This window comes from Schistocerca nitens, chromosome 2, assembly GCF_023898315.1.
Source record: "Schistocerca nitens isolate TAMUIC-IGC-003100 chromosome 2, iqSchNite1.1, whole genome shotgun sequence".
Taxonomy (NCBI): domain Eukaryota; kingdom Metazoa; phylum Arthropoda; class Insecta; order Orthoptera; family Acrididae; genus Schistocerca; species Schistocerca nitens.
This window is the reverse complement of record NC_064615.1, coordinates 964,517,537-964,638,192: the sequence shown is the minus strand read 5'-3', so window position 1 is coordinate 964,638,192 and position 120,656 is coordinate 964,517,537. Positions and strand designations below refer to the sequence as shown.

The window sequence follows — 120,656 nt, the reverse complement described above, 5'->3', positions numbered from 1 at the left end:
CTACCTAAAAGTACATGATTTCCAATGGTGGGGTCCTCGCAGCCGTTACGATGAAAACCTTTATTAGACTTCCATCCTTCTTTCCACGCTTCCTCAGGAATACTGACACTGCAACAAAACATCATCTTCCCATACAGGTCTGCGGGTTTGGTCGGGAGCCTGGAGCGTTGTCCACTGCGGTATGGGCTGGAAGACAGGAAGTACTCTTGAGAGTATAGGCAAAGGAAGTGTACCAAATTATGGAGTACTGCATTAGTAAGTATACTTTATAGTAGTGTACTCGTAAGGAATGAAGATAGTATGTACAAGTAATGAAAGTATTGCCGCTGTGTATCTTGCAACCATACGAACAAAATTTTTGGTAACACTTTTGGGAAATGGCTATATTGTAAGCTATATAAAATCACTGAAAAAACAGTCTAGATTGTGATGGTTATTGTATTAGAATGACTGCTTTCGGCCTAGTCTTAGACTATTTTCAGACAGCACCATCAGCTGCATTTGACGATCTGTAGAAGTCAGTTGACCTCAGTCGCTGAAACTGCTCAACGACTGAACGACTGAGGTAAACTGACATCGTCAACTTCAGCTGATGGTGCTGTCTGGAGATGGCCTATGACTAGGCCGAAACTAGTCATATTAATAAAATAACCATCGCGATCTAGATTGTTTTTTCACTGATTTTATATTTCATACGAATAAACTTGAAAAATATGAGGAACAGGGGCACACTTGACAAAAATTGAGATTTTTTATTGATTCCTTTACTCTTCTCCGGTTTCTAGTAGTACGACCATGTTCTGCAATCCTGAAACACTCTAAAAGCTTCGAAATGTGTTATGATTTTCTTTTTGTTACAGTGAAAAACATTTTTCTCCTCAATTTTCGCTGCTAATCTCATCAGCCCCGAGTGGTCTAACGGGATATGCAATGTCTTGCGATTTCTTCCCACGTTTGGAGATTTCCTACATTCCCAGTATCCAGTTAATGAGGCTTTCAATACGTCAATATATACTAGGTTTCCGTATGTTACTGTTTGAAAGGACGACTGATTGAAACAGCGTTAAGCCAGTTGTTGGACGTGTGAATTAAAAAGTGCTATTCACGCATAGCCAGCTTCTCAGAATATCCTATAACTGAACCACACAACACGTGTGTAACTTCCCATTTCATTTTTTTACAAATTATCTAACTATCTAGACTCAAGGATTGATGATTCCTGTCTGCTACATGGAAAGTAGTAGAGTTTACTTAAGAGCTTCAAATTTAGGTAAGTATTTTCTCTAAAAACACCAACGTAATGAAACAAATGTTAAGGTGATTTGGAACTTCCTGTCAGATTAAAACTGTGCGCTAGACCAGGGATCTTTGCCTATTGTTGGCAAGTGCTCTGTGCTCTGTCGACTGAACTATCCAAGGGCGGCCGGCTGCAGTGACCGAGCAGTTCTATGCGCTTCAGTCTGGCACCGCGCGACCGCTACGATCGCAGGTTCGAATCCTGCCTCGGGAGTGGATGTGTGTGATGTCCTTAGGTTAGTTAGGTTTAAGTAGTTCTAAGTTCTAGGGGACTGATGACTTCAGATGTTAAGTCCCATGTTGCTCAGAGCCATTTGAACCATTTTTATCCAAGGACGACACGCAATCCACCCCTCCCCCTTCACAGCTTTTCTTCCACCAGTACATCTGCTACCTTTTAAACTTCACAGAAATTCTCCTGCGCATCTTGTGGTACGAGTACTCCAGGAGGAATGAATGCTGAGGATACCAGACTTAGCTGCAGCCTGGAAATTGTTTCCAGAATGAATTTTCACTCTGCTTGATTTGAAACTTCCTGGCAAATTAAAACTTTTTGTCGAGCCAGGACTCTAACCTAAGATCTTTACCTAAGGTCCAGAACACAGTTTTAATCTGCCAGGAAGTTTCACATCAGCGCTACACAGTGAAATTTCATTCTGGAAATATTAAGGTACCAATAGAAGATACAAACGAGCTATTTAATACAACTTGGAAAGATCTAGCTTTATTTGTATTTGGTTAATGCATATCTTGACTTTTTTTCACACCCGTGAATATTCTCATTCTTGGGGGGATCTGTGGAACACAATGAATGAATTAATTAATTAATCTGACTTGAGTGAACCTTGGTGATCAGTACCACTGCCACATTATTTTCATCGTTCCACGTCATTTTTGAAATCAGCGTCATCTGTCAGTATATTTCTTCAGTACTCACTTGGTAGTTGCACAAGCCATCCTTTACGTTGTTTAATCTCACGAAATTGTGAACACAAATACTGGTTAGAAAAAGGCGTGTCGCTTCAGTTTCAACTGTAGGCTTAACACGTAGACTTACATGCAGTCGCTGAATGAAGGAATATTAAAATATATTATGTCGTTAACCTACTGTACGAAATCAGTATGAAAGAGACTGAAGGTTACAAGAACTATTTACATATAAGCCGAAGTAATTTCAACAAGTAACTTGTAATAGTTGAGCGCGCATGGGTGGAAGTGACAGGAGCGTCAGAAGTTGCTCAGCAATTATAGGAAGGATGGCATCTACAATGAGAAACCTCACTACGCGAAGGTATTATAAATTTTGGCGCTCCTATATGTACAACTGTCGTTGAAATGTGTTAATCCATTGAATGTTAAGAAAACTGCAACACCATTTTCGATACATGGTACTTTATACGAACTTTGATTCCACACGTTAGGTACATGGCAATATACGGGGTGTTTCAGAGTCTTTGTGACTAGTGTCTAGGGTTGACAGATCGTGTTACGGGAATAAATAACTTTCGTTAGAGATAAACTGTTCACTGCTGCTTCCTAGCTTAGTACTTGAAAGCTGTGGAACCACGAGATTTCACCAGACCAGCTTATCAGGTGCGTAGCACACTAATTACCTTAGTACACTGATAGTGATTTCAGCAATAAAACCATAAGAATGGGTGTCTCCAACCGGAGAAAATCATTTTAGAGGGGAATCAGGGACTTCAGTTTCGTCTGGGCTACCATCCTTCATGTGGAGCATATGACTAGATGACAGGCAACACGCTGCATACAAACACTGCAGAGTGCCTATGCTTTGTCACCTCTCATGGACATAATAAGTCTTAAACAACGCTTGGTATAGTCAGGAAGTGTCAGTGAACAGTTTGTCCATAATAAAAGTTATTCCTCATGACGTGATCTATCACCCCAAGACGTTTGCAGCAAAGGCTTTAAAACACCCTGCATGTATGAATAGGATTACAGAACTGTACTAGATATCTGGCTTTGAGAACGCATAGTCTCTCGTTTACCAGCCTTCATCACTATCGGCAGTGTGTACACGTTACAGAAGCATGTGTTCCACACATGTGAGCAAATCCGGGGCAGTCAGGTGTGCTCACTCCAGTGTGTGTGTGTGTTGGGGCTTATGGGCGCTCAACGTCGAGGTCATCAGCGCCCTGACACACATTAAAAGGAACGAATGTGGACAGACCTAATAAAACCGAGGCGCACACGCAAAGAAAGAAGGAAAAGAAGGAAAATGCTACAGAAGAAAGTAAAACATAAGGAAAGGGAAAACATACCAGCAAGAATGCCACAGGAAATTGCCATTGGCTGACCATTTACATAAAATATGGGCGAGCTTGTCAGACAGTGAGCAAATTAAGATCCTCTCCCTAAAATCTTTGTAAAAACATTTGACATAGCACAGACCTTTAAAACTTTAACCACATTCGTCCGAGTGTTGCCTACAAGAGATGGCAGGTCCGCTGGCAAGTCAGCTGCGGCCCGCTGGTCAGAAAATAAAACGCAATCCAATAAAACGTGGCGCACAGTGACCTGGACGCCACAAGCACCACACATTGGAGGGTCCTCTCGCCGGAAGGCTGAAAAAAATGTGTAAGAATGTATGGCAGCCTTATTGAGCACGTTCTTTGTAGAGTAATTTTGAAGTCCATGAAACATTTCAAACAAGCAATGCAGATAAATGGCCGAGAACAATGTAATAAATTACGAAGTTCGTGAAAAATCAACTCTCGAATTTTTTTTTATATAACTGTTCTACATGTCCATCTTTCATCATACAACACACATCTAATCGATTTTGCAATTCTGCCCATAGCCGACCCATCACATTAAGAGTGACACTAAGAACAGCAGCTACGATGTGGTTTCGTAAATCTTCAGGGTTCTGTGGCAAAGGAGTCTTTGATGTAACCCCCAAGAAAAAATCCCAAAGCGTGAAGACGTCCCAAAGCATGAAGACCAGCGACCGTGGTTGGCACTCGAGTAGTGCCTATCGAGCAACGTGGCAACGTCTCATTCAGATAATCTCGTACACAACAGTGGAAATGTGGAGGGGCGCCATCGCGAAAAATGAAACAACTGCCATCAGTTTCAAGTTGGAGCATGAGTCACAATTACAGCTGCAGCATATTGTGATAGATGATGCCATAGACAGAAGTAGTAAGCATAGATTGTGTTGGAAACAGAAAACTCTTTGCACAAACTCTAGTAGGCAAAATGTTTTTTTTTTTTTGTGTGTGGTTCACAGCCATTTTCAGCAACTGCACACATGTGTCATTTGTTGCGTTATGTTTAGTCATTAATCTATACCAGGGACAACCAAAGAATTCGGCACACGAGAAGGGCTCTAGCTCGCATGCCACAGCTCTCTTGCCTGGCTGCGCACTTCCCCCACTTCCACGAAGAGCGGAAGACACGCACACTGCAAACGCGTCGCATTCAACTGGCAACAAAATCGCATTGCATACGACTTGGTTTTGTATATCATATTTCTCAGCAACATAGATTGTAAACGAAACAAACGTTCACTACTAAATACTTTTCGAGCGCTGACGACATAATTTTATCTGGCACAAACTGTCAGCATACTGACAGACACAGACAGTTTCAACATTCTCGCACTCAAGATTGTCATGTAATTATGACTCACTTAGTCACACGCACGTGTTAATGGAAATACTTTACGCGTTTGCAATCTAATTATGAATACGTGGAAACTCTCCCAAATGGAAACAACATAGACCTCCTGGACAATTTAAACACAAAAGAATTTATCTTTTAGACAGGAATTACACTGCAGACCAGTCAGTTGCATCTGCACATCCACAGGAGCGCTTTCAACTGAAACAGCAATGGTCTCGAACACCGATGCAGAATTGGCGTCGTACTTAAAACGTTTAGAAAACTACCCTTGTAATTGTTTCAAGACCACAATGACTTCTTCAAATCTTTCATTTTGTTTAACATCAGTGAGCTTAGGGAAATTGACTGTATTTTTTTCGGATTTTGTCCCATCCACAATGTGATTTTCTTTTCAAATGCATCACCATAAGATCATAAAGAAGTTGTTTCTCTCCATGCAATGTCTTACTGCGGGTAAACTGTTGCAACTGACAGTGGAATAATGCATACGCCTCACAAAATTTACTTTTGGTACCATCAGTTTTATTGTGTATTACATGCTTGCAAATTTTGAACATTGTGCTTCTTGATCTACACGACAATGAATCTCGTCTGTCGCTCGTTGTAATTTTTGCGCTTTCATCGTCAACTAAATCTTTAATTTCTTTCTTCATTGTACTGTAATGTTATCCCCAGCAAATCTGCGATACCTGTCGAATATGAGACTGTATATCTAAGAAGGAGTGCTGAAAGGTAATGGTTCCATTTTTAACATCGGTTGAGATATTACACGTTATGCACATTACTTGCTCGACTTCCCGCTTCGCTGACGCAACCTCCAACCCTTTGCCGCTAGAGGGCTCTCAATTATAGTGTGTAACATGGCGGTGTGTAACGTAACTATGTTAGTGTATGAGTGAGAAACAGCTCTTTCTTTTTGTTGATCTCATTTTGTTCTATATTGTTAGTTGAATTTGTTCATGGCGGACGTCCGATGACACTCGTTCAAGTTGTTCGTTGACCCATTCACTCAGTTTTTTTTTATTAAAGAGGGTACCTCAACCCTCTGATCGAACACGCTGAGCTACCGTGCCGGCACTCAGAAAACTGAAAGCACCATTTCGAATAGTTCGTCTTGCAGCATGCCAATGCCACACCACACACGAGCGCGGCAACAACCCAGCGCCTCGGGCTTACTATCACTGATCATCCTCCACAAGTCTCCTCTTGGCCTCATCAGATTTTTATCTGTTTCCAAACTTAAGGGACACCCTCAAGGACTGCACTTTGATAGTGATGAAGCGGTGCTAGCAGAGGTAAGGCTGTGGCTCCATCAACGTCAAACCATCGAGACTGACATTATCAATAAAGTGGTCTCTCGTTGGGGGAAGTTTTTCGTTGCCGGAGTGAGTGTTGAGAAATAAATATGTAGACATGAAAAATTAAGATGTAGAATGTTAATAAAGTTTGTTTTATTTAAACAGCTTCGAGTGCTTTCACATAAAAAATTCTTAGACATTACTTTTCAGCAAGTCCTCATATAATGCGATGCTGAGAATTCTTAAACTTATGTCATTCTCATCAATTTTTAAAGGCTTTGTAATGGTTATCTTACATCTGCCGCAGTGTTCCCAACTCTGTCACACGTAATTTGGCTAAGTAAGTTTCAAAAACTGTTAGAAATGGGCTATAAAAAAAGCACACTGTTCTTTTATTTGTATGACATTTCTTTCTTCGAACTACTAAACAATACCATTGCCATATCATGACGATATTTTTCCTAATGCCCGTATAACAAGGGAATTTTGAGTCCAGTGTTAATGTTGAGGGTATTGTGTTGTCTCTGCTAATGCGACTAATTTTGCCATAGGGTGAATGGTACCTTTGAAACAAAGAATGTTTACATTGTAAAGCATGGTAGTGTAGAAAACCTCGAAACATTTAAAAATTTATGCCATTATTCTTTTTTTTCAAAACTGTATCTTGTTGTTGTTGTGGTCTTCAGTCCTGAGACTGGTTTGATGCAGCTCTCCATGCTACTCTATCCTGTGCAAGCTTCTTCATCTCCCAGTACCTACTGCAACCTACATCCTTCTGAATCTGCTTAGTGTATTGATCTCTTGGTCTCCCTCTAGGATTTTTACCCTCCACGCTGCCATCCAATGCTAAATTTGTGATCCCTTGATGCCTCAAAACATGTCCTACCAACCGATCCCTTCTTCTAGTCAAGTTGTGCCACAAACTTCTCTTCTCCCCAATCCTATTCAATACCTCCTCATTAGTTACGTGATCTACCCACCTTATCTTCAGCATTCTTCTGTAGCACCACATTTCGAAAGCTTCTATTCTCTTCTTGTCCAAACTGGTTATCGTCCATTTTTCACTTCCATACATGGCTACACTCCATACAAATACTTTCAGAAACGACTTCCTGACACTTAAATCTATACTCGATGTTAACAAATTTCCCTTCTTCAGAAACGATTTCCTTGCCATTGCCAGTCTACATTTTATATCCTCTCTACTTCGACCATCATCAGTTATTTTGCTCCCTAAATAGCAAAACTGCTTTACTACTTTAAGTGTCTCATTTCCTAATCTAATCCCCTCAGCATCACTCGATTTAATTTGACTACATTCCACTATCCTCGTTTTGCTTTTGTTGATGTTCATCTTATATCCTCCTTTCAAGACACTGTCCATTCCGTTCAACTGCTCTTCCAAGTCCTTTGCTGTCTCTGACAGAATTACAATGTCATCGGCGAACCTCAAAGTTTTTATTTCTTCTCCATGGATTTTAATACCTACTCCGAATTTTTCTTTTGTTTCCTTTACTGCTTGCTCAATATACAGATTGAATAACATCGGGGAGAGGCTACAACCCTGTCTCACTCCTTTCCCAAACACTGCTTCCCTTTCATGCCCCTCGACTCTTATAACTGCCATCTGGTTTCTGTACAAATTGTAAATAGCCTTTCGCTCCCTGTATTTTACCCCTGCCACCTTCAGAATGTGAAAGAGAGTATTACAGTTAACGTTGTCAAAAGCTTTCTCTAAGTCTACAAATGTTAGAAACGTAGGTTTGCCTCTTCTTAATCTGTGTTCTAAGATAAGTCGTAAGGTTAGTATTGCCTCACGTGTTCCAACATTTCTACGGAATCCAAACTGATCTTCCCCGAGCTCCAGTTTTTCCATTCGTCTGTAAAGAATTCGCGTTAGTATTTTGCAGCTGTGACTTATTAAACTGATAGTTCGGTAATTTTCACATCTGTCAACACCTGCTTCTTTGGGATTGGAATTATTATATTCTTCTTGAAGTCTGTGGGTATTTCGGCTGTCTCATACATCTTGCTCACCAGATGGTAGAGTTTTGTCATGACTGGCTCTCCCAAGGCCATCAGTAGTTCTAATGGAATGTTGTCTACTCCCGGGGCCTTGTTTCGACTCAGGTCTTTCAGTGCTCTGTCAAACTCTTCACGCAGTATCTTATCTCCCATTTCATCTTCATCTACATCCTCTTCCATTTCCATAATATTGTCCTCAAGTACATCGCCCTTGTATAAACCCTCTATATACTCCTTCCACCTTTCTGCCTTCCCTTCTTTGCTTAGAACTGGGTTTCCATCTGAGCTCTTGATTTTCATACAAGTGGTTCTCTTCTCTCCAAAGGTCTCTTTAATTTTCCTGTAGGCAGTATCTATCTTAACCCTAGTAAGACAAGCCTCTACATCCTTACATTTGTCCTCTAGCCATCCCTGCTTAGCCATTTTGCACTTCCTGTCGATCTCATTTTTGAGACGTTTGTATTCCTTTTTGCCTGCTTCATTTACTGCATTTTTATATTTTCTCCTTTCATCAATTAAATTCAATATTTCTTCTGTTACCCAAGGATTTCTATTAGCCCTCGTCTTTTTACCTACTTGATCCTCTGCTGCCTTCACTACTTCATCCCTGAGAGCTACCCATTCTTCTTCTACTGTATTTCTTTCCCCATTCCTGTCTATTGTTCCCTTATGCTCTCCCTGAAACTCTCTACAACCTCTGATTCTTTCAGTTTATCCAGGTCCCATCTCCTTAAATTCCCACCTTTTTGCAGTTTCTTCAGTTTCAATCTGCAGTTCATAACCAATAGATTGTGGTCAGAATCCACATCTGCCCCTGGAAATGTCTTACAATTTAAAACCTGGTTCCTAAATCTCTGTCTTACCATTATATAATCTATCTGATACCTTTTAGTATCTCCAGGATTCTTCCAGGTATACAACCTTCTTTTATTATTCTTGAACCAAGTGTTAGCTATTATTAAGTTATGCTCTGTGCAAAATTCTACAAGGCGGCTTCCTCTTTCATTTCTTCCCCCCAATCCATATTCACCTACTATGTTTCCTTCTCTCCCTTTTCCTACTGACGAATTCCAGTCACCCATTACTATTCAATTTTCGTCTCCCTTCACTACCTGAATAATTTCTTTTATCTCGTCATACATTTCATCAATTTCTTCATCATCTGCAGAGCTAGTTGGCATATAAACTTGAACTACCGTAGTAGGCATGGGCTTTGTGTCTATCTTGGCCACAATAATGCGTTCACTATGCTGTTTGTAGTAGCTAACCCGCACTCCTATTTTTTTATTCATTATTAAACCTACTCCTGCATTACCCCTATTTGATTTTGTATTTATAACCCTGTAATCACCTGACCAAAAGTCTTGTTCCTCCTGCCACCGAACTTCACTAATTCCCACTATATCTAACTTTAACCTATCCATTTCCCTTTTTAAATTTTCTAACCTACCTGCCCGATTAAGGGATCTGACATTCCATGCTCCGATCCGTAGAATGCCAGTTTTCTTTCTCCTTATAACGACGTCCTCTTGAGTAGACCCCGCCCGGAGATCCGAATGGGGGACTATTTTACCTCCGGAATATTTTACCCAAGAGGACGCCATCATCATTTAATCATACAGTAAAGCTGCATGTCCTCGGGAAAAATTACTGCTGTAGTTTCCCCTTGCTTTCAGCCGTTCGCAGTACCAGCACAGCAAGGCCGCTTTGGTTAATGTTACAAGGCCAGATCAGTCAATCATCCAGACTGTTGCCCCTGCAACTACTGAAAAGGCTGCTGCCCCTCCTCAGGAACCACATGTTTGTCTGGCCTCTCAACAGATACCCCTCCGTTGTGGTTGCACCTACGGTACGGCCATCTGTATCGCTGAGGCACGCAAGCCTCCCCATCAACGGCAAGGTCCATGGTTCATGGGGGGGAAACTGTATCTACAAATTGAAAATTGTGACAGCACACTCCGAAATTGAAAATTGTGACAGCACACTCCGAGGCGCCGAAAGCCCGAACGAATTGTCGGAATAAATGCCCCCTCCCTTTCGTATACGAATTTTTGGCAATATTCAGTTCACTGAAGTACCTCCTCAATTCTGCATTTGACTTAAGGCAGCACTAGAAGTATCCTGACCCAGTTGCAGAGTTCACTGAGTGGGTTGTGTTTATTTCCATCCTTACATTTTGGTATTTTAAAAATCCAACTGTGTCTGTCACGTTCTCCCATTCCACAAAATTTATTTTCTGCCTCCGGAGTTCTATATCAATCAGGATGGCCGGTCTGATACCTATTTGCAAGTATAATGGTGTTGTATTGTCTTTTACTCTTCTTAAACACTTTTCTGGTGCTACAGATGATACCTTGGGGAGCACTTTAATATTCTTCAGGAGACGGATTGGAGCATACTGACAAGACGTACAATAAAGTTAACGCAAATTTTTCGTATTCTCATTTCATTATCCACAATGACACTACCGGTGGTACGCTAAACTCCTACTTGGGATGAAGAAAATTCTTGACTCGTACAATAGCAGATCCTGTTGATTACCTCTTACGATTACCATTTGTAAAACTATTTTGATTAAAATAGATCTTGCAGCAGCTTGGTGAAGTCGGCAGACCTAGACTGTAGCGCTTTATCAACTACTTTGCACTCTCGCAAAACTGATCGTAGAAATATGTCTTTATACATTTTTTATAGTGTCAGAGCGGTATAAGCACTTTTCATTCACAAAGGCTTCCCTGAGACATCTCTGTTAGAACATCCTATTGATTAAGTACGCGTTCACAGACGGTCGCAATTGAGATCAAAGGATCCTCATCGGACGATGTATTATACAGATCATTGTAGGTCTCCTGACATCGACGAGCAGTGACACCAGTCGTGTGTCTCCGAAAAAACGAATTCTAAATGAGCTGGCAATTCGTCTGTACAAGAATGAGAAATAGCCAACTCGATGGAGTGAGAACAACATAGTATGAGAATTAGGTGCAGAATGTCTTGCATAAGGACAGGACAAACTCCGATGTCTTTGCCGGCCGTAACAGATGCGTTATCTGTACCTATACCACGCACTTTCTGCAAATACAGTTCAAAGTCAGATTGTACAGCTTTCATACCTTCAATAACTGATTTGGAACACCTGAGGCGCTCTCTTAACAGTTTTGTTTCCTGAGAAGTGCACAATACAAATACCCAGCTGCTTCGTAAAAATTCCTGTACTCCATCACTATGCTATATGAACTATCACCAACATCATTGTTCAACAAAACTTTTAAACTGTGGATATATTAAATTTTTATTACTTCACTACATCTTCTGCGATGTATTTTCGGATCATGTATTTGTTCAGCTCGCTGTGATGACCAACATCCTGTATAGAAAAATGCATACTCACAAATAATGCTCTATGCTGTAGCTGCAACTTTAGGTTGAAAATTCAGTTTAAACTGTCTAGTACAAGAAAATGGTTTAGCCGCTTTCACATGCTTGTCGAATTTTGAATGAGCTCTCAGTGCCAAATACTTGCTGTTGAGAAGGCGTTAACAAAATCGACATAGCACCTTCGTTTTATCCGTCGGCACCTTTCGAATCCAGTCTTTCAGTTCTTCATCTTTTAACGATTCTCTAAATTGTTGTATACGGAGGTTTCTTCGGCATTTTTTTAACAAAACGTACACACGTCTAAGAAAACTGACCTCTTATTCTAAGTGAAAAGAGTTAAGTAGATACACAGAGAACGATTAGATACTGCCGCCAGTGAATTGCTGTAATAGCCTTACAGACTATATTGTAGTAAGCGCGATTGTTCATTCAGGCAATCCACTGTTGTCCTGCCGCGGTCTGTTACTGCGTCAGACGACGAGTAGTAGGCAATAACAGTCATAATTCTGATTGTTAAACAATGTCTATTGGAAACGCCCTTCCCAAATGTTAATTCCATTACTGACTCAATGGAATTTCTTGTTTGACTGTTAATATTTTAATAACAACGCGTATTAAGTTAATCATTTAATTGTGTTTATTGTTATTATTATTACACATTTTGACTCCAGGAAAGTAGTTAACTTGAATGTTACATGAGTATTCATTTTTATACCTCTACCCTCCTTCTCCTCTTCCCAAAAAATTTTCATTGTTTGGTTGCGTTCCCGTTTCCTTATGTCCATGTTCCGCCTGTTTTCTTCCTTTCTTTTGCTTTAAATTTCGTATTCATAATCTTGTTTCTGAATTTCTCTCTTTCAGTATCATTTCAATACTGATATCCTATGTGTCAATAGAATGTTAGTTGGCTTTTTCTGATCATGTCTGTGAGCTTGTCAGTGCGTTCATATAATTCTTTGGTTAGTCTCTTTATTCATATGCCATCTCTGTGTACTGTTCCAAATATTTTCTAGGGATTTTAAGTGCCATTTTTTTCTCTCCCTGTTATGCCTGATGCTTAAATTGTGGTCGTTTCTGATGCGTAGAGTGCTTCTGGTACTACAGCGGTACTGTAATGTCTGTACGCTTTCTGAAGTTCTGTTCTTTCTATGTTGGATGCCTTCTTTGATCCTCCTATTTGCATATATTCCCCACAATATTCAAATTTTTCCACTCTGTTAACCTTTCCATATTTTGTGTACATGGCTTGATTGTTGTTGTTGTTCTTTCTTTCCATGTACAGCGCTTTCTTATACAGTATATCAGTAGACCTGTTTTATAGAGACTTCAAGTAAGTATTCCAGTGGGTTTTGTCTGTTGTTGCTGAATATAGCCAGGTCACCTGTAAGTGCCAGACAATATGATCGCCTTGTTTGCACACTTCTTGCTAACTGAATTCGTTTTACTTTTTCTTCCCATTGTTTGATAATTTTGCCCAAGAGCACGTTGAAAAGGGGTGTCTGACCCCTGCAGGTATCTCGAATGGGTCTGATATTTCTCCCATAAATTTTATTTTGGATGTGGTGTCTGTGTCTTGTATGAGTGTCCTAGTTTTTCTGTCTATTTCATATTCTTCCAATGTGTCAAAGAGAATCTGCCTGTCTATGGAGCCGTAACCCTTCTTAAAGTCCATGAAGATGACTGCAGTGTTGTTCGTTTGTCTGACCTTCAGGAGCGTTCGCAGGTTCCATATCTGTTCAGTACAGGACCTTCCTTTTCTGAAGCCTGCTTGGTATCTCTGCATCAGGTTGTGGTTCTAGTCTGCGGGTAATGCCTTGGAGAGAATCGTGTAGGTAAGCGGTAATTATGAGATACCACTGTAGTTGTTAGGGTCTCTCTTGTCGCCCTTTTTGTGAAGTGGGTGAATCTACACACGCTACCATACCTGTGGAATTTTCTCTGTGTTCCACATTTCTGTTAGAATTTTATGGATTTTCTTTGTGATACTTTGGTCTCCAGATCTCAGAAATAATGCCATCTTCTCCTGGAGCTCTGTTGTTTTTTAGTTGTTTCATAATCTCCTCTACCTCTGTTAATGTGGATGGTTTCGAATCTAGGTTTAATACTGTTTACGTGAAGTATAATTTTTCTTTTGGCTTTTCACAATTGAGGAGTTTATAAAAATAGTTTTGAAGAATTTTGCAGGTTTCTTTGTCTGTTTCCAGATATCCGTCTGATCTTTTGACGCAAATATTTGGAGGATGATAACCCTTTATGTTGTCCCTGAATATTCTGTAGAAATTTCTCGTATTATTTCTCTCTAAGTCTTCCTAGGTTTCATTTAGTCCAGTTTCGTCTTATGTTCTTTTCACTCTTCTAATATCTTCTGACGATTGTGTTTAATTTATTAAATTACAACAATACGAGAAGTCTGCCAGATTTTCGGCAGTTGGCTGAGAAGAATATTTTCCAGCTTTAAGGAATACAAATCTGCCAGAATCAGCCGTAAATCGGCTGTGTTGGCAACACTGATCGGGCGTTTTAAATTATTAAATGTAGAAAACGAGAGGAGTTAGCATGTCAGAATGGGAAATTACATACACAGCTGAGAGGAGCAATCACTGTCTGGACAAGAGGAAATTTCCATGTTGTTAATATGAATCGAAAATTGTTGCAGAAAGTCTAGAGTGAGTTATGAGGAGCCAGAAGCGTGCAGCCGACAGCCGTGCGAGAATAAGGTTGCCGCTAAAGAATCTGCCGGTGCAAGAAAAAAGATATGAAAAAATAATGTTGAAGAAACGTTCTGTTCGATTCGCATCTGTTTTGTGAATTTCTGATTATCTTTACCGCGCCCAGCCTGACAGTGATTTATAAATGTCATGACTGATTGTACAGGGTTAGTTAATGATTTGAAGTGGCGTCTGGTCAAACATATTGTGGAAAAACACTGCGGCATGAAAATTAATACATGTGCTGGTAGTGATTCTTGTAGCTTTGTTCAGGAAGTTTTACTCAGCTGAACAACAGTGTTACTGTATTACTAATTTAGATGGTTGGATTGATTAGAGTTTGTTTTGAGTAGACGATTGGCGGTTGTTGGAAAATGACAGTTTATTTATTCGGTGCAGGTGAGTTGCTCTTAGGAAGTTGTGATTTTACTCAAGATTCATAACATTCAAGTTGATCCTCAGCAATTTCTGAATAGTCAGGCAAATTATTAATACAGTGCTGGATTTCTATCGTGAGATGATACAGTATACAGATATAATTATACAGGCCACATATTCATGTGGAGACCAATAACTCGTATTTGGTGCATCTAGGTTCCTACTAGCCAGTTGGTTGAAAAATAGATTACCCTAAGCATAGTAAGAGCCAGAAGGATAAAAGAGTGCCGCCGCACTGTCGACCCTGGCAGTTGTGACGATAGACTGTCTCTTTTCGTCTTTTATACTGTGGGCAAATAACAAAACGTAAACAGTGCTGACACTAAGATTCTGTTGGAGTGTTCTGTTCTGTGCCGACTGAAAAATGGCATACCACAAAGCTAAATGCTGTATTGATTACTACCTAGATGCACCGGGCAAAGCCGAGACAGGCCCAGCCGCGGTCCACACACGGCCAATATATTGTGCAGTTTTTCACACCAAAGCCGATGCTGATCTATAGCAATTTTTTAAAATGTTACATAGACTTAACGATTACCCTGTAATGTCAACAGACACGACTGTCATAGGTCCAAACGGCCCATATCTCAGTAAGTATTTTCTCCATATGTACAGTACAGGCCATTAAAATTACAACACCATTAAGGCGGTATGCACCAAATGTCAAACGCGAAGGAAGTGTGCTACATGCTTAGACATAAGAATTACCATCATTTCAGCGTGGAGGGGCTACGGGTCTTTTGATTTGCCATAACACAGCTGGACGTGTGGTATTCTGGCAATGTTACGGGTGTAGCTACGTTTTTTCAACTGTCAATGACGTGAGCGATGGAGTTGACAAAGGAACAGCATGGTGCACATTTGGCTGCACATGGCTCTTGGTAGCCTTCTTGGCTGGAATGTTGTACAATGACCGCTTCTTGGGACAGGTAGTGAGAGCGAGACCGTTAAGTTCAAACTTGGAAGAGAAGACAGAGATACTGTCAGTCACCGGCGTCGTGCCAAATCCCCCCTACCAGGAAACTTAACAGATACAAATTCTTCTGTCCTTCCAGTGAGAGGACACTGCCTATGGCAACAGTTGGGTTGGCAAATTTCAAAGATTTTCGGAATGGAACAAAAGCTCACTTCTAGATGAACAGTAGGTTGTGGTAGGACCCCTTTACCAGTCTCCGCCAGTGACGTCTGCAAATTTTTCTCCGTACATCTGATTTAGAAATTTTGAGAAGATTGTTACCTGCTCTTTATTTGCCCCTATTGGTTTCTACAGTGCACATTCAGTACCAGGTCAATGCTACAAACATATACAACCTAACAGTACAATTGTACCATAACCTGTTTATACAATCCCAAGTTCTATGTTTTCCACCATTCACATTATTTTCTGTCGGTGCTATCATAAACCCTATTCACTGAACTGCGTTCCTGCCATCAACATTTTCAGGTGGATAACATTTCCCACATTTTGCACTTTTGACCACTATCACATGCTTCAACATCGATTTTATAAGTGATTAACATGGAAGTTACACTATGTTCCCACTTATGCACAATCTTATGATAATGCATAAATTTAGAGTTTAGATCATTTTGGGCTCTGTAAGAAAAGTTCTTCTACAAAAAAATGGTTCAAATGGCTCTGAGCACTATGGGACTCAACTGCTGTGGTCATTAGTCCCCTAGAACTTAGAACTACTTAAACCTAACTAACCTAAGGACATCACACACATCCATGCCCGAGGCAGGATTCGAACCTACGACCGTAGCAGTCGCACGGTTCCGGACTGCGCGCCTAGAACCGCGAGACCACCGCGGCCGGCAAAAGTTCTTCTACACTCTTAGTTTTGTTTGTCATAACATTAACAAAATTCATGGAAACCGAAATGCATCTTTATGCCAGTCGGAATACATATGCAGTTTGGCAGAATTTGAATTTGGTGAATGGACGCCAGACTGCCTACATGTGAGGACAACTGCGTGACATAATCAATTACCTTGAATGCATTTTATCACTGAGATGGTGGTGTGCAGAAAATTTAAAAACCCAAGTTGGTGCTGGCCAGAAATCTAAAAATTGCAAGTTGGAGGTGGTGGGTAATTTAAAAATATGGAAGGCGGCACCGAGTAGGAAAATTTAAAAGAATGTGACATTGTTCAGTGTGACCTAAGAAAGGTGGGACACTAGGACATCCGATATTATGAAAGCCCACTCATACTGACCTGTATTTATAGACTAGTTGCCACCATCCAGCACAAAAGGCATTCCAAAGACAATGATTCATTGAGCCCATACTATTTCAGATGATGATGACCTGCAAGCAGACTTGGCACATCTCCAAACTAGAGATATTCATTTCAGCAGATATAGAGAGCGATACAGACATACGATTGGCACAACAAAGAAGAGGATGATGCCCTCAGGCAACAGCTTACCTGCCATTTACTGAAAACGTTTCAGTGAAAACTAGTCAAGTAGCAAGAAAACATATGGTTAAAGTGATCTTTCATCATTAATTAAAATCTTGGTGCTTCTGGGATCAGTCAAAAATAACTTACATCTGTGCAAGGCAAACGCTTGTAAGATTATGTATTAGTGAGGCACTGCTATCACAGTAAAACATTTCTACTGGCCATTCAGTGAAATACAATGAAAAAAAATTTTGGCCCATACTTTGGGCTTTTAGAACTCTGTTCTCAATAAATCAGTGGAGACATGGCTACCTGAGACCCTTATCAGTCAGATCGCATTTACCAGTTAAGTGATGCATGGAATCCTGCTTTGTGTAGCTGGCGCTGCTCTGTAGTTTTAGTGTGTGATCTCTCTGATAGCAATGAAGCAGTTTTTGACTGTGGAGGGTGCTCACAGCAATGCACAGACTTGCAGCAGGTGCACAAGTGCTCTAGCAGTAAAAATGTATCGACAGTTAAGTGCCGGCCGCAGTGGTCGAGCGGTTCTAGGCGCTTCAGTCCGGAACCGCGCGACTGCTGCGGTTGCAGGTACGAATCCTGCCTCGGGCTTGGATGTGTGTGATGTCCTTAGGTTAGTTAGGTTTAAGTAATCCTAGGTTCTAGGGGACTGATGACCTCAGATGTTAAGTCCCATAGTGCTCAGAGCCATTTTTTGACAGCTAAGCACACCATGGATGTGCCAGTAGTGTCTTAAATAAGGGAGCTCACTGTACTTTCGCCAGTACACACCTGAACATGGAAAAAGACTCTGCATTGAAATATGTGGCAGCAAATTTTGGACATCCAGCATTTCACCTGGAATTTAATGGTACAATCAGTATGCCGGAAATTTTAAATTTCAAAATAAGAAAATTATGTACAGTAGATAGCCCTACATCTTGTAGAAGCCTTTTTAAGGATGTTGGAATTCTTACATGCATTTCCCTAATGCATTTATCCCTTAATTGTTTTTTATGCAGATAATGGAACTCAGTTTCAACTGAATTGTGATATATAATCACAATACAAATACCAAAATTGCTTTCATACAGACATTGTCTCCCTGTCCAGGTTTCAGAATGGAATCAAGTACTCTGTGGTAAGATATTCAACAAGCCCCTGTCTAATATTAAGCAACTGAGAACCCTTACCAATTAAAAAGAAAATGAAAAACGTACCTCATAAGCCATTCGTTTATCTACATCTACAGCTACAGGGATACTCTGCAAATCACACCTGACAGAGGGTTCATCAAACTACTTATCTGAATATCTAGATTCAGGAAAAGTTTTTGTTAACCACATAGCAAGCAGCAATATTTGATATAAAGCTGTATGAAAGGTAATGAAGTACTATAAATAGTGTTCAGCATTTAAGGATGAAAAAATATCTTCTTTCAAAAATACAATTGTGATCAGGTAAATATCGAGTTACAATACTCCGTTCATCATAAGAATAAACCTGATGTAAACATTAGACCATGTAGTCTTCCACGTTTCCTTGAATCGCATTGTGTTTCATTTCACATGTTGCGGAAGCCACGCTGTGTCTAGTACAGTCAAGTATGATCGTAAGGATACGTTTTATGGCGTGTTCACGCATACGGACTGAGCAATAATACGGGTTCAAAATGGTTCAAATGGCTCTAAGCACTATGGCACTGAACATCTGATATCATCAGTCCCATAGACTTGGAACTACTTAAACCTAACTAACCTAAGGACAGCACACACATCCATGCTCGAGGCAGGATTCTAACCCACGACCGTAGCAGCAGCGTGGTTCCGGACTGAAGCGCCTAGAACCACTCGGCCACAGTGGCCGACAATAATGTGAGACAACAGATTTACCGGCGCATTTAACTTGGAACAGCACTTGGCAGTCAGCTGGTCCAACTAACTTGCAATGATGTGAGCAGTTGCAGTTCGGACGCAAAAAGAGACGAGCAGAGAAACAATATAGCTTCGAATGCTATTTAATTTTTAAAGGGAATGAAATAATACTCGGCAAAACTCCAGCACTAGAGTATGCTTCTTACAAGGGAACCTCCCCATCGCACCCCCCTCAGATGTAGTTATAAGTTGGCACAGCTGATAGGCCTTGAAAAACTGAACACAGATCCATCGAGAAAACAGGAAGAAGTTGTGTGGAACTATGAAAAAAATAAGCAAAATATACGAACTGAGTAGTTCATGCACAACATAGGCAATTTTAAGGAGCAAGTGATCTTACGAGGGCCGTGGTCCCGTGGTTAGCGTGAGCAGCTGCGGAATGAGAGGTCTTTGGTTCAAGTCTCCCTCGCGTGAAAATTTTGATTTTTTACTTTCAGACAATTATTATCTGTCCGTCCGATGCGAGGTAACTGCGCCGTAGTATGGGGACGCTACACCTAAACAAACTTCGAAACACACGACGTCAGTCGACTACAACGCACGGAAAAGATAGTATTCCTCCTAACGAGGCTCCCTGGCTGGCAGTTGACTGTTCGCTACTTTGGACGAGAGCGCATTAAATATGTGAGATGTATTCCGTGGGCAATATGAATCCAGCAAATATAGCGGACGGACGGAGAGACAATAATTGTCAGAAAATAAAAAAAATAAAATTTTCATCCGAGGGAAGACTTGAACCACGGACCTCTTTCTCCGCAGCTGCTCACGCTAACCACGGGACCACGGCGCTCCTGAGCTTGTGTTATCATTGATGTTGCATATGTGCGCATGGACTACTCAGTTTGTATATTTTGCTTATTTTTTTCATAGTTCCACATAACTTCTTCCTGTTTTCTCGATTGATCTGTGTTCAGTTTTTCAAGGCCTATCCACTTTGCCAACTTATAACTAAATCTGAGGGGGGTGCGATGGGGAGGTTCCCTTGTTAGCAGACCAGTCGGAAAGCATAAAACGCTCTCGCTCTCACCTGACATAGGATTCTGATTACTAACAAGAGTGATGAAAATTCTTAACTTAAACACAGGATAATTTTTCTGAGTGAGCTATGTGAGACGCAAAAGCATACTGTAGGGATTTCACTGTATTGTTGAATATTGAAGCCTCTGAAGATATTAATTCCAGTCAGTCGTCTGGTAATCTCTTACCTCCTTCCTTATCTGAATCTCATAAATACATTTCAGTTCTGGAACTGTCACCACTACGTTGATAATGCGTCGATTAACAACAGAAACCGCAAAGCCACCCAGGCACCGCAGTTTTTCCTCATTTCTTATGACGTGCCGTACTATATCCCGCCAGCGTTCGGCTGTGACTTGTGAGAAAGTTGCGTACGTGAGTTACAGCACATCTGGTAGCTTCGCAGTCTTGTTATTTCTCGCGACAAGTAACTTTGCTCCGGGTCAGTTGTGTGGAGTTCTTATTGTAATTGTACAATGCCAAATGTAAAAATGCAGCATTTGTGTGGTGTGCTCGATCATGTGAAAATGATTGTGATGATGGTTTATATTTGAAATGAAGACAGGAATTTCGCGTGCAATGAGTAATTATAAACAAGAAAATATGCATTATTCGTAAAAAAAAAGATGATTAATTTTACAATTACGAGGGGTAGATATTTCAAATCGAACGAAAAAAACTTGAATAATTTATCCATGAACTGCACTAGGGTGTCAGTCTACCACACTACCGATTCCGCTATACATCCAACGTATATCTATATCTCAACTCCGTTAAATAAAGCTCCTCGGAAATTTTCAAACACGATTTTTTTTTAATTTATGAAGAACATTAAGAACGACCTGTTTCTCGGCACTTTTTAACCGTGTTCCAAACGCATTTTTCACTATGGAGCAGGTAGCAGCCTCAGCGATTTTCATACTGTGTATTAACAGCGCGACAATCAGAGAACAATAATACAGAGACTGTGACTGTACACGATTTTTTAAATAAAAACCACACAACTAAAGCGTGATAAACAAAATGTTGATGGATGTTAACACATTAGAATATCTTAAGTTTAATTTAATGCAACTTAGTAATAATATATCTAATACATAAGTAGGACCTACACTGATGCGCCAAAGAAACTGATCTAGGCATGCGTATTCAAATACGGAGCTATGTAAACAAATAGAATACGGCACTGCGGTCGACAACACCTATATAAGACAAGTGTCTGGCGCAGTTTTAAGATCATTCCGCTGCTCGACTCGCTGCGACTCACTTCGTCACTGTCACCGCGCACGCAACGCCATGGCTGTACGGAAAGGGAAGCAGATTGCCGCCGCACTGGAAGCTCTCATCCATGCGATGGGGTTCAACGGCGGCCGCCAACGGCAGCCAAAGCGCAAGCGCACGCAGCAGAACAGTAAGAGCCTGCAGTGCTACAATTGCCAGCAGCTGGGGCATACTGCGCGCGAGTGCAAGAACGCCGTCGCGTGCTTGAAGTGCGCGGCGGCTCACGACACCCGCAGTTGCACGAAGCCTCGTGGGGTGGCCAGCAGCTGCGCGAACTGCGGCGGGCCACACGCCGCCAACTCGCGTAGCTGCAGCTACCTCAGGGAGTCACACCGTCTGCCCGCCGCACCACGCCCTGCGGTGGCGTCAAGCGCCACGACGGCCGCCCCCCCCCCCCTGCCACCCCGTTCCGGCGAGGGGTGCGAGCCGCCACCGACCATTCTATGGCCGGCTTTCAAGTCGCCTTTGCGGCCGAAAGGGCCGCACTGAAGTAGGAGCTCGCAGCTGTGCATCGCCAGCTCCAGCAGCTGCGCGATGAGCTGCGAGCTATCAAGAAGCAACCGCCGGTTCCCGCCGCCACCCCCCCCACCCTGTGAGTCGACCGGTGGGGGTCGCTGCGGCCACGCAGACGACCGACGCCCCGTCCCCCGCAGCAGTGCGGGAGGCGGCGCCAATGGATACCGACGACGTGTCGCCTGGGCAGCCCCCCAAGGAGGCAGCTGCACGCAAGGGTGCTACCGCGCCTCCTGACTGCTCGCAAGTTGAGCAACCAACGAAGAAGAGGAAGCTGTGGCTACCATTCCCAAGAGTGGACAACGTGCAGGAACTCCTCAAGTGCATTGCCTCGACACTGCAAAACGGGTCATACCCCTACTCATATCTCCCATACCCCTTCACCCCACCCGGCCAGCCTAAGCCTCCCCTCCCCCATCAACCGCTCGACCTACGCACATACAGATGGCGTACCATACTAGATGAAGCAGTCACGAAGAAAGAGTTAGCCACGATTAACTCATACCCTTTTCACGCCCTCCCAATGGGACGACCTAGTTGACGTCATAGAATCGTGGGTGTGGGAAGAGCTCCGGTCGGGTAGGAGAAAGAAGAGGCTTCCCAACGACATATATGTCAGGGAAGAACTCAGACAAAAATTAGGGAAATAACAGGGTCAAGTTCAGTGATGATCACCATGCGAGGCCATCACCAGACGTAGCGGAGACTTGCTGAAATCACCGGCCAGCCATTTAGGCCGTTCGCTTTCTACTTCTCTCACTGTCCCTCTCACTATCCTTTAATCTTTCTTTTATTTTTAATATAAAAATAATAAAAAATCACAAAAAAAGGAAAAAAAGCACACAGTCAAGCAACACCATAAAGGTAAGAATTTCTCTCCCCAAACCACCATGTCAGAAGGAGAAGCGCCTCGCGCGCTAGAACTTCGTTCGCAGTCGAGGATATCTTCCTCCTTAAATGTGTGAATGCGCAGTTTTAAGATCGGTTACTGCTGCTACACTGGCAGGTTATCAAGGTGTGAGTGAGTTTGAACGTGGTGTCGTGGTGTTATAGTCGGCGCACGAGCGATGGGCCCCAGCATCTCCGAGGTAGCGATGAAGGGGAGTCGGGGGGGGGGGGGGGGGGGGGAAGGGGGGGTGTTTCCGTACGACCATTTCACGAGTGTACCGTAAACATCAGGAATCCGGTAAAACATCAAATCTCCTACTGGAAACATGTTGCCTGGTCGGACGAGTCACGTTTCAAATTGTAACAAGCCGATGGACGTGTACGGGTACGGCGGCAAACTCATGAATCCATGGACCCTGCATGTCAGCAGCGGACTGTCCCAGCTGGTGGAAGCTCAGTAATGGTGGGGGGCGTGTACAGTTGTAGTGATACAGGCCTCCTGATACGTCTACATGTGACTCTGACAGGTGAAACATACGTAAGCAATCTGTCTGATCACCATTGTCCATTCTGACGGACTCGGACAATTCCAGCAGGACAATGCGACACCACATACATCCATAATTGCCCCCCCCCCCCCGGAACACTCTACTGAGTTCAAACACTTCCACTGGCCGCCAAACACCCCAGACATGAACATTGCTGAGCATATCTGGGATGTCTTCCAATGTGCTGTTCAGAAGGGATTTCCACCCCTCGTAATCTCACCGATATATGGACAGCCCTGCAGGGTTTATGGTGTTAGTTTCCTCCAGCACTGCTTCAGACGTTAGTCATGTCCACGCCATGTCGTGTTGCAGCACTTCTGCATGCTAGCAGGGGCCCAACACAATATTAGGGAGGTGTACTAGCAAAAGCCAAAGGCTCTTCAGTGCACTTCCAAGAGCTAACACCACAAATGCATGTGTGCTATATGGCTTCTGACCAGTCATCGCATTGTGTATGTACATCAGGTTTATTCTTATGATGAACTGAGTATAACAGCAGATAAATAGCAACTACATAGTGTATCAAAACTGAGGCAGCAGCAGCTTTTTCCAGAGTAGCATCTACCTTACTAATTTACTCAAATTTACATGACCTAACTGTGAATAGCACTTAGCAGAATAGAGATCATTTATTGTTAGATTAGATTTTTACGATGTCTTTGTTTTGTGTTAATATTGACTTGTTCCACAATTCTCAAGGCTCTCCTTCTTGATCGAAGCTATGGAAAAAGACAAATGAATGAATCTTCAACTATCCATTTAAAGGAATTATTCATTTGCATAATTTTCTCTCTGTTTTTAGTTATTCTGCCATATTAACTAATGAAATGTGAAGTATACCCATGATAATCTCATGTGGTGAATTCTTCATACTCTTTTTGTTTTCAATCCTTCCTCCAATCAAACTCTCATTGTATCTTCTCTCAAAGATAATTTTGTTTTCATTCAGCATATTCTATATTATGCTTACTGCAGATCACTTGAAGTACCCACTTTCTCTTCAAAAGTTGCCTTCTTCCACTTGAGTTTTTCTTTTATCTTACTTGTGCCTGCAACATCCAAAGCTCTTTGGCTTACCTTTGCTACCTATCTGCCTCTTTCATCATAGTGATGAACTCATTGCTTAGTTTAATCTGGCATAAATTCCTACCCCTAAATGAATTATCGCAGTCTATGTTTCTGCTTGATTGGTTTGTTTCTTTCAGTTTTGTGTGCATTGCTTGCTCAACATCTTGCTGTTCTGTGAGCACTTGAAGTTCTCAAGTGATTTAGGACTGTCACATTTTGCACAGTTTCTTTACTTGTTGATAGTCAATTCCATTTTTAATCTATTTGGTCATTTCCAAGCTCATTTCAACTTTTTTTCTGAAAGAATTTGTTAAGGACAAACTAATTTATATACTGACTTTGTACACAAATGTGTATCCTTTACGTGAACACACAATACATACATTATATCAATGAAAATAATCATTTTTTTTAATATAAGAAGGGGGACCCAAACATAAATGGAATCGAACTGTTGTGCATGCATGCGTTATAGTTAAATGTTGTGTCACTAGGTAGTATTAATTTGATGTCTCCTACATCACTCAGTAAGCTGTGTCTCCTACATCACTCAGTAAGCTGTTGTCAGTTGGAGCTAAGTCGTTTGTTTGTGGTGCTGTGTTGTTTGCATTCCTATTTCAATCATTCAGTTATTAATGACATGGCCAAGAAGAAGGAGCAAAGAGTCTGTGAGAAATCTTGTTTTCTCTTAGGAAAACGTGCACCACAGACTATTGGCATGCTTCAGCAAGCTTTAATGATGACACTTTGGAGAAATCACAGTTGTACAAGTGGTTTTCTCATTTCAAATCTGGCAACGTGTCAACTGAAGACATGCCATGCCCCAGTCATCCTTCAACAGCAACAAATGACAAAAACATTGCCACAATCAAATGTGCAATCGATGAAGGTCGTCCAAGAATCACTGAACAAATTTCTGAGGAAACAGAAGCGTCATGGACCATGGACCATGGTCCAGTGAATTTTAAGCAAATATTTGCAGATGAGATGGGTGTCTCCAAAATTTGTTCCTTGAATGCTCACAGATGACCAAAGAGAAAACCGCATGAATGTTTGCCACAACTTGAAGAGTTAAGTGTAGAATGATCCAAATACTCTTAAAAGAATTGTGACTTGGGATGGTATGATTCATAATCAAAGCAAGCACTAAGCCAGTGGAAAACTCAAATGTCACCACAACTATAGAAAACACAAGTCCAATCCAATTTGAAAACAATGTTGATTTGTTTTTTTGATGTCAATGACACTGTCCACAAGGAATTAATCCCTCCAGGACAAACAGTGAATGAACATTTTTAGCTGGATGTGTTACAAAGATTACGAGATTGTGTGCAACGAAAATGGCTATAACAGTGGGGATATGGGAATTGGTTCCTCCACCACGACCATGCTCCAGTCCACACATCTCTGCCAGTCTGATAGCTCATGACAAAAAACAACATGGTGCTCGTGCCTCATACACCCTACTAAACTCAGTTTGGCTCCATCTTTCCTTTTTTCCCCACAAATAAAGCTGACTCTGAAAAGAAAGGGATTCAATGATGTGGATGATGTCAAAGAAAACACACTAACAGTTTTGAACAATGTCCTGCTTCAACAGTTCCAGAACTGTTTTCAGCAGTGGCAAAAGTGTTGGATGAGTGCATTTACGCACATGGACAGTACTTTGAAGGGGACTAAAGTACTGTAAATGTAGAATCAATAAAAGTGCAAAGTAACAACAATTCTGGTTATTTTTGGGTCTTTCCTTGTACAATGTAACGGGGTAGGTAAAAAATGTACTCACTGTCAGCAGGGGAATACACACATAAAGTTATTTAAATATATATTAGTTTGTCTTAACACATTCTTCTCAAAAAATAGACAGAAAATGGACTTTCCAAGGACCAAATAAAACTGAAGTCAAACAATGAAAAACCCAAAATGGAATAACAATATGAACTGGATAAAGTGTTGCTCACTCCAAAGAGGACATGCTCCTCAGTGTTTTGGGTAAAGAAACTTTATATATTTTATCACAATAAAATAATTGTAGATGATGTGGCAGTTCTAAGTCAATTTATTATTTCAAAGTAACTATAGAACAGGATGATGAAGACTAAAAGGCAGCCATTAAGCTGGAAAGGAACAAACCCATCAACTAAGGACTCAGAGACATATAACTACTGTTGTTGTCATGGTTTCCAGTCTGAAGATGCATTTGAAGCAGCTTTACATGTTAGTATATCCCGTGCAATTCCCTTCATCTCTGTACACCTACTGCAATGTATACGCACTTAACACTACTTACTGTAGTCAAGCTTAGGTCTCTCTCTATAATTATGCACCTAGCCCCCACCACCTCCTGACACACTTCCCATCATTTCCAAATAAATTATTCCTTGAGGCCTTGAGACGTGTCTTATGAAGTTACCTCTTCTTTTAATCAGATTGTACTATAAAGCTCTTTTCTCCCCCAACTAGATTCAGTACCTATTATTTAGTTATCCAATCTAGCCAACAATCTTAAGCAAACTGTTGTAATAGTACATCTCAATAGCTTCCATTGTCTTCGTGCCTGTGCTACTTACCAGTATACCATATGCTTCACTTTCATATATTGCTACAATCCAAACAAATACTTTCAGAAAAGGATTTCCTAACACTTTTGTAAGGTAAATGTAAATAAACCTCTCTTTTTTTTGGAAATGCTTTTCTTGCTATTGCTATTATGCACTTTGCTCTTTACTTTTCCTATTGTCGGTTATATTATTTTACCACACGCAAGACTCCTCCACTACTTCTAGTGTCTCATTTCCTCATCTAATTCCCTTAATAACAAGTGATTTAATTCTTCTGCATTCCATTACCCTTATTACTTTTCTGATGTTCCTCTTAAAAGTTTTTTTTTTCCAAATGTGACTGAATCTATTCAGCTGATGCCCCAAGTCCTTTGTTGTCTCTCGCAGAATTAGAATGCCATTGGCAAAGCTTAACGTTTTGATTTCTTTTCCCTGAAGTTGGACCGCTTTTATAAATGTCTGTTACTGCTTGCTCTGTGTACACATCACTTGCCCGGTGAACACTTTAAAACCCTTTCAACCTCCCTTCTAAAATAATGCCTTCCTTTTATGTCCTTTCCCTCTAATAACTGCAGTCAGGTTTCTGTACAAGATGTACGTAACCTCTTGCTTCCCGTATTTCATCCCTGACAACTGCAAAATTTCAGAATGTATTCTGGTCAACATTGTCGAAATGTTTTTCTAATCTATGAAGTACATTTGCCTTTTTTTCAATCTTTTGAAATTTGCTATAGGTTTAGTACTGCCTCATGTTTTCCTTCATTTCTTTGGAACAGAAACTGATATTCTCCAACAACAGCTTCTGACAGTTAATCAATTCTTCTATAGATGTTTCGTGTTACTATTTTGCAATCATGACTTATTAAATGATGGTTCAATAATAATCACAGCTGTCAGAATCTTCCTCTTTTGTATTGAGGTTATTCCATTTTTCTTAAAGTCTGAGTATATTTCTCATGTCTCATACACTATCTGATGAATAATATCTAGACACCAATTAGTGAACATTAATATGGGATTTGTCAACCCTTCACCTTTATCATGGCTTGAGCTCTGCTGAGAACACTTTCAATGAAGTGTCTGAATGTCTGTGGGAAAAGGTAGCCCATTTTTCCTCAGGAGCTAAAACCAAGACAAACTAGTAATGTTGGACAATGGGGTCTGCAGTGAAGTTATCATTCTAAGTTATCATTCTAACTCATCCCAAATGTGTTCCACTGAGTTCATGTGGGATGCTGGGCAGCCCAGTCCATTTCGGGAATAGTATTGTCCATTAACCATTACTCACAGATGCTGCTTTATGGCAGGGGCAATGACTTCCATATACAATCATTGTCTCTGAACTGTTCCTTCACTGTCTGCAGTACACAAGATGGTAATATGCATTCACACACTTCCACATTTAGTGTTAGCACACTAAGGAGACCACACATGAACCACAAAAAACGTCCTTATAATGCAATACCACCACTTCCGCACTTCACTATTGGCACTACACCTGATGACAGGTAATGTTCAGACCCTTCCACTCACTTGCTACGGGGTATAATGTGAATCACCACTCCAAACCCCACATTTCCACTCATCCACTGCCCTGTAGTTCTTTACGCTAACTCAAGCATCATTTAGCAATGATTACAGAAAAGTGTGGCTTATGAGGAAGTGCTCAACTATTGCACCTCATTTTTTGAAAATCTCTATGCACATTCATTGTGATAGCTGGACTGCTGGTGGCAGTTTGGAAGTTGTGAGTGATTTCTTATGCTGACTTCACAATTTTTTTATATTTTTTTACTACCAGCCTCAGCAATCTTCAACAGTCCATATCAGTCAGTACATTAGGTTTGGCTTACCTTGGTTGTTGTGGTTGTTGCTTTGTGTTTCCACTTCTGAATCACATCACCAACAGTCAACTTGGACAACCCTAGAAGGGTTGAAATGTCCCCAACAGATTTGTTACTAAGGTGACATTCAGTGACTGATTGATTCTGCTGTTACTGTTTCTCTACTGCCAACAGAATACTCTTGCCTCTTTTCATACTGGTGGATCAACCTCTCATGACTTCTAGCGATCAATTCTGCATTACATGGAGGTGTCCAATACTTTTGATCAGATAGTGTATGTCATACAAAAATAAATCCTGCACACGAGGTGAAACAGTTTTTCATGGTTGATTCTCCAAAGGATCTTAATAATTCTTCGGGAATGTTGTCTGCTCCTGGTGCCTTGTTTTGACAGTGGTGTTTCACAGCTCTGAGGAACTCTTCTCATAGTACCACCTCCCCCTTCTCAGCTTCATCCACTTCCTATGCTATTTCCATGATATGGTCTTCATGTTACTTTCCTTTACATAACCTTCCTCTACATTCTTTCCATCTTTCACCCTACCATTCTTTGCCTGTTAGGAGCATAAGCTTTGTACTCTCGATGTTCTCACAGCTGTGTACCTCATCTCCAAAGGTTTCTTAAAATTTTTTCCACATCAAAACAGAAAATTCTGATCTTGGCTTTTGACAAGATATTTACAGAATTGAAAGAAGTTAAGACTAATGCAGATGTAATTATATAAAAGTATTAGGTAAGAAACATTTATTATTATTATTATTATTATTTCCCAATATATAACTTAAATTTTCTAGTCCTCTCAAAAACAAAGCGTCTAGGTTACAGGTTCATAGCAAACCTTTAAAAATTGTCCATAGCCAAACAGTAAAAGATGTTTACTATATGACAGCTATTTCATCAGTTAAAGTAAATTGCTCAAATATGGTGCAATAGTGTTATTATTATTATTATTATTATTATTATTATTATTACACATTAATACACAGAATTTTGCTGTTGCAAAAGGGTGCAGTTGTGCTCATACATTAACCATTATACAGAAACTAGTTTCGTAAAGCTAATACCGGTACTCCACATAAATATTTCAAAATACCTTGTTTCTCAATTCTACAAAGTACCAGGTGGTTATAATTAAATTTTCCCTATTTAACACATTATAACACTGAAACTGATTACCATACATGTACCAAACTTGGCAGCATTAATGTCCAGAGTATGAGGTGCATGATTTCAATGTGTTACAGCTCCACTGTCCAGTTATATGAGGTGCATGATTTCCACGTGTTACAGCGCAACTGTCCAGTTATAACTATGGCCACCAGGTACCATGATCAGTCATCGTGATTTAGTCTCACAAACCTGACCGGTTTCAGTGCACTTGTTGACATGTCAACATGAGATGGACAAAAGGTGCAGGGCAATATTTGTGAAGCTCTATTATCAAAACAACAGTAATGCTGCAACTGCTCTTTGAACATATTGTTGGCCGAAAAGGGTTCTCTTTCTCCATCTGCTGTGCAGAGCATGATGAAGAAGTACAAATCAACTGGAGAACTGGGTATCGCGCTCCAGGAAGGAGCTGACGACCGGTTACACCACAGGTAGCTGATAAAATTGCTGTTGCTATGGCAGACAACGCTGCGCTCAATTCCCGATCTTCAGGCAGTGTGTGTGTTGTGTCACAACCGTTGAAAATCTCATGGCTCACTGTATGGAAGGTGCTTTGAACCATTCTCAAATGGTATTCTTATAAGATCCATATCGTACAGCAGGTTACACCATAGGGTGTACAATGATGTATTGACTTCACTCCCCACTTTGTCGCAAGGATTGAAGTTGATGAGAGCTGGCCCTGGACCATCCTATTGACAAAGCTAATTTTTCTCTGATGGGTGAGGTGAATTACCGAGTGTGGGGATTTTCACCTCCAGTGACTGTGCATGAAGTTCCTCTGTATGGTGAACGTGTCACCGTATGGCGTGGCTTAACAGCTACTGCAAAAAGGTGGGAATTTAAGGAGATGGGACCTGGATAAACTGACTAAACCAGTGGTTGTACAGAGTTTCAGGGAGAGCATAAGGGAACAATTGACAGGAATGGGGAAAGAAATACAGTAGAAGAAGAATGGGTAGCTGTGAGGGATGAAGTAGTGAAGTCAGCAAAGGATCAAGTACCGTATTTACTCGAATCTAAGCCGCACTTTTTTCCGGTTTTTGTAATCCAAAAAACCGCCTGCGGCTTAGAATCGAGTGCAAAGTAAGTGGAAGTTCTGAAAAATGTTGGTAGGTACCACCACAACTAACTTCTGTCATCGAATATATGTAGCGCTTCGCAGGCACAAAGATAAATAATGGCACCAAAACCTCTGCGTCAGTAAATAAATTAAAAAAAAGGTGGAAGACGAGCTTTTTTTCTCCGCCCCGAGTTTAGACCACTGCATTTTCATACATTATCCAACGAAGTAAATACAAATTCCGTATTGTTCATCTTCGAATGTAGCAGCATTTCAATATACCACGAAAATCCGACTGGCAAGACTGTTTGTTAATATGGCCAAATCCGCATTTTGAATTTTTTCCTAACTGTGAGAAGAAATGGTTGCTAGGAACTTTTATGAATTGTGAATCACATGCAGTATTCTCTTCACCATAAGAATAATACGAGTATAAACATTTTGTCATGTATTCTTTCTTGTTTGCTGCTATCTCATTTAAATCCTCACCGCCTAATAAACTAGGAAACTAGAGTGAGACAACAGCATATGCGGAAGAATATACATATCATGTCATGTTTATAATCGTATTATTCTTTTGCCTAATAGTGATACAGTCAGAAATGAAGCACGGTAATTGACTAGATTTTTAAATCTAAGATGACTCTAATTTCTGTGCAGAATGTAATGTACTAAAGAGGTGTCTGCAAAGATTTTCAAATGGAAAAAATTTTCGCTAAACTCTCGTTCAGAACATCTTCTATCATACGCAGTCCATTATTTGGTTCTTGTTGATCATTATCAAAGAAAGCAGCAGTGTAAGTAACAACAAATAGCAGTCTCTTGCCATTGTTTTGCTTATGAGACAATTCCTCTCTTTGTTTTTTTAATTGTAAGTGGCAGTAGCGCGCACGAAAGCATGCCATGCCGCGAGCGGCGACAGGCCGTAAGCCCTCATTACCAGAATGCGACAAACAATGCATGACAGTGCAGTAATGCATTTTCAGCTTTGAGTGACGGAAACACCTATAACAAAGAGAATGGCACTTATCAGATCAAAGAAAAATAAGCAATCAATTCAAATGAGACGAAGCACGTGAAAAAGGAAGGGTACCCGTCTAAATACTGACAGAGCGCCTGACGCATAGCAACGGCTACCTGGTGAAGCTTAACTGCTACGCTTACGAGTCGAACCAAACTACTACAGCTGTATCGTCATTCATTCGACCTAAATTGTCTCTCATATTACAATGGACCAACTTTGTTTCGATTTGGAGGTGCGGCCTAAAACTTTTCTCCCCCCTTGAATTACGAGTCTCAGATTTTAGGTGCGGCTTAGATTCGGGAAAATATTTTTTTTCTCGATTTCGAGTCTCATTTTTCAGGTGCGGCTTAGATTCGAATGCGGCTTAAATTCGAGTAAATACGGTAGGTAAAAAGCAAGGGCTAGTAGAAATCCTTGAGTAATAGAAGAAATATTGAATTTCATTGATGAAATGAGAAAATATAAAATCGCAGTAAATGAAGCAGGCAAAAAGGATACAAACGTCTCAAAAATGAGATCGACACGAAGTGCAAAATGGCTAAGCAGGGATGGTTAGAGGACAAATGTAAGGATGTAGAGGCTTATCTCACTAAGGGTAGGATAGATACTGCCTACAGGAAAATTAAAGAGACCTTTGGAGAAAAGAGAGCCACTTGTATGTATATCAAGACTCAGATGGAAACCCAGTTCTAAGCAAAGAAGGGAAAGCAGCAAAGTGGAAGGAGTATATAGAGGGTCTATACAAGGGCGATGTACTTGAGGACAATATTATGGAAGTGGATGTAGATGAAGATGAAATGGGAGATACGATACTAAGTGAAGACTTTGACAGAGCACTGAAAGACCTGAGTCGAAACAAGGCCCCGGGAGTAGACAACATTCCTTGGAACTAATGACGGCCTTGGGAGAGTCAGTCCTGACAAAACTCTACCATCTGGTAAGCAAGATGTATGAGACAGGTGAAATACCCTCAGACTTCAAGAAGAATATAATAATTCCAATCCCAAAGAAAGCAGGTGTTGACAGATGTGAAAATTACCGAACTATCAGTTTAATAAGCAGCTGCAAAATACTAACGTGAATGGAAAAACTGGTAGAAGCCGACCTCGGCGAAGATCAGTTTGGATTCCGCAGAAATGTTGGAACACGTGAGGCAGTACTGACCCTACGACTTTTCTTAGAAAATAGATTAAGGAAAGGCAAACCTACATTTCTAGCATTTGTAGACTTAGAGAAAGCTTTTGACAATGTTAACTGGAATACTCTCTTTCAAATTCTGAAGGTGGCAGGGGTAAAATACAGGGAGCGAAAGGCTATTTACAATTTGCACAGAAACCAGATGGCAGTTATAAGAGTTGAAGGGCATGAAAGGGAAGCAGCGGTTGGGAAGGGAGTGAGACAGGATTGTAGCCTGTCCCCGATGTTATTCAATCAGTATATTGAGCAAGCAGTAAAGGAAACAAAAGAAAAATTCAGAGTAGGTATTGAAGTCCATGGGGAAGAAATAAAAACGTTGAGGTTCGCCGATGACATTGTAATTCTGTCAGAGATAGCAAAGGACTTGGAAGAGCAGTTGAACGAAATGGACAGGGTCTTGAAAGGAGGATATAAGATGAACATCAACAAAAGCAAAAGGAGGATAATGGAATGTAGTCGAATTAAGTCGGGTGATGCTGAGGGAATTATATTAGGAAATGAGACACTTAAAGTAGTAAAGGAGTTTTGCTATTTGGGGAGCAAAATAACATGATGGTCGAAGTAGAGAGGATATAAAATGTAGACTGGTAATGGCAAGGAAAGCGTTTCTGAAGAAAAGAAATTTGTTAACATCGAGTATAGATTTAAGTGTAAGGAAGTCGTTTCTGAAAGTATTTGTATGGAGTGTAGCCATGTATGGAAGTGAAATGTGGACAATAAATAGTTTAGACAAGAAGGGAATAGAAACTTTCGAAATGTGGTGCTACAGAAGAATGTTGAAGATTAGATAGGTAGATCACATAACTAATGAGGAGGTATTGAATATAATTGGGGAGAGGAGGAGTTTGTGGCACAACTTGACAAGAAGAAGGGACCGGTTGGTAGGACATGTTCTGTGGCATCAAGGGATCAAAAATTTAGCATTGGAGGGCAGCGTGGAGGGGAAAAATCGTAGAGGGAGACCAAGAGATGAATACACTAAGCAGATTCAGAAGGATGTAGGTTGCAGTAAATACTGGGAGATGAAGAAGCTCGCACAGGATAGAGTAGCATGGAGAGCTGCATCAAACCAGTCTCAGGACTGAAGACAACAACAACAACAACAACAACAACAACTACGTTCATCATTGGCTCATTCTTTTTTGAACAGTTTGGCACTCAAAGACAAAAAACGTGCAGTGTGACTGGCTAGTATTACTGTCATATGCTTCGACAGCATGTCGTACCCACCCTTCACAAGAGAGACACATTGAACTCAACAGCTTTCATGCAAGATGGGCTCCCACCATACATCACTCGTGAAGTTCACCTTCTTCTCCGAAACATGTTTGGAAATGATCGAATGATCAGGCAAACTTTTCCAAGTGCTTGGACACTATCACCTGATCTCACTCCCTGTGATTTCTGGTTGTGAGGCTACCAGAAAGCAAGGGTTTACCAGGGTAACATTCACACATGTGCTAATCTGAAGTGCAGCATATCAAGAGAGGTAGCCACCATACCTAATGCAATCCTGCACTTTCAGGCTGTTCTGGGCACTGATGGGCACCATATTGAGCACCTTTTGGAGCAGTAATGGTATGGGTATACAGGGTGTTACAAAAAGGTACGGCCAAACTTTCAGGAAACATTCCTCACACACAAAGAAAAAAAATATGTTATGTGGACATGTGTCCGGAAATGCTTACTTTCCATGTTAGAGCTCATTTTATTACTTCTCTTCAAATCACATTAATCATGGAATGGAAACACACAGCAACACAACGTACCAGCGTGACTTCAAACACTTTGTTACAGGAAATGTTCAAAATGTCTTCCGTTAGCATGGAATCCCTGATGCGCTGATGCAGCCATGGAGAATGGCGTATTGTATCACAGCCGTCCACAATACGAGCACGAAGAGTCTCTACATTTGGTACCGGGGTTGCGTAGACAAGAGCTTTTAAATGCCCCCATAAATGAAAGTCAAGAGGGTTGAGGTCAGGAGAGCGTGGAGCCCATGGAATTGCTCTGCCTCTGCCAATCCATTGGTCACCGAATCTGTTGTTGAGAAGCGTATGAACACTTCGGCTGAAATGTGCAGGAGCTCCATCGTGCATGAACCACATGTTGTGTCGTACTTGTAAAGGCAGATGTTCTAGCAGCACAGGTAGAGTATCCCGTATGAAGTCATGATAACGTGCTCCACTGAGCGTAGGTGGAAGAACATGGGGCCCAATCAAGACATCACCAAGAATGCCCACCCAAACTTTCACAGAAAATCTGTTGATGACGTGATTGCACAATTGCATGCGGATTCTCGTCAGCCCACACATGTTGATTGTGAAAATTTACAATTTGATCACTTTGGAATGAAGCCTCATCCGTAAAGAGAACATCTGCACTGAAATGAGGATTGACACATTGTTGGATGAACCATTCGCAGAAGTGTACCCGTGGAGGCCAATCAGCTGCTGATAGTATAGTGCCTGCACATGCTGTACATCATACGGAAACAACTGGTTCTCCAGTAGCACTCTCCATACAGTGACGTGGTCAATGTTACCTTGTACAGCAGCAACTTCTCTGACGCTGAAATTAGGGTTATCGTCAACTGCACGAAGAATTACTCGTCCATTGCAGGTGTCCTCGTCGTCCTAGGTCTTCCCTAGTCACGAGTCATAGGCTGGAATGTTCCGTGTTCCCTAAGACGCCCATCAATTGCTTCGAACGTCTTCCTGTCAGGACACCTTTGTTCTGGAAACCTGTCTCGATACAAATGTACCGCGCCACGGCTATTGCCCCGTGCTAATCCATACATCAAATGGGCATCTGCCAACTCCACATTTGTAAACATTGCACTGACTGCAAAACCACGTTCGTGATGAACACTAACCTGTTGATGCTACATACTGATGTGCTTGATGCTAGTACTGTAGAGCAATGAGTCGCATGTCAACACAAGCACCGAAGTCAACATTACCTTCCTTCAGTTGGGCCAACTGGCGGTGAATCGAGGAAGTACAGTACATACTGACGAAACTAAAATGAGCTCTAACATGGAAATTAAGCATTTCCAGACACATGTCCACATAACATCTTTTCTTTATTTGTGTGTGAGGAATGTTTCCTGAAAGTTTGGCCGTACCTTTTTGTAACACCCTGTATAATGGTATGATGTACCATAGTAGCACATTAAAAGTGTTTCAATTAAATTGATTCTGCATTATTTCTCTTCCCCTTTTGTCCTTGGCATTGATGGTACCAAGTTTGGTCCTCATGCAGTGATTAGTTTCTGTTTCATAATGTGTTAAATAGGGAAAGTTTAATTACAACCACCTGGTACTTCTGTTCTTTGTAGGTTTTGCAAGTCCATCATACAAGTGCTCTACTTTATATATTTAAAACAAAAGAAGTAAAAATAACACTCTGAACTGAACAGAAAATTAAGTTACTCATCAACATCTGTGGAAGATTAAAATGTTGTCTACCAATATGTATGGTACAAAGAAATTATTTGAATGGTCCACTGATAGGGGGCAGTAAAAGTAATGATTCAAAGCACTGTACAGCAAACAGAGTAAGAACCAGAACGAGGATGAAAACGGTGGCCTCATAAAATTGGTTGTAACACTGGCCAACAGTGCAAGAACCTGTTAACAGATGCCTCTAGAAAATATGTCAAGAAGCCTGTGTGAAAGTCCCATTAGGTACAAGTGCATTTCACTTACTGAGAGATTTTCTGCCATTTTCAGCATACTTCTGGAACATTGAACAAATTTTTGGATGTGATGTATCAACTGTGCATCAATATTAGTGCTGGTGGATCAAGAAAAGTGAATATGCTTTGTTTAGGTACCAGGTGGTAGCTGTATATGACGTCATGAGAGGACAATCTTATCAGACCAGCAGTTATTGCAGATTACATTGGGTCCATAACACAATTTAGAACTGTGTCCCACCGGGAGTGTCTGATGTGGCAAGAATTCTTCACTGGAAGCTGGAATAAGAGAGAAGGTGATGTCAATGCATTAGCTTTCTTTCACAACTCATCAATGTACAGCTCACCTCCAAGTAAAAGACACATTCCTAGGAATGAATGCAGCAAAATTATTTTAATAATGACAGGAGATTCTATAGCACTGCCGGTGACTGTCATTTTGTGGTGTAATGTCGACCATGACAGTGGCAATTACTGATGTGTATCAGATACTAAAGTATACGATGAAATCTGGACAGCATGGCGTTCAGAGCCATAACCTATAGTGACCAAATACATTTGGTGTTTCTTCTGGGAACGCTGGAAAGTGCAACATACATTGCTATTAACATCCTCCCCATTCTGCTGCTGTTCCTACAATGTCGCAGAGACAGCTTCTGGCGTGAGTGGCAATACCCAAACACATGCTTCCTGTGCTACCCAACTCACTCTCCAAAATGTTCATCACAATCAATTGACCTAGGCCCCTTTAAGTGTGTGAGAAGTGATGGGGCAGTATCCCTTGATCATATGAAACAAGAGGTGCAAGCTGTGTGAAACACTAAAAAAGGAAGGAAGATGACAATTTTAACATCTTGTCAGCAACAAGATCCTTAGAGACTAAGTATAAACTCAGAATGGGGAAGGATGGAACAGGAAATCAGTTGTGTCATTTTCAAACAAATCATACTGGCACTTATCTTTTGCCATTTTGGAAAAGAACAGAAAACCTCTCTGTGGATCACCAAATGAATATTTCACTCATGGCTCTTCCTCTTCACTACTGTACCACCTCATTTGGTGCATGGAATACTATTTTGCAAGGTGATTTCTTACACCTCTATTATCACTACACTGAATGATTGCAGGAATGCACTGTAGCTATACGAAGCTATACAAAATACTGAAATTGGTACCCACAACATTCTCCACATACCTTTCAGAAAACTGCTGGAAAGCTTTCATTTTTTATTTTCCACTAGGGTATTAAGCATCATATTTTGTAGGAAACTCCAAATCTCTAGAAATAATATGTAATAACCCATCAATATTGAATGAACTTTACAGATCAAATCTATGAATTAAACTCTTTATGTAGAGTATGACATCACTTACGGTTAATATTAAAACTGAGTCAGACATTGCAATACAGATGTATGTACATAAACTACATCTGTATTATTTTGACGCAAAATATTAGAGTTTTTGAGTCCATATGATGTATGAGTGTCAGCAAAACTTAAGATATCTGAGAATGTTATTCGTTGATTATTTTAGCTAATAAGGTTGAAAAACAATAATGAAAGAGAGTTTATTTACACTGTGCTTTACTTAATTAACTATGAGGTGTATACAACATTTAAGTTCTTTTTCCTAAAGTTTTCCATGAAGAAACTTGACTAACAGCCACAAATTTAATGTTTTTTTACTAAATTATTACAATCTATGTCAAGTAGTAATTATACTGGGGTACTATAAATGATCATTCATTTTCAAAGTTTTATATTTTCCACAGTATTATTAGTGCAAAAGGATGACTGATGCATGAGTATAACAGTAAACTCATTGAATCTGCATTGTGTGCACTGGTTGGCACTACGAGTGCAGTGTCTTGACAAAATGGCAACAAAGCAAGAAAAGATTTTTCATGTGTTCGAGCATGCAAGATGTTTATCTGTTGCAACAGAGCAGTGTGCATTCATAAGGAAGTATGAAAAAGAACTGCCATGTACACAGAGCACTGTGCACTGGCATTGACAATTTAGGGACACAGGTTATACCTGTAAGTAGAAAATTACTGGTCAACCAAGTGTACTGGATACAATTATGGAGAGTTTGAAGGAAAGTTTTGTATGCAGTCAAATATTCAGCAATGTAGCAACCTTCCATTTATCTGGAAAGGTTAATCGCCACAACATGAGAATGTGGGGCACTAAAAATCCTCAGGAAATTTTGGCACTTGAACAAGATATGTGAAAGGTTAATGTTTACTGTGCAATGTCACAGACAAAGCTGTATGGGCAGTTTTTCTTCCGTGGGAAGGCTGTGACGGATACCTCTCAACTTGGTATGTAGCAGTTGTGGTTGTTTTCAAAGTCGACTGCTGATACCAAGAACATCATCTTCCAACATGACGGGGTACCCCTCACTGGAGCTTCGATGTTCATTGCTACCTGAACAATGAACTTGCTGAATTGGTCATAGTGGTGAAGATGATGTGGCTATGTTTCTTTGGTCCCTAGGTTGCCTGACCTCGTGCCTTGCGAACTTTTTTCTTTGCAGGTACATTAAGGACCACGTTTACTTACCTCCACAGCCCAGAACACTGGAACATCTTAGATAACACATCAACGCTGCTGTGATGACCACAGACAGGAAGTTACTGCGTAAGTTGCGAAGCGAACTTGACTACCACTTGAACCTGCGTCATGTGACCAGAAGGGCAAATGCAGAACATATTTAGAGTGTAAAATGTGGCCCCCTGAAGAAGAAAAGTTAATGCAGTTTTTTCATCATCTTAACTCCTTCCATGAGAATATTCGATTTACTATGGAACTAGAGAAAGATGGCTGCCTTCCATTCCTCGATGTTTTGGTTAAACAGAAGAGTGATGGCTCGGTGGGACATTCTGTCTATTGTAAGCCCACTCACACTGATTTGTACTTGCATTCTTCAAGTTGCCATCACCCATCCCAGACCATGAGTGTACTTAAAACCCTTGTGCACAGGGCACATACAGTGTCAAATGCTGAGAATTTGCCTAAGGAACCTGCACATTTGAGGAACGTGTTCAGAGACAATGGATCCAGGAACCGGGAAGTGGATAAAGAGGAGAATGCGCCAGCCAAGTCCCTAGCTTTTCTTCCCTTCGTTGGAAATATCTCCTTCAAGATAGGGAGGATTCTTAATAATTTTCATGTGAAAGTGGTTTTTCGGCCGCCTTTTAAGATTTCGAATTTGCTGGGATCGGTGAAGGATGATTTGTAACTGCAGAAGGCAGGAATTTACAAAATACCATGTCAATGTGGTATGGCCTATATAGGACAAACAATGCGTACAGTGGAGGAGCGTTGTACAGAACATCAACGTTGCACTCGCCTACTGCAACCCAGTAAGTCTACAGTTGCAGAACATCATACTTCTAACAGACATTCAATAGAGTACGATGAAACTTCGATTTTGGCCACAGCAACAAATTTTGGGGACTCCATTATCAAAGATACCGTTGAAATACGCATTGTGGGAAATCTAATGAATCGTGACAGTGGTTACCAATTGAATAATGCATGGAATCCCGTCATCTCCAAAATTTGCTCGAGATGAAGACACCAGAAGACTTCGATAGCTGCGGCCAGCGACAATACCGATGGCAGCTGAGTATTGCAGTTCCACCAGCGGGGCGCCGCCACTGAGCAGTGTGGCCATTCTGTCTCCGCGACTGCAATGCATGCATGGCAGTACTATCAGCACAATATATAAGACAGAGCGGAGAACGACTTCGTCAGTCCTCGTTCGGCTCACCTGAAGATGGCTGGCAGTTGTCCAGCCAAAATATTGTGCAATGAAGTTTATGATGACCAGCTGCAAGCCCGAAATCTTTTTGAACAAACTTGGTGAGTTTACTGCTCTATTCATGCATCAGTCTAATTTGCATATGTAATACTTTGTAAAACACAGAGCTTTGGAAATAAATGAATCATTTATAGTAGCCCTGTGAGTAGTAATACACTGTATGTGTGCAATGGAAGATATTTATGCTATTCCTATTCTAAGGACTTATGAATTAAGAGATACTGTTTTGGTTGTCTGAACAGACTGGCAGCACAGTATAGCATCCAGCTGTTCTAGCATTTCCCTGTTCTTTAACTGTTTCCCACAGAGAAAACTGTGATGATTAAGGCACAGGATTTTTGGATGATTTTTTCAGAAGTGAGTAGTTTGACCCTTACTGAAACAGTTCTCAAAATGTTATACAGTATCACTACAAATTTACAGAACTCAACCATTTACCACCCTGTAAACCATTATCCTCCATTACTCTTCACCATCTCACAGACACACAAAACACCGATGATAAAATTACCATCATAGTCTTAATACCAAACAAGAAGTTTAATTACTTATCCTGTCTCTCATGTCACATTCAATGCTAGTTATATTTCAGACAAGAAGTTATACACCAGTTTTATAACACATCATCTTTCATAGAAAGTTAATCATAAAATAATTTACAGTAAAGTCTTTAGGAAGCTCATTATAAAATGACGTACTAAAGCAGAAACTGACAAAATTATTAAATTTGTCAAATATCTGCAACACATGAAATCCATGTTAAAATCTCACTTGTATTTACTACAAGTCATGTGAGCAGTTAAATCTTGGTTTAGGATATATGCACATTAATAAAGTATTATACATTGCAAATTAATAATTAAAACTTTAGAATCATGTTTGCTTGCTTACTACATGTATAGTCAACACACATCACACATTCTTCTAAGTCACAGTTTTCATTATTTCCTGGTATGTTTCATTTCTGATCTCTGTGTGGCACACACATTGTTACTATATGAGAGAAGGTATAAACACAAATATTATTATCTACCCCTGCCCCGACCCCGTGAGAAACCACCCCTAGATGGCCCTCCTCTGCCTCGTCCACCTGATGATCCTTTGCCTTTTGGTGGAGGGGATTTTGGTCTCAGTGCTTCTATTCTTTCTGTACAGCCCGTTGTTGTCTGTCCATTGGCAAAATAACTAGCATATAATTCAGCATTAAAATTACTGTTAGTCAATTCAGGCCCTATTGTAAGCCAACCTGGTCTGATTGTACTATCTCGTCCAAAGACATGCAACCTGGAACACAAATACAAAAAAGAAGTACATCAGTGATTGCAGTTGATTTAATGTAGTGCAGTCCTATCAACAGTCTAGATGAAACATTAATTTAAGGGAAAATAAAACAATTAAAATACTGTAATTTACCATAAGTAAAATAAAATTTGTCTTGCTTTATGATAGTTTTACATATGGTTGCTAAGGAGTTCAAAGCTTTGTCACAAGATACCACTTATATCACATTCAGCAAAGCTTACTTATAAAGTGGGTCATAAGACCTTATCTTCACTTACTAGTCAGCAATGCTATACAGAGTAAAATCTGTGATATAGGATAAAGGACATGTGTAACAATGAGTTTCTATTGGACTGAGTACTTTTAAGTAGGCATCTGCAAATAACACTGACAAGTCAGTCAAGTTAGACACAAAAACAGATTTTTTTCCCCTTTTTTGTAAAGCAGTTACACAAAAGTTTGAAACGTAATGAAGATACGCCTTACATAGTTCACTTTTCTATACCTCTGTGAGCCATTTTGCATAAACTGGAACTTCTCCCAAAGCCAGAATCTGACTTTTATGATGACCAAGAGGACACACTTTAGCTGGTGGCTGGTCTTGCCCCCCTTTCAGACTTTCACTTGCATTTCATCGCAATTCAATGGAAAATGCTAATTGCTGGTTTACCTCACAAATGTGCAACACACATATTCTATAATAAATGCCCAGTAGCTATGAGCAGAATGGCTACATTGCTTTGTATCGAAACATGCACTGAGACACAGCTCTGTTAGATGTGGTACACCACAATCATCCACTACTGACAAATCATTAATCATTTTACTTTCAGAACTACATTACTTTCCTTTTTTCATTGCTATACAATGCTCTTTTTCTTTCATTATTTACGGTACAAGATATGAACTGTAAATGAAGCAACAATGAATTTTTATTTTTCCACCTTTCCAGCCTATGTATGTGTGCACATAAATGCATGCACGAATCACTTGGAGCTTGTCTCCCTACCCCCCCCCCTCGCTCCCTCCCTCCCCCCCCCCCCCCCCTCTCTCTCTCTCTCTCTCTCTCTCTCTCTCTCTCTCTCTCTCTCTCTCTCTCTCCCCCCTGCCCCCCCAATAATGGTGGTGGTGGTGGTTAGTGTTTAACGTCCCGTCGACAACGAGGTCATTAGAGACGGAGTGCAAGCTCGGGTTAGGGAAGGATTGGGAAGGAAATCGGCCGTGCCCTTTCAAAGGAACCATCCCGGCATTTGCCTGAAACGATTTAGGGAAATCACGGAAAACCTAAATCAGGATGGCCGGAGACGGGATTGAACCGTCGCCCTCCCGAATGCGAGTCCAGTGTGCTAACCACTGCGCCACCTCGCTCGGTACCCCAATAATCATGTGCCTGTTCAGCAGTTCCCTTTATCTCACTGTAAATGAAGGAAAAAAAGATGTTAGTACTGGACACAATAAGGACTCAGCTGAAGCCTTTAAATGGAATCTTGCACAGATCTTACATAACTGATTTAGACAGAGCACAAAAAATCTAAATGTGAAAAGCCCGATAGTGATATGGGCCCACTCCAACCAAATTTATAAAGCAACAAAAACTTAGAAATGGACTGAGTTTGTTTTAATTTGTTGACAACATTGATTATTTTAGTAATAACCAATTATCCTAGGTATTGGAGGCACAACATGTTCTTAAAGCAGCATGCTGCATACATGTTCTGCTTTCTAGTAGCCATTTATGAAATTACAGGATGAATCAACTCATCAGATGAAGCTACAGGCTGCCACATAATTCACTACCTGTTGAATACATATAATCAAGTGTAAGAGATGAATAGACGTATGTCAAGTTCTCAAATAACATCTCTTAAAGAGAAATGTAATAAAACAAAATAACAAGCTATTATTAAAATAACTATTTCCAATTGATCATTTATGAAAGAGAGAGAAAGAGAGAGAGAGAGAGAGACTGCAAAAATCTTTTATGGACTCTTTCTTATGAAAGAAATTTTAAAATCTGTCATTGGAGGAAGGTTAATTAAATGGCATATATTATATACAAGCCAGTAACAATCACTGTCAACATACCTATCTATAATACCACTAAGAAATAAAATTATGCACGAGCTAGTCTTAACTTCAACTAAATTTAATTTCTCCAAATAAGTGGGACATAAAACAGAAATCACATACCTTCTACTTCCCAAACAGAAGTGTTCAATAATATGGAATATTTCAACAGGTTTTTCCAAGGACCCATATTCTGGCTCCTCAGAGATGATTAGATCAATATCCACATTTGCATGAATAAAATCTCCATCGGTGGATCGCCGAACAGTTCCTTTGATTCCCATCAGACAGTGCTCCTGTTAATGAAATTTACTGAAATGAATAACTTACAAAGAGAGAAAAATGTGTTGTGTCACTGTTCTATTGCAATTTGATATCCTCTCCACAGAATGTCATCTGAGAAGGAGAAGGCCATCAGTCATGAGTCAAGTCTTTTGATCAAAATTTCCACCATCAGTAACTTGGTACTCCAAGTTTTTGCTCTAGTCCCATGTGTCACCCAATCGGTCCACTACTGTGGCCCCCTAGGTACTGCACTGAGGTTTACCCCTCACTCGTGATCGAGTGCAAGGTCATTCCAAGGTGTAACAGGCAGGAGAAGACTTTCAAAGAGTCCAACAGCCAGGTCTCCCTGGTTTGTCTCTTGGACAGATTTCGGGCGCTATCAGTGGCTGACAAAGATCCTGACCCTGACACAGTCACTTGCCCTATCCCAGAGGAAGCTTCTTGGCCCACAAGGTCTGGGCATTCGCAGAAAGTTGGATCACTGGTAGTTGGGAGCTCCAAAGTTAGATGCGTAATTGAGCCCCTTAGAGATATAGCTGCCAAAGAGGGGAAGAAACACAGTGTGCACTCTGTGTGCATACCAGGAGGAGTCATTCCAGATGTGAAATGGGTCCTTCCAGATGATATGAAAAGCACATTGTGCAGCCCACAGCAGGTGGGGTCCGTGTTGGTACCAATGATGTATGTCACTTTGGATCAGAAGAAATTCTCTCTGGTTTCGGGTAGCTAGCTGAAGTGGAAGACTGCCAGTCTTGCTTGCAAGATGAAGGTGAAGCTCACTACCTGTAGTGCCATTGATGAATTCGATTCTGGTCCTTTGGTACAGTGCTGAGTGGAGGGCCTGAATCAGGGGCTCAGACAACTCTGCAAGCACATATGCTGCCGATTCCCCAGCTTGTGCCACAGGGTGGTGAGTTTCCAGGTTTCACTTAATAAGTCAAGGGGGTACACTACACACAGAAATTGGTTACACAGGTAGATGAGGCTGTGTGGAGGGGACTGAGGAGCTTTTAGTTTAGAGGTTTCCAGGAAACTACAGAAAGGGCATCAGTCTATAAGGGCGCAGGGCAAACATGGCGAAGGTAGATCTAGGTATCTTAGTCATAAACTGTCATATCTGTGCCGGGAATGAACCAGAGCTTCAGGTGCTAATACAATGCACCAAAGCTCAAATCGTTATACGTACCATAAACTGGCAAAAGCCAGAGGTAAGTTCAGCTGAAATTTTTACAGAGGAGCTAATGGTCTTCAGAAAAGATAGATTAAATACAGTTGGTGGTATGTGTTTCTTGCTGTTTGAAGTAGTTTATCCTGTAGTGAAACTAAAGTAGATAGTTCCTGTGAATTAGTAATGGTAGAGGTTATACTTGACAACAACTGGAATAAAGTAATAACAGGTTCAATTTACTGTCCCCCCCCCACCCCCCCCCCCCACCCCTCTGACTTAGATGATATGGTTGCTGAACGCTTCAAAGTAAACTTGAGTCTCACTTCAAAGAGGTAACACACATAGTCGACTACAGTTGGTGGTGACTTCAAGGTGACTTCAAACTACCCTCAACATGTTGGCGAAAATACAGTTTTAAAATCAATTTGTTAAAAATCACACAGAATGCTTTTCCTGAAAATTATTTTGAACAATTAATCCAGGAGCCCACTCAAAGAGTAAATGATTGCAAAAAAATACTTGACTTCTTAGCAGCAAATAATCCTGAGAAAATAGGGAGAATCATGACAGATACAGGGATTAATGACCACAGGGTTGTTTTAACAAGACTGAATACCATAACATCTAAACCCACTAAAAATAACTGCAAAATATGTCTATTTAAAAAATCAGATAAAAATTCACTTGACACCTTCCTACGAGATGTGGTTTGAATTCAAAGAAACAGTATCAACAGCAACTGAGAAATATATAACACACAATTTAATATGACATGGTACTGATCCCCCATGGTACGCAAAGCAAAACACTGTTGCAGAAGCAACAAAAGAAACATGCCAAATTTTAATGAGCAGAAATTCCCTAAGATTGCTGAAGTTTTACAGAAGCACAAAATTTAGTGCAGACTTCAATGAAAAATACTTTGAATAGTTCCCACAATGAAACTCTGTGTCAAAATCTGGCTGAAAACCCAGAGAGATTCTGGCCTTATGTAAAGTACACCAGCAGCAAGACACAACAGAAACATTCACTGCACAATAACAATGATGTTACTGATGACAGTGCCACTAAAGCAGTTACCAAATACGGTTTTTCAAAATTCCTTCCCCAAAGAAGATGAAGTAAATATTCCAGAATTCGAATCAAGAACAACTGCCAAGATAAGTAACTTAGAAGTAGATATCCTTAGTGTAATGAAGCAGCTTAAATCACTTAATAAAGGCAAGGCCTCCAGTCCAGACTGAACACCAGACAGATTCCTTTCAGAGTACGCTGATACAACAGCTCCATTCATGCAACCGTATACAACTGCTTGCTCGTCGAAATATCTATACCTAAAGACTGAGATGAGGCCCAAGTCACACTAATACCCAAGAAAGGAATTACGAGTAATCCACTGAATTACAGATACATATCACAAGCATCGATTTGCAGTAGGATTTTGGTACATATACTGTTTTCAAACATTATGAACTGCCTGAAAGAAAATTATTTTTGTTGTGTCTTGCTGCTGGTGTACTTTACATAAGGCCAGAATCTCTCTGGGTTTTCAGCCGGATTTTGACACAGAGTTTCATTGTGAGAACTATTCAAAGTATCTTACATTGAAGTCTGCACTAATTTGAAATAACCAACGTGGATTCAGAAAATATCATTCTCATGAAACACAACTACTTCTTTATTCTCATGAACTAATGGTTGCTGTCAACAGGAGATGTCAAACTGATACCATATTTTTAGATTTCCAGAAGGCTTTTAATACCATTCCTTGAAAGCAAGTTCTAATCAAATTGCATGCCTCTAGAGTATCACCTCAATTGTTTGATTGGATTCATGATTTCCTTTCACAAAGGTCATAGTTCATAATAACCGATGAAAGTCATTAAGTAAAACAGAAGTAGCATTGGTCATTCCCAAAGGAACTGTGATAGGCCACTGGTGTTCCTGATCTACATAAATGATTTAGGAGACAATCTGAGCAGCCTTCTAATTTGTTTGGAAATGATGCCATCATTTACTAGACAATCAAACCCAATTACAAAAGGATTTAAACAAGATATCTATATGGTGCGAAAAATGGTAATTGACTTAAATAATGAAAAGTGTGAAGCTATCTACACGAGTTCAAAAGGAATCCACTAAATTTTGGTTTCACGATAAATCGCACAAGTCTAAAGGCTGTAAATTTCATTAAATACTTAGGGATTACAATCACAAATAACTTAAATTGGAGTGATCACACATATAATATTGTGGGGAAAGCAAATGAAAGACTGTAGTTTATTGGTAGAACACTTAGACAATGCAACAGATCTACTATAGAGAATGCTTACATTACACTTGACCACCTCTTCTGCAGAACTACTGTGCAGTGTGGGATCCGTATTAGAGTGAATTAACGGAAGACATCAAAAAAAGTTTAAAGAAGGGAAGCTTGTTTTGTGTTGTCACAAAATAGGGAAGAGAGTGCCATAGATATGATATGCAAATTGGGGTGGCAATCTTTAACACAAAGGCGTTTTTCATTGCGGCAAGACATCACACAATTTCAATCACAAATTTTTCCTCAGTATGTGGAAATGTTTTGTTGGCACCCACCTATATAGGAAGATACATCTCTGTCAGCCTGTTTGAAGTTGGTACAGCACTAGGTTTTCTTCAGAGACACAAGACACTTTGGGAAACTGACTTGGACTTATTCTATTTCCAGACAGCTGGCAACTGGTGGTATATCATCTGCAAAACAATGCCACATTTTCGTATAACATTAACCTAACTTCAGCTTACATGTTCTACGTTTCACAAGTATTTGAGCAGAAGTTGTCGTGAAAACCTCAGAATCAAAAGGCTTTGTTGTACCAAGTGCAGCAAATAAATCTTTGACCCACATTGGGACTTGTTCTGCTGTTCCGTGCAAGACAACAGACCTAGACTGATGTTACTGAAAATCAGAACTTTGATTATCAACTTTGTTGCAAACTAAGCATTTATCATCATATTGTTAAATATTGATAAAGACAATCAATTATGAACGGGATCTAATCGAATTTGCATACCATGCAGTTCTTTCAGTAATTTTGGATTTAATGTGATGATAAATTCTGATGATGAAATGATTTTTATTTAATGATAAAAAAACATCACATAGCAGACAAAGAGGTGTATAACTTCAATGGTGCAAGATGGTTGGGTAAGCACATGAATAAAAGTTGATTCACGCATTGTCCTATCCATCTGGTCACTCCATGAATCCACTATCAGTAGAACATTAGTTTCCAGGGCATAAGGCTTCAGAATATAGTTCAAATATGTCTGGTACACTTCAGAAATAAACTTTATAGATTTTGAGATAACTTAGATAGCCAAGTCCGCAGCTCGTGGTCTTGCAGTAGCGTTCTCACTTCCTGAGCACGGGGTCCCGGGTTCAATTCCCGGCGGAGTCAAGGATTGTCACCTGCCTCGAGATGACTGGGTGTTGTTGTGTCGTCTTCATGATCATCATCATCATTCATCCCCACTATGGTCAGAGGAAGGCAATGGGAAACCACATCCATTAGGACCTTGCCTAGTACGCCAATGGGGGTCTCCTGCACCGTTCCCCTACCCTCTGTCAAGAAGCATGGGACTTCATTTCCACTCCCCCCCCCCATATAGCCAACTTGGTCCAATCCAGTAATATTGAGGTGTCATTTATTGCACAAACTGTGATGGAGACGCATTGGAAGATTGGAGGGAAATTTAGACTCAGCTAGAGATGATTATGCGATTCATCCTTCAGTTATTCACAGAGTGTGGTTACAATTGCTAACACAAGCCATATTCGTTGTTATGCATGTAAAGACATGACAACTAGATTTCTCCTTGTTGCAACAACCTGAGGGATGGTACCAATGAATACTGAAAGCAGATATACAGAACAAAAGAATAAGATGAAGTAATTGTTGGATCATACTGAAGAAACAGGCATAAATTTGATGCTTCTGTGGCAGGCTGCATAGTCATATTAGACTATTAACTATGGTGTTTTCCTACAATTTTTCAGAATCAACCAAAACATCAAGACAGAATGAATAATGCAACAAAAAATAATCAATCCTGGCCCTTTTAGAATCTACAGTATGCTATTCTATCTGTTTCGTAAATATTTCCTGTAGAATGAATTCATCAAACAGCATTCTACATTGCAGATTCAAAAACATTTGGAAACGGGGAACCAGTTTCATTTCAAAGGAATACAGTGTTGTTCCATAAAACGCTTCCCAAAAGTTACAAAAATGAGAACTGTTGACAAGAAATCCATTGTAACTCTTCCCAAATAAGTTATTTCATCAAAATATGACCTTACACAATTCAGATCATTACAACATTTAATAACTACTGCTACTACTGCTGCTGCCAGCATTTTTACGGTTGAAGCTTTAAATACAAAAATAATAGTACTGACATTACTTCCCACAGATATCAGAGAAGCTTCTCATCACTTTGGAGAAATAAAACAAGAAAGTAATATACAGTGTATTATTGGCGGTAGAGATCTGGTGCAAACTTATATGATAGTGTCATATTTGCATTATTGTGAAGTCAAGTAACAAAAACCTTAAATTTTTAATCTGTGTAGCTGAAGAAGGTGAAGAAATTAATCAGAAAAATCTTCTTTTGTGTGTACACTCCAACAAAAGGAAAAATAATGACCAAACACTCAAAATGGTAAGATATGTCTCTCTATAAGACCATATAGTGTTGTTGAACAGTAGAAATATTTCTGGTGTTTTCCGTTAAAAAATAACATTACACATTAAAAGCTACAACACTTACCTTTGTTCTCTGGAAAACAGCCTTTGGTTCTAAATTTTTTGAGTGTGATGGATTATTAATATTTGTACGGATCCAACAAATGTCCTCACACCGACGAAATCCCCACTTTCGTAGGCAAACTCTGCCCATGTCCAAACCTTCAGAAGATCCACACCAAAGAAAAACAAAACTGCGTGCAGCTGCTACTTCTCCAACATCCAGCTGCATTATCTTGCAAAAACAAAGAAATGAGAATGTTCAAAGAGCAACACTTCATAATTTAGGAAGTACTACATATTCACTTCACAAAAATCTCTAATAAAAAACAAGCATAGCAATAACAGAAATTTCTAAATGGAACAATATGTAAAATACGGAAAAGATAATTCACCTATGGCAGATTGATATGTGATGCATAGATACATGTAACAGACAACAGTGTTCACTAGCTTCTGAGCTCTGGTTCTTTTTCAAGTGGTAAGTACACACATTCACACACAGCCACACAGACACCCAGACACACATGACCATTGCTGCACTAGCGTGCATTTGGGTATTGTGTGGGTTTGGTTGTGGGTGTGAATGTATGTACTTTCTCCTTGAAAAAGAGCCAGGGCTCAGGAACTAACAAAGATTGTTTTCTGTTAGGTGTTTATATGAACCACACATCAGACTGCTGTAAGCGAATGGTTGCATTTTCCATATGTCATGTAACAGGAAATGAGTAAAAGTATATCCTTTAGAAACAATTAGAAATTTATGCACATTAAAGCACCTTATGTATATTTTTAATTCAATTTTTTAACTAACGGGGAAGACACAGGAAAGCAGAAATTATTTTTCAGTCGATAAGAAATGACAACACTAATACAATCAAAGATTTATTTTCAATAAATATGCCTCTATTTAGAATGAAGCATATCAGAAATTGAGAAAGCTGTAACAACTATGGTGTCAAATAATGCTGAGGAAATCCTCTGTATTCATTGTTAAAATGAATTATTACAATTTCTGTTAAGAATCGAACAAAATTTCAATGGACAGTTAACAAGTATTCCATCTGGATTGAGCAACTTGTACTCAAGACAAGAGACCCATGGCTTCATTTGTCACATCTGTGTTCTTCAAGAATTTGTGCTTACAATAGTGTCATATTAATGTGCAGAAAAGCTTTCTTTAATTTAACATTACAGTTACCAGAAGAAAGATTACATTCAGTGTTGACAAGAGAAACATTAGTTGGTGAGTTTTTCTTAATGTTTGTGAAAGCAGACAGGAAGTGTGGCATTACCTCCAAAGTCTGCTGTATCACAAAGAATAGGAGAACACTTGCTAAAACATAAAGTAAAAATCACTTAGTTTAATTGTGACAGTCTAATTGGTGGCTGGACTGAAGATTTCTTGGTTGGGATGGTGCAAGAATTTATCTTGGACACAGTCATCAACAGATGCAAAAGTAGCTTCTGGCATGCTTCAATGAAGCATTTTGGGATCCTTTCTGTTCATGTTGTATATTAATTATCTGACAGACAGTTTTAACAGTAACCTCAGGGTTTTTTTTTTTTTTTTTTTCGTCTATCTATAATGAAGTATTACCCAAAAAAGAAGCGTAAATATCACTCAGATCTTGATAAGGTAGCAAGACACAAGAGTGGTGCACGGATTGGCAACTTGCTTCAAATGCTCAGAAATGTAAAACTGTGCACTTCACAAAATGCAGAAAGATAGTGCCCTATGACTACAATATAAACAAAAAATTATACTTGAAATCAGTCAACTCACATGACTGACTGGGTGGAATAATTTGTGGGCACATGAAGTGAAATGATCACATAGGTTAGTCATATGTAAATCAGGCACAGACTTTGGTTCACTGGTAGGATCTCAGGAAAATACAATCAGTCTTTAAAGGTGATTAGTTGTAAGACTCTTGTGTGAACTACCCTAGAATACTGCTCAAGTGTTGTTTGCATAGCAGAATAGTATTAGGGTGAAGAATAAAATTTTTGAGCTGCCTGGAGAGACATCTAGGCATAGCATGGCTGCCCAGTATGCAATGGTTGCATAGTGAGTGTAAAATTCAGCATGGTGACGTCATTGCAAAGAAAGAGGAACAATATTTTGTAAGGTGGTAGCATGGAGTAATTACATCTACAGATTATGCAAGAATGTCTTAGGGCAGAAAAACTTGCATAAAAGAAGGCTCTGAAACTAAATGTTTGTCCAGCAGAGAATGCTTAAAGGCTCAAAAAACTGGAGCACATTTGGTCACTCACTTGGGGGAATCACGTCATCAATCACTGTATAATTCTCCCCTTCCTTCCACTCAGTACTCAGAGTCTAGTTATTCCATCCACCTCACTGATACTGATGGGAGGCCAGTTCTGTTAGTTGCCAGATGACATGTTGACATACAACAAAGTGTTGCCAGGCTGCTGCCAGTTTGGACTCTACTTCTATGAGTCTGCATCTCTCTGGCTGTGGGGGGAGAACTTCTGTTCTGTAGGTTGCTATCCCTGCCAGTCACAATGGTGACTGACTGAAAATGAGGGTTGGGCAGATTTTATGTGGATGAAGAACTGATCTGTCTGAATGCAAACTATGTATCTTGGGAGCAGGGTGCCTGGTGCCACCACTCTGGCAGTGCTTGTACAACATTACCATCTGTATGCTGGGATCACCTCTCGAGCTACCTCCGTGTCGTTGTTGAGACTTCTGCCTTCTTGCTAGCACAGCAAACAACACGGATATGCAGATTACTGGTTGCAAGCCTAAGCACGACTACAGTCAGTGAGAGCTTCAGTGGACATCCTCAGTCACATTAGGTGGTGGGGACACACTGACTGCTGCTCCACTCTCCACAAGGCTCCGAAACTGCCCATGGGCAACTCAAGGGGTTATGACAGCAGATTCAATGAAGGGCACTGACGCACCACTCAGCATGTTCTACTGACGTAGAAGCGGCATGACTACTACCAGCTGAGAAGAAGACTGACGGTAAAACTCTCAGAAATAAATGGATGTTAATTTAATGGTGTTCACTGACACCCTGGGCATGACACAGGTCTTCACCACCACCTCTCAGCTCAACCATCCTGAAAGCTTGTAGGGGGACGCATCCTGTGAACCCCTTTAATTTGGAGTCAGAAGTTTTTATGTTGGCTGCCGCTGTCATAGAGGAACCATACCTGCACATCAGCAGCCGTCATCAATGTCTGTCATTACACAATGCTGTGAGTGGCCAATTATTATTGGCCAGTTTTCTTTTTCCTTTTGTTTTGGAGCCACGTTGAGTCGACATGATATTCACATGAACTTAACAGTGACATTGTTTAGACCACATGAACATGCAAATCTGCTGCAGTTCTGTGGTAACTGCATGAGGAATATTTACGGCTGACAGCATGCAAGTATTGTAATTTTTCGGGGCATGAATCACCTTGTACTAGGGCAGTGCCGGTAACTTGTGATATTTGTAGGATGTCTGGCCACGAAGCACAGCAGTGTAGTGAGCCCTGCTGGAGCATGATATGTAGGAAGGATTAGCATTATAGTTCTAATTACTGATGTAGTGTCAGTGTGCTGGGTTCACATTTGTTCTACAGCATAATGGAGAATAGAGGTAACACAATGACCAGGAACGCATGCACCATCTTCAATAAGTGAAACTATTGAAGTTCTTAAGAGTCACGTAGCCATGTTACTCCATGGTGAAGTAGAACAAATGTGGGTTAATGAGGAGTCAGAGAAGGAACTAGAAGTGTTACAAATCATGAGTGGGCAGACACAATCCCACAGAGAGGACACCAAGACCTTAGTAAACATACTAGTTTCATCCATTGGTCATACAGCAACCAGTCTCATTACGCCTCCTCCTGGGAAGACATCTGACGATGTTCAGACTTTGTTGGTTATGTGAGGGCAACAGCTACATTAGGGATTTGGTCTGTGAAACCATGTCTGTATATGGCTAAGTTATTATTATTATTATTGGGTGACATAAAAATATATGTCATGTACCGTGAAACCTTTAGTAAGGCACAGACATTTGACCAGATGGCTGAAGGGGTTGTTCGGTGAATCATAAGGAGAACAGTGGCAGATTTTTCAATAAAAAACTCACTGGATTAACTCAGAAGCACAGTGAATTCGGAGAGGCATTCTCTGAAGGAGTTCATAAAGTGAACTCACATACTTATGAACTGATCCACAACACAGATTAAGTCCTCTTGTGGGAGGCAGAGTACAGGGCCTTTGAAATATCAGTAAGAGATATATTATCAGAGATGTTCATGAAACTGTTAAACAAGGTTTGGGAGAAGGTCAAATGGGTGAATACGAAGGCACTCAAATGTGAGGGACAGATCGGGCAATGTACTGCCACTATATCAAGTGGGCCAGTGGGTTTTAATGATAAACCCTTGTACACAGAAGGGAACAACAAAGACATTTTCAACTAGGTGTCAGGGCATATGCCAAGTGATAGAGATAATATCATCATTAAATGCGAAGGTACAGTTTCCAATGTCAACATCTATTATTCAAGTAAGACAAACCATTCAATGGAACAGTAGATGCTTTGTCTCAGGTTCCATAACTGCAGGTGGTACAGAATAAAGTTGATATGACGGCAAAGCAGCAGGTAGTTAAGAATGATCAGTATACATGCAGTATGCACGGAGACTATGTAATAGTTGAACAGTGTCTAGTTTCTTTTGTCACGATATGTATTTTTGTCTTGTTTCTGAACCAGTGATGTTTGTACTACTGTGTTTAGGGAGTACATTTCTCATTTTCTACTGGGCAGATTAGGAGTTAATGCTTTTACATTGTCTGGTAGTGTTTTTCTCATCTACTTGATTTTTTTGAGAAGGGAACTGACGAGAAATTGCTTTCTCTCAGGTGACATATCAGCACAGGCAGCTAGGAAGAATTTGGTACTCTTGCTGATCCTACACCTCATCCAGAGGGAAGTAGTGGGTGGATTGCAGAACGAGCCTCTTGAATCCAGAGTGGTGTTCTCAAGACAATCAAATGTCTTGTTAACAAATCATCGGTGGGCAGCTGAACTGACTTTCAATGTGTGGAAAATGAGAAATGAGGTGTGCAGATTGAGAGATAAGTTTATGGAACTGCAAGGTGAACCACAGAAAAGGGGAACTCTGGAGGAAGTTCAGGAAGAATACTACAGACTACAGCTCTCTTACAGATAAACTGAACTGAGGGGGCAGTTGAAGGAAGTGACTGACCTGGTATTGACGACACTAGTTGAAAAAGAGAGGATGTGTAAATGCAGCAGAAAACTATTGAAAACAGTGTCCAATGAGGATATTCAAAGTCTGAACAACAGAGTGGAGCAGGTGCAAGCAGTATCAGGCACTACTAGGGCCAAGATGAGTAGCATACCATCCAATTGGTAAACATGGAGCAGGCTGTACTGAATTATACAGAGCAGTACAGGAGTTACCAAGAGTTGATCTAACATGCACAAAGCACCAAGTAGACCATGAAAGTGATCTTCAGAGGGTACAGAACCAACTGAATACACTGGATGGGCAAATAGCTGTAGCCAAACTGTTACAGGTTGTGATGGGCTATATAAATGATGCAAGGTTAAAGGCAACTCTATTGTAGTTCACTGTTTACCATGCCGTACACAGGCAACTGAGTTCCACATTACTGCTGCCACAGTAGTTCCTAGCTAGACTGCGGAGAGCACAAAAGGACTTTATTGCAAAGTTACAGCACATAATGTAGGCAACTAAAGGTAATTTGGTGTTGTTTTATCATATGTCAGTAGTCAAAGCCAACATAGGTGGTGCAAGGTTGCATGTGTTGGTACATTCTCCAGTGGTAACCTTCCATGCTAATATTAGTGTTTTATTGTACACCCTTACCTTATAAAATGGGGTGCAGTAGGAAAGTGGACAGGGGTACAAACCAGTGAAGAAGTCTAATAGTTTTGGAAAACAGCAAAATTTATGCTCTAATGTCCTTGGTAGATCTACAGGGTTGCCAGGTAGACGGTATCACAGTCTGTCCAACCAGGGTGGTCCAGACTTACACACTGTTGTGCAGTTCTTCCTGGGGAAATCTGTAGCAACAGGGTGTCGGAGCGAAATGCTAACCCCTATCTAAATTTTCATAGAATGGGCACACAATGAATTTATTCAGTATTCATTCCAGAGGTTACAATTCCAAAGCGTTACAATAAGAGGAAGCTGCGGGGTATAACAAACATTGTACTCGGGGACAGTGGTATCCTAATAAATGGTACAGTTTGCGACATAGCCAGAACAGCCTTTTGCCTTCCAGCAATGATTACAGGTATGACAATGATTGAACTCACACACCCCTGGCTGTTTTAGCCACAGAATTAATCAGAGATATTGTCAGTTCAAAACATGAACTTTTTGAAAGAAACATTAAACCCGGATATCCTTCTCTTGTTAGATAATTTATAGCATCACAGAAAGGGTTGATTTCCACAACAGAAATTGCAACATATCCAGCAGTACCAGAAGAAACAGCATAACTATGGTATGAATATAAGTATTTCAGCTACTAGTATTGTAGAGATTCTGGTCCCTGTTTGTATGATTTGTGTTTTTAGCAACTTAAATAATGAACAACACCCGAACCAGCTGTGCACCTGTTGTCTGGGTTAGTAATGTCACCAGAAGTAATATGGAATAGATAAGTTGAATCATAGATATATGTATCAAGAAATAAAGGGTACGCAGTCAACTAGGAATAAGAGTAATGGATTAAGGAATGACATGAAGGAATTATGCTTTCTGGAATTAGCTTCAATTACAGCAAAAAGGATCAAACAATGGGTGAATTAATTATGAAGATGTGAATATGTATATTAATTAGTAACAGAAATGATCTAAGTGAAAAAATTCGAGATGAATTTTATAAAGGATAGCAGAATGTTCCACAGCAAAATAGCATCAAATAAAGAATAAAATTTCTGTGCCTTCTGCAACAACGTCAAGGCGTAGTGGCCCTGACCAGTATGCAATGGTTGCTTAATGAGTATGAACACTAATGGATGCCAAAACACAAACAAACAAGGAGCACATTGCCACAGACTGTGTGAGAGAGTGTCAGGTATACCTCACTCAGAATCATGAAATCATTGCAAAGGAGTCATAACAATATTCTGTTATTGTGGTAGCATGGGGTAACTACAGCTAAAGAATGCAAGAACACCTTTCAGGCTGCAAATCTTGCATAAAAGAATGCTCCGAAACTAAACATCAGTCCAGCACAGAATGCTTGCAGGCTTCAAAATAAGGAGCACATTTGGTAACCCTCATGGAGTAATCATGTCATCATCCACCATATAAACTTCAACTTACTACCATTTACTGCTCAGAATCTGGTATTTGCATCCACATCACTGATACTGACAAAAGGACAGCTCAATTAGCTGCAGGATGACCTGCTGACATATGACGAAGAACTGCCAGCCACTGCCCGTTTGGGGTCTACTTCTATTAGTCCGCAGGCATCCGGTTGTGCGAGGGGTGAGGATTCCACACTTCAACTCTGTGAGTTGCCAAGCTGCCATTCTTGGCAGTCACAATGGTGACTGACTGAAGATGAGGTCCGAGCAGATCTTCCGTTGATGAAGAACTTATCTGTCTGACTGCAAGATGTTCAACTTGGGAGCAGGGCACCTGGTATCATCACTAACTGGCATTGCAGTGTACTGGTTTACCGGCTGTACTCTGAGAGGCCCCTTGAGCTCTCCTCCACATTGCTGTTAAAACTTCTGCCTTTTCACTATCAAGACAACCATCAGCAGGGCAAGCAGATTTCTGGGGGAAGCCAACATGCAACTACACTCAACAAGAGCACTGTGGCTTCAATGGACACCCACAGTCACATTAGGCTGTGGGGACATGCTGACCGCCACTCTGCTCTCCGCAAGAGCACAGAAGTGGCCACGGGCAACACCAGGGGCTATGACCACAAATTCCATGACAGGCACTGACACACCACTCAGTGTGTTTCTGTGAGGCAGGTGCAGCATGGCTGCCACCAGGCTGCACCAAAGAGCAGACTGAATTACTGTAAAACTCTCAGCAATAAATGAATGTTAATTTAAAGCTGTCTAATTGACACCTTGGGCATGACACAGCTCCTCACCACCACATTGCAGATTTCTGGGGGAAGCCAACATGCAACTACACTCAACAAGAGCACTGTGGCTTTAATGAACACCCACCGTCCTGTCCTCATAGTAAGTTACATCCAGTGAACCCCTCCAGATCCATACCAATGAGGATTAATAGAGAATATTGAAAGCTAGTCTGAATGGTCGCTGGTTTGTTTTACTCATAGAAGAGAATCACAGAAATGCTGAAAAATCTGCACTGGTAGAGACTTAAAGTGAGAGGATAAAAAATCCTGCAAAAACTTATTTACAAAGTTCGCAGGACCAAAATTAAATGAGAAATTTAGCAATATGTTACAAACCCCTATATATTGTTCCTGAACAGGGGCAGGAGCATTTTCAGTAGTTTTAGGGGCAACAGTCTGGGTGATTGATTGATCTGGTCCTGCAACATAAGCCAAAAAGGCCTTGCAATGCTGATAGCATGAGTGGCTGAAAGCAAGGAGAAACAACAGCTGTTATTTCTTGCAATGACATGCAATTCTACAGTATGAAGGCATCCACTTGGGCAAAATATTCCAAAGGTTGAACAGTTCCCCATTTGAATCTCTGGGTGGGGATAACTCAGGAGGATGTTGTCATCAGGAAAACAAAATTAGCATTTTACACGTTGGATTGTGGGATGTAAGAACCCTTAATTGGATAGATAGGCTAGAGAATTTAAAAAGGGAAACAGATAGGTTGAAGTCAGTTGTAGTGGGAATTAATGAAGTGTGGGGACAGGAAAAACAGGATTTCTGGTCAGGTGAGTACAAAACCAATAGGGGTAGGTCTAATAATGAATGTGGGCCAGCTTTTATAAGAACACAACAGTGAATGCATCATTGCAGCTAGGACAGACACAAAGCCAATACCCTCCACAGCAGTATAAGTCTATATGCCATCTAGCTCTGCAGATGATGAAACGATTGAAAGAATGTATGATGAGATAAAAGAAATTATTCAAATAGATAAGGGAAAAAATATTAGTCGTGGTGGAATTCAATATTAGGAAAAGGATGAGAAGGAAAAATAGTAGGCGAACATGGGCTGGGAGAAAGGAATGAAAGAGGAAGCCACCTGGTAGAGTTTTGCACAGAGGATAATTTAATCTTCACTATTTCTTGGTTTAAAAATCATGAAAGAAAATTTGCATGCATGGATGATACCTGGAGACACAGGAAGATTTGATACAAATTACATAAGGCTAGAACAGTGATTTCACAACCAGATTCAAAACTGCAAAACATTTCCAGAGTCAGAGGAGGACTCTGCCCATAATTTATTAGAGATGGAGGGGGTGGGGTGGGGTGGAGGGGAGGAAAGGAGAGGAAGTTGGAGGTAAGGAGGGAGACAGGGAGGAAAGAGAAAAAGGGAGATGGGTGGAAAGAGGTTGAGTGTGGGAAAGAGAGAGTGAGGAAGAGAGAATGAGAGAAAGAGAGAGAGAGAGAGAGAGAGAGAGAGAGAGAGAGAGAGAGAGAGACTCAGTACTTTACAAAGGCCTCTCCTTTAGTCCTAAATCCAAGTTCAATCATTCTGGACTTGTAAAGGACTTTCTTTCCTCTACTTGTTCTCTAAGGTGGAAGCATTTCTTTGCCACACAGCATACTGACAACAGCCAACCAAAATCCACATAGAACCTTATTTATAACAGTTCCACCCTCCATCCAACTGTGATCCTCCTCTCCTTCCTCTGGTAACTATTCAGGAATTCCTTGCTTCTAACCTGGTCTCACCTTCCTTTCCTCAACCCTTCTCCAGCATGTCCAAGATCATTCCTATAGAACACACAGCAAACAGTTATCTGTAACCTGAAAACCAATCCAGATCTTATTATCATTCCTGCAGACAAAGACTCCAACATAGTGGTCATGAATCATAGTGCCTATGTGGCTGAGGGTCTCTGCCAACTTTCCAACATCTTGGCATACAAACATTACAACCATAATCCCATCCCAGAAGTTCAACAGAACCTTCTGAAGCTCCTCAAGGCCTTAGGTCCATCTCAAAACCTGACACCTGAATCCATTTCCCTCCAAACACCAGCAACTACCCCCACACCACCCAAACCTACCTTTCAGCTACTCCTGAAACTCCATAAATCTAATCCAAAGGTCTCCCTACTGGTCACTAACCTCTGCCTTTGTTGGCTAACTCCTCCAAACTCCAAAATTTGTAACCCTCCAGCCTACATTCAAGATACTGCTCACTATCTTCACCGCTTTTCCACAGTTCCTGTCCCATTAACACAGCACTCCTTGGGGGTCACCGTAGACGTAACATTCTTATACAACAACATCCCCCATGCCGATGGCCTTGCGGTTGTAGACACCACCTTTCCCAACATCATCCCAACACCAAACTAACCACCACTTTCCCAATCCTCCTAGCCAACCACATTCTGGCTCACAATTATTTCACCTTCAATGGCCAAATCTATAAACAAATATGTTTTACTGCCATGGCATCATCCTATGCCAACTTATTTATGTGTGATCTGGAGGATTCGAACACTTAAAACACTTTGTATAATTCATATTTATGATGACATTTTCATGATCTGGATTCATGGCAGGGACAACCTTTGCTCTTTCCTCCATATCCTCAACAACTACTCCCAAATCCACTTCACCTGGTCCTCCTCCAACTCAATGAGCCGCCTTCCTAGATGTTGATCTCCACTTCTCAGATGGCTCCATAAATACATCTGTTCATATCAAGCATACAAACTACCAACAGTACCTCCACTTTGACAGCTGTTAGCCCTTCCACATCAGCCTCTTCCCTAAAGCCTCACCACCTGAGGCTGCATCTGCAGTAGAATGCAGGAACTGTCAAAATATACCAATAATCCTACCAGAGCCTTTATTTACAGCCACTATCCTATCCAGCTCATCCATAAACAAATCCCTCATGCCATTCCCTCCTCTGACACCAGAAAACTTGTTAATGAGCCACTGACAAGCACTCCTGTGATCATCCAATGTCACCCTGGCCTAAGAAAGCTCAACCACATCCTTGACTAGGGCTTCAACTACCTCTTGTCATGCCCTGGGATGAGGGATATCCTATCCCCATCATCCAAAGTTGTGTTGTCACCTACTCAACTTACAGAATGTCCTTGTCCATCCCAATTCCAATTGTGCTCCCAACCCTGCAGCCCATGAGCCGTTCCCTCCAGGTCGACTCTTCAACAAGACCTGTCCTGTACACCTATCCACCACCTCCTCCCGCAATCCAGTCACAGGCATTTCCTACAGTATAAAAGGCAAGGCCAAATATCAAAGCAGCCATGTTATGTATCAGCTATGCAGCAATTAAACTGTACAGCATTCTATGTGGACATGACAAGTAGCCAACTGTCTACTCACATGAGTGGCCACTGACAAAGTGGCAATCCACAAACTTGGCCATTCAGTTGCCGAACATGTTGCAGATGACTACAACCACTGCTTCACTACCCAAGTTATTTGGACACTCTCATCCCGCACTAGTTTCTCTGAACTACGCATGTTGGAATTGTGTCTCCAGTATACCCTGCACTCTTGCAATTACTATGTCATAAACCTCCACTAAACTACTTCCCTCAGTCTCCGTTCACCTTTTCCCTTCTCTCTCGTCAATATCACTTCCTCCCAATCCAGATCATGTACTGCCTCCTCCCACCACTCTTCCCCTCTCCCCCTCCCATGTGGGCATATTTTCTCTCTCTTCCCCCCTTCCTCTACCCCCATCCTTCCCCTTCCCCTTCCCCTTCCCCTCTCTCCTCTCTCTTCCATCCTAGTCCCTTTCTCTCTTCTTCCCTCCTCATGTCCACCTCCCTCTCCTCATCTCCCCTCCTTTCCCTCCTCTCTCTTCCCTATCTCTTATACGCTCAACCCTCCAAACTCCTTTTTCGCTGTGCTTTTATGAAAAGAGCTGTCTCACATCATCCCACTACTTCTTCCTCACCTTGTGCAACCTTACCTTTCCCCTCCCCAACTCCATTTGCCCGGTCAGCTACTATCGATAATCAGCAGTCAGTCTCACTGTGGCCACAGACGTGTACATTCGGGTTTCTGTGTTGTTATATGCATGAATGTGTGTGTGTACTTCAACTAAAGAAAGAGCAAGAACTTGGAAGCTAGTATTAAACACTGTTTTCTGGTGTGTGTTTCTATGGGCCACACATCAGTCAGCTATTGGTGAACAATTGCTTTTATTTGATGTACGAGGTCTGTCCAAAAATTCTGGAATATTCTTAATTTCATGCCCATGGTGTGTTGGAGCAAAATGAGGTTGGCATCCCTACACACACCTGTGTGTAATGTGTAACTGCCAGAAGTTTCATTGTTGTATGTCTGTTAGTTATTGTTCAGTGCTGTATTGAGTAGAACATTGTGTCACACAGTTTTCGAATTTCAAGATGGCAGAGTTAGAACAGTAATGCCTTTGGATTAAATTTTGCATGAAACTCAAGAAAAACTTCACAGACACACACCAAATGATGCCGGATCCTACAGTGATGAGTGCTTAAGCTGTACTCAGTTTACAAATGGTTTACATGGTTTAAAAATGGTCCAATGGAAGGTAATGATGACTCTCATTTGGGATGTCCTTCGAGTCTACTGAAGAAGCTCAGGAATGTCAATGACTAACTGTCCAACAGATGGCAGAAGAATGTGGTACTTCTGGTGGATCATATCATGAAGTCCTTACACAGCATCTTGGAATGCACTGTGTTGTTGCCAAGTTCATCCTATGGCTCAGGAGTCATGACCAGAAAGATCTTCACCTCACAATGTGTGAAGAGCTTTTGGATCATGCAAAAGAGAATAAGATGTTCCTTAAGAGAATCATAACTAGTTGATGAAACATGAGACTACAGTATGATGTTGAGACCAAGGTTCAATCTTCACAGTGGGTCAGGAAAGGTTTTCCAAGACCAAGATTGCACAGATGGATGTAGCTGTAGATGAAAATGAGTACAGAAGACTGTCAATAATGAAAAAAAAGGAGCAGAACTGCATAACTTCTCAGCTTTTGGATTATTTTTTTCATTTCATTAACCAGGCTATGTGCATTACCTTTGCAGCTATAGAATAACAGCTGTATTATAAAATGTGTTATTGCAACAGCTATCTGAAACTGACAGGTAAATGAAACAACGAAAAGTCCAGGTTGGAATATCAATAATTATGAAAAGGATTGATTGCTGCATACTGTAAAGATGACATGCTGAGTTGCAGGCAGGCACAACAAACACTGAGGAAATCTCTCTCTCTCTCTCTCTCTCTCTCTCTCTCTCTCTCTCTCTCTCTCTCTCTGTCTCTCTCTCTGTCTCTCGCGCGCGCGTGGGCACACACGCATACGCACGCGCACACACACGCATACGCACGCGCGCACACACACACACACACACACACACACACACACACACACACACACACACACACGCGCGCGCGCATCCTTCATTGAGACAAACAGATGGAAGTCAGAAGGTGTGAGACCAGGGCTGTAGGGTGCATTACAAAGAACAGTCCAATGAAGTATTGTGAGCTTCTCTCAGGAGCACAGATTTGTGTGAGGCCTTGCACTGTCATGGAAAAGGAGATGCTCCTTTGCATTTTTGTGGCAACAAACACCCTGAAATAGTTTCTACAATTCCCAGAGGATAGCACAAAACACTTTAGAGTTGATTGTTGTGCTATGAGGGAGGACCCAAACAGAACAACCCTCCAGAGTTCCAGAAGACCCTTGCCATGACTTTATCATGCTTCATCGCCTGTGAAGATGTTTCACAAAAAATTGTCACGATCAGCCTCATAACATGCAAATAATTCTGCACAGATGGTCCTTTGTTGCTCTTTATGGTCTTCTGTGAGGCTGTGACGGACCCAGTAGGCACACATCTTTGATTGTACCCCAAATGTGGAGGGGGGGGGGAGGGGGAGGGGAGAGAGAGAGAGAGAGAGAGAGAGAGAGAGAGAGAGAGAGAGAGAGAGAGAGAGAGAGTAGTTCACTGCTCAGCTACAGCTGAAGGGTTTGACATTTAACTCTCTTCATATTTTCTAGTAATCTCTCCCACACAAAAATTGTCTGCCACTGACTACTACTTGGATATAATTTTTGCACAAGTTTGCCGTGACCAACATAGTGATGCAGCTCCAAGTTCATGGAACAATATAATAAAGGGGCATATTTAAATAAGAAAAAAACCTAAGCAAACACCAATGGAAAATCCACGCTGGAATGTAACAATATTGTGGAAAGGAAAGTTGCTACTCACTATAAAATGGAGATGTTGAACCGAAGGCCTTAGTGGCTGAAAGCTATATTTGTGACAGTCTTTTTGTTGCACCTATCTGCGACTCAGCATTTCTGCAGTATGGTGAGTATCAACTTTCCTTTTCACAATACAGGGTGTCCCACTCAAACCTCCCTGATTTCAAGGACCCAGGAGAGAAAAACCACAGTAGATACAACAATGAAAAATACACCACACTGTAGAGAATCTCAAAGAAATTATACTCTCGTGTCAGAAGTGCCAAGTATTGTCGCCAGAGTGCAGCATGGTCACATGAAGTGAAACTGGCGACTCCACAGCAGCGCACAAAAGCAGCAGTGTGGTTTTCAGAAACAAAATCGCCAATTACTGTGCGAAGAAATTATTGTTATGTGTATTAATGTGATCCACCTGATGTGAAAACAATTAAGGAATGGTACAGGAAGTTTCTGGCAACAGGAAGTGTTCTGAAACATTCTGGCAGTGCACATTACTGAGTTTCAGAAGAGACAGTGGAGGACATCAGACAAACATTTCTCAGAAGCCCATGTAATTCAATTCGTCAAGCATCTAGGCAACTTGATGTACCTCGATCAACATTGCATCGTGTAGTCCACCAGTGTCTTCGTATGTGTGCTTACAAAGTGCAAATTATGCAACATCTGACACCGAATGACAAACCACGCCAACAACAATTTTCTGCGGATATGCTGCAGTGTATTGATATGGATGCCAGCTTCCTGGAAAGATGTTTATTCTCAGATGAGGCAACCTTTCATCTATCAGGAAGGGTTAATAAACATAATGTTCGGATTTGGGGTTCACAAAATCCGCACGTTGTCATTGAACATATTTGTGATAGCCCTAAACTAAATGTCTGGTGCGGGCTAATGGATTGTTGGACCGTTCTTCTTTGTGGAACAAACAGTGAATGTGTCAGTGTATCTGGACATGGTGCAGTCTGTGTACCTTCAGATACAAGACTTGCAACCCAACATCATTTTTCAACATGATGGAGCTGCACTGCATTGGTCAATGGCTGTTCGCAAGTTCCTGGATAGGAAATTTCCCAATCGTTGGATCAGACACGGAGGACCCATTGCCTGCCCACCACGTTCACCCGATGTTACGCCACTTGATTTCTTCATGTGGGGATTCGTGAAGGATCATGTGTATGCAACCAAAGCAGACGATATTCCTACGTTGCGACATCGTATCACTAATGCGATTGCAACAATAACAGAGGAAATGTTACAAAGAACTTGGCACAAAATTGAATATAAACCCAATATTCTTCATGCTACAAATGCTTCACAAGTAGAGACGTATTATGACAAATAAATAAATTCTTTGAGAAGTTCTACAATGTGGTGCATTTTTCATTGTCGTATCTACTGTGGGTTTTTTTTTTTCTTTTTTTTCCCCCTAGGTCTTTGAAATCAGGGAGGTTTGAGCAGGACACCATGTATTGTTACAAACCTAAGCAAACAATTTATTAAGATCCTACAAGCCATCTCATCTATAAATTTTAACAATCGAACCTACAAGGAGCACAACATTGCAACAATATCTTACAGATGAGCTGAAGGCAAGATACCAACTACAACTGAATCAACTGTTTGTAGCATCTGACAAAGACAACTACATTAGTCACCAGGCTATTGTGATGGAATTTAACTGCAACCAGTGAAAATTCAAAAATCCAAAAATGTATATTATAAGCACTTTCTTTCAGAAATATTAGGAGGAACAGTCAAGTATTGCAAGTAGATCATGACTTGGCCAGAAGTAATCCATAGCTTTACATGAAGAGCATGCATAACACTTTAATACATTCACAAAAGAACATGTTCAAGCCAAACATTTTAAGGGTAGTTGTTTTCTGCAGCATGCTGCTTTCTTTACCAGCCATAGTTCACCACTACTTTTTTATAGTAGAACAGTGAAAAATTTGAAGTTAGATAAACATTTTCTTCCATTATCACTCCACACACACACACACACATACACACACACATACACCATACTATAAATAGATTTTACCTGATCCCATCCCCAGAACTGCATATTGGTAACACCCATGGTCCTCTGATATTCTTCCAGTGGTGGCTCTACAAGAATCACATCAAATTTGCTGTTCAGTTCTTTCATATCAAATGTCTGGAGATCTGTTTTCAGATACATTGGCGGAGATGCTGTCTTTGCTATCAAATCGTCCTGTAGATCAAATAAATTTATCAGATTTTAGATAATCATGATGGTAAAACATGCATCCTCAACTATCTTGCGGCAGATGTCAGACATATAAATAAAAAATTGTACATTTCTAAGAAGCATGATTTTATAGTATAAGGTGAATAAAAATAAATGGGACAAAAAGGAAGTATTCCTGTGGCTACAGTAATGACTTTATTTCAGACATACGCATATAGACTAACAGATTAACTCCCCCAGTATAGGATGGCAACAATGAAACAAACAACAGACAGCCGTAACTGTTGTACATCGCTGGTGTTAGGATTCAAAATGGTCGCATCCATGACTGAAAAGGTATGTTGTGTTGCAGGTCACGCAATAATATGTGATCTGAGGCTTTCCCGGCGTTAGGGTTGCCAACTTTCTATGGAGGAAATAAGGATCGAGGAGAAAGCCTACAAAATAAACAATTCAAACAGTGTTTTCTACAAAGAAATATATTTCAAATGTGCATACATGTTTTATTTTACATTATTGCTTGTATTTATTTACAGACTTCACTTCTTTTTGCAAAGATTCATTCGATTTTACATATGCAAATATTTCTCAACAGTTAAAATTAAAATTCACTGCTACTTGCACTTCTGCTTTTATAAGCTCGGTAGTACATTTGTGGCGCACCTCTGTCCGTTTATGGTTCATTTTCGCTCTCAAGGTACAGAAAACGTTAACCCAACTGTTTGCAGTGTCTTCCATAGATATGCTTTGCTCCAAATATTCTTTACATCACAAAATTTCTTAAACAAACCATCTTCATCTACATCATCTATCTGCAAAGACTCCATTATTCCTCCAAGATGCTTAAAGTTTAGCTCAGAACTTAGACAAAGAGGTGTACAAGACTCATTTGACATTGGCAGTTGACATTCAAAGTTGAAATTCTTGACCACATATGTTTCCAATGACACATAAAACTCCACAAGATTATCTGCAATGCATTTTATGACTATGGAACAAGTTAACTTACTTAAAACTTTATAGTGTCACTACCAAAATATCTGTCACTCAGTCTTTGCTCAGTTTTACTGATCAAAGTCTTGACTGCCTCAAAAGTTTCCATTATAATAACATCAGAGCATCCTGAAAACTTAGAACAATCTAAAAAACATTGCACCAACATGGGGGACAATCATCAGTACTCTTCATATAACTTTTTATGGGTTCCCAATTTCTAATGATTCTGTCAACTGCTTGTGTTAAAGAAAGCCACCTAGTACATACAAGTCGGAGAATTTCACTACATCCTACATCTACAAATTCAAAAAAGGAGTTTCGAACTTCCCTTCACTTTGCAGAAATGGAGAAGTGACCATATAATTTCAGGACCAAATTTTCAAGATCAACATCTAGAATATCACAGGCACGTTTCATTGCATTGTGCAAAATGAGATTCGAACAGTTTGCCTTGAACATTTGTTTGTTATCATCATTTAACAGTTCAAATACTGAATTATGCTTTCCAAAATTAATGTTGGCATTATCAGCACAAAAAGCATTACAGTTGTTTATATCACATTTGTGGAATTCAAATGAATGTTTTAACAAATTGTGAATAGACATTGCTGTTACACTGCTCTCTTCTGTAAAATCCAGAAGTTTATTTTGAATTCCAATTTCGGGATCAAAATATCTCAAAAAAATCGGAGACATCTTCCTATTTTTAATTTTTTTGAAGCATCAGTTGCCATAGAGAAAAATTTACTCGACTTATTGCGATCATTTAAAACTGTAACCACATCTGAAACACTTTTCGGAGCCAAAATTTCTTTCACTATTGGTTAAGTTTTGGTGTATCCACAATACATTTTCTTTAACAGTAGGATCACTGAATGCATCCTTCATGATTTGCAGTCCAAGCTATTATAACAGATTATGTTTCACTGTGTGATACACATATGTCAGTTCTGCTGAATCCACTTGTGGTTGAGATGCCCCTAGCAGGAAAGAAGCTGGAAATCTTGGAAGACTCCTTTATGTATTTCTCCTTGTTTGTATAGCCTAATGATATTAAAGATATTTATTACCACATATTTACATAATTTTAAATTGCACCAAACAAGTAATACAAAACTGACTATTAGTTTACCTGTAGTTTTTGCATGCTGAGGACAGTCGGTATTGCCTCCATGTGCCACACTAAATTCCTGTTTGCAGATACAACAGAAGGCTTTGAAACAAACAGCTTTCACAGGATGAATGTAGGAATATGTTTCTTCCCAACATGAATGGTAAACACATGTTTTTAGTTCTCTTCCTTGTGGGTGATTTCATGCTATCTTCTTCACTACTCATCTTAAATCAAGAAATCACAAACTCCGAATCTGACCACAACAATATCACGTCCTCTGCTAATGTGTTTTGAGCTTACACAAAACCAGCTATGTGCACAACAGAAGTGACCAGTTAAATACTTGGCACCTTGGTGGCATTGGAATTGATATCACTATTAGCACTTACGAGTTAAACAGCTTACAAAAAGTATGTATTGGTTACCAAAATAAATGCGATATTAGAAGCAGATATAAGTGGCAAAGTTGATGACAATGCTGACGACAATGCAGACAACACCAGCTAATAGTGTGCTGCACAGTCAGCAATGAACATCTATAAATTGCTATGACATGAAATCCCCCAACAGCTACGGAGAGCCACCAGTCAGAAACTAAGGAGTCCATGTGCCAAGTTACAGCTCCTCATAAGTGTACGACCAGATGAGCGTTTATTTTATGCGCGGCACCGCCAGTGCTGGTCACACAGGTGCCTCTCTCATGCAGGTTGAATCCCCTCGGCTGTGGCCACATGAGCATTTTTTTCACACAAATCTGTATGGCAAGTCAAAGAAAAAAAAAAGAAAAAGAAAAAGAAGATCATTATTTGTTTTAGTACTGCTTCAGTGCATGCTGCAGCAACTTTTACTGCACACAGTTAGTATTAACTGTGAGTGTATCAGGCGAAATACATTTTTGAACTACTATTACAAAAGACAGAAAAATATGGAATAAATTCTAAATAATATGGGACATGGGATCTGACAAAAAATATAGGCAAAATATGGGATTTCCCGGGAAATACAGGATAGTTGGCAACCCTGCTCAGCGTGTATGCCGTTTGAAGGGTTCTTGGGTGTCCAGTTGGATACAATTGTCAGCTGCACACAATATTTTGGCAAATAAACATTGCGCCATCATCAGGCGGTGCTGATACAATGCAATGCATCAGCACCACCTGATGATTGTGGCACAGTTATTTAATCTAGATTAGAAGTCTCACTAGCAGTCATCAACGATATCAAGGTTGTTCTAATGCACTTCCCTAAATGTTTTTATTTAAATGAACAAATGTGTTTTTTTACAATTGTCTGCTATCACTGTACAACATTCTAATAAAGATAAACTAAATAAGAAATCAAAAATGTGACTAATGCTTTGATGTAGTGGAAACTGTCTCCAAAGTCTGTCAATGTTTCAACAGTTTTTTCTTCAGCTTCTGCTTGTGTGGAAGTTGGCAGTTTCTTGGAATGAACTGTTCTTACTGGGTTGACAATCACACACAAAAAATTCTGTATACTGCAGTGAACTTTCTGAATATGCAAAAATGCAAAAGGAGTGCAAATGATAGTCCAGCTGAGAAAAGCAACCAAATATTTTTTCAAAACTGAACAAAAATGACCAGACAATGACAAAAGATAGTTTTAATAAAGCATAAAGCAATAGAGAAGAGAACAGAGTATTTGTAGACTGTGAATTTATCAAGAAATGCATCTCTGATACAAATTTTTTCCACACTGGAAAGCATTTTTCTGGAAACTGTTGGACAACGTATAATTCCCAATAGTTGTTTGTCATTCCAGGTTTACCAGAGGAACAGTATTCTTAAGCTTCAGTCATTTGTTCATTATTAGTTTGCATCAACACATTTTATCAATCTGATCAAGTATGCCTGGTATGAAACAAAATAGGATAATAGCCAAGAGGAATTCTTACTCCATACCAGTTCTGTCTGAATAAAATAGTAATTACAGCGAAGTGCCTGAATGCATTAATTTTTTGTCTGGCGTGCCTGATACAAGGAAACTGTTTGTTTTTGAATACGACAAATGTACACAACAAATGTTCTATGGTTAAGCTCTGAAAGAGTTGCTAAGTAACTGTGGGAAGATACAGTTCTGTTTTTGTGAAAAAAACACACTTTCTCCAATTTTTATAATCTCCCGTGTTTGGATCTTGCCTTTCTTGTTCACATCATGGACCATTTAAATAAGCTATATTAGACTCTGCAAGGTAGAAACATTCTTATCCTTGAATTATATTACACTGTAGAAGCACTTATAAGGAAATCTGATCTCTTTTTGAAACAAATCAAGGAAAGAAAATCTCGGCTTCCTATTCCTAAAATCAGTAACACTTGCTGCCTATGAAGTAGCTAAGTATTCAAAAAGTTGACTAATCTACAAACTGATTTTTTATAAAAAATTCAGAGAATTTGAAAGTGAGTTCAAAGCGTTATCATGTCCATTTGCCAGAAACACATGATGAGTACCAGACACTCTGCAACTTGACTTTCAATTTACAGTGCAATGTCTTGAAGGACTCTTTTAATTAAAAAAACACTATTTGCTTCTCCAAATTGCTGCATATGGACACAGTTTCAAACAATGAATTTTGCTACAAAATGGTGGTGATGTTGCACCTACGTATATGTGCAAACAGATTTTCTTGATTATAGAACAGATTAAGTATGACCTGTGTATGACTTGCAAGCACATAGCTGCAAGTGGGACCAGGTTTTTACAAGCCAGTGAGCAAACTCCGAACTCCACCATACATATTACATCCAGTAGGTGAACATCATTATTTATAATATCATCTGCTTTCAGCTTTGTTTATTCGGCTTTCACTTGATGTGGCATTTTAGTACAGTACCAACATGTGCATATGAAGTGAGATGTGGTGCGAGAGGTGGGGAGGGGGGTGGCGAGGGGGAGGAGGAGAGAAGAGTAAGCTACCAGCCCCTTTTTCACATAATCAGCTACCCTTCCACAGAAATCGAACTGTCGATCTTTTCCGAGCATATTTAATAACAAACATGTTGTCAACCTCAGCTGCTTTCTGTTTCCCAACCCCCACGATTCCCCTGGATCCAGCTGCTAGCGTGGAAGGCATCTGGCATCTGCTGCCCCTTTGTAGCACAGGTTCTGGGTATGGCTTAGCTACAAATCCAACTCAAAGCTATGAATCCTGAAACAGTCCCATAAAAAGAAAAGTTTGCCAACCCTTGCCCAAAAAGTATCAGATGGTCAAGAATTACACTTACTTTCAATTTGATGAGCTCTCTCAGCTTAGGATATTCTTCAAACCTATCAGCCAGTCCTACATCTCTGATGAAGTTCTGTGGTCTCTGACCTGTGTCCACAAAATGCTGGCAGTAATCATTATGTGGATTAGATGACTGAGTACCCTGAAATCAAATGTTTGTGTGATACATTAAAGACATCAGAGGTAAATTTATTACATTTAATAATGAAGAAGCAATACAATAAACCAAGAATCATGCTGGTCATAGAGGTATTTCTATAACCTAAAAACATTCTATGCTCTTCTTGTTTCAGTGTCATACAAAAGAGAAAATAATATCAGCAACGTTTGAGGCTTGGCGGACACAGTTGCAGGTCTACAAATTAATTCAACACAGTAATTATAACTAAAGTTCCAGTTTCAGTATGCTATAAAAATGAACCACTGCTCAGAATGACATCAAATTTGAACATAATGTTATTACAGAAAGGGGAAAAGTTATGGAAAGAAAAAAATTAACAAACCTTTTACAACTAGATGGTGCTGTAACCACCAGAATATGTAAAAGGAAATATGTGGGGTACATGGCCATTTCTCAGTTTGCGTCCAAGATGTTTGGCATGACTGTCTCATCGCAGGTTTATGCACTGCTGGTAAAGCTCTTTTATAAGAATGGTGGCTGTGCACCAGTAGCTCTGCAGAAATCCCAAATACTCAAGGGTATGAAAAAAGGCACTGGTCTGAAGCCTGATAAGGGTCTGGAGAAACTAATCATGAAATTCGAAAAGACAGAGTCTTTTGAAGTGCAATACGGCAGAGGGAGGAAAACAACTGATCTGACGTCAGCAGAAGAAGTGGCCACAGTGTGGCAGGAGGGGTTGAGCGGTAGTGTGCAAACATGCAGTGCACGGAGAATTACCCGACCTATGGACATGCCTGTGAGCATGATGCATAAAATTCTACAAAACATCCTGCACTGCTATCCATACAAAGTTACCCATTTTTAGGAGTTGCTTCATGCTGACCTGCCAGTAAGATGAACGCTTGCTCTTGAATTTCTTGCTTGCATGAAAGTGGACAATGAGTGGCATGGAACATCCTGTGGACAGACAAAGGCCATTTCCATCTCCAAGGACTTGTCAATACACTGAATGCAAAATATGGGCAACAGAAAATCTACCCACATGTCAACTGGTACCACTTCATTCTGCAAAGGTAACTCTGTGGTGCGGGTTGATGGCATCGTTTACTGTAGAGCCATATTTTTATGAGGACTTGGATCCTGTGGTCTTGTTACTTCTACTTCTACATTTATACTCCGCAAGCCACCCAACGGTGTGTGGCGGAGGGCACTTTACGTGCCACTGTCATTACCTCCCTTTCCTGTTCCACTTGCGTATGGTTCGCGGGAAGAACGACTGCCGGAAAGCCTCTGTGCGCGCTCAAATCTCTCTAATTTTACATTTGTGATCTCCACGGGAGGTATAAGTAGGGGGAAGCAATATATTCGATACCTCATCCAGAAACGCACCCTCTCGAAACCTGGACAGCAAGCTACACCGCAATGCAGAGCGCCTCTCTTGAAGAGTCTGCCACTTGAGTTTGCTAAACATCTCCGTAACACTGTCACACTTACCAAATAAAGCTGTGACGAAACGCACCGCTCTTCTTTGGATCTTCTCTATCTCCTCCATCAACCCAACCTGGTACACCGCTGAGCAATACTCAAGCATAGGCCGAACGAGCATTTTGTAAGCCACCTCCTTTGTTGATGGACTACATTTTCTAAGGACTCTCCCAATGAATATCAACCTGGCACCTGCCTTACCAACAATTAATTTTATATGATTATTCCACTTCAAATCGTTCCGTATGCATACACCCAGATATTTTACAGAAGTAACTGCTACCAGTGTTTGCTCCACTATCATATAATCATACAATAAAGGATCCTTCTTTTTATGTATTCGCAATACATTACATTTGTCTATGTTAATGGTCAGTTGCCACTCCCTGCACCAAGTGCCTATCCGCTGCAGATCTTCCTGCATTTCGCTGTAATTTTCTAATGCTGCAACTTCTCTGTATACTACAGCATCATCCGCGAAAAGCCGCACAGAACTACCGACACTATCTACTAGGTCATTTATATATATATTGTGAAAAGCAATGGTCCCATAACACTCCTCTGTGATACGCCAGGGGTTACTTTAATGCCTGTAGATGTCTCTCCATTGAGAACAACATGCTGTGTTCTGTTTGCTAAAAACTCTTCAATCCAGCCACACAGCTGGTCTGATATTCCGTAGGCTCTTACTTTGTTTATCAGGCGACAGTGCGGAACTGTATCGAACGCCTTCCGGAAGTCAAGGAAAATGGCATCTACCAGGGAGCCTGTATCTAATATTTTCTGGGTCTCGTGAACAAATAAAGCAAGTTGGATTTCACACGATCGCTGTTTCCGAAATCCATGTTGATTCCTACAGAGTAGATTCTGGATTTCCAGAAATGATATGATACGCGAGCAAAAAACATGTTCTAAAATTCTACAACAGATCGTTGTCAGAGATATAGGCCTATAGTTTTGCGCATCTGCTCGATGACCCTTCTTGAAAACTGGGACTACCTGTGCTCTTTTCCAATAATTTGGAACCTTCCGTTCCTCTACCATCACTGAGAAACGCTATGAGTCTTTTGCACGCAAATGTCATTCCAACCCTACAACAGTATAGATGTGTGGGTAGGATCATTTTTATGCAAGAGGTGATCCTCTGCACACTGCACAGCCAATGCTGCAGAGCCATTTTGGAAATGCTAGAATTATCAGTCATCAGTTCCCTACAGCCCGTCTATCCAGATCACCTGATCTTAATCTGTCTGTCTTATAGTTGTGGGGTTATGTGAAAGATGCTGTGTTCAGTGCTTCAGTTACAAACTTAGCTGCACTGAAGACATGCATCGACAATGCATTCTGAATGTGAGCCCTGAGACACTCCGATCTGTTGTGGAACAAACCGTTTCTTGATTTCAACTTTCGACACAAAATAGTGGGCAGCATATTGAACATGTCTTGCACCCATCTTATGGCAATTAATAATTGATTGCATTGTTGCTTTTTATGTGGTTTTTGTCCTCAGTACTATTAAGAACCAATACTTCCCATCCGATGTGGTATGACCTTACCACAGTGGAGGGGTTTCTCTTACTGACAGTGCCATAACTGTTGAATGTCTAACTTGCACAGTCATGCTCATTGCACAGTACAGTTGGTTAACATCACTGCCACCGTCTCGTGATTTATCTGTCATTTGGAGCCAAACCCAATCACATTAAAATGTTTACAGTGTTATCTAGTGGAAAAATTATCATAAATGTTTTCCCTGTGACATTTCCCCCTTCTTCAATAATATTCTGTTCACTTTTGACATCATTCTGAACAGCTGTTCTTTTTTTACAGTGTTTTGAAACTGGAATTTTAATTGAAAACAAAGCATGCCATAAAAAATCTGCATATAGTATTGACAATAACATATCACTACACTGATTAATACTATTTACACTTACATCTTCTAAATGTGATGGCTTCAAATGGCTCTGAGCACTATGGGACTCAACTGCTGAGGTCATTAGTCCCCTAGAACTTAGAACTAGTTAAACCTAACTAACCTAAGGAAATCACAAACATCCATGCCCGAGGCAGGATTCGAACCTGCGACCGTAGCGGTCTTGCGGTTCCAGACTGCAGCGCCTTTAACCGCACGGCCACTTCGGCCGGCTTTCTAAATGTGAGTCTAGTACATTAACAGGAAGTTGCTACAATGAAAAAAGTCACTGCTTCCTCAATTATATCAAATAGTTGGTACTAATCTAGTATCATAATAATTACATAAATACATTTTAATGATCTACAGCTGTATGAACAGAGACCTGTGTACAATGAACCACTATTTTTTATCACGCAGATTCACAATGGACATTGCTACTAGCCATGCAGTTAACAAGATTTCTCAATCCTTGAATGTGGATAATATGAAGAATTGAATAATGATGTATGTTTTTAATTTTGTTTTGAATTAGCATAGTTTCTAAATTTCTTAGTTTTTGACAGATAAGCACTTGTTGAAGACCTTTCCACTAGAGTGCTTAATTCCAGTCTGAAGCCTACACAAAAGGGGAAAAGCCTAAGTGAAATTTTTTTGTGTTTTGTGTTATGATGGTGCAAAACACAATTTGGATGAAATTGATTTTTATTGTTAACAACAAATCCAAGTGGGATGTTAGTGTAAGGATTCTAAAGAGGCTGCTGTAAGATATGCAATTTCTACTTCACACAGCATTCTTACCCTCACTAATGCTGTATTTAGTTACTAGTATCTATGGAGAAATTACAATGAAACTATTAAAAAGACTTAATCATGGTGTTTGGAGAAAAAATAAGGAAATAATGCTCAGGAGGAATTTAAAAAGCACACAATGGAGATGAAATATCCAAGCCTTTCTTAAACATATTCCTGTAGCAGTTTGAGTCTTGTCATAGAGTGTAATTCCATAGGAAAACAAAGCGAAAATATGTAGAATAGTGAACAATTCTGTCTTTATGTCAACACAGCAATTTTATTAATCTGTGTTTCACTTTTACAAGGATGCTGGACAGGTCATCATATTACAGCTTAATAATAAAAATTATAATTTATATACACAGGCATTTACATACTTGGAGGAAAACCAAATTAGGATGATGGATGGATGAGTTTTAGAGCTCCCATACTCCCTACTGGGAGGCTAGTCTGTTAAAAACAGAACAATATTGTTTCTTTTAACCCTGATGTACGATACTGTTAGGATAATAAATTCTTGCAAAGCAGTTATTTCAAACGTAGAAAGATACAGCTACACTATTCCTTTATTAATGTTTATGAGTATAGTGCAGGTGGTTAGCTATTGCCTTGCTGAAGGAATCATCCCAACATTTGCCAGAAATGATTTACGAAAATCATGGAAAACCTACATCAGGTTGGTGGGACAGACCAAACTCCATCCAAACTATGAAGTCAGTTCCTTAGCAACTGCACTTTCTCATTCGGCTGGTCCCAACTTACAAAGTTCTCTTGATCATATGCAATTTTTACCAAATATAATAAAAATATACTTTTACAGTGCATCACTACAAACACGATGGACACCTGCTGATGGCTCCAGGACTACAAACATGCATGTCTCCATGTCCTCCCTTCGAGCAGCAAATATTACAATTTTGAATCATCCTTTAAAGACACTGGAAGTTCATCTATATAGGTTAAGAAAAAGGATCCGGCAAAATCTTAGTATACACCAACATGATATTTTTTTCTTGCTCAGCACTATCATGATTATCTGTGAGGTTTCATGCGGTTTTCCTTGTGCAGATTCCATTATGAAAGCAACATTGAGAGTCAAGTAACAAGTTATGTTAGAGAAACAAGTCATTTTTCCATTAGAGACAACTTTATCAAAAACTTATGACAAGAATGGAATGAGTGAACTGATCCATGATTAGATTTTGTTTACTACCTCCAGTTTCTACATGGTTATTACTACAGTATATCTAAATCTGTGAGTAAATATCCTCATAGTTAGCAAGCGATTGCGAAGATAACTCCCACACAGCATAATGAATATCAAAATGTTGTCAGATTTTCAAAATAAATTAATATGGTACATGATTTTGGCTTCCACATACAGTTCGAAGGAATACCGGAATTCCAAATCATGGTAGCACAGATAATTTTCATAATATTTGTCTTTACATAATAATGTTCCCTGCTGCCATTTTGTTGGTCCCCCCCCCCCCCCCCCCCCATATACACCAGTAGCTGCAGTTGACCCTGATGGAGGAAGAAAACTTTGTTGAGTGAAAGTGGGATAGACTGGTGTTACATATCTCTCACGTTGTTGTTTCAAGCTTATCATAACTTATACGTAAAATTCAGTGGTGCTGGCAATAACTTACATGGGGATGATCAGGAGAGTGGTGAAGATTGATTATTCTAGCAGCACTTCGTTGATACATGCATAAATGGAAACTACAACTAAGCAACATTAAAGTGGACCAAGTGAGGTGACTGCAGTGGTAATAGTGCTGGATTTGCATTCAAAAGGTTGTGGATTTTATTCCTATCAACCATTCTGATTAGGTTTTCTGTGGCGCCACTGATTATGAATGTGCACTTGACCTTCTTGCTTTATATGTATGTTGTGTAACGTACCTGACACGTTTGGTACTACTGCAGAAATGCTCCAATGATAAAAAAAAGGAATGAAATGTATTCCTATCAATTCAGCACAAGATTTTACACTGGTACAGATACAATTTAGTGGTAATACTTACTGCCTTTTCGCTGCTAATGAACTTTGTAACCCTCTTAAAGACTGCATTTTTGAAACTAATTTTTGTTGCTGGTGTGTGCACTGCTAATCCTTTTGTATTTGGTTGTTTACCCTAAGGCTAGTGTTTGCTGCTACCGTGAGGAAGTACTCATTGAAGCTCATGGGCAATGATTTCAATGTGTCATCAGTTACTCCCACGCCTATTTTCTAGAAAGTTACTTTCATTCATATGGCTACTTTCATTTGCTTCTTGTATAATAAAGATCTAAAACGTTTTTACGTTTTATCTTGGAGTGTTTTATTTCTTGGGCATGGTGCATGAGTTCAACTTTTATAATAACAGTCTGGAAGATTTAACAATACCAGAAGTACTTAATTTCAACTCTTGACAACAGCTTGGCCTCTGAATCAAGTAAAGCTCTGTCTTCCCAGCAAAAGTTACTTAATGTCAGCTGCTTTCCAATGCCTGCCTTTGCTTCTTGTTAATTTTACCCTGTGTTGATTTTTAGAATCACAAGAATATGTTTAAGAAAAAGTTAAATTCTGCTTCTACATAATTTGCTTTCTAAATCTCTTTCCAGTACCATTCTTGCAATTTATCACTAAGCACCACAATCAAAATATTGTTAATTTTTCTGTAATATAACACTTCTCTTCTATTATTTGAACCCAACCGGCCACCTTATTTTATTATTAACATCTGACCATCAAGATGAGACAATCCTACCGATTATTATTTTATAAATCCTATTGATTATTATTTTATATCTAAATTACTAAAGGTGTTTGTCAAAGATGTTGCCCTATGTTTTTCAGCACTAATTGGAAACTTATTGTGAGAAAGAATCAAAAGTTGAATATCAGTAATCTACACCACCCAACTCCTTTTTCTTGCATCTTTGTAACATATAGATACAGGGTTGGCAACATTATTAATGGATTTGGCACAGTTAGTTTAAGGGGATGGCCAGATTCCCTTCCTGTTGCCATCCCATTCTCCCCCGCCCACTTCCCCTGGACAGAATGTGTGTGTACTCTAACTGTCCGCATGTAGTGTTATTCATGTAAAAGTGAGTGAAAGTTTTCTAAATGTTTGTGAATCATGTAACTGAGGTAGTACTTGGGGACCAGCCTAGTATTCACCTAGAACTACCTAAAAACCACATCCAGGCTGACCAACATGCTGTCCCTTGTCAGGAATCTGCTGGGTGGTTTTGATCCAGGGCCAGTGCACATCCCCATCCCAGAAGTGGTGTTTTAACAAGCACGGCTACCTGAGCAGGTGTAACAACCAACACTATCCAACAAAAGTCAATATTAATTTTTTCAAACACAATGATTCTCCAGTCTTGCAGATGAATTATTCCTAAAAAGGTCTACAGAACACAATGGAAATCACTAAGATACGATGGATACTGCTTTGTTAGGACTGGAAATTTCTGGTTAATTGTTTGCTCCACAGACCAAATTCATGGTGAATGTTATGATGTAGAATGTGTCAACAGAAAAAAACAAACACCACTTATATACAATTTTAAAAATAAAAAACAATATTTACGTAGGCCATTTCTGTTGTTTTTTTTCCGTTTCAAAATGACCTATTATCTCCTATCAAAAATTCCCCTGTGCTAGAGGAGGAGTTGTTAAAGACAACCATCTTTAATCTACATTTGAAAACACTACTATCTGTCACGCATTTTATTTCCATGGGTAGTGTTGTGACTCGCCGATCATTCAAAGTGCCGCCGCGCAATTACGCACGTCGTCTGCATGCGGCGCTGTCTGCCAGCCATGCAGCAGCAGCGCCACCTAAGTGGCCAGCCAGCCAGCGGCCACTAGACTTGGACTCAGTGCTCATTCGAATGTTACCGTGTTCACATTTCTTGCTTATCAACTTGCTCTGTGACTTACTGTGTTGTGTCGTTTTGAAATATATGTGTTCAACTTGACATTATAACAATTGGCGACGAGGATGGCATTTTCCTTTTCACAGGTTTCCAAGGCTACTGTTGAGCAACTATTGCAAGGTCTCATTGAACAGCAAACGCTTCTAACATCGGCGATTCGCGGTTTCGGCGCGGCGTCAAATGCGAGGCGTTTCTCGTCATTGACTATCCTCCTTTTCCTCCTTACGACGAGACGGCGGAAGACTGGTTTGATTACGAAAAACGTCTTCGACAGCACTTCTTGGCATTTCATGTCATGGGCGAACAAACATGTAAGTCTCTGTTCCTTTCCTGGATTTCACCTCAAATGTATCGGTTGTTGTCGCAATTGGCTCCTTGGAAAGATCCTGCATCTTTGTCTTTTGCTGAAATGTGCTCACTTCTGTCTGTCTATTTTCAAAAGCAAATGCATGTGGTAGCCTCTCGTGTTGCCTTTTATCGTTGTCAAAAACAACCGCATCAATCCTATTGCGCTTGGGCTGCTGAACTTCACGGCCTCAGTCGAAAGTGTCAATTTGTTACTGACGTTCACAAAGAATCCTAGGCCGATTCCATGGTACGGGATGCTATTATCCGGTCGGCACCCGACAAAGAAGTTCAGCAACGTGCCCTTCAGTTGGCAAATCCGACTCTAGACGAAGTCCACTCCATCGCGCAGTCTTTTGAAATTTCTCGCGCCGCTGGGGCGCAAATAGAGGTGTGGGTGATGTCGGGGAAATACAACCTCTGTGCGCTGTTGATGACGCGTGCGGCGTGTACCTTCCAGCCGACGTGGCCGCAGTGCGCTCCCACGCGCAGCCTCGGCCTAACCATAAACAACCCGCTAAGAAACTGCAGCCAAACCCCCGGCAACTTCCTTCATGTCCGCGGTGTTTTACGAAACATTGACGCGAGGATTGTCTGAAGCGTTGGGTTCTTTACTTGTCTCGTTTCAATTATGAGATTCATTTCCGGCCGACGGCTCAACATGCGAATGCTGATGCACTGTCTCGCCTTCCAATGGGTCCTGATCTCGCATTCGATTAGGACGAACTTTTGTGTTTCCATCTGGATGTTGCCAAGCAGCGGGTTGTGGATGGATTCCCCATCACAGGGGACCCGCTGGCGGCGGCTACGGGGTCTGATCCTACCCTCTCCCGGGTTTTACGCTGCATTCAAAAGGGTTGGCCAGATCGTCCGCCCGCTAAGACTTCTGACCCGTTGCGGAACTACTAAGCTTTGCACTACCGCCTCACGGCTAGGGATGGTGTTATCCTCCTTTCCGCCGACAATGCTTCGCCACGTGTTGTGGTACCTGCGTCTTTGCGTGCTTCGGTCTTGTGCCTCCTTCACCAAGGGCACTGGGGTGTGTCTCACACAAAATCTCTGGCGCGCCGTCATGTGTACTGGCCTGGCATCGACTCTGAAATAGCACACATGGTCGCTGCCTGTGGCCCTTGTGCATCACAGGCCACCGCCCCGAAGTCATCTTTGTCACCGTGGCCTTCGCCTGAGACGCCCTGGGAGCGCATTCATGCTGACTTCACGGCACCTTTTTTGGTACTTATTGGCTCCTCGTCATTGACGCCTACTCTAACTTTCCTTTCATTGTCCCTTGCACGTCGCCTACCACCGCGGCAACCACAAGTGCTCTCGCCCGCATTTTTTCTCTGGAAGGCCTTCCCTCTACTCTTGTTACTGATAATGGTCCACAATTTGCCTCTTCCGATTTTGCAGATTTTTGTACTCGTCACAGCGTTATGCATGTCACGGCCCCTCCGTTCCATCCACAATCAAACAGTGAGGCTCAATAACTGGTCCGCACATTTTAGGCTCAGTTGCGGAAAGTTTCTGGCTTCTTACCGTTTCACCTCCATGGGCGACCACAGCCTGGCTGAGCTCTTACATGGCAGGCAGCCAAAATGGAGTCCGGGCCGCATCTTACGACACCATGGCTGACGCCTGTATGAAATCCAGATGGACACGGGTGTTGCACTGCTTCATTCGGACCAGCTTCGGCCTCAGGTGCCGGCAACGCCTGTTCCGAATGCCGCTACACCACCTTCGCCTCTACTTGACGCTCAGGATCTTGGCATCTCTAATTACTCACAACGCAGCCCTCTCACCGTCATCTCGGTGCCAGTACAAGAACGGATGCCACCGGGAGACGCGCCCATGCAGGAACCACATGACCATCATCTGTCGGAGCCAATCTACTCGTCTCCTTCTCCTATGGATGCCAACACATTGCTCATGTTTCCTGTTATATCAACTGAACTTGCTGCAACGGGCAGACTGGTGCACGTGGCCCCAGCCAATTCGAACCCTACGTCCCCTGTCATCTCGACCCGGTATCATCGGGGACACTTCCATCCGTACGGGAAGCCTCCTTCTCGAGACTTTACGGCCAGTCAAACTACACCTATGGACGTTAGCACTCTCCAGGCCACCTCCATCAAGACCAGGGCACAAATTTCAAAGGGAAGAAAAGTGTTGTGACTCGCCGATCATTCAAAGTGCCGCCGCGAAATTACACGCGTCGTCTACATGCGGCGCTGTCTGCCAGCCATGCAGCAGCCGCGCCACCTAAGCGGACAGCCAGGCAGCGGCCGCTAGACTTGGACTCGGTGTTCATTCGAATGTTACCGTGTTCACGTCTTGCTTATCAACTTGCTCTGTGACTCATATGTGTTGTGTCGTTTCGAAATATATGTGTTCAACTTGACGTTATAACAGGTAGATTGTCAAAGGATTTTATAGCTGTATACAGGGTGTTACAAAAAGGTACGGCCAAACTTTCAGGAAACATTCCTCACACGCAAATAAAGAAAAGATGATACGTGGGCATTTGTCCGGAAACGCTTAATTTCCATGTTAGAGTTCATTTTAATTTCGTTAGTATGTACTGTACTTCCTCGATTCACCGCCAGTTGGCCCAATTGAAGGAAGGTAATGTTCACTTCGGTGCTTGACATGCGACTCATTGCTCTACAGTACTAGCATCAAGCACATCAGTATGTAGCATCAACAGGTTAGTGTTCATCACGAACGTGGTTTTGCAGTCAGTGCAATGTTTACAAATGTGGAGTTGGCAGATGCCCATTTGATGTATGGATTAGCATGGGGCAATAGCCATGGCGCAGTACGTTTGTATCGAGACAGATTTCCAGAACGAAGGTGTCCCGACAGGAAGACGATTGAAGCAACTGATTGGCGTCTTAGGGAGGACGGAACATTCCAGCCTATGACTCGCGACTAGGGAAGACCTAGAACGACGAGGACACCTGCAATGGACAAGGCAATTCTTTGTGCAGTTGACGATAACCCTAATGTCAGCATCAGAGAAGTTGCTGCTGTACAAGGTAACATTGACCACGTCACTGTATGGAGAGTGCTACGGGAGAACCAGTTGTTTCCGTACCATGTACAGCGTGTGCAGGCACTACCAGCAGCTGATTGGCCTCCATGGGTACACTTCTGCAAATGGTTCATCCAACAATGTGTCAATCCTCATTTCAGTGCAAATGTTCTCTTTACGGATGAGGCTTCATTCCAACGTGATCAAATTGTAAATTTTCACAATCAACATGTGTGGGCTGACAAGAATCCGCACGCAATTGTGCAATCACATCATAAACACAGATTTTCTGTGAACGTTTGGGCAGGCATTGTTGGTGATGTCTTGATTGGGCCCCATGTTCTTCAATCTACGCTCAATGGAGCACATTATCATGACTTCATACGGGATACTCTACCTGTGCTGCTAGAACATTTGCCTTTACAAGTACGACACAACATGTGGTTCATGCATGATGGAGCTCCTGCACATTTCAGTCGAAGTGTTCGTACGCTTCTCAACAACAGATTCGGTGACCGATGGATTGGTAGAGGCGGACCAATTCCATGGCCTCCACGCTCTCCTGACCTCAACCCTCTTGACTTTCATTTATGGGGGCATTTGAAAGCTCTTGTCTATGCAACCCCGGTACCAAATGTAGAGACTCTTCGTGCTCGTATTGTGGACGGCTGTGATACAATACGCCATTCTCCAGGGCTGCATCAGCGCATCAGGGATTCCATGCGACGGAGGGTGGATGCATGTATCCTCACTAACGGAGGACATTTTGAACATTTCCTGTAACAAAGTGTTTGAAGTCGCACTGGTACGTTCTGTTGCTGTGTGTTTCCATTCCATGATTAATGTGATTTGAAGAGAAGTAATAAAATGAGCTCTAAAATGGAAAGTAAGCATTTCCGGACACTAGTCCACATAACATATTTTCTTTCTTTGTGTGTGAGGAATGTTTCCTGAAAGTTTGGCCATAACTTTTTGTAACACCCTGTATTTGATCCTTTCTGTGTTAAAGATAGATTCATTAAAGGGAGAATACAGATCATTTTCCATTTATAGTTTCACTTGTCAATATCTCTGTTACTCTCAAACTTACAGGTATTGTTGGTAACAAATTTGATACACAAATAAATGTACTATGAGGCTGTGGTTAATATTAATAGATGCTTAAAAGATACCTGCAAGATGTATGTGTCAAAACTCCAGACATAATTCTAATTACTTTCTTTTGTACAATGAATACTTGTCACCTAAGCAAGGCGTTATCCCAGAAAATTATCCCATGACACCAATGAATGGAAAATTTGCCAACTTACTGACTTCTATTTCCCCACATTCCCAAAGTTGGCAATTATTCTGATGACAAAAGTAGCCAAACCTAAACATTTCAGCACGCCTACTACATGGGTTTTTTCAGTTTAAATTTTAATCAACATACACACCTAAGAACATAATTTTCTGCCCTGTTTATTGTTTCTAGCTGGTACAATAGGTGGTGTGATATTTCTGACAGGTCATTTGTGCAAGACCATTTAGTAACCTTCACAAAAATATCATTTACTATTTTCTCTGTTGATGTTTCTTTCTTGGCTTCACAACCATGTGTCATCTGCAAGAACTAATTCTGCCTCCTGATTCAACTAAAATGCCAGATCATAAACATAAAGCAGGAAAATAGTGAGCCAATGATCAAACCCTTTGGGACTTGTTCTATGATTTCTTCCTATACATATGATGTGTCACCACTCTCCATATTACAAGAACAGGCTGTTCTTAAATAAGAACTAAACTAGGCATTTGCTGAAGTACATATGCCATAAAAACTTGCCTTCTCTAATAGTATATTATGACTTGACACAATCAAATGCCATTGATAAGATCCCAAGTGGCGATATTTTGTCACTTAAAGATTTTATTACATGTGCAGTAAATGTATAAAGAGCTACCTAGTAGAATGGCTCTTTTGGAATCCAAAAGTGATTGGCTAAATATCCCACACCTACAAAGGTGGATCAAAATCCCGGAGTACATTACCTTCTCAAAAGTGAAAGAAAAAGATTTAAGGAGTGACACTGGAAGGTGGTTATTGATGTCTGTGGAGTCACATTTTTTATACACATTCCTAACGAAGGCATATTTCAAATACTCTGGGCAAACACCCAGAGTTAATGATGCATAAGCAACTAAGGACATTACATATTACAGGAACATAATCTTTTACTCTCCTGTTGGAGATATTATCCATCCCACATGAAATTTTACTTTTTAGAGTCATGAATGATTTTCCTTATTTCAGATGAGGATGTGAGATTACCGTAATTTTTATTTCACTAAATTTCATGTGTATTGCTTCTTCAGGCTACTATTTCCTTTCTCTTCTGAACTACACTCCTGGAAATTGAAATAAGAACACCGTGAATTCATTGTCCCAGGAAGGGGAAACTTTATTAACACACTCCTGGGGTCAGATACATCACATGATCACACTGACAGAACCACAGGCACATAGACACAGGCAACAGAGCATGCACAATGTCGGCACTAGTACAGTGTATATCCACCTTTCGCAGCAATGCAGGCTGCTATTCTCCCATGGAGACGATCGTAGAGATGCTGGATGTAGTCCTGTGGAACGGCTTGCCATGCCATTTCCACCTGGCGCCTCAGTTGGACCAGCGTTCGTGCCGGACGTGCAGACCGCATGAGACGACGCTTCATCTAGTCCCAAACATGCTCAATGGGGGACAGATCCGGAGATCTTGCTGGCCAGGGTAGTTGACTTACACCTTCTAGAGCACGTTGGGTGGCACGGGATACATGCGGACGTGCATTGTCCTGTTGGAACAGCAAGTTCCCTTGCCGGTCTAGGAATGGTAGAACGATGGGTTCGATGACGGTTTGGATGTACCGTGCACTATTCAGTGTCCCCTCGACGATCACCAGTGGTGTACGGCCAGTGTAGGAGATCGCTCCCCACACCAAGATGCCGGGTGTTGACCCTGTGTGCCTCGGTCGTATGCAGTCCTGATTGTGGCGCTCACCTGCACGGCGCCAAACACGCATACGACCATCATTGGCACCAAGGCAGAAGCGACTCTCATCGCTGAAGATGACACGTCTCCATTCGTCCCTCCATTCACGCCTGTTGCGACACCACTGGAGGCGGGCTGCACGATGTTGGGGCGTGAGCGGAAGACGGCCTAACGGTGTGCGGGACCGTAGCCCAGCTTCATGGAGACGGTTGCGAATGGTCCTCGCCGATACCCCAGGAGCAACTGTGTCCCTAATTTGCTGGGAAGTGGCGGTGCGGTCCCCTACGGCACTACGTAGGATCCTACGGTCTTGGCGTGCATCCGTGCGTCGCTGCGGTCCGGTCCCAGGTCGACGGGCACGTGCACCTTCCGCCGACCACTGGCGACAACATCGATGTACTGTGGAGACCTCACGCCCCACGTGTTGAGCAATTCGGCGGTACGTCCACCTGGCCTCCCGCATGCCCACTATACGCCCTCGCTCAAAGTCCGTCAACTGCACATACAGTTCACGTCCACGCTGTCGCGGCATGCTACCAGTGTTAAAGACTGCGATGGAGCTCCGTATGCCACGGCAAACTGGCTGACACTGACGGCGGCGGTGCACAAATGCTGCGCAGCTAGCGCCATTCGACGGCCAACACCGCGGTTCCTGGTGTGTCCGCTGTGCCGTGCGTGTGATCATTGCTTGTACAGACCTCTCGCAGTGTCCAGAGCAAGTATGGTGGGTCTGACACACCGGTGTCAATGTGTTCTTTTTTACATTTCCAGGAGTGTATTTGCATCATTTTTCTCATCTGTTTTTAAACAGTAATTATTAAAAAATATCTGCTATGTATGAACAGCATTCTACAATGCTCCCATTCTCTTTAACAGAAATAGTATTATCTTATATGGCTTTTTTCCTTGTCTCTCTTTTAACAATGTTCCAAACTGATTTAATTTTTATCACTGATTTGTCAGTTTTAGGCTTGATGTGCATAATCCTGGATTTCTTTACAACTTTTCTTACTATGCAATAGTACTTTTATAATAAGAAATTATTTGTGGGTCACTACATGTCCTGCATATTTTATACAAATCTTTTCTGGGTTCCATACCTCAATCAGTAAAATCAGCACCCTTATAGGATCACTTTCTTGTCTGTCTGTATGTCTGATCATTAAGACCCCATTTTTTCAGGAATAGGTAGAGGTATCAAGCTGAAATTTATGTCACATACTAAGTCCTATGGTCCCTTGATAGTCACTGCAATCAAAAGAAAAGGCTTTTTATGTCACATATTTCAATACTCACAAACTCCACTTATCAAAACCTATAGCGTACTTCTCAATCCCTAGAAAAATAAAAATTTGGCAAGAAGCAAGGTTGCACGGCACATGTGAAGGAAAAAATCTGAAAATCTGGCAGATTAAAACTGTGTGCCAGACCAAGACTCACAAATTGTTGATTTTTAATTATGTCACTCTTTTCCTTTTTCTCATGAATGGGTACAAGTATTAAGTTGAAATTTATATCAAATATTAAAGTCTACAGACACTTGGTGATGTAAATCATTTAAACTACTAAGGCAATGCAATCAAAAGATATGTCTATTATGTTACATATTTTGATACTCGCAAATTCACTTATCAAAACTTAGAGGTGAGCAATCTACATTCATGTCAAGCCTGGTGGTGTAGCAGTAAAGCACATTCTTCAAAAACAAGACATCACAGAACAAATCTTGGTCAGACAATGCATTTTTCAGTCTTTGTTTTAACCCAGCCTTAACCTTTCAATGATGTGATGAGTTACTAGAAACAACATGTGTTTTGGATTATATGTTAAACTGTACATCCTCTTTGCCCAGTTGGATAAAGGGGTAGGTTGGGGACATGTAAATTGCTGAAGTGGCATCCAACAGAAAGACTTGCACCAGGCCATAGAGCCACATGAAATTGTTATTGTTATTATCATCATCATCATCATCATCATCATCATCATCATCAATATACATAATTAAGTCTGTATAGAACCCTCAGAGAGTGTGTTCTACTTGAACTTGTCCGGCTATTTATTTCAGTGTGGAGAGACTGATACCTGTAGTGATCCAAGTTTTTTTAATGACCTGCTATTATCACATTTAAATATCTTTTTTAGGAAAACTAATTTCAGAAATTGATACAAACTCATTAAGAAATATGTTGAATACAGAGTTAGCATTGGGCTCACAGTCAATGTCACCCCAGACATTAGCGTAACTTTTTGTTAGAGTGTTTCTGAACTGTACATGGAGCAAAGTTACAAAAAGTAACTGCATCATGATCTGACAATCCGTTTACCACCAGACAGGCAAATGTCTCTTTAATTAGCTGCACAAGAACTCCCTTTCCAAAAGCATTCAGATGAAAATTATTACACAAATGATAACACCAAATGAAGGATTTTCTGTCAGTCTCACTTACATATAAATTTCACTTTCCCCTATGAGACTCTCCTAGTTCTGCAATGGTATATACCACAGAATGCTTCATTCAAGGCTTGTCACAAAATTTGAAGAGTGACAAAATAATCTGACTTTTGCAAGACACACACTCAGCACTGTACCTTACATTGTAGTCAACAGCATCAGCATCCTTCCTCAAAAGTGCATAAATCATATGTGACATCACTAAGACCTGCACTTGGCTTACAAATACTAGTTACATTGTGTTTATATCCCAAAGAGTTCTCCACTAATTCTGACATTCTATTCATATCATTACTGCCTAGAATAAACCTTCTTGGTTTTCTTAACCCTTATCTATAGTTTGCACATTTATTCATTCATTCACATTAATACACTGTGTTAATTAAATCCCATCATCAAGAAGAGTTTACAGGGAAAGTTATACATTAACTACCACTTACTTCTGATAAATACTAACAATAAATTATGACTATTGCTCATCTACTCTAGATTGTACTTCTAGATTACTTTGTGTGTGTATAATAATAGACACAGAGTCACTTGTCACTTTGGAAAAAGAGCCACACCCCTTCCTCTTACACTATTCAACTGGTTTTCATTTAATACTTCACACAAAGCATTTATGTAACTACATGCAGACTACTACTGTGTATACTGACAAAGTCAACATTACAGTTATGCACAATTCATGGTTCAAATGGCTCTGAGCACTATGGGACTTAACATCTATGGTCATCAGTCCCCTAGAACTTAGAACAACTTAAACCTAACTAACCTAAGGACATCACACAACACCCAGTCCACAATTCATGTAATAGACCTTTGCACCAGAACATAAAACTCCGTAACTCCATTCAGAATCCTAGATAGGAAGGCATATTATTTTTACTTTTAGTATTGTCATACTGAATTGCCAATTTCATCCAAAATTCACTTACATCTCTAACCAGAAATACTATTAGGGAGTATATGCATTCACTTCTAGGTGCAAGAATATCTAGGTCCCTTGAGAGCTTATGGAAAATGTCCAGTTGTCAATTTTACACAATATTCTTATTATGTACTTCTGTAGAATAAATACTTTTACAGCTTCAGCTGCATTGCCCCAGAAGGTTATGCTATAGGACTGTGTGTGTGTGTGTGTGTGTGTGTGTGTGTGTGTGTGTGTGTGTGTGTGTGTTTTATAGTGTACACGCACTCAACAGCAGGGTTAGCAAAGCCCTGCAAAAGTTAAAACACACACACACACATACACACACACACACACACACACACACACACACACACACACCACTCCTCTAACCGCTTCACAGTTGCAACTGACGAGATGCTGTTGCCTTGCTGAAGGATAACAGAAAACTGCAAAATCACCCACAAATAAGGAGCACTGTACAGGACTCCATACCATACATGTTATGCCATTGATGGCTGTGACAAAGAGGGTAATACTTAAAACACTTTTCTGGGGAAATCATTCTCTACTCAAAACTATTCAACAGCACATCAACTTGGTGCTGAAAGGAACACTTTGATACGAAGGAACGAATGGCGATGGGAGATGGCCATAGAAGACCCATTGGTTGAGCTACCCTAGAATGTTGTGTCTTCAAGTAGTGACATATGCCTTACTGATGTCAAAGAATATACCTATACAATGATGCTTATGTAGGAAAGCCTGCTGGACAGCCGTCTCTTGCAGGGTCAGGTTATCAACAGTAGATCAATATTTCCTGAATCCAACTGAGAGCAACTAAGGAGATACTTCATCTCCAACAACCAGACCAGACGACTGTTAACCATTCTCTCTAAGGTCTTTCCTTAAAAGCTTGTTACGGCAACGTTCTGAAACTACCTGGGAAAGTCCCGTCCTTTCCCGATCTGAGGAAAGGCATAAAAATTGCCTCCCTCTTCCCTTCACAAGTTGAGAAAGTGGTCTGTCTGCCATATCAAATTAAAACATTGTAAGAGGACTACCTGTGACACTGATTTTGTCGCTGGCAGTGGAAGTAATCATCACAAAATCATCTGCCATTGTCTAGCCAATGTCTCCAGACTTTGTTTGGAGAAACCCCTGCTTCAGCACTGCTGCTATAGATAACTGACTCCATTTACCAGACATCCTCCTGATGGCTTCCTATACTTTCACAGAACAAGCAGAGTGGTTTAGAGAGCCTGGGAACACTTGCCATGACATTGTCTTATTTGCCAATCCTTCACTCGCTTTATTTGAAACGCTACAAGGTTGGCCACCATTGGGGGCCACTTACACCACTGCAGAGCAGCACTCATCAGTCCACAAAAAGGTACAGGTTGCCTCCAAAGGTAACCTGAGGACTTTGGGATGAATAAATCAGCAACATGACGGATCACTTATGTGATATGTTCCACCCACTCCTGAACACTGCCTCAGAGTTCAAACACAGCCAGCTGCCCGAACAGTACCCATTTGCTCTGCCGACCATCCATTTTGATGTCTTCCTTTCAGGGAGTGCTGCATCCAGTAGGTGAATCCTGAGAGGAAAGTGGTCACTGGAATGAAGGTCTTCACTAACTTCCCACTAACCCAAGTCTACATCTACATGGATACTCTGCAAATCACATTTAAGTGCCTGGCAGAGGGTTCATGGAACCACCTGTGATGGCTGGGAAGCAGAATGAGTGGTTGATGGCTGAGGACGACGCACAAGCAGTGTAGAAATGAGTAAAATTGCCTGTGTTTAGGATGCACAGCTTATGCGAAATCATGAGGCTCTCTAAAACTCAACCCCTATGGCAAGTAATGTGGGAGCCACATAATACATTATGGGCATTGAAGTCTACCAGTAGGAGAAATGACCGGAGGTGTTGTTCTACTAGACCCTTGACAGCCTTACAATTTATTGCTGCCTGTGGTGGTAAACACAGAGGGCAGATAGTAATCCAGTGACCCAATGAACTTTTAACAGTAATAGCCTGCAGGTCAGAAATCAGTGATAGAGCAGGGGAGTGGCAAGTGTTATTGATGATGACAGCAACCTTTCCTTGGTTCTTTCCCCCACTAGGTCATCCTTGAGATAGAGAGTATAGCCCCATAGCATAGGGGTATCAGCAATTTAAACGTGTTTCTTGCAAACACAAGCACAGGGGGAATTCAGTTCCTCCACATGCGTCCTGCACCCACTCTTGTGCCACTGTAGTATGGGAGTAATTTATCACGTGGGTTGGGCTTTCACCCTGTCTCATCACAAGGATGGGAAACCTGCAATGGATGGAGAAACAGTCTTAGAGCAAGAGGTTGCTGCAGGTAGACTTCAGATTCTGTAGGCTCTGCAGACGAATCTTGAGAAGCGCCAGACAGAATGATGTTGACATGGTCTGATGGTTTACTAACTTTCCTTGCCTGTGGTTGGAGCCTCCCATTTATTTTTTTTAGGCAGGGGAGGCTTTATAGCAATGACCACTGCAGTGGTAGTTGCAGTGCCACACTGTTTACCAGACTCTCGCTTTGGTGGTGCCAGGAGCTGTGCAATGTTGTGACTTTCTTGAAGGAGGGGGTGGGGGTCTGGGGGCAAGAGTGCTTACATTAGCAATCTCCATTGTGTAGCAACATCAAATTTTGGAATAGGATTTTTGAGAGCTGCAGTGATAAGAAGTTGTGAATATGGGAGGCTTCATGACTATAGATTTTTTTGACCTCGCCATATGGGATATGCTTCATTGTTTTCAGCGCCTCTACCTTCTTTTCCTCAAGATAGATGCTGCAGTCCTTACTCCAGACAGTGTGAGCCCCAATGCAACTAACACCCTTCAGAGGAGATGGACAGACAACCAACTCCTTCGTAGGTGGTCCTACCACATTTGCCCCACGGTGGCTTCTCACTTACACCTGAGAGTAGTGTGCCCAAAGTGCTGGAATTTAAAACAGCATACTGTGTTGGGGATTTAACGCTGCACATTTAAGTGAAAGAAACATGCTGTGACATATTCCGGAAGCTTCATGCTACAGAAAACAAGGGAAAATGACAGTGAGTTGACTAGATTGCTATCCACCCTTTACATTATGTACTGCATGTCCACAATGCCTCAATCAGATTTCAGTTCCTCTTTGCAAATATCTACAAGATACCTGAATGACAAAACACTTTTGCTATATAGTTCATGGTGTCGTGATAGTTCTGTTTCAATGGCATATTCCCCACAGCGTCTAGTTTCTTGGAGATTCATTGCTTGTTGCGAACTAGAAGTTTCGACCACTGGTGTCCCATTGCGCAATGGCTTTGCAGATTTTAAACTGCCAACAACACTCTCTAAGCCCTTTTGGATGTAGAAAGGTGAAACTTTCTCAAAGCTACCCTCTTTACTTTTGACTGTTAAAAACACTTTCTGACCAGCAGCATGCATTATGTTACTAAAAATGGAAGCACTCTGAATAATTCCAGAATGAGGAGAACTGGCCACATGAGCCTTCTTGTTAGGGATACCCACCAGTAGATCCACCCATTCCACTGGGTGGTGTTATGTTTAAGTTTGAGGGTCCCATCTAGGTCCCACAAGCAGCTACAGAACTAAGAGTGCACACAGGCAGAGCCCCACTTGCCTGAGTAAACCTTATACAGCTGAGGTGTGGCAGTTTCCACAGGGGCTTCCCACTAACGACTGCTCCACCTCAAAAGCCATGCATCCTGTCAGCACTTTGTTTTTATACAGACTTTGAGCATCGTCATGAACTGGGTGGCTAAGCCAAGATTACCGGTCTCTGACAAACATAATATTTCACCTCTAGGCCGTACAGCGGTCACTGAAGTACACCCAGAGTTTCGATTAGAGAGATTTGACAGTGGTTATCAATCTCCAGCTCAGGAAATCCATGTTCACCAAGCCCATACCCAGCAAACGAATGCTGTGCTCTCTGAGGTACGCGTCATTTAGCTTGACCCAGGGGAGCATGTGACGTTTCGAATGCTACAGACATGGCAAGCACTACTGCTTGCTACAGGACGGTACTGAGTAAACACATACTTCAGACAAAATAAGAGAGATTTTTAAGTGCAATACAGATAGAACTAAACTTTTAGTTTAAGTTATTCATGCTAAATGGAAAAACTGGTAGAAACCAACGCTCCGAAAGACCAGTTTGGGTTCTGAAGAAATGTAGGAATATGCAAAGCAATACTGGCCCTATGACTTATCTTAAAAGTCAGGTTAACAAAAAGCAAACCTTAATCTATAGCATTTTTAGATATAGAGAAAACTTGACAATGTTGAGTGGAATATATGATATGAAATTCTGAAGGTAGCAGGAGTAAAATACAGGGAGCAAAGGTTATTTACAACTTGTACAGAAAATAGACTGCAGTTACAGAATCAAGGACATGAAAGGGAAGCAGTGATTGAGAAGGGAGTGAGACAAGGCTATAGCTTATCCTCATTGTTATTAAGTCTGTACATTAAGTAACCATTATGGGAAACCATAGAAAAATTTGGAGTTCAGAGAGAAGAAAGAAAAGCCTTGGGTTTGCTAATGAAATTGCAATTCTATCAGTGTCAGCAAAAGAATTGGAAGAGCAGTTAAAGTACCTTGAAGTTATAAGGACATCAATAATAGTAAAATGAGGGTAATGGAATGTAGCTGAATTAAATCAGGCAATAATGAAGTAATTAGATTAGGAAATGACACATTAAAAGTAGTAGATGAGTTTTGCTACTTCGGCAGCAAAATACCGGATGATGGCTGAGGTAAAGAGGACTTAAAACGCCAACTAGTTTAGCAAGGAAAGCACTTCTGAGAAAGCAGAATTTCTTAAAATCAAATATAAATTAATATACATTTAAGTTTTCGGAAGCCTTTTCTACAGGTATTTGTCTGGAGTGTAGCTTTTTACAGAAATTAAACATGGATGATAAGCACTTCAGACAAGAAGAGAATAGAAACTTATGACATGGCGCTATAAAAGAATGCTGAAGATTAGATGGGTAGATCTCATAACTAATGTGGAGTTACTGAATCGAAGTGTGGAGGGAGAAAACAAATTTGCGGCACAACTGGACTAAAAGAAGGGATCATTTGTTAGGACACATTCTAAGAAATGAAGGAATCATCAATAGGGTATCGGTGAGTGTGCGCATTTGAAGGAGGGTGAAGGGGAAATTGTAGGAGGAGATCAACGGATGAATACAGCAATCAGGGTCACATGAATGTAAGTTGCAGTAGTTATTCGGAGGCAAAAAGGCTTGCACTGGATGGACTACTGTGCAGAGCTGCATCAAACCACTCTTCAGCCTGAAGACCACAATAACAACTTCCACATGTTAGTAACACCTCAGTTTATTATCAATCTGGATACCTAGAACTTCACATAAGAATCCTCCTCCAGTGTAGATCTACTGATCCCTGATTCTGGTACCTCTAAGTCACGGCTGTTTGACTTCTGATCCACTATAGAATCAGATTCTTACTAGCTAAATACTAGGTGAGCTGTTAGTCTTCTTATGCCCTGTATTACAAAGACTACTTCTGAACTTGTTGCACTGACTGCACTATTTCGTACACAGTCTAAGTATTGGAGATATTTACACTGAAGCAGACATGTAGTATTCTCTACACGTCTTGGAATGTTCATTTTTGACATTTACAAAATCTCATTAATAATTTCCATAGTTTTGCATATTTTAAAATTACAGCCTAATAATGATCCAAAAAGTTAATGTTCATAGGAGCTACAGCTATACTTAAAATTAAATTTTGTCTGTGGTGTTAGATAAAAATGCTGTCGATCATGTGCCTAGAGAATGTTGGAAATATGAGAAAGAATAGTTGAGAGTAACTCATGCTAAAACAAGAAATGTATTTGCAGCTGCGAATAAGGACAACCATCAGCTGTATAATGGATTGACAACAATAAAAATTTGTGCCAAACAAGGATTTCCTGTTTATCGTGAGGCTTACCATAAGGCTATCTAAGCACAACTCACAGCCAGACCCAAACTTCCATATGTCATCAACAGCATGCTTATTCCTTTGGACATGCATGCATCCTAGCCAAGATGCAGAATGTGTGAATTATAAAATTGTGAAACAGAAATGCAGGCCAGTACAGGGCAGGCTTGAGACCAATTTTAAAAACAAGTGACTTAACATTTGCTGCTGCCCCCCCCCTCCCCCTTCCCTTTTCCCTCGTACACATTCACCCATGTCAGTTTTCACTTGTAATTATGATGTGAACTGTATACAAATCTTGTACTTTGGCGCCACTCTAAGCTCGGCATTCCAAGCAGCCACTGCTAATTGTGATACGTCCTGTAAAGAAAGCTTACAAGTACGCCTGCCACTTGCTTCTCTTGGGCTTTAAATCATTCCCGGGAGTACTTACCCTGAAAAATATTAATACTGTTGATTAACACACATAAAAGTACATACAAAAACCTACCTTCTGAAACTAGTAGTTCCTCCCTTGGGGAGGAAAGAGAGAGAGATTGGAGAAGGTTAAAACAGGATGTTGGGCTACTCTGATGTGAGGATGAGAGGAATCTACTGGTAGTATAGTTGAGCAACCACACAAACATAACTGATGGATATTTAATTTTCTTTCAGAATATCTTATAAATTATCATCTAACTATATACACACCATAAGAATGGGTATGACCAAGTGAAACAGGAAGCACGTGATTAAATGAACATAACAGATGCCAGATATGGAGGTGCTGTGTAACCGACTGTGTGTGAAGAATGAGAAAGGCTGCTGAGTAAAGTGAATCTGACAAGTTCAGATTGTGATGAGCAGAAAACTATAAAAGACAACAGCTAGTTTTATTGTATACTTAGAACTCATTGACTGCATCTCAGTTGGCTTCCAAAAAGGATTTAAAACATAGAAAGCAATAAAAGAGCTCATAAATGAAGTTCTGGCAGAAATAAATGAGAAACACTGTCCTATTGGTACATTTTGTGACTTCGCTAAACCATCTGATTGTGTGTAGCACTATGCAACTAAAGTGTTTTGGGAAATACGGAAGCGTCCGATCCCGCCCGTCTGCTTTGACCCATGACGTCACAAATATGGCGGAAACAAAAACAAACACACACACTTTCCACAAGAAGTCTAATGACACTAAAGGGACAAGCGCAGGAAATGGGGTGTTTTGGGTGGGGGGCAAACTAAATATAAACAAATTTAGACGCCTTGCGTAGCTACAACGTGTAAGTGAAGACAGCCATGCATGAATACCCACCCACCTCCCCAGGGGTCGTAACCCCTGCAACCCATAGAAGATAAAGATGCTTCAGTAGCTGATTAGTGCTTTTTGTCTTTTAAAAAAAAAAATCTCACGGGATAGAACGAACAGATCAGAAAGATAAATATAATAAACTAAAACAGAAATTGGAGGAAACAGATAATTAAAATAAGTAATAAGTGTTTTTAAATTTAAAAAAAAATCTCATGAGATAGAACGAACAGATCAGAAAAGTAAATAAAATAAGATAAAACAGTACTGGAGACAGCCACACTCAATCCAAACTCCGCGCCGTCATGACGTCACACACGACAACACCCTTACATCACGGGTCAAAGCCGACGTGTGGGATCGGACGCTTCTGTCGACCTGTGTTTTGGCATTAAGAGCATTCCTGGTGAATGGATGAAGCCTTACCTTGATAACAGAAAGTAGAGGATCACTTTGACACACTGGGCCACAGGCATGAAACTAACTTCAGATTGATGGAACACACTGTGTGATTCTACAAGGATTGACAGAGATCTTATGAAAGGCTGGAGTTTGTATTTTTCCTCTTGACTGAGAAAAGTATTGAACTTGAAATGCAAGTAGGTATATGAAGATGAAAGCAGATTGACATGTTATACCTTATGATACGAGATCATTGTCAAAAACTGGCATAATTTTAACAGGAGTACATTATCTCTTCCAGGCAAGGTTATAGCTATAAATAAATCTGGGCCTATGGAAGCCCAATATATACTAAAGTGAGTTTCGCTATGGAAAAAGTTACACCAACCAAACTATTTACTTCTTCAATGACAGGTGAGAGAAACACTGTCATCATGATCAAGAAATCTAAAGGGCACATCACCACCCAACCAACAGATACAGTATAAACTAGGATGAGGATCAGAGAGCTGCTGCTGTTATTGGTATTGTACCTTAACAGGATCAATTGAAATTACTTTGGTGGATAATATTATTAACAAAGACAAGGGTTTCCCTTTAAGGAGAGCAAGGAACCCCATTTTAACCTGCATAAACAAGGTGTTGTTTATGTGTTTGACATTTTTGTTAAGTGTTATTGGTTTGTAGTGTGATAAGATGTTTAATTTGTGTGTGGGTGTGGGGGAGGGGGGATAGTGGAGGGGGACTGGCTGACCTAGTTTGCAGTGCCATAATTTGTTGACGGTAAGTAATAGGATTTTTTTCCCACCCTACTCTTCTCAAGTTGTGATGTTTTGTGTATCTATAGTTTATTGAATGTGTATTAATCTATGTAGGGATGTTTAATTTGTGGATTTTTGAAGTTGAGGTTTTGGTTTTACTTTTCATAGTTGTGGGTGTTGGTTTCTTGGTATCAATAGTTGTGATTGACCTATATAGGTCACCGGAAATGACCGATTCCCATTTTTGTTGTTGAAGGTGTTGGTGTTTTGGTATCATCATCTGTGGTTCACCTATTTGTGATTCCAATTTTCATAGATTTAGTTGTAGGTATCGTTATTTTGGCATTGTCACCTGTGGATAACCTATATAGGTCAAGGGAAATGTCCGATTCCAATTTTCGTAGTTTTAGGTGTAGGTATTGTTATTTTGGTATTGTCTCCTGTGGTTGACCTATATAGGTCAAGGGAAGTGTCCGATTCCTGCAGATTTTTGATGGTGTATCTGGATGTTGTAAAAATTTTTTTTGTTCATCATTTTGTGTTTTGGGATCATGGTGTGTTTTTTTTACTATTTAGTTTGTCCTCACCATCACCCCCCACCCCACCCCCAGTTTCAAGCGGTTGCCCCATTAGTTCAATTGTATTTTTGGAGGGAGATGTTATTGTCTTATTTACATGTATTTTCATGTTTGTTACTGTGTGGATGTAGTGACGTCATTGGTGCCATATTGGAGACGTTTAGAATAGCCATTTCCGCCATATTGATGATATCATGGGTCAAAGCAGACGGGTGGAATTGGACACTTCTCTAATCCCAATTTTTTTTTTTTACTACAAATATACTGCTCTTGCCATCATTCACCACATGATATTACTCATGTATGTCCTCCATTAGGGGAAACAGTGAGAGCTTTCACCACATGCCCCCATATCTTTTGGCTACACTGAGACTTTGCACCAGTTTAGTGAGATTTATCATCAGTGCCTTATCTGAGGGTGGTGACTAGATGATGTACTGGAATATTATGTAATGTTTATTTTAGGATGAGGTGGGTAAATTGACATCAATGGAACTAATCATTATGTTGGGCAGTACCATGATCTTCAAGTCAGTTATCATATCCACTAGAACTATGTTGGATTAGTATAAAACATGATCCAAACCACTGTGCTTCTCTCCTTAATGTGTCACTACCTCCACTAGATCAATACAGGTCAACATTCAAGTGATCACCCACAAGAACTATACACTATAGTGTAAAGAAAATACACTAACAAAACCTACAACAAACACAGAAACATAAACATCCCAAACACCACCTACATATAAAATCATTCTTCAAATAAATTATCATTTGCTCCCCTTGTTCACTAGTCCAATAGAAATGTTATCAAGTTGGGCACTGGCATACGGTATGCATCATCTTAAGTCTGATAAACTGCTTATGACTGAACCTGTCTCTAGCCCATCACTGTATCTTATACTAGATCATATGCAAGCCACAATAGTGTCTACTAAAGTGTATGAAGAAAACTGATGTTCCAGTGTTCCTGTAGGTGAATACTTGTCACTCTACAAAAATATAAGAAGTTGTGGTATACAACAAGCTCAATCGAAACAATAAAGTACAGTATGACAACCACAAAATGAGTGTTGTGTAACAAACTTGTGATCAGTATGAAATTGAAATCACATACTTGAATCCATTTTCTAGCTGGTTTTACCTACCTTCAGGAATGTTGAAGAATCGGTGTACACCAGTTCATCTGTTGTTGAGTCTTCTGTAACTACTTTTTCCTGAACGTTTTCTTCTACTTGCTTTTCCTCCTTAGGAACTTTCTTTGGTTTAGGTTCAATTGAAGTACCAAGGGCTTGTCGGAGTTCGTCTACATTCGAGACACCAAACTAAGGAGATAATGAAAACACTTTTCAAAAATGATTAGCCTCAATTTGTCAGTTACAAACTAAAAAGTATTAGCGTTCTTGAGTGTTACAAATATATTTTCCACCAGCAAGCCATGTTAAGTAACTAATTACAAGGGAAAATACAGCAGTATACTATACATATTGAACTAAGCAAATGGCACCACACAGTCACACAAACCTACTTTTACAGAAAGAACACAATTGATATTTTTCTTCTTGTTACTTCAAAGAATTAAAGGCAATATCGTAAATAGAGTAATTTCTCGATGTTCTGCTAGTACTATACTCGCAAGTCAAGAGATTTTGCGTTCCGCTTATAATAAAATATTCTGTTCTGTATAGCACACAATAACGTAAAATTCTCATATTACATACTGTCTGCGCCAGCAACTGTTTCCGTTTCTGGGACCGTTCTCTCCTTTCTCTTAGAACATCAGTCATTTTTCTGCTTGTTGATATTGCTGGCTCTCAAATGTAAACAAAACATAGTCTACGATAATACTGTATCTAGGGTAATGGCAAAGTGTATGCAATTCGACATTTAAGGATCGACTCTGGTAGCGACATGTATACAAAGATAACTTCCCGGGTTGCGTCACTCTTGATAGTCTCTCGCGACAGTAAAACGCCTGGCTGCGTTGGCGTTTGGGAATCGAGCGTCATGTGACTAGCTCCTGTACATGTTTGGCTGCAACGACCGATAAACGGCTGACTCGGAACTCTTAAGTTCCAGTGCAATAGCATTGCACATTCGTGCACTTTCCCTCATTATGATCCCACAGTTATCTATATGGGCTAAACAAATCAGGGAGTATACTAAAATGGCTCACTGCTACTGAGGGGAAAAGTATGGTGCGAATTACATTTCAGTTGTGCTTAAGAACTTTCATCGGACACAAAGTAACTGTGTGATAGGTACTTTTGTAACACTTGTGTCTGACCTCGTTGTAGAAGTAGTCACCTTCTGTCGTAACGTACGTGGTCAAGTTAATTATCGTTGTACATTAAATATTATGAAACATAGTATGGCACTGAAGCTTTTGTCGCCAAATTAATGCAAGACCATACCATACGCTATTGGCACATTGGGATTTATAAAGATATTTTAAATTCAGTTATTACTCTATACCCAGAAATTATTTAACTTTTGTATAATTGTTTGTCCAAACCAAGAAAAAACTTTCGAATATCACAAATCCTCTGCCCGCGCTTGGTGTATGAAACAAAACTCTCGTAGGCGTCTATATCACTCGTAAAAGTTCATTGACATCTTAATCCCAGTCTAAAAGCGAAATATATATTACTGCTCTATGTAGAGACATATCTGTACACATCACGTCTTTGTGATAATTGTTTGCTTTTGGAATAAGATAATTTGAGCGTACAGTGGTAATGTATTTAATATAATAAATCACTGATGAGGGTGGCCTGAATGATTCAGTCCCATATTTAATATTCCTTTGATAGCTCTGCTTGTTTTCTTTTGCCACTGTAATACCGTTAGGCTACAGTGTAGTTTCCACAGAGATAATTACAAAGAAGAAAATTTCATTATTTTCATCATGGCAGCAGCACCAGCAACCATTATGAAATTGTTTCGAATGAGAAAGAGCCCACAGTTGTGCTGATTACGTTTATACTAAATCTTAACCATGATTTCAACTATAATAATATAGCCTTCTTCAGAAGTCCTGAAATGTGATCAAAATAACATTTAGACCAGTAATACAATCTATACATGAACTTCTAAAATTACGTATGTGATAACATATTACTTTCATAAGCTTTTAAAAATGAAGAATGTCTTAGCCCAGCGGCTGCATCACGATCAATAAAATAAAATAACTTCAACAGACATAAGCCAGTTTCGATCATAAGTAAAACTACATATGGCACCGTATGTCCTCCGCCACTACATCTGTTATACTAGGCACACGGTAGTCAAATGTGCTACACCCTGCGAGCCATAGGTGGTGCTAAACACACTGAGCTACAACGCACCGTTTATCAGGAACCTAGTCAATATCTGCGATAAAATATTAATGACAAGCCTACAAGTGCTACTGAAGGACCATATACTTATTAATACGACTGTCCAACAGTTAAAATGCTGTTGCATACGATAATTGAGGTGGTCAAACATTAACAAATTCATATAACAAAGTTTGAATCACTATTTGAAGCATCATTCAAAAACGGGGCTATTATATACAAATAAAACTCAGCTTAAATCATATGCTCTAATAGCTTATAGGGCTAATTCTACCAGCCGACCCTAACCGTTGTACATAGACACACTACTAATGAATGACGATAGTTCTACGAATAGCAGTCTAGTGCACAAGTGCAGTAACATGGCCCAAGACAATGAAAGGCACATTAACATAACTGTCTCAACAAAAACTACTGCTGTTAACATAATAACAGCTTATGCCTCTTTACGACAATTTCCTACTGGAGCATTATCCTAAAACAGTAGTTTATCTCAAATAATCATGCAACACTATGGCATAATCGAGTCACCACTAGCTCCTATCTGCTATGTCCAATATGGGCTGAAAACCTTGAAGGAAGCTGGAACTTTTCAAATAACACTGATCATTCAGTCAATTCCTGCTGTCACACATTTTCTGCTTATGTATCTGTACCTCCTCCAGTAAATCTAATTTCATACCCTTGGCTTCTTTACACAACAGCTCAGTGTCATTAACAGCTTGGGGTGTATGTCCTTCTTCAATTATGTGTTCGGCAAATGTTGAGCCATTCGTATTTGTACCCATCCTCGAAAGCATGTGTTCTTTATATCTTATGACCATAGCTCTACCCGTCTGCCTTATGTAATATGCCAGGAAATCATTACATTTCAATTTATAAATTCCCAATTGAAATAGCTTATTATAATTGTTGTTGCCAAAACATACAAAATTTCGTTTTAAGCTATTGTTGGTGGAAAATGCTACTCTACAGTCGTGTTTTTTGGAGCACGATACTCTAGTGTCATTGTGAATTTCATTCCTTCATTCATCGAATTAAAATGAGTATGTAATGGCTCCAGCTCCTTATGGGACCCATCTACCACAAACAACAAATCATCAACATATCGTGCATAGAATCTAATGTTATCTTTAACGTCCATAAAGCTGTTGAATAAACAGGTTTCTTTTGAATTGATAAATAAAAAGTCTGATATAAGCCCAGCGAGCGGGCAGCTCATGGCCAGGCCATACAATTGTTCATAGATCTTCCCATTAAATTCAAAATAATTTTACTTGAGCATTATACGTAGAAGCATCGTCATCTCAGTGATTTCCTGAGCTGTTATATTTTTTACGATGCCATAGGTTTCGTTCTATGATATCATTGTGATTTCAACTGGGACATTGGAATATAAATTAACTATGTCGAACGACACTAACTTAGTCACAGAACAGCATGAGATAGTTTTAAGCCTCTCTACTAACTCCCAGGAATTTTTTATCAAGTAAACATGTTCGAACACATACATTTCCTTTAACTTATTTTGCGGAAAACCAGCTAATTTATGATGAGCACTATGGGAACTGTGGACAATCGGACGAATTGGTTGGTCCTTTTTATGAACCTTAAATTGGCTATGGAACTTAGGTGGCTTCAGATTCATGTTAATTAATGTCTTCTTTTTGTATTCGCCTATAAGGCATTTTGTGTTACTAAGAGCATCCCTGATGCCTTTTTACAAGCTATTCGTGGGGTCTACCTCGAGTTGCACAATGTTATTCGTATTGAAAAATTACATGGTCTTATCAATATACCCTATAACATACGCTACAATAACTGAGTTTCCCTTGTCAGCCTTGGTGATAATAGCCTCATGTCGCTTCAACTACATATTAATGTCCCTTAAAATCTTATATTCTTCATTGTTTTTGCTTACCTTTTTATATTATTTTCCTATTAATTTTGAACATTCATGTGCAATATGCACTTGCTTACTTTTCTCAACTTTCTCACAATATAGTCCGACCTCCGAATCGACCACTAAATTTTCTATCGTCCAATGGTCATCAAGCTTAGGTGTAACATTATATTTAAGCCCATTGTTTAACAAGTTATTTTCTGTGGAAGAAAATGTGATTTCTGTTTTATTAACAACCCTTTTGTAGAACTTTATCTCACTCCTCTGTACATTACATTGCATCCTAGGTTCCTTTCTACTAACCAACTGAGCCAGTTTTTTCTAATGCCTAATCGCAATTTCCCCCTTACGATTCCGCAGCTATTCATTAACAAAAAGCCAGAAACTATCAATTTGAAAATTATACATTTCCTTGAAAGCTTTTGTTAGTGACAAATACAAACTGTATGAAACTTCATTCAAACGATCCTTAACGATGCATAACTCAGCTATTCTACTCTCTAGAACCAAATTTTCCATTTTAGTTCTTATGTTAGATGCCCCGTAAGACCGTTTGTAGTAGAAGAAAATGTGAACAGAAGAAAGTGTAGGAGGTAATCAACTGTTTTTCACTTACAATGGCTTCGAATTGTGAAGGATGAAGCCACTTTTAATAGCTTGCTTTATACCAGTTGAATGAGTGACTACCACATCCATTTGAGACTTACGTCTATGACTAGATATCTGACAGCATACTTACTAACTCCACCAGTGAGTTTGTGATGGAAAATGTAAATAGCATCAGCTTCAATATCATTTAAAATATGGATTTCATGTGAAAAACAATTAAAATTACCTATTGTGCCTACTGTTTTCCCACCTTAAATATGGATCCATGTTATGTGGTCATTTGACTGCAGCTATGTGAGGAGTTTTCAGAATAAAAAAGGCCATTAAGATCATAAAGTATGCAAACGTAGACACTCCTGTAAGCCTCTGTTTAAGAGTTTAGATATTCTACCTTTACTGCATATTTACATTATGGGGACTCTCATACTTATAAACTAACGTAATCGACAAGGAAAAACAGACTACTTAAACAATGACAATCATAACCTTAACAGTGTTGTTGTCCAAAGACTGGTTTGATGCACCTCTCCGCACTATTCTATACTACATATACCTCTTTAGCTCTGAATAACTACTGCAACCTACATTTTTTCAATCTGCTTACTATATTCGTCTCTTCAATAGCATAAACTATATAAAAGATACATAAATTCCAGCAGCAAATATGAAACAAAAGAGACAAAAAAATAACAAAGAAAGCAAGCAAAATGAGAATAGGCAAACGAAGTGGGAGTAAGCAAGCGTTGCTCACTTCTAGCAGGTACTTTCAGAATGGTAGAACATGAGCAGCGAGGAGTTCTCTGAAGCCAGGTGAGTATGCTCAAGTGATGTCAATTTCCAATCCTAAACGTCACAGCGTGACGTTTTACTGGCGTGAGACAATATCCATCTCTATTGCTCTTTCTTTCTTTTTTTATTTTTTACCTGGAGTCATATAAAATATATTAGAACAGATTTTGAATTTTTAAAAAGTCATCAACATATGAAACCTTTTACAGGAAAGGCAAGGCTAATTTACACTGGCCATCACGTCATGTCACGTCCCATCAAAAGAAGCTGCAATGAATTTCCAATGGCGACATTCCCATGGCCATCACTTCACATCACTTCATGTCACAGCATTGTCAAGGTTTCTTGGGAAGGAAGATCTAATGGCTGACGTCATCCATCCTTTGTTGATCACACAACTCCAGGCTCATTTCCTCCCAATACACAGCAATGCTCGTATCTCCCTATTTCATTTCATCGTGGTTTCTGTGGTTGATAACAGTTGTTTGTTGTTTATTATTTTTTATTTATCATAAATTGTTTTGTTTCATCATTTATTTCGTTAAAATTTATAATTTTATGATGAATCATGAAAGATTAACTGCATTGTATGGCATGAGCATACTAAAATACTTGCCCTCTACTGCATTTTTAAAGTGGATTTTTATGCATACCAGTACCGTATTTAATACTTTACAATGAAATGGATTGTATTATGGTTACAACTTGAAGTGAAAAAAGCACTGTTGGCAGAATCAGATTAATTAGTAAGTGGAATTTATTTGTATGTTTTCAGGTATTTGTAATGTTTCATTAAGAAATAGACTGAAACCTTCATACACTGCAAAAATGGCAAAATGCTTTGTTGTGAAGTACTCATCAAGTAATGTATTAGAGTTGTTTGTTTAAATATGTGTGTTTGAGAAACTTATTTAATGTTAAGTAGCTCTTTGAATTTTGTGTGGAACAGTTTTGTGAGCACCAATGTCAATACCCATGTGGTTTCACCAGCTAACACTTGTACAAATAAGGCAATTTAGGCTTTAAAACCTAAATACAAGATGTAAACCTATGAATCTTGATGGGGAGAATTGACTACTGCAAAAATTTGCACTGTAGTGGAAACTAAATTTAAGGTAACTTGCAGTGAATGGCTGGAAAAACAGTAAAAATTTTCATAAAGTTTATGAGGGTCTAATTACATAATATAAACTTTAAATACAAAGAAATTTTTGGACAATGAAAGTGTATTAAGGCTGAAGATTTTGGTATAAGACTAATCAGAATAGCTTTGATATAAACTTTATTATATAAACATTTATGTCAGTCAGTAATTTAAAATTTTTCCTCCCAGTCCATGTTTGCAGTCTATGGACTTATTAACTACTTTTCTTAGATGTTTAAAACTTTGTGCACACATTTATGGCATTGTTATCTAAAATGTAGACTACAATCAAATGATTTCAATAAATAGTTTTATAATATAAATACATAAATTAGACAATCAAAATTAAGGTAATTTTTTATAATTAATAACGGTATATTTTTCCTCTTGGTGATAGTAAGCTGGTGTCTGTGGTATACTTTTCTCCAAATGCTAGCCTGAAATAACACAAAAAATGTCAGACCTCTAGCTCAAATAGTTTTTTAATAAAATAAATATGTCAGAAAATTTTATTCTTGGAAAATTCAGTTTAAAGGTACATTTCATCTGTTACTCACCTCTGTCCTTCTTAAAACCCTCCAGTTGCATAATATTCTTGGTTTGTGTGTTTCTCATCTCTCTTCCTTTTCTTGCTCCTCTTTGCTATTCTGACCTCTTTAGTTGCCTCAAGAATCCATTTTTCACCTTAGGCCACTCTCAAGGAATCAGTTGCCATCAGTGGAACAGTTTTGTAAGCACCAATGTCAATATCTATGTGGTTGAAACCAGGAGTTAGTCCCAACAACTCTAAAACATCAGATCTGCTAACTGCCCCATAATTAAAGCAAATAACTGCATCTAATACATCTAATCTCATGGTACTGAAACCAACAAACACAGTTTTAGGCAGGCGTTCCCATATGACATGGCTGAAACATTCATTAACATTTTGTATCTTTCCATATAAGCACTGCGACAATCGTTTAGTGCCAGTTAGGTCCCTGTATATGGGTTTAATTGCCTCCAGTACCTCCAGTACCTCAAATGGCAGCGAGTAATGGTGTGCATAAGTCTCAGTATTTTCTATAGCTTTTTTGTATCGACACCATGTGTCTACACCAATGTCGCAGTTAGCATGCTGTGGATGGTCGTCCGTAGAAGCTTTATGGAAAAAGGTAGCAAATACAGCTTCCTTCACGACCCCCGTCTCCAAGGCACTTCACATACCGACATATATTTAAATTTGTTTCTAAAGATGTTCCCGATGTCCGAATCGATTCATTTAACTACCATTTTGTTCACAAAACTCTAACTATTGATTTAAGACGAAAATTCGAATTTTTTAAGCAGATTCACTAGCAAGTGAACTTGAACATACCAAATTTTCATAGGATGTGATGGCAGTTCACAACATTGTGTTCCTTTTAGTAATTCTAGATGCAATTTGACATAGAAAATGAAAAATCCAGTGCTTAGATATTTACAAAATGCAAATTCCTCTTCCTTGAGCTCCTTGTATAGTGTGTGTAATTCTCATTCCATACCATGTAATGAATTTTTTGGACTCACGTTACTAATATACAAGCTTTTCCTACAATCTGGAAACAATTTTAGTCCAATTTCATTTTAGTATAAATGTGGACTCCAGCTTCCACATATATACTGTATGTTACCAAGTTGTGTATGTGCACTTCGTGTATTAAAAATACTGAAAATCATCTTCTGTAGATCTCAATTCCCGCAAAAGGACAGTTGAGGACAGCCATGAGAGTTGAGATCACATGACATGACGTGCTGTGACGTGATGTGCAATGTGAGTACAGCCTGATATGATCGTTCTGTGACATGACATTGCCGTGACAGCCAGTGTGAATTGTCTTTTACTGGGCAACCATTAGTCACTGGCAGTTTGTGCCTAGTTAGGCCTGATTATGGTACACAGTTTTCTAAAGCTGAAGCTCAAACTGATAAAAATAACAAGAAGCTCAAGTTTAACAAACTGCGTTTGAAGCGAAGTTGTATTCCTAAGTATGCAACTGTCGCAGTAAAGAATAAGAAACAAACTGTTCGAAAAATGAAATAAAATTCTAAAGAATACTGGGTTAAGTTTGAAATCAGCGATGCATACAGAGAAAAAGAAACATTGTATGAGGACCACATTCATGGCACCTAACTTTTATAAAAGTGCTGCCTCCCTTACAATACGAAGGCAGAAGACGTAAGATGAATGAGCATCAGATAGAGAAAAAAACATAATTTTGAGGACACATAGCGCCAATTCACACTGACTGTCACATCATATGATTGTCACATCATGGGTGTATTCTCACTTCCATCATGCCACATCAAGTCAGTTCGCTTTGCCCAGTTTTGAACGGTAAAAGTGTGACAAACTGTCGTAGTATATTACTGTTATTGAGGAACTAACAATGATAAAGTTTATGAGTGGCTATAGCAAAATTAATAACTTATGCACTTGATCGATTTTGTTTAGTGGAGTGCCGAGAAGTGGGAGAACATTTCAAAAACCAGACATTTATTAGCTAACAAAAATATATACATACAAACACATCAAACAATACTTACAAGGGACTAAATAGAGCCTGTTTACTTTATATTATGTCTTATTTCTTACATAGCCAATAACGACATAAACAACTCTATTTTTCCCCTTTACTGGAGATGATTTTTTTTATTCAAAATGTTATTTAGTGAAAACTGCTTCATCAAAATATGACCTTCTTTCTGTACAGTGTGTACTTCAGCTCTGCTCTGTTATTGCAACATCTAAATAATTTTTCACATTCAGGTATTTGATCCTGCTTCTGGAAGAATACACAATCGAAGTCATCATGGAACATTTGCAATTTTCCACGAAAACACACCACAATATTAAAATAAAGACTAGTAAGGCACAGAACCACAAAATCCACTATTATAGATTACATAAGCATGGTGAAAATATAACTTCTAATGTTAGCTTACGATAATACCACCATAATGTGCTTCCAGAGAAACCTTGATGTGATGTGACATGACAGCATGTAACAAAAAAAATGGTTCAAATGGCTCTGAGCACTATGGGACGTAACATCTCAGGGCATCATTTCCCTAGAACTTAGCACTACTTAAACCTAACTAACCTAAGGACATCACACACACCCATGCCCGAGGCAGGATTCGAACCTGCACCCATAGCGGTCTCGCGGTTCCAGACTGAAGCGCCTAGAATTGCTCGGCCACCAGCGGCCGGCCAGCATGTAACAGCCATTGTGAATTATCCTATAGGAAGAAAATATTCAAACAGTAAGATTTCATATGAATCACTTGCACAACACAAATTTATAATTTTTGTGGCAGTGTTGTAAACGTACACTGATGTACAACGGTCTACCCAAGAACTTGATTTACTAAACAAAGGATTATAACACAACAATAGTCTGACACATACTGTCACGACTCTCTTTGCTTATTTTTGTTATACGATGTGACATCAGCACTTCAAGCAGATATAAATCTACAATTCTGGATAAGATATTAGATGAGTCTGAATAGAATCGTTTACATTGCTTTGTAACACATTTTTAGATTATGGAGTATATGTAGTGCCATAAAAATCGGCACTAACTACAGAAAGAACCCCATTTTGTCTCTTATTTGGTTTCCTAAGGACCACAGATGATATGAAACTGTACATTACAGGATAGTTTATTTCCTATTATTTTGTAACCTACAGATATTTACTGAAGAATGTCGTTCTCTATTATGAACGAAACAAATTGTTAGTAAACAGCTGAAGACCTGACCTCTTGCAGAAAGTGTGAAGTTTTCTTCAATACACTTCCGATCAAATCAGTAAATGAGGAATGTAGAAAACTTGTATTGAATGCAATATCTACATACTTAACCTATCAAATAAATCACCACAACTGCAGATGTCATATTTCGTGCAGAAGATTCTTTGCCACCACTGATCACTCTACCCACCATGACGCCAATCACCATTTCCTTTCTAAATCTTCCCACAAAATAATTAAACTTTCAACCACCATACAATTTTTCTAGATGAACAAATGAACAGATCTTCTACTGATAATGCTTGTTCATTTATATTCAAAATTGACATGAGATTTCCCCCTCAATTAACAAAATGATTTATCTTCGAAAACTTTGGCCACTCAGCATCTGGGAAATCTCAAACCATCATGCCTGCAGCCCCTTATAAATGAACAAGCGTTTGACCACTAATCAGTTTCAATCCAAAGCGAATACAATTTGAATTAACCATATTATATTCTATACATTGCACTCTGGCCAATATCTCTTTCTTTTTCCTTTGTAGATTAATCAATAGTCAGTGGTCTTCCTTACATTGGAAGAAGTGAGAGATGCATATCTAACTGATGTAATCTGGGAAAGTGGAAGGTTGAATAATTCCAGATCATTTGCGTTTTCACCATCAAAACTTGTTCTAGCTTCTGTGTTGAACAGAGATCTCTTTGTTCTGAAAACCCTGTCGGTAATCACTTCTTCACCTCAAATCCAAACTGAAAGAAGAAGAATTAAAGGGTGAAAGGAGATTGGAGCATAGGTGATTCTTAGTAGTTTGCAAAATACAGCACTCCTAAGTAAGGAGATTATATCTTGGCTTGGTGAAAATTCTGAGATCATGGTCGAATAAAGTGTTTTATCGTTCTTCAGGAAGATTTTGTGAATAAATGAGAAACATAAGACCTTTTAAGGCGTTCTTTAACACCAGACCTCTCTCTCCCCTCCCCCTTCTCCCCCTTTGACAAAATCATCCTTGTTGCAGTGGCCAGATTCTAAATGTGTTGATATTGGGTTTGATGTTATTATTAATTGTTGCTTCTATGTATGCTTTCAAGCCAAATGTTACAGAGTACCAATAATGATGCATGGCCAAGATCCAGATTTTAGTGGCAAAGATGCTATTTGCTACTCCCAGACAGTGTGAGTTGTTTGAGCAGCAAAGACTACATTCATAGCAGCCGGCCACAAGAAGAAGAATCAAAGGCAATATAAAAATAAAATTAATTGTTAAAAGTAATGGTATTCCTCAATATTACTGTGGTAAATGTTTCCTAAATGGTTTCATATGGGATTACGTCGGTTTTGGTTGAATTATTCTTGGGGTACCGACAATGTAGAAGGGCCTGACTGAACTGGGTATTTTCAGCACAGGTGATGTTTGAATAGCCAGTGCTAGGTGCATTGGTGATAACAACAAGGGAATAGTAGCACTTTCAGTGTAGAGTAAACTATATTTTTCTTTGGTACAAGTACTGATTGGCTCAATATACTCGAAAGATAGATATTGCAAGCTCTGATTGTAAATTCTTAGTGGCTGATTAACGTGAAGATAGTGAAGTAACGTGGGAGCTCTGAATATTTGATAGTGAGGAGTGGGTAAAATATTTCATCGAAAATGAGAGTTTTATGGTGCAAACGATACAGAGACCAGACTCTGGTTAATGAGTCATGATTGCAAATGGGGATCATATGCTGATTTGAACAGATCTCTAATCTCACATTGGTGTTACAGTTTTGCAAGCTCATTTATGGTTCAGTGTTGGAATAATTATTTGCCTAGGGATTTGATACACTGTGATTGGAATGAGTGTTTGATGTGGAGATTTATGGAATTGGGCATTCAATGCGAAAATAGTGTAGTGTGTTATAGTTGTAAAAAGATGATTGGTTTTCACTTTAAGTAAAAGGAACTCATCTAGCGATAATTGGTATTTTTATGGCTCTTGTATGTTTGGAGTGTGATAACTGATAGGTTGTACAATTTTAACTTCACTTACTCACTGCCAAGATCTTACTTTAAAAATCGATTATAATTAGTTGGAACTACTTACTCAAACACATAAAAGGTTTACCAATACTTACAATTTTCTTTTTGTTTTGCTTGTGTGGTCAAAGATCTTTAAACTGAGAAAGAGAGTGTGTTGCAATCAGCCACTAGATGAAGAGGTTTAATTTTACACCAATTGTTTAAATGGTGTGGCGCAAAATGGTGGTGGCATATAGGATACCGGTTTATATATTTTTTGAATCACTTTACTGTAGGTAAGAAATTGTGGTCACTCATGTACTACCGTCAACTGCTTCCCTATCTGAAGACCAAATAAAGCAAAGTTGTGTTAAAATTGAGAAAAAAGTAATCCCAGCTCTTAATTTCAAAGAAAATTAAAATTACCCCCACATCAAAAGGAACAGCTAAGGCCCTTCCTCCCCAACGAAAGCAAGGGAAACATTTAAATCGAAATAATAAAATTCATTAAAGGAAGGAGTACAGAATATTAGCAAGTAGAGAAATTCTTTGGCGCTAATACTTAAGTCTACAAAGTAATTAAAGTTCAAAGATTATTAGTTTAAAATCAGGTTTGAGATAATATTACCAAGAAATAACTATCAACTAAAGTATAGAAACTTTCAAAGCAATTTGTTTACCTTAGTGGCAGGAAATATTAAGAGGACAATTCTGGATTATACATTTGAAATATAAATAAATAGCTATATAACAAAGAAATTGACTTTATTATATGAACAACACACATATGCTGTAGGGAGAGAATATTGTATCACTGCTTGGGAAACCAGTTACATCTCTGGGTACTAAATTGAAAGCAGCTACAATTTATGAAAATTAGTTTTCTTTAATAAACCAGGCCATGAGTAATTATTTATTTACCTTATAACTAATAACAATGAAGTGTGTATTTATTTAATCGTATGGCTAGGGCCCCGGTCAGGCAGACTATTCGCTGGGTGGCAGCCTTTCAATTTGACGCCAATCTGGCGACCTGCAGTTGACGAGGATGATGATGATGAGGAGGAAAGAATACACCTAGTCCCTGGGCAGAGAAAATTCTCTAACCCATCCGGAAATTGAACCCGTGCCCAGAGGATTAACAACCCACCATGCTGATCATTCAGCTATCAGGGGTGGACTATAAAGCATTGTAAGTATATGAGAGTTGCTGGGCTTGTGGTCAGTTTGGGAGTGTGGCGAGTGTATGTCATTGTAATGCAGGCACAATGATATAGTTGATCTCAATTTTTTAGAAGATTTATTTATTAAGAAGATATCGTACAACACTGAACTTTTTGGAAATTTCTAATATTTGCCACATAATTACAAATACTTGCTGTGAGGTTTATGTTGTGTTAATAGCAACAGTGTGGTGCTCATAGTTGTGTTCAGTATAGGCAGAGAATATATTTTAATTACTGATTATTATAAGAGCATATGTTATGTTTGTAAAAACTAGCATTTACATTCGAACCTCTTCCTGACTTACGAATTTAGACATACAAATGAAGTGTGAAAGAACTGGTATCTCTGATTGCTGCCAATTCAGATGCATGTGCATAAATAATTGTTTGTACAGTTTTCAAAATTAATAAGTAATATTATCTTGAGCTGGAATGGAGCAATCTTAGATGAATAATCAAATGATTTGGAAACATTTATAATTCTCAAGTGCAATAACTACTAGTACTTTGTGTCACACCATATGAGGTGATGTACAGTCTCTTACCTACATTATAGGAGATATTCGTTGTAAGAACCTGATACTGGTAACAGACTGCAATTATTAAACACTGAAAGTTAATCGCTACTAATTTCACTCAATGTAAAACAGTATAGGAAATGGCGTATGGACTAAGATCCTTCCAATAGTGTAAGAAATGTCATTTACTGCCATAATCCACTTTGTTCAAATTAGTGCAAGAAGTTTAGCGGTTAATAGTAAAAGTAGAAAACAACGAGTAACACTGTCCATTAAAATTGTCACTTCTACATATCAACAATAATTACCGACAGTTTACTACACAAAAGATGAAGAGTTTCTCTGTCGCAGAGCAAAGAACACTCTTCAATTAACGTCATTGATATGTTGTCAAAATTTCTAGATTTTAAGTATTTTATTCGAGATTTCTTCTGGCACTGGACGATTGTCTCCATGGGTGGAAGGGCAAGAAGAGGCACATAACCCACCCACCCCCTTCTGCAGTGTGGAGTACGGATGTTTTATTGATTACAAAGCTCTACAAATAACGTGCATATTTAGCATTACCTAGTGCAGCAGGAAACACTATGGTTCTAGCGAGCAAGAATTAAGTTACGTTTATTTGGTTGTCAGGCTATTCAAGGGAAATTATGTTTCCTCAGTGCATTTTGCAATCACAGTAGATGTGAATTTTACCTAAATAGTGCGCTAAACCATTTTTCTGTTTTCGATCTACAGTGCCAACACTGTGGAATAAGTGGGGCACAGTATTTCGATATCTGTCCCCATGGCCTACAAGTAGAGCCATTTTTACCTGCCATACAAGCCAGTCACAACAGTAGATTGCTGTTCGTCTGTGAACAAAAAAGATCTGCCAATGTTTCCTCAGACTGCACTGTAGCAGACTGTGAAGAAAATGCCCAAATTACTGAAGGTGTGTTACTCGTTGGAAAGAAAGGCGCCAGTTAAAAGAAGAAATATAATTTTCTGCACTAGAAAGTAGGAAAATAGTGTCAACTTTCTTGGTCAAAAATGATGCGCTCTACAGGAGTTGCGATCTCCTCAAGCTGCATGTGCAACACGAAGCCTTAGAATTACGAATTCGCATCTGGCAAGACTATACAATTACATGTCAACCTAGTGTGACGGTACGTCACATAAATATTGACATTTTTAGCGGTTGTAAATCGTAGTTTACGTATTTTATGAATATAATTAGCGTAAAAGATATAGTTAATGTTCTCGAAACAACTGATATGCAGCGATAGCATTTTTATTTAATGTCTCTGAAAATAAAAAAGGATCGAAAGAGACGCGATTGTACGGCCGAGGTGGAAGGACGTATTTTGTGGTACACACACTGTTTTGTTTCGCTATACAGAAGGCAGCCATTGAGCGGCTACACATATTTTATGTAAGTTATTCGTATTTATTTCTAAAATAAACTTGTTATTATTATTAAATTGCAACAGATAATTAATTTACATTATAGTTCATGTTTTTAAACTATACAGATTCCATGAGTTCAGTAAGTTTTATTTTGGCCGCTTCACGGCGACAATCGAAATTCTCTGAAGCCTTGCTTTGCAATCAATAAACAGAAATTAACAAAATTACATTCAATTCAGTTAATGGCACCTATATTTTAGTCATCACATTCAAAATCTAAAGTTGGTACATGAATAACTGAGGCCCTTCAAGAACCCGTTTCATATTTACTTATGCACGTAAATAAAAGTGATGAGAAGAGACAATATCCCTGAGAGAAAGAATCATGCCAATAAATTAAAAAATAAAAAATATATAAAATATAAATATGTAATTTCCTTTATATGTGACGTAACGAACCCCAAATGGACGTCACATGTGGCGCCCAACAACGTGGGGGCCCGAAATTTTATGTACCAATATTAAGTACAAAGAAATCGACTGAGATATGGTTATCCATCTAGAAAACTATATTTAAAAGTAAATTTTTTATGTATGTAATTATATGTATGTGAAATTAATGCCATATATGTAATCTATTTCCATGTACCAAAAATACAAAACTTGCACGAGATCCAACCAGTGAAGATAAATGGACATGGAGCTGATTAGATGCGTACCTTTGTCTCGACTGAGATAAAGACAACACCAAGCCACAATAACTAATAAAGGTAAGGGTGTATATGCATGCACTTCTGGGCTGGAAACTAAAGGAAGAAAGGATCTGGGGGCCATGCACTGTGTTTATCTTCTTGAGTTAAAATTTGTCAAAAGTGTTTATTCAATTTGTTTTAATGTCATTGTATAGTGAAACAGATTCATTTACTACTACTGGACAAAAATCAGTAGTGATTCTGAGACAGTGATTAGTGTTCTGGATTTGAGGTCACACAATCGGCTGTCTGAATCAAATAAATGCTTTTCACAGTGCAACGGAAATATAACGAGTACGAAAGTGTAACTGTTGGTTTCAGTAGTAATAGTAGTAGGTAGCTTCTTTGCTTTACTTGATTTCAGTGTTTTGTATGTGCTTTGTGTAGTTAGTATATTTTGTGTGTGTGTCATTTTGGGGGGAAAATAGATTTTGTGTGTACTGGTCATGTCTTACGAGTCAGGATTAATACTAGTCGAAATGGTGAAGACACGTAAGGACAAACGGTTAGAGGGGGAAGATCTGTCAGGCTATGACAAAGACGAAAATATACAAGAGTTTCCAGTGAGGAACCCACCCACAATAACGAGTTCTCAACTTCCAAAACCGGAAGCTGAGCAACCTGAAACGGACATCTGATCAGGATCAAGCTCAATCCACTCGATTACTGGCACAGGGAAGGAGGATGCTACTGTGTCGACAGCAAATGATGTACAAGTATCTGTACCAACGACCGATTTTCTAACGGTGCTGATGGCACAATTCGGCCGAAGTGGACGTGCGGTTAAAGGCGCTGCAGTCTGGAACCGCAAGGCCACTACGGTCGCAGGTTCGAATCCTGCCTCGGGCATGGATGTTTGTGATGTCCTTAGGTTAGTTAGGTTTAACTAGTTCTAAGTTCTAGGGGACTAATGACCTCAGCAGTTGAGTCCCATAGTGCTCAGAGCCATTTGAACCATGTTTTTGATGGCACAATTAGACATGAGAGACAAGCAACGGGAGCAGGCATTAATTAACCAAGTTAAGGACATTTTAGCGGAAGAACGTCTCGAACGTAAGGAAAAAGGAAAGACAGCAACGTCTTGAACGCGAACGCAGGGAACAGGAGCGTGATGCTCAGTTCCTGGCAAAAATTAATGAAATGTTTGAACAACGTGACAAGGCGCTAGTGTCATATTTGTCACAGGAGATCGATGTAGTAAAACAGCAAGTGGCTGAGTTGGTAGACCAGAACAAAGACATTCCACAAAGGGTCACGCAATTGGACGAACGCGTAGATCAATTAGACAAGGCGCATAGCGTCTTAGAAATTTAAATGAAAGATGTTGCTACAACGGTGGACGAAATTTCAAACAATTTAGATCAAAAGATCGATGACTGTGCCACACAGGCTGTTGTTAGATTGGAGCTCGAGGCAGAGTTACAGTACAGTACGGAAATGTGCCGATAAATGTATGCCGAGTGGAAAAAGCTGACTGCGAGAAAGTGCAACCGTACTCGCCAGTCAATTGTTCAGGCGTTGTCGCCGCGAACGGAGAGGTAGCCCTACCAACTGTAGCACAAGTAAAGCACGAGGAATCACTATTATAATACAGGCAGTTCCAGACGTTTAATGATGAGAAAAAGAATGTCCATCCGGTAATATTTATAAAAAGTTTCCGGAATGTACTCCCGGCATCATGGACTGAGCACCAAAAGGTTCAGTTTGTGATCTCTTTCATCACAGGTGACTAGGCACTGTGGGCGATGGAAATCGCGGAGCAGTGTCCATCGTTGTCTGAATTCGAAAGTAAATTTCTTGCCAGATACTGGTCCAGGTGTGTGTGTGTGTTTGAGGTTTACGGGCGCTAAACAGCGGGGTCATCAGCGCCCAAACGCATAAAAACAGGAACACATGCAGTGAAGGGACTAAGACGGACAGCGAACAATGAGAACGGCTAAAAGACACAGACCTGACGCAGTTCCAAATCCTCACATACAGAGGCAAAACAAGAGAAGAAGGAACACACTAAAAAGGAAGGGAAACAAGGAAAAGAGAACAGAAACCGAAAGGAAACAAGGAGGTAATCGTGACTGGCTGACCTCTTACCTAAAACCTGGGTGAGCCAGTCACCCAGCAGCACATTAAAACCCTCTCCCTAAAATCCGAGGCAACAAATTGGACAGGACACAAAACCGTAAGACCTTAACTACAGTCGTTGCGTCATCTTGTAAAATAGAGGGCAGATCCGGTGCAAAGAAACCACCGCCCTCTGGTCAGAGAATAAAAGACAGTCAAGTAAAATGTGGCGGACAGTAATCTGGACGCCACAAGCACTGCAGATTGGGGGGGTCCTCCCGCCGGAGTAAAAAACCATGCGTTAAGGGACTGTGCCGGATGTGGAGGCGAGTGTGGAGAACCTCATCCCGCCTGCATGACTGGTAGGACGTACGCCATGGCCGCGTGGTGGCCTTGACCAGACGCAGCTTATTTTCACCGACTGCCAGCCACTCCTCTTCCCACTGACGCAGAACGCGGAAACGCAGGAGGGAGGTAACAGCATGGAGGGGGACGGCACATGCAACAACGTGAGGGAGGGAACACGCATCTTTGGCAGCCACATCCGCCAGTTCGTTTCCCCTAATACCCACGTGCCCCGGCACCCAGCAGAAGGAAACCTCCTTCCCCTGTCGTTGCAGGTGGAGTAGGGCATCATGGATGTTCTGGACGACCGTATCCGCTGGGTACAAGTGTTGCATGGTCTGAAGGGCACTCAGGGAGTCAGAACAGATGAGGAACTTAAGACTGGGAACACATCTCATCTGCTCCAATGCCCGCAAGATCGCAAACAATTCGGCATCAAAGATGGTAAACGCCGCAGGAAGCCGTAACTTGACGACTCGATCAGGGAAAACAACAGCACAACCAACAGAGTCCCCCTGTTTGGAGCCATCCGTAGATACTGGTACATGGTCGGGATGCTGGTTTAAAATATCATAAAATAAGGAGGTAAAAACAAACGCAGGAGTGCAGCTCCTCCGGTACTCCGACAAGTCTAAAAGGACGCTGGGCTTCTGGAGCAACCAGGGAGGCAGGCGAGTAAAACCTTGTCGTTGGGGGGCCACACGCTCGAAACCAAGAGACTCAAGCAAATGCTTGGCACGAATCCCAAATGGTCTCGTTGCCCTGGGACGACCGGAAAAGAGACGTTCAATAGGCGGTCGGGCAACGGTAGGGTACGCAGGGGAGGTAGGACAGCAAGGAATTGACACACCCGTCGCACCATGAGGAGTTTCCGCCGGATGGCGAGCGGCGGTTCCCCTGCCTCAGCACACAGACTGGGGATGGGACTGGTACGGAAGGCACCAGTGGCCAGCCTGATACCCTCATGGTGTACTGCGTCAAGAATCTTCAGATACGAAGGCCTTGCTGACCCATACACGGTGCAACCATAGTCAAGACGCGATCGGACGAAAGCCCTATAAAACCGCAGCAGACGCGCCCGATCTGCTCCCCAGGACCGATGGCTCAGACACTTCAAAATATTCAGCGTCTTCAGGGCCCGCACCTTGAGGTCTTTAAGGTGAGGCAACCACGACAACTTGGAATCAAAAGTGAGGCCCAGGAACCGCACAGTGTCGCTAAAAGGAAGAATGGTGTCCCTCAGACGCAATTCAGGGGAGGTAAAAAGACGTCGAGAACGATTAAAATGAACACACACACATTTTTCTGCAGAAAAG

General features: G+C 40.2%; 1 protein-coding gene across 1 annotated transcript; it reads right to left on the bottom strand.

The window, feature by feature from the left end:
- Window positions 1-38,616: 38,616 nt before the first annotated feature.
- On the bottom strand, window positions 38,617-101,462 carry LOC126237285 (N6-adenosine-methyltransferase non-catalytic subunit). Its single transcript, XM_049947231.1, has 7 exons — window positions 101,215-101,462; window positions 100,642-100,818; window positions 72,438-72,581; window positions 66,912-67,085; window positions 50,458-50,667; window positions 44,313-44,485; window positions 38,617-42,125 (listed from the first exon to the last, which is right to left on the bottom strand). The coding sequence occupies exons 1-7, from the start codon at window positions 101,278-101,280 to the stop codon at window positions 41,867-41,869; spliced, it is 1,203 nt and encodes a 400-aa protein (XP_049803188.1). The 5' UTR covers window positions 101,281-101,462; the 3' UTR covers window positions 38,617-41,866.
- Window positions 101,463-120,656: the final 19,194 nt, after the last annotated feature.

What these genes read in the sequence shown, in the direction of transcription:
- LOC126237285 (XM_049947231.1), bottom strand. Translation starts at nt 101,280, where the DNA reads ATGACTGATGTTCTAAGAGAAAGGAGAGAACGGTCCCAGAAACGGAAA. An exon ending in AACAGTTGCTGGCGCAGACA is followed by an intron (nt 100,819 to 101,214) that starts GTATGTAATATG and finishes TTATCTCCTTAG; the next exon opens with TTTGGTGTCTCGAATGTAGA. An exon ending in AGTTCTGGGGATGGGATCAG is followed by an intron (nt 50,668 to 66,911) that starts GTAAAATCTATT and finishes TGTTTTTGCAAG; the next exon opens with ATAATGCAGCTGGATGTTGG.